The sequence below is a fragment of the Alexandromys fortis genome, unplaced genomic scaffold (assembly GCF_014885135.2).
Source record: "Alexandromys fortis isolate MF-2015 unplaced genomic scaffold, M_Fortis_MF-2015_v1.1 scaffold_58, whole genome shotgun sequence".
Taxonomy (NCBI): domain Eukaryota; kingdom Metazoa; phylum Chordata; class Mammalia; order Rodentia; family Cricetidae; genus Alexandromys; species Alexandromys fortis.
Window position 1 is genome coordinate 2,282,264 of NW_026067940.1, and position 144,179 is coordinate 2,426,442.

General features: G+C 43.3%; 3 protein-coding genes across 15 annotated transcripts; 1 reads left to right on the plus strand and 2 right to left on the minus strand.

The window, feature by feature from the left end:
- Nucleotides 1-292: 292 nt before the first annotated feature.
- On the minus strand, nt 293-73,151 carry Kif14 (kinesin family member 14). 2 transcript variants are annotated; one of them, XM_050147865.1, is made up of 30 exons: nt 73,109-73,151; nt 70,290-71,476; nt 67,023-67,277; nt 64,281-64,368; nt 59,568-59,666; nt 56,360-56,412; nt 55,638-55,668; nt 55,090-55,197; nt 51,781-51,897; nt 51,027-51,142; nt 45,587-45,759; nt 44,793-44,940; nt 44,303-44,366; nt 41,919-42,103; nt 36,629-36,731; nt 35,584-35,744; nt 34,841-34,988; nt 34,028-34,180; nt 30,189-30,315; nt 28,710-28,803; nt 28,030-28,159; nt 21,389-21,489; nt 16,575-16,669; nt 13,384-13,608; nt 13,006-13,190; nt 8,615-8,770; nt 6,502-6,621; nt 3,592-3,666; nt 2,654-2,786; nt 293-2,295 (listed from the first exon to the last, which is right to left on the minus strand). In XM_050147865.1, the coding sequence occupies exons 2-30, from the start codon at nt 71,366-71,368 to the stop codon at nt 1,952-1,954; spliced, it is 4,866 nt and encodes a 1,621-aa protein (XP_050003822.1). In that variant the 5' UTR covers nt 71,369-71,476; nt 73,109-73,151; the 3' UTR covers nt 293-1,951. The 2 variants fall into 2 exon arrangements, with proteins under 2 accessions (XP_050003822.1, XP_050003821.1); XM_050147864.1 differs by lacking the exon at nt 73,109-73,151 and adding an exon at nt 72,881-73,087.
- Nucleotides 73,152-84,575: 11,424 nt separating this feature from the next.
- LOC126504970 (small nuclear ribonucleoprotein F-like) lies at nt 84,576-85,720 on the plus strand. Its single transcript, XM_050147595.1, has 2 exons — nt 84,576-84,828; nt 85,620-85,720. Exons 1-2 carry the CDS (start codon nt 84,576-84,578, stop codon nt 85,718-85,720), a joined length of 354 nt encoding a protein of 117 aa, XP_050003552.1.
- Nucleotides 85,721-90,479: 4,759 nt separating this feature from the next.
- Nucleotides 90,480-115,766, minus strand: Ddx59 (DEAD-box helicase 59). 12 transcript variants are annotated; one of them, XM_050147790.1, is made up of 10 exons: nt 115,631-115,764; nt 113,651-114,468; nt 111,874-112,041; nt 107,402-107,491; nt 98,477-98,728; nt 96,820-96,972; nt 96,048-96,176; nt 94,413-94,480; nt 92,847-92,897; nt 91,150-91,302 (listed from the first exon to the last, which is right to left on the minus strand). In XM_050147790.1, exons 2-10 carry the CDS (start codon nt 114,455-114,457, stop codon nt 91,290-91,292), a joined length of 1,731 nt encoding a protein of 576 aa, XP_050003747.1. In that variant the 5' UTR covers nt 114,458-114,468; nt 115,631-115,764; the 3' UTR covers nt 91,150-91,289. The 12 variants fall into 12 exon arrangements, 5 of the variants coding, with proteins under 5 accessions (XP_050003746.1, XP_050003745.1, XP_050003747.1 ...); XR_007592788.1 differs by having other exon boundaries at nt 91,163-91,302; nt 92,782-92,897; XR_007592789.1 differs by having other exon boundaries at nt 91,174-91,302; nt 92,786-92,897.
- Nucleotides 115,767-144,179: the final 28,413 nt, after the last annotated feature.

Below are 144,179 nucleotides of genomic sequence, written 5' to 3' on the forward strand. Positions count from 1 at the left end.
TCCATCCTCAAGCAACTCGAGAGGGCGGAACAGTGCTAAAGGAGAAGACAGGAACAGGCTAGAGGTTGTAGCTCAGTGACAGAGCACCTGGGTCCAGTTTCGGGCTTCAGAAGTGAAGTGAGAAACGGGGCACAGTAACCATGAGAATTTTAGCATTTGTTGACTGTTTCCTGCTTATTTGATTTGTAAAATAGAATAGGTATTAGCCAGGCAGAGCTATTGTGACATTTTTGAATCAGGAGTAAAGTGGCTGAAAATAATTCAATAAAAGAACTCTTGGACGAGGAGGCGATTCTGAAGCTCCCAAGATTTATTAAGGCACCGTCTTTATGACACTTTCAGTGCGCATGATTCTAACAGCATCCACTTAAATACAGTATCACAAGTTATTCAGCATAAATATAAATAAGCTTACAAGCATACCCGAAACATTTCTGAGGACAGACATGAGTTTGGAAAATAGACAGCAGCTGGGTTTGGGGTGCACCGTGACCCCAGCACCCAGGAGGTGAGGGCAGCAAGATGACAGGGCTACCCAGCAGGACCATGTCTCAAAGACAGAAAAAACCGAGGGAGAAGGGACAGAGAAACTAAAGACTAACTGCTGCGCAGCAAGGTGAAATCTCCATCTAATTCAGTGAGTTCAAGAAGCACAACCTTCAGGACAGATGCTTCTGTGCACTTCAGTGTATCAAACAGGAGCAGAAGTGCTGCTTGCCAGACACAGACTGATCCGCAGTGAACCTCACAAGCCGCCAAAATAACAAAAGGAAAATGGAAACAAAGCCTCAGCGTTGCCACACTTGAGACAGGAGCAGTCCGCTCAGGGTGGCCCGGTGACTGCACCGCACCGCTTCAAAGCCCCAGAAGCATGGGTGTCACTGCCTGGCCAACCACCCCAGGCTGCTCTACAGTCTCTCCCCCAGAGAAAACGGCGGGTGAACTCAAGCCAGCTTCACCCAGCGACCTCAAGTGAAACAAGAGAAAGGGTCAGGCTATGACTCCGGAGAATTTCCCTCCAGAACCTGCTTAGGCCACCCAGGCAAAGATACTATGTACCTTCTCAAGTTACACACATCCTTGAGGCCAAAAATGTTAAACTATTTCCTTAAGTTAAACCCTAAAGTAGGGTATTATCTTTATTACTTGATTGTAGATGAAGGGTCTTTTAAAGTTATGAAATATAATAAGGATCTTCCGTTTTCATCAAACAGCACGTAAACTAGCTCCCTTTAGCAAAACAAGTGCTATAAAAAAGGGCCAGCCTCTGATTCCCCAAGTGATGCTACCTCAAAATTTTATGAATATCATTCCCATTACAGAACACAGCTAACACAGTAAAATATGATCTGGGTGACCTTTAGGTATTACAGTTTGAAAATAAACAAATTACACATTTACTACTGACGGCAAACAGGTAAGCACTCGGTAGAGTTGGAGCAAGCTGCCTTAGCTAAACTTGTGTTGAGAATTTCACCACCACCCTAACCCTATCTGCTGCATTTGGGGAAGAGAACGCACAGGCCCAAAGTTACCACCTGCTCAGATGTCCACGCATGAGAAAGTACCCATCTACGAACAGGCTGATGCACCAGGTAGAGAGAGACAGTACAGCAGCGTCCAAGGTAAACATTCAGAATTCAAGGCAATGAGGAACTGGAGACACAGTCACTCACGTGGCCCTGAGACCCTAATTTCATTTGGCTGCCAGTGTTTCAACATGGTAAACTCCTTGTCTGAAAATCATCTGCTTAGGAAATTCTGAGCCACACTGAGGCATTTGAAACCAGGACTCCATCTGTTGGTACTATCACAGATAATATCACCCGATATGAGACTCCGCATAGACACGAACTCTAAACATTTACACACATGTTCTCCTGTGTGAGGAAAAGCGTCACCAAGTGTCCTTTTTGGTCATGGGCAGTCACCAGGTGCCTGTGCAGTGGTTTCACACCCACTGAATCCTATTGGGGGTGCAGGCCTGTGAGGACACTGCTGGGGACGTGTCTCTGTGGGGTTCACCAGCACACTCTGGCACGCCTGTGCTGCAGTCAGCCCCGCCTGACTCACACTGCTCTCCCTCGCTTTGCTGATTACGAGATTCCTCGGGTTTCAACAAACCAGGTCTTTCTCCACGTTCAAAACAGAAGAGGAGTGATTTAGCTAGAGATTCTAGTTTCCCACAGCTGCCAGCAGAGGCAGAGGGCCCAATGATGTCACTGTGGAGCTTGGGAGCCAGGGTACAGAGCGTTTCAGTACAGTTTCTGAGACAGTGCAGGTCACTGGGGTACCCTGTGCAAGAGAGAAAGGGAAAAGTGGGTTACCCATTCCAGGTGCCAGCAGGCTATCACATGACTCTAGGGATCTCTTAGCAAAAGGACCCTAAGTGACAGCCCAAACCACTGAGGGTTATCCCGCTGAAGTGCCCTTGGACAGGCTTCCCTGTCTAAGTACAGGCTTCCCTGACTGTGCAGGCCTGTGTGGCCTTGTGTTGTGCGGAGCTCAACAGCCCAGCTCCTGCACTGGTAACTAATCTCACTGGGGCAGTGTGCAGTGAGCTTTAGTCATAGCTCAGGCTGCGAGAGAGGGGAGACATGTCGGGGTCCCTGGATCACGCAGTCCCAGTCCAGATCCCACTTGGGGTGCATACCTCTCAGTGCAGATGTAATAATCTCAATGGTTTTCTCCAAGCAACATTTTAACTTCAAGAACTCTGATGCGAGAGTTACCATCCTGGAACCTTGTTGCCTAGAACCTTCTTGTACTTGAGTTCTGAATCTTTTCTGCATAAACAAAACCAATATTTAAAATACAGATATAATAAAGTGCATGACAGTAAATTTAGTACAATGATTTTAATTGCCCAGAAATTTATCATTGGATTACGCTATGTCCAATGAAACTACATCAATAACAAATTACACTGAAAGTGTTTAATTTCCTCCCCAGTGCATAAACTCGTCTACAAGCAAGATCAAAATACAAAATGAACAACGACTACTTTCAAAAGCAATAAGAATTTAGTTTTCACTCAATTTAAATTTCAGCCCTAGCATCCTGGCGCGTAGGGACAGAGTGAAGCAACAGTGCCGTAGAATCCAGTACCAGAAAAGGCTGATAGCTAACTTCAAAGAATCCAGTTCCACAGTATTTACTTGAAATATTTGCTTTACTTAATCACTTTGGCCATGAGCATTACTCTCTTCAGTACAGTGATTCTACACTCCATCTACCTTTGTCTATAGAGTGAGATCGTGACATGAGCCTACTTGAATTCAACCCCATCGGACACCATGGGAGCACATTAACTATTAGTGTGGTTCTTAGCCTACGATGACCACACTCTAGCAAAAGCTGGCAGCCCTATGCAGTAACTACCAAACGGCTGATGCGTTAGGAAGCTCCTGTGCCGCCAAGTACCTACTCCCGACACCAGTGCATTAAGGCTGCCGGGAGGAAAACTAGAAAACAAGCATGCTTAGTTATCCTGCACAGCATAGCCGTCTCCAGCTAAAGATGCAGAGGAAATCAAGTTCTACAGCCGAGCCTACCGCGATGAGAAACACAAACGATCGAAGCCCCTCTTACTAGTCTCCATTCAGCAAAGGTGTTCCCAAGACGCTTGACCAGTTCCACGGCATTAGCCTTCATCTGCTCAGTGACCTATAGAAAATGATAAAATACTTCGTTATACAAATAATCATCTCCAAACTATCATTTTTAGACCTGTGTGAGACCAGATGGAAAAGTTCTAGTCTAGAATCCAGAAGAGATGGAAGTTCTATCTTTGAGGTAAGCAGAAACCGACTTGAGAGCACATAAGTCATACTAATGGAATTTCCTTTTAAATAAATGACACACTGATTTCCACATCAACAAAGCCCACACTTGGGCTCAGCAGGGGCAGTCACTTGCTATGCAAGCCTGTGGACCTGCAGTCGACCTGGGTACTAAAGGTGGGAAGAGCGAACTGACTTCCCACAGTTGTCTTCTGACTTCCACATATGTGACATGATACACAGGTCTCCAAGTGCACACATACAAATAATAAAATATAAACATAAAAAGGAATATACTCTGATGTCTGCTATCAAAATGATACTGCATTTTATTTAAATATTTATAGGGATGAAATTTCCAAAATTTCCCTCAGAAGAAAGTGAGGGTTGAGCTAACAAGCAAACATGAGCTGCTCTGAGAACATTGCGGTTTTATCTGATTCTCAGCTACAGTCCTATGCTGCACATGGCATTTCCTATCCTACAGACTGAGAGTCAGGTCCCAGATGGTAACTCCTAGCTCAGAAGCAGTGCGAGTCTTAGACTAAATCAAAAAGTTGCTTTCCACTGCTCAAGGGGATTCTGTGCTGTGTTTAATTGGCTCTCACTAAGCTCTTGTCTGTGTCAGCGCAAACTTGCCTTTACAGTAAGAAGAGATGTAGGCCATGGTACCATACCTAATAATCCCAGCACTCAGGAGTGAGAGGCAGGAGGATTACTATAAGGTTCAAACCAGCCTGGACAACAAAGCCAGTTCCAGGCCAACCGGAGCCACATGGTAAGACTCTCCCAAAAGGCACACATTCTTGACTTCATGAACACAGTTTTGAAATCATAATTCCAATGCCTTCTATGAGCCTACTGTCTATTTCTCTACTTATGATTCTTCTACTTCTTGGGGATTCTATTTTTCTGCTATGGATCATTTTTTTAAAAATATAATGCAATCCTGATAATTACTATATTTGTGTGTGTGTATGAACACACATGATTTCAGTGCCCACAGGCCAGAAGAGGGTGTGAGACTTCCTGGAGCTGGAGTTACAGGTAGGTGTGAGCTGTCTGATGTGGGGTGCAGAGATTCACACCCCAGTCCTTTGGAAGAGCCACCTGCTGAGCCACCGCTCCAGCCCCTGCCACACAGGCTCTTACAACTTTTAATTTGGAAGAATACAATCAGGAACGGGGGAGATAGCTCCATTGTGCTTGCCATGAAATCATGAGGAGCTGAGTTCAATCCCCAGCAACCACATAATGACTTGGCATGGGTGGCATGAGCTGGTGATACCAGGCATGATGAAGGCAAAGGATCTCTAGGGCTTCCTGACCGCCAGTCTAGCTTAACTGGTCAGCTCTAGATGCCAGTGAGAGACTCTACCTCAAAAAGCAAAAAGGTGGACAGTTCCTGAGAAACAACATCTGAGATTGACTTCTGACCTACACACACATCCACAAACGTGTACCTGCACACACACACACACACACACATTCATGTGCCTGCACACACACACAGACACAGAGCGAGAGAGAAAAAAAAGGATATATGAATTAAAATTCTGCTGTGTAACAAAGTACATGGCAGGCTGAAGAACAAGAGGAAGGAGAACAGAGTCCTGCATGAAGAATCCTCATTTCCCCCAGCACTGTCAAAGCGAATACCCACCCCTGTTTAACAGTTTAACACACCTCATGTCTCATTTCTGTCCACTCGTCACTATTCCACTCTCTGCACTTCCTGCCAGCAGAAGGGTTGCTGACAGAACTCCAGCATAGAGCGCAGGGATGATGAAGGGGGCTGGGCTGCTCCTGAGGCAAAGCCAATCTCAGCTGCCAGCAGTGGCTGACTACGACCTAAAGTCCAACACATCCCTCCTCAAAGTACCACAGCAGAACCTGCGTCATGTCTACCGAAATTGCACGGGACCCACAGATCTTGATTTAGTGACAATAAAAACTTCTTTGGCTTTGCCCATCTTTTAAAATAAATGAACAAAAATATGTCTGCGAGAAAGGCAGACATATTCAGAGAATGCAACATGTACAAGATGAGCAATTTAGCATTTGCCAGCCATTATTACTAGTATTAATTTTTTAATTTTAAACATTTTATTTTATGTCTATGAATATTTTGCCTTACATATATCTATGTACCACATATGTGGCAGATACCCTTGGGCAGTAGGGCATCCCTGAAACTGGAGTTGCCAACTATTGTTAGGCACCACGTGGGCGCTGGGAACTGAACCTTGGTCCTCTGCGAGAACACTTGGGGCACCTCTCCAGCCTCCACTCCTGACACTGCTCTGGGAGGAGGCAGAAGTACTCGAGGGCGTCACCGACAGCTCTACTAGGTCTATATCTTGGTATGAAGTCACTGATGCGAATGGTCCAGGAAAAATCCTTAGCTCCAGATGACTGGCCCAGTAGTGCTGCTTCTTTGTTTAGGTGGAAGAGTAAAGACGCACAGGAAGGTGGAGAAGGACATGCAGAGTCAACAATAGCTGTTACTGCCACCCTCCACGTGGCTAAGGAGCTTCATAGGGACACGGTATCTGCCTCGCCATTACAAAATATTCAGCACAACTAAAATTCATAAATACATAATATGCAAAAATAGAATTCACCACATTATACTATTATTTGCACATTTTAAGTATTTTGGACAATATACATCCAGAAATCAAACCATTTTTAAGATCAAGCGTCCCACACAGCTTACCTCCTCATGTGCATGCTGCCTGGAGAGGTCTCGCTCGAGTTCCTGTGCTTTTTCCAGCCCAGAATCTAAGAGACTCTTCATCCCCAAGGCTATGCCTTCCTGGAGAGCACTTGTGAATTCCTGTTAGGAAAAGTTTTAGGCATTTAGCTGGAAAGCTCAGGTTTTATATGTTAAAATTTTATTATATTTGTGTGTGTATGTGTGTGTGTGTGAGAGAGAGAGAGAGAGAGAGAGAGAGAGAGAGAGAGAGAGAGAGAGAGAGAGAGAGAGAGAGAGAGAGAGAGCGCACATGGGGGTCATAGGACAACTCGTAGGAGCTGGTTCTCTCTACCACATGGCTCTAAGGGCTGGAACTGAGGAAACTAGACTTGATGCAAATACCATCACCACTGCGCCATCTCATATGCCTGGTTTTACATACTCTCCAAAATTATAAGGTAATGAAATGTATTCATTCCCAGTTTATTAAATTCAGCTATTAGTATGAGAACAATCTATTGGGAAATAAAATTAACAAAATTATAATTTGTAGTGGTATTTTGTTTGTGTTTTAACAAATAAAGCTTGCCTGAAAACCAGAGGCAGAGCTAAGCCACTAGAGGCCAGGGAGTGGTGGCATACACCTTTAACCCCAGGACTCAGGAGACAGAGACAGATTCTCTGTGAGTTCAAGGCCACCCTGGACAACAGAAGGTTGAATCTGTCTAAAAGAAAAACAGAGCTCACACAAAGGTGATCCCAGTATTTGGGATTCCACGCCTTAAATCCCAGTGCTAGGGAGGAAGAGACAGGAGCAAGTGGCTGGGTTGAGAGAGGACTATAAGGTGGGAGGAGACAGACGTACAGTGCAGTCTGAAAACAGGATGTCCGTCCCTTTGGTCTAAGCACTGGCAGAGGTATAAAAGGTCTCTCTAGTGACTGGCCGCTCTGCCTCTCTGATCCTTCAGCTTTTACCCACTCATATCTGACTCTGGGTTTTTATTATTGAGACTGTAGTTGGAGGTTGCTAGTTCATTTCTAGCCGTCCAGACACAAAATAATCATACAGAAACTACATTAATTAAAACACTGTTTGGTCTATTAGCTTGGGCTTTTTTTATTAACGAACTCTTACATCTTAACCCATTTTTATTATTTTATATTTTACCATGAGGCTCGTGGTTCTGGCAGGCATCTTTTTCATTCAGTGGCTACATGGTATCTCCTCGACTCTGCCTACTTTCTCCCTCTGTCTCTGTTTGGAAACCTTGTTCTATCCAGCACCCAAGGCAGCTTTTTATTAACCAATGGTAATAAAACATAGTCACAACATACAGAGGAAAATCCCACATCATAAGACCAACTAGAATTTGTGCTACAATAATTAGTATTCCATGTGCTATAAAAGGATGCTTATTTTAGGTAGGACCTTATTTGCTAGGATACAATCCATTGTAATATAGTATTGTTCATAGCATAAAGTGGGCAAATAAAAATATTCTATAATTACTGTTTCTTTTCCTTGTGTAAACTGGATGAGATGTTCCACAGTTGATAACAGTCATCAAACCAGAGAGCAAAAGGAACATCTTTCCTTCATTAGTTTTTGAGGTTGGTCTCACTATGTAGCCCAGGTTGTCCCTGTTTTTATGATCCTCAACCCCTAAGTGGTAGACGAGGACCCTACTCCTAGCCCCAAAAGGATTTTCTGTTTGTTTTCTGAGATAAGATCTCAGTGTCCTGGAACTCACTGTGTAGTTCAGGATAGCCTTGAACTCATCCAATCATAGTTTAACCATTTGTTTGAGAAAGGTACTTGTGTAGCCCAGGCTGGCCTCAACTGATCTTGCCCTTGTGATCCTCCTATCTGCCTCCTAGGGCTGGACTACAGACTGTACTACCACACCTGTGACAGTGCAGGGCTCAAACCCGTGCATGCATGCAAACCACCAATGGAGTATTTCCCAGTCTTATTTCATCCAAACTTGACTGAAGAATTTAAAGGCACTGCCAAACTATTAAAAGTACAAGTTATTTTGAAAAAGAGATATGAACTTATTTTGTGCAGTGATCCTGCTAACAGAAGTCTCTAATGTTCCCACAGAAGCCTTTCAGAGCTAACAGTATACATTACCCGGGCATTGGAACTCTTGCTGCTGTTTTCCAGAAGACAGAGCCTGCTCCCTTTCAGAATGGCCAGCTGAGCCACACACTGAACAGCCTGCAGTATCACCTGGATGACTTTGTTTCGAGCCTCTTGTACCATTGATGAAATATCCGAACAGCACCCCTATGAAATAAAAATGGATCAGTCAGTATATCACATATGAAATTTTTAAAAAAGATTTATGTACGTATGTATTTATTTGAGTGCTCTATCTGCATGTACAACTTTATGTCAGAAGAGGGCATCTGATCCCACTTGAGATGGTTGTGAGCCACCATGTGGTTGCTGGTAATAGAACTCAAGACCTCTGGAAGAGCAGCCAGTGCTCTTTAACTACTGAGCCATCTCTCTGGACCCCACATATGAATTTTTTAAGAGGTGATAAGATGGAGAAAAAAGGGACAGTGGGTGAGTTAGCAAGCATGAGGGGCTGGACTTAAGCCCCCAGTCCCAGCACTAAAGATAACAAAACAGTTGGAGAAATAGCTCAGTAGATTAAGGGCACTGGCTGCTCTTCCAGAGGACCAAGGTTTGATTCCTAGCACCCACATTAGGTGACTCACAATCACCTGGAACTTCTGAGGGCATCGGGCCCATATGCGGAACACAGGTATACATGCAGGCAAAATACCCATACACATCAAAATAAAATTCATAATCTAAAGACCCCTGAAATGCTGGAGAGAGACTGAAAGCAGGCAGCCCTGAAGCTATGCAGCTGTAACATGAGCAAGATCCAGCTTCTGCCTCCCTCAAAGACAACACAGTGAAGGAGACATTTAAGTGTGAAGTTAAACCTAAGGCAGGACTGATAAGGACACAGCAACACGAGGAACAAAATGGTGTGTCTTTGGCCTCTCAACTTTAACTGTCCTGTCAGCACCCCAACAGACAGGTACTAAAACTATGTTCTTTTCTCAGGGGAGACGGCAAAGGGGAGGAAGAGGAAGAAAGAAACACCCCAGCTCTTAAACGACAGCCTTCCCATATGCACTCAGTGCACAAGTCTTGAAGGCACAGGAGCCTCCTCTCGAATGGTTCTTTCTGGTCCTCCCCACTGCGGCACTACCATGGAAGATGTTCATTACACCATTACAAGTAAGGACTGCCAAACCATGCTTCAGCACAAGTGTTCTGGCTTCACCTGAGTCTTCCAGAGCCAAACTTAACTTCCTAGTCACTGGGTCTCAAGCCTTCATTCTTTGTATAGAATACATCCCATAAGTCTATAAGTTGAAACTCTCAAGTAAAGTTCAAAGCCTTCTTCCCAGAAAATGAAGAGAGATTTCACAGCAGAAACTCTACCAGTTATTTATTCATTCTCTCTCATCAATTTTTCTTTTCTTCCTCCCTCCCTCCCTCCCTCCCTCCCTCCCTCCCTCCCTCCCTCCCTTCCTTCCTTCCTTCCTCTTTTGGTGTTTTGAGACAGGGTTTTTCTGTGTATTCCTGGCTGTCCTGAACTCACTCTGTAGACCAGGTTGGCCTCTAACTCACAAAGATCCGCCTCTCAGGTACTCTCTTATAAGAGTACCATGATTTAATCTTGATAACCACAATAAACCTGCCAGGCAGACATTACTGTTCTTATTTTCCAGGTAAGAAAATGGAGAGACTCAAGAAGCTAAGCAGTTTGCCTAAATACACAAATTAATATAGCATAGACTAAAACACAGGATTTCAAATATCAACAGTGAGTTTCTGGTTTGTGGGTTTATTCCACTCCCCGCCCAACTACTCTAAAGTTGCCTCTCTTTCATGTCTACCACAGGCTGTCCTGAGTTATATTCCTTCATTAGGTTGAACCTAACACACACACACACACACACACACACACACACACACACCTTAAACTGCCTCTCTTTCGTTTCTACCACAGACCCTCCTAAGCTGTATTCCTTCTTCCTGACCGAAAGCCTTGGTCTCTGACCGTCCCAGGCTTCCGTGTTCATGGTTCTGTTGTCAGATCTTCTTCACCTGAAGTTTGCCCACATCTGTCTTTAGTCCACCTCTGTGTTACCTTCTTCTCTTCCCTGTTGTCCACATCCAAAGTGACCCTTCGTTTGATGTGAGTATAGGATTCATTTAACAACCATATCTATCCATCTAACCATCACATGAGGCCTTGTGAAGACACTCTGGGTCCTACACCTACAGAGAGCCTACCGTCACTAAAGTGCACATGCTTATCCACAGAATAGCATACTGAAAGACGTAATGAGTAGCTTTACTCGGGGTTAACAGAAAACAAGAGAGGTACCCAACCAAGCTGGGGAGACCAAGAAAGTTCTCTGGGGGAAAACCACAAGGTATAGTAAGTATTTCCCTAACTCAGCCCACTAGGAAGCACTTGTCACAATAAAAACTCCACAAAATGTGGAATGTCAGGTGGGCTCGTGGGTAAAGGAGGCTGCCATCAGTCCTATGACCTGGGTCTCCGGAACCCACATGGCAGAAAGAAAGCTGACTCCTGCAGGCTGCTCTGGACTTCCACACTGCACCCTGATGTGTAGAACCCTCACACTCCCCAAATGTAAAAAGACGTCAGTGTGAATCACTACAAAAATATTGTAGGTGTCACTGCATAAAACTTGACCAAATAATCTAGAAAGTTTAAATATTTATTTTAAAAAGTAAAACTTGCCTCTCTTGGTATTTTCTCCTCTTCCCCCTCATCTATTTGAGACATTCTTGTAAAGATCTTCAACATTAGTTCCCTACTTCTACTGTAATGCACCCTTGATTTTTAACTTGATTCATGGGTGCCTAGAAAAATAAAAAAAAATCCACTTCTTTTTTTTTTTTAAAGATTTATTATTTATTTATTATGTATACAACGTTCTGCCTCCATGTATGCCCGCATGCCAGAAGAGGGCACCAGATCTCATTACAGATGGTTGTGAGCCACCATGTGGTTGCTGGGAATTGAACTCAGGACCTCTGGAAGAGCAGGCAGTGCTCTTAACCACTGAGCCATCTCTCCAGTTCCCCCCCCCTTTTTTTAAAATATTTATTTATTTATTATGTATACAATATTCTGTCTGTATGCCTGAAGGCCAGAAGAGGGCACCAAACCTCTTTACAGATGGTTGTGAGCCACCATGTGGTTGCTGGGAATTGAACTCAGGACCTTTGGAAGAACAGGCAATGCTCTTAACCACTGAGCCATCTCTCCAGCCCCCTCCACTTCTTGATTATAGATAAAGTTGGACAGGTGAAGTTTTGGCCAGACATATATAAGCACCATACGATGCCTCACAGATATTTCCTTGAAAGGAAGGCGTTTCCTCGTCCCCACTGGCCCCCCTGCTGCACGCGCGCACACACACACACACACACACACACACACACAACTCAGATGGTGCTCTACTGTGATGGAGCATGACGAGGTCTGCACTTCAGACACAGCAGAGGAGAAGATAGAAAGGAGTTGGGATCCTGCCTCTGTGTGCAGAAGAACCTCCATGCCTACTAGCAGATAAAAAGCAAGATTTTATCTTGCTTCTTCCTAGTGGCCAAACCCAATGTTACTTGATACAAAGTAAGCAAGAAACAAAATTACTTTTCTTACCAAGATATCAACAGGTTCATTACTAATTCAGAAAGCCAGCCCACAGCCAGAGCAAGACTCTGTCCCTCTACCCAGTGACCTTAACTGGAGGCTAGCAGAGCATAACCCACGAAGACATCAACATCGTGCATTTAAATCCACCCCCATGACCCAGTAGTTACCTAACAGTGGTTGAGCCAGTCATTTCCCAAGCCTCTACTTCCTAATCTATAAAACGGTGACTGCGGCATCAATTGGGGTTGTCATGAGGACGAAATGAACCAGGATCTGCGTGTTGGGGACTGTGGACCACCAGACCCTGAATTTCTTGTAAACAACTTGTTTTCCTCTGCTCTGAGCAGCCCACAGCTGCTCTGAGCATGAGACCCTGATGGCAGGCTGGAGGGGCTGCAGCTGAAAGATCCCAAGAGCTGGGGCATGGCCAGAGCCCTATATAAGCTGCCCCTGAGCACAGTAAAGTAGGCATTCTTGTCTCAAGCATGTCCCCGTGGTCCTGTCTGTCTGTCTGTCTCTGTCTGTGTGTTTTAAATTTTCAGCCTGGTTCCCCTAGTGCATAACGAGTAGAACGCAGAACGGAACTGGTGTAGTTTTACATTTGCGAACCACTTAGGATACAGAGGACACCAAATCTTTGCCCAGTAAACCAAATGAACCCACAGTCTTAGGACCCCAAAACAGGAAACACCCAGAAATCCTCAGGGTGTAATTTTAGGGAAGATACAGGTGGTAGAAAGTTCAATAAATACTTTTAGAACACATGAAATTATTCAAAAATAAAAAATCAAGGTACCTGCAAAAACAATTGTAAATAGCCTCCCAGCTTTTTAATATCTTGTCTCAATTCATCTTCAAGCCTTGCTGAGCTGGTACCAGGTGGAGAATAATCCAGCCAGTGTTTCAACAAAACCACAAGCTGCTCAAAGGCACAAGCAATCTGGACGGCGAGGGCCTGAGCCGCCCGGTCAGAAGAGAACACTAGGAAAGAAGAAGAAGAAGAATTACTGCAAGGAATGTCTCCAGATAAAAGAACTCACATACAGTCACCATGAAAGCATCTAAACAGGGTTGAGAGATGTCGGCCAGATACACCAAATAATCATCCCCCACACAAGAGTAACGGGCAGAGAATCCCATCAGGGGAGTTGGTAGAATCAGTGGAACTGCTTACAGTTATTTTGACTTTCTTCATCCTGTTCTTCATGGGCTTTGGAAATGGCAAGCAGCCCGTTATAAAGTTTAAGAAGATTACTCATCAGGCTATCTGCTATAGATTTTTCTTCATCATAATTCTGTCCAAGAAAGTCTATTGACAAACCGATCAATTCTTTGCAAATTCCAGGAAGAAAGGGTTCTGATGAATTTGGGTAAATGGCACTTGATTTTTCTATTAAACCTGCATCGACAGAAAACAGTTAGTGTAAGCATGATACTTTCGGACAAACGCATGAATTCAGGCCTACGGAAGTATCGTTGGTTAGTAGTTCAAAGCAGCTATTCTTATTTCAGTGAATTCTAATTTCTATAAACCAAGATGAAAACGCAGGTCCAGGTAGGAACCAATTAACCTCTCACTATAACATGAAGGGCCAGGCCTGCTTGTTTGGGTTTCTGTCCCGCCCAGTACCCCACAACTGTTGAGCACCAAAGAAAATCACACATAGGTCTCCATAAATTATAAGCTGATTGGCCCATTAGCTCTAGCCTCTCACTGGCTAACTCTCACATCTTGATTAACCCATTTTTCTGATCTATGTTAGCCATGTGGCTCAGTACCTTTTTCAGTGAGGCAGATCACATCCTGCTGCTTCGGTGGTCTGGGCAGGAGTGGGAGGAATCAACTTCCTCCTTCCCAGATTTCTCCTGTTCTCCTAGTATCATTTCTACTTCCTGTCTGGTTTTCCCGCCTATATTTCCTGCCTGGCCAATCAGCGTTTATTTATAACATGATTGACAGAATACAGACAATTCTCCTGCACCATCTCACTAATATGAGCCCACAGGACTTGTAGCTCTTCACCCTTAATATAAGTAATTAGAGAATCAAAATATCCCATGGACCTACGCACTTAAACCTTTCTCTTTTTATTTTTATGTGTCTGAGTGTTTTGCCTGCATGTATGTCTGTGTACCATGTTCATATCTAGTGTTCATGGAGACAGAAGAGATCACCAGATCCCCGGAACTGATGCTCCAGACAGTTGGAGCTGCCATGTAGGTGCTGAGAACTGAACCCTGGTCCTCTGGAACCTGTGGTTTAGAAGAGCTCTTCCCAGGGTACACTACAGTTGGAACAGGCCAAAGCTAATGGACCATCTGCAGCTCACAGAGCACATTTCTGGGAGATGGGCTTGCAAAAAACACCGCTTTCTAAGTAGTGACAGAGCAGAAGCAAACAGAAAGGTGAGAGAGCCCCTTCAGCCTTCAGCAAGGAACCTTATAGTGGAGCCCATAACAGTGCATCATGATTTCCACTTAAAACGCAGTGTTTTCTGGTCTAGTCACAGGGGACTAGAAGTCAAATACTAAAAAAAAGGCAGAGGATAGGGAATATTAAATGCCCAGAACAAAGATGAGAGCTTGACGTGGAAAGGAAGGCTCGGAAGCCCAACCTGAAGCTACAGCTACAGTGAATGCATGTCCATGACACGACACTAGAGTTAGTTACCTGAGACAGTTAACTGTAGATGTTCTATGAGGCTGATGTATTCTGTAATTCAATGTGGACATTTTAGACCTGTAAAAATCTAGTTAAAATATATTATGGTCCTTGAGCTGAGAAGTTAGACGCTCCTTAGATTCCCAAAGCTAGAGAATGTCAGGCGCTAGGCAGAGCAAACCCTCCATTAGGCTCCTACCGAGTGTACAAGGAGCGGCTCCTCCCTCTCCTGCTCCCCACTGCTTCACTGAATAGCCCCAGGCGGGCACTGAACTCATCATCTTTCTGCTGCAGCCTTCTGGGAGCTCACCAGGATGACACTGTCTACCACCACACCCAGCTCCATCTCTGGAAGACTTCAAATAAGCAAGAATCTTGTATCTGACTTTCCCTTAAAAACACTTTTATAAAACACCCGACTTTTACTACTGAATAAATAAGTTGTCACTGTATGTGTGCACGTACCTATCATGTGTGTGTGTGTGTATGCACACACGTGCGCGCGCTCACAACAACACAAACGTAGCCAGTGGTTAACAACATCAACAAGTCCTAAGGACAACAATTATATCCCTCCAAGCTAATTTTAAGAAAATAACAAAACTCAAACCTGATTCCTTTGGAGAGGATGAGTTACAGTTCCTTTTATTCTTCCTCGTATTCTGTTAGGGCCTTTACCAAATAGACTAATATACTAAATAGTAACTTTCCAACTAAAAAACATTTAGATTATTTATTTTATTATTTTATGTGTATAAGTGCTTTACCTACATGTATGCCTGTGTACCAAGTGCATACCTGGAAGACAGCATTAGATCCCCAGAAATGGAGTATGGTTGTGAGCCACCGCATGGATGCTGGGAATTGAATCTGAATTCTTTGTTAGAGCAGCAAATGATCCTTCTTCCTTCCTTCCTTCCTTCCTTCCTTCCTTCCTTCCTTCCTTCCTTCCTTCCTTCCTTCCTCCTTCCTTCTTTCCTCCTTCCTTCCTTTTCTCCTTCCTTCCTTTTCTCCTTCCTTCCTTCCGTCCCTCTATCCCTTCCTCCCTCCCTTCCTCCTTCCTTCTTTTCTTCCTTTCTTTATTTTGAGTCAGGGTTTCTCTGTAGCTTTGGAGCCTGTCCTGGAACTAGCTCTGTAGACCAGGTTGGCTTGCCTCTGCCTCCCAAATGCTGGAATTAAAGGCATGTGCCACCACCACACAGCTAACAAGTGATCTTAACTGCTGAGCTGCTCTCCAGCCCAAGCACGTGGAACTTGTGATAAGGTTTTATATACAGTAAGGTGCTCAGTGGTGCAGTGTTTGTCCAGCGTGCTTGAGGCCCTGAGTTCAACCCCAACTCCCCCACCCCCAAACACAGACACACAAACAAAACTGATTCTTCCCCTATCCAACACACGCTCACAGACAAGCAGCAGTCTTGGGTCTTGCTCGTTTAGGCACCTACGGACATGCCCTTTATTTCCTCTTCATACACAGTGCAGTGTGTGATATGCTCTCTGGTGTTTTGCTCAGAAGGAAATAACATTCTAAAAACACGTTCCCTTGTCTGAATTAGCCACTCAACCAAAAGGCTCTACAATAAATCAGAGAACAGAATTTGAGAAACAGAATGGCCATCCAACTCACATCTTCACTGCATAAAGGACACCCAGCTGCTAAGAAATGAAATGATTTCACGAGGATAAGTTGAGGAAAGCGGTACCTGACGAGTGTGAAGAATGCAGGTTCTGAATCGGATGGAACTGTAAGTCATGGAAACAACCGGAAATCCTCCCGTTCTTCATCAAACTTCTGCTCCTGAACCAAGATAATCCTAAAATTAGTTTCTATACACCACAGGAGTATTAAGAATGCTGTCAGCTTTGTGGGAACATATGATCCCAGCACTCGGAAGGCTGACATAAGAAGGAGACTTTGAGGCCAGTGTGGCCTATGTGAGAACCTGTCTCAGGGGAGGTGGGGAATATTCTGACATGTGTTCTTTTCCAACAGAGACTAACTCATTTCCATTTCTGAGCAAGAATTTCCCTATGTCCAGGCATTGCCCTAACATAACAAATAGAATAACAAAATGGGCTATTCTGTGTGCACAATTACTTGGGCTCTGAACGTGGCTATGAAACCTGGCATCTGGCCACAGAGGGAAGCCTGGCACATAGTTCGGTGGGTGCTGTGAGGGCAGAAGAGTGCTTTAGTAGTCTGGGCCTTGGAACCTTGAAGGATAAGCATGGGCTAGCCAAGCAAGAGGGCAGGCTTGGGAAGCAGGGGTAGTATCAGAGACACAGCATGGGACCCAGGAAGACTTGTGGTAAAGGATGCAAAGACCCAGGGATGTGCTGAATGACTGCTGTCTGGGACGTGTGGGGGCGAAAGCAAGGAACATGGCTGGGCCATGTGCCGGGATCAGCTTGAGTTTTCCAGGGGAGGAATTTAAATAGGGAAATGATCTAGGTAGAAAAAGTACCTAAGTGGACCCTGTGAAAGCATGCCTGCGGGAGCATCCCCTCGGGAGGAAGTGAGCCCTCCACTGCTCCTGCACAGCCGTCCCCTCAGCCTGGAAACCACAGGCTCTCCCTTTACCTTTCTAAACTCCATGTCTAGCTCAGTATGAGAACGAAAGTCCCCAGCAGTGACCTGCATCTAAACACAGGTGACCTGTGCGGTCTTCCTCACCACACTTCCAGACTGCCGACTCACCAAAAGATGATTAAATCAAAGTATTCTGCCCATAAAAGCTTAAATGTTTCAAATATAAGTCCCCCTGTGAATTCTTAAAAAATAAATGAAAACACAGAAATATAATTGAAGGTTATATTTCATCTAGCAGTTCCCAAGTATTTGTTTTCCTAGAGGTAAAAAGAAAAAGTAAGTCAAGCTAGAAAAAGTATCATTCTTGCGACATTGTCATGTTAAACAATGTTTAAACTAAGAAATGCTTGTCACATTCCTTTCAAAAGGATTTTCATCCAACCTGATAGAAAAATTGACTTTTAACTGTCAGCCATCTGTGTGATTTACAGGTGGCCGGAGCAGGCTGCTTTATTAGAGCAGCTGTGGTACAGCAGAGGCAACCGCAGCTGTATGCAATCTGTCAGCGTTTCCATTACTGCAGGCGTTCTCAGAGTCTGCATTCTGTCATAAACATTCTTCATGCACAAGGTCTCAGACTAAGAGCAACTCATTTTTAAAAATATGATGCCATTAAATTACAGAAGTTCTCAAAAGTATTTGCCAAATGAAAACACCTAATTTCAAAATCTTGAAAAATAGAAAAAGGGGGGCTGGAGAGATGGCTCAGCGGTTAAGAGCATTGCCTGCTCTTCCAAAGGTCCTGAGTTCAATTCCCAGCAATCACATGGTGGCTCACAATCACCTGTAATGAGGCCTGCAGGAAAAATACTGTATACATAATAAACAAACAAATAAATATTTAAAAAAAAGAAAGAAAAATAGGAAAAGGAATTTTGGTTTTTTTGGGGGGGTCACATTTTAAAACTTGTTTGTTTCTCATTAACCCCAACTTCAGCAGATATAAGAATCACCAATATTCAGTACATTAAACATTTGTGTTCTCCGACTAATGACCGTTTTCATAAAACTTAACCACTTTTTACGGTTAAGAAGCTAGTCATCCTAAGCCCAAGGGTTTCATAAGACGTCTCCAGTGTGTTGGTCTGGTTGTCATTACTACTCTATACATCCAGTTCCATCAAGGGCCATCCTTAGGTGACTTTAGTGGCTCGGCCCAGCAGTATCTTTCATCCTTAGGTCAAATCACCTGTAGCCATCACGACCTGTTTATCAGAAGCTCTATCTTCTCTATATTGTAACAGTAAGAAAGTCTTTTCTCAGCGCTGAAGACTGGATGGCGTCTCTCGCGATGCTAGGTGAGGACTTTATCTCTGAGATACACCACAGACTTAAGATTTAATTTACAGATACGTTCAACCTCAGCGACAGTCAAGGCAACCATGAGTGAGCACACATCATCTACCCTCGTAACACTCTGCAGCATCATTCCCGAGCTGAAATCATAGAGCTCTCAGAGGCAGCCGGGATGGTAGCTGCCCTTCGAGGAACCAATGCCTGGAGCTGTTGCCCAGCTCTCTGATATTGGGGTCCGAGACCTCTTCACTACACTGCTGTTGAAGGATGCAGATACGCTCTCTGCACTCAAGGTCTGCATGGAGAATCCGTGCCGCATCTTTCACTCAGAACAATTCTGGTGATGGTTCAGTTTCTTCACTGACATAATAGGTGGTCACACACTTACTTCAGAGGCCTGTGGTGGGTACCACACGAGAACATCTTATCAAGTATTCAATATATGTTCTGTTTGTTGATGGGTTTTGTTTGTTTGTTTTGAGACAGGGTCTCTTTATATAGCCCTGGCTATCCTGGAACTTGCTAGACAAGACTGGCATTTAACTCACAGAGATCCTCCTGTCTCTGCCTCATGCATGAGTGCTGTTACCATGCTGAGCTTGTTGGTTGGTGTTTAAGACAGGATCTTGCTGGGCGGTGATGGCACACACCTTCAGTCCCAGCAATTGGGAGGCAGAGATAAGGGACTCCCTGAGTTTGAAGCCAGCTTGGTCTAAACAGAGAAACCTTTCTCGATAACCACTCCCCTACCCTTCCAAAAAAAGACAGGATCTTGCTATTTTGCCCAGGGTAGCCTCAAACTCATGCTCCTCTTGACTCAATTTCTCCCATACTGAGGTCCCAGGGAGGCCCCACATCGCCAGGCTCCATAAGTATTCTTGATGCTGACAATGCTCTGGTTGGGGCAGTGCTACTGATGTTCACACCCTGGGAACTCCAACACACCCAACACTCCAGACTAAACACACACTTACTGTCCTGTGAAAACCTCACTCATCACAGCCAACAGGAAAGTTACCATCCTTCTCGAACACTGCTTCCTCAGCTTGAAACCAGGAGCAACCCTGAGCTTTACATCGCCTTAACCACACAACCAGTCACCAGTCCTATGATGCACTGGAATCTGCATCCCAGCTTTGTGTTAAACGCACTCTTCTCTCCAGTTCTGTCTACCCTGCCTCTTCTCTCTCCAGTGCCTGGTGCATGAGGACAGGGAGGATCTTACTTACCCAAAACTCCTCGGGACACAGAATATATCATAGAAATATTTGTTTTCAATAAACAACGACAACAAACAAAATTAAAAGGCTGAATGTTCCAGGCCAAGGCGTTTCCATACTATTTGCTCCCACACTCTGGGCATCTGAGTCTAAGCAGAACTAGGTTTTCCATGAAAAGTTTCTGCCCACTATGGGTGTTTTAGGCTCTGCTTTGCTAGACAACACTTGTCATGTACAGATGTTCTGTAGCACACTGATCTGTTCTTTTGTGGTGCTCATACTAACACGATTGTGTTTAAACATGTAACCTACAGTAAAATATCAAAATATGTCAAATTCTTGAGATGTTAAAAGTAATGCTATTCCTTTCTCTTTTTTAAGTGATTTCTTTCTTTTCACTTTATGTGAATTAGTGAGTTTCCTGCATGTATGTCTGTGTGAGGATGTTGGGTCTCTGGAGCTGGAGTTATAGACAACTGTGAGCTGCCATGTGGGTGCAAGGAGTCGAACCCAGGTCCTATAGATACAACAGAGGAACAGTCAATGCTCTTAACCACTGAGCCATCTCTGCAGCCCCATAATGCTATTCCTTTTTTTTTTTTTTTTTTTTTTTCTCGAGACAGGGTTTCTCTGTAGCTTTGGAGCCTGTCCTGGAACTAGCTCTGTAGATTAGGCTGGTTTCGAACTCACAGAGATCCACCTTCCTTGCCTCCCGAGTGCTGGGATTAAAGGCGTGCACCACCACCGCCCGGCTAATGCTATTCCTTTTTAATGTAGGAAATTAGATTTATACCTGATGGGGGAGAGTCTTCTGTTTTGTGTTAATTTCATTGGTTAAATAAAAAAACTGCCTTGGCCCTTTAATAGGACAGAAAATTAGGTAGGCGGAGTAGACTGAACAGAATGCTGGGAGAAAGAAGCCGAGTCAGGCAGTCGCCATGGTTCTCCCACCCAACACAGATGCAGGTTAAGATCTTCCCTGGTAAGCCACCTCGTGGGTCTACACAAATTATTAAAAATGGGTTAATCGAGACGTGAGAGTTAGTCAATAAGAGGCTGGAACTAATGGGCCAGGCAGTGTTCAAAAGAATACAGTTTCCGTGTAATTATTTCGGGTAAAGCTAGCCGGGTGGCGGGAAGCGCCCCGCCACTCCACACTACATATACCATTCTAGGCTGCTTTTAAAACTAGTATAATAAAATACTGAACACTTTTGCTCATATAGCAAACTAATAAACAATGTAATGCTATATGCACTGTCATTTGATCTTTAACATGTCACTTGTACTTCTGGTTCCCCATTAAAGATGTATCATAACCGCAGGTGTGTGTGTGTATTACATAAATCTCTAACTTATATACCTGTAAGCATACATATACACAGAACAAGGAAAGAATGAGCAGCTTTACCTCCTTCTAGACAGGGAAGAAACTGGCGTGCTCGTGATGTCAGGTTCCCACTCATCTTCAGGATCACAAAAGACATCCTCAGCCCTGTTACCACCATCATTCTAAGAAAAATAACATGCATTCTTCCCATTAATTGTTATGTTTACAATTCAGCAAAAAGGCTTAAATCATTTTATCATTTTAAAACATAAAACTAACAAATTATGGGTTATCTGATTAGTCTTAAAATATCATTACTGATCAAATTAAACTAATAACAAATTAAAATTAAAAACAAGTAAGCAGATGTCATTATAAAACTCATTATTTCATATGTTAACCCAAAAACCATTATTTTGAAAGGCTAGCCTAAAAAAAAAACTAACTATAACAACAAAAACCCCAATCATGAGATGCTGGAAATTAAAATAGTCTTACAGAAACAACCAAAATTATTAAATACCCCAAAAATAGTAACCTGGACTGGGGAGATGGCTCAGGCAGTAGAATTATTATCTAGTACACAAAGGACCCGAACTGATTACTAGAACCCATATAAAAAATGCACGGTGTGCACATGTAATCCCAGTGCTAGGGAACTGGACTGGTGGGTTTCTGGGGTGCACCGCTGGCCAGCCTAGTCTGTAACAGTGAGCTCTAGGACAATGAGGGATCATATCTAAAAGGGGAAAGTGGATGGTGCCTGAGGTTGTCCTCTGGCTTACACACACACACACACACACACACACACGAAGAGAAACAATAATAAATTTAACTTTAGGGAGCTAGAGAGCTAGATCACAGGTTTAAACAGTCCCCCGCTCTTTCAGAGGACCTGGGTTCTGTTCCTAGCACCCATGATGGTGCTGTTAACTCCAGCTCAAGGCCAGACATGTGTGCACATATAACATAAAAGCACACAGATATATAAATAAAAATAAAGTTTAGAAGAGACAGTTAACAGTAGAACCCAGAGGGAGAGATAAAATAATCTGGCAATGTAAAGGTGCAATCCTGGGCTGGGGAAAGGTCTCGGTGATAAATTCCTTGTTTAGTTTGTGTCAAGTTCTGTATTCCAACCCCCTAAACACATGCCTGCATGCATACATGCACACACATACAGACATGTGCACACACAAAAATCACTTCTAAGCAATGTCAATTAAAATTCTACCTAGATACACACTACAGAGCTTGTTCAGAGGGTGCAGCATGTGTAAAAACTAAGTTAAGAACTTGGAAGAATCTGTGAAAGCAGGAAGTCAGTCCGACACTGAGCTACATGCAAGGGTTTAGCGTGAGTGATCAGATGCCTTCAATGCTGTTTTAAAAACACTCATTATTGTAAAATCATAAATTATTAATAAATAGAAACACAGACAGAAAGTAAGACCACCCTCAGGCCCACCATGGAGAGAGAAGCGGTCCTTGCTGTGGCATAACACCTTCCAGGCTTCGCTGGGGCTGGAAGGTTGGCTCGGCTGTGAAGAGCACTTGCTCCTCTTGCACAGGACCAGGGCTTGGCTCCCTGAACCTACATGGTAGCTTACAACCATCTACAGTTCCACTTCCAGGAGATCTGATGCCCACTTCTGAATCTGGAGGGCACCAGGCATGCATGTGGTACACACATATGCATACAGGCAAAACACACACACACATTAAAAACAAGAAGAATACACTTTGCTTTCCTGGAATAAACAAACACTCCTTGCTCATGGTAGAAGTTTTTTAAAATAAAGGTCATTCAGGTCAGGTTTAGTTTGGTAGGCTTTACTCAGGATTTTTCTAGCTGTGTTTATATTAGCCTTCCATGCTGGGATGCATGTGCCACCACATACAGTTCGCATGCTTTGTTTTAGTTACTGTAAACATCATGGAATGAACTGCGACAGGTTCTGCAGTCCTTCACAGAGAGCAGGGCTTATCTCTCCCTGTGCCCTGAAAGTGTGTGCTCATAAAGTTGACTGGAGTCGGCACCTTTTTAGCCCTCTCTAGTTCTCCTTCCTTCCACCCCCAGGTCTTTCTCTTTAGTTTTGTTTTAGTTTTTATGAGACGCGCTCTCATGTATTTCCGACTGTTCTCTATTTAGTACAGGCTAGCCCTGAACCACTGATGGATAGCCTCAGCTTCCTGAGTGCTGGGATTACAGGTATGAGCTATCATATCCGGCTCCCACTTATTCTTTATCACTGTTTTTTTAATCTACTTGATTGACAAACTTTTAAAATTATTATTTGGCTATTCTTCCATTAAGCCAGCTTTCATAATTTATCTTTTCCTAGAATGTTTTTCCTTTCTAGAAGACTCAAATTTAGGGGTATGGATAGATGGCTCAGAGGTTAAGAGCACTGGCTACTCTTCCAGAAGTCCTGAGTTCAATTCCCAGCAACGACATGGTGACTCACAACCACCTACAATGAGGTCTGGTGCCCTCTTCTGGCCTGTAGGCATACATGCAGACAGAACACTGCATACATAATAAATAAATAAATCTTTAAAAAAAGAAGACTCAAATTTAATACATGGGAAGGGCTCTAAGACAACATACCATAGAGATCCTTCAAATCCATGTATATTGCTAAGATATTTACAATATTACAATAACCAGAAAATGGAAACCAGCCTAGACGTCCATCAAAAGATGAATGTATAAGGAAAATGCAGTATATATACACAATGGAATTTTATACTACTGCCAAGAACACTGAAGTCATAACATTTGCAGAACAATGTATGGAACTGGAAATCATTATGCTAAGCAAAATAAACCAGATTCAGAAAGACAGTGGTATTTATTTGTTTCCTCTTATCTGTGGAACTTAGATTTAAAAGTATATAAGTGTGCGTGCATGTGTGAGTGTGTCTGTGCATGTGTGTGTGCATGTGCGTGTATGCATGTGTGTTATAGAGGATCGCGAGAAGGGAGGAGGAAAAGATCTAACCTAGGGGAAGAAAAGAAAAGCTGATGGCACACGTGACATAAAAGCAGTTAGAGGAAGGGGGCAGCCCAGGGAGCACTGCGGGACAGGAAGGGGCAGCCCTGGGAGCCCTGCAGGACAGAAGGACAGAGATGAATGAGAACAAGGCACAGTAATGGACGTGTGTGAAAACACCGATGAAACACACTTCATAAACTAACATAAAAATATAAACAGATGAATGGATAAATAAATAAATAAATAGGGACAGTGGGGTGGCTCAGACATTAGGCGTTTGCTGAGAAGCCTACTGATGTAAGTTTAAGTCCCAGAACCCAAACGGTGGAGAGGGAGAATTAGCTCTCCCAAGTTGCCCTCTGACCTTTACATCCACCATCTCTCTTACGTGCACACAAATAAATATAATAAAAGTAAATAAATCTAAAAATAGCAAAACTTTATTGGTGATATAATTTTTAACTGAGCTTGTTGTCTTAATTTAAATACCATTTTTGTTTTTATTATTTGAGACAGGGTCTCATACATGAAGATGTGGCCAAGGAAACCTTGAATCCCTTGGATTCCCGAGTGCTAAGATTATATATAATAATGCCATCTTTCTTGAAATGACCTGTCTCTTCAAGTCTCCAAAGAGCTAATTCATTAGTTACCGCTTTTTTTTTCTCACAATGATTCCTTTACTTGCTTTCCTTTGTCTTATTATCCTCCAGACTGAGTTAATTATCTTCGCTTTTGATTAAGTAATTCACAAATTAAAGCTATTACAACACCCTCTAGGCTTTACTGTATAATATTTCCACTGATGTTTTGAGCATTATCTATGCACTATAGAATGTAATTCCAGTAGTCACATAATTTAAACATGGGATATTTAACAAAAATTAGTACTACAATTTAATACATTATAATTACTTTAGGGATAATAAATAACAATATAGAAGAAAACAACTTCAAGTTCATACCTCAAAAACACCCTAATAATTTTTTCTTTAACAAAAAAAAGTCCTTTGTAATGGTTCACGACTGTAATCCTAGAAGGATCTCTGTGAATTTTAGGGCAGCCAGCTACCTAGACAACTTTCGATTGCATATGTCTGTGCTTGTGTGGGGGCAGTGCAGCCACCTGTGGAGGCCGGAGTTAATCCCTCTGGAGCTGGAGTGGCAGGTGGCTGTAAGCTGCCCCATGTGGGTGGGAAGAGAACTTGGGTCCTCTGCAAGAATAGTATGAGCTCTTAACCCTAAGCCATTTCTCCAGCCCCAAATTTTATCAAAGAAATAAACCTTAAAATAAAAATGTAGCAGGCTGGCAATGGCTCAGTAAACTCTCTGAATTAAAATGCATTCAAGCACAAATTTAAAATGGCTTATAGAGTCAGAGTGGCAGTGGACCCTTCTAATCCCCAGAGGCAGGAGGATCAGAAGCTTACGATCATTTTTAGCTACACAGCATATTCAAGTCCAATCTGTGCTATATGAGGTCCTGTCTCAAAACAAAATAAGCAGAAAAGAAAAAGCCTGTATAACAAAATAAAACCAATAAAAGTCACATAGAGGTGGGGAAATGGCTCAGGTAAATGCTTGCTAACCAAACATAGAAGCTGAACTTGCATACTCTATACTGGGTGCATCGGTGTATGCTCTAATCTCGGGTCTGGAGAAGCAGACAGGCAGATTCCTGGAACAATCAGCCACTTTGGCTGAATAGATGAGCTCCAGGTTCAGTGACAGACCCTGCTCCCAAAAATAAGGTGCAGAGCAATCAAAGAAGACACCCAACAGCCAAGTCTGGTCTCTACTCACACACCTTTATGTATGCGTAATTATACACACACACACACACTCACACAGTGTACACATACATACTAACGCACACACACACAAACATGCATGCACACATGTGTGTGCAACACATTAGGAAAAATCACATAATCAGGACAAAAAAATTAAATGATTAGAATAAAAACAAAAACAAAAAAGGCCCACCAATTAACAAAATACAGAGCATTTAACAAAAAATTCAGTCAGGTCTGGTGGCACATGGCTTCAACCCCAGCTCTCTAGAGGCAGAAGCCCATGAGTCTGGAGTCTGAAGCTAGATCAGTCAGTCTACACAGAAAATTCCAGGCCAGTCTGGTGGCGTGGGGTTGTGCAAATGAGACCATGTCTGAGAAAACTGAAAGAAGTCAAAGGATACTTTACCATAAAGAAACAAAGTTAAACCTCAACTTCTAGTTACTAAGCTACAAAGCAAAGCAAATTCCTAATATTAGTTTGCGGCAACACTGTAGCAAGCAATGATGAACAGCAACAAAGTACAGCAAACAAACAAAATACCATATTTTGTTACCATTTTGGAAAACATAAGGCAAACAGATGTTAAAAATAACAAAAGATGCTTTTAATTGTGACCAACTGAAAGCAACAATTGGAAACACCCATGAGACAAAAATGAGAAAATCTGTACAGCATTCATTGTCGCAGGGAGATGATTTCAGACCACAGGACTCTCTGCAGCCGAATGCAAAGCTTCTAAGAGTTTTAAAGTCAGACCCAGCACTGAATCGCTGTCACACTTAAACTGTGTTGAGGCAAACCAGAAAAGTCCCACTGGCACCACAAGGAGAGCAGACGCTCAGAGCTATTCTTTCTGGGGATTTCAGTAACTGAAGCTCCTCTTATTAACAAGAACATTTCACTCCTATATTTTGTTTTATTTTGGGAGGAGCAGAGAGTCTAATGGGGTCTCATAGAAACCAGCCCGCCTTGAACTCATTATGTGTTTGAGGTAGGCCCCGAACTCCTGATCTTTCTGCCCCTGCATCTCAAGTGCTGGGATCATAGGCATGCATGACCACACCCAGCTGCATTTTAAAAAGTTTATAGAGGAGCTGAAGAGACGGTTCAGCAGTTAAGAACCCTGACTGCTTTTTAGAGAAAGATTTAATCTCACCATAATGTGAGCACTAACAAATTTTAGTCAAAGATGGCAGTAAGTTATTCAAATGGAATCTTATCAACAAAAATCTTAAATATTTTTCTTTATATTTTACTGTTTGGGTTATTCACAGTTAGGCAACCAAAAAGGACTGTGCTATTAACAACACTGAAATTACTGTCATTAAGAGTTTTCAGTATTTTCTTAAAAGTTCCAATTTTTTAAAGTTTTATAACTAATATTTATGATCATGGGAATCCCGGGACTTGTAAAAGCTAAGCACCTGGTGAAGGGGTGTGAGGGCTATGGCTGTTCACACTCCCCAGTGAGGAGCAGGGCTCACTTCCACTGTCTTGTGGATTTAGAATATTAAGGTGGAGCACAGAAATCTGTAAGGGAAAGAGTCCTGAAAATAATTTCAAAAGGTACTTAGAAAACACTGGCTCTGACATGACCCACAAATTAAGAAAAATATTTCAAAAACTGTTAAGAGGTACATTTGTTACAATTTTAAAAATTTATTGTCTAGTCCTTTCTTAGAAAAAAAGAGAGAAAAAAAAACACCACTGGCTGCTTTTCAAAAGGACATAGATTCCATTTCCAGAACTCACATGGTGGTTCATAATAAGTTGTAACTCCAATCCCAGGGGACCCAACCCCCTTTTCTGGCCTTTGGAGGTACTAGGCACACATGTTATGCACACAGACATTCATGCAGGCAAAAACACACATATGTAAATAAATTAAAACGTTTTTAAGTTTACAGAGATTTTAATATTACAAACCTCATAAAGCTCTTTCATTGCTGCAAGTTTAGATTCAAACTTTTCCAGACTCCAGAAAGTTGTGATCCCAAGCTGCAGGTTACGAACTCGAACAGAAGTATCAGAATGACCTCTGCCTGATGTATCATGTCTGAAAAAAAAAAAAAAAAGCCAGAGGAAGATGCTTAGCCTGAAACACGGCTTAGCAGCAAAGAACACAAACTGCTCTTCCAGAGGCCAAGACTGGGCTCGAGCATCCACACTGACTGGTTCACAACCACATGTAACTCCAGTACCAGGGGCCCTGACACCCCCTTCTGGTCTCCAACAGCTACTGTGTGCACATGGAGCACGTAAACTCATTCAGGCACACACACATACATTATAAATAGATAAAGCTTAAAAAAAACTGGAATATGAGACAGGGTGGTGTGGCTTAGCGACAAAGCACACGCATAGCAGACATGAGGCCATGGACTCAACAGCTGGAACTACAAAGCCAAAATAAAAATGGTAGGCAGAGGAACAAAATCTCAACCTAAAAGAAAAATGAGTAAACTCTTTAAGATGAATTTCTAAAGCCACTGCTTCAGGGAGTCTGACATCTGCTCTTTCCTAGAGAGATTACTATCTAAACTTCAGAGAAACTTCCATCAAAAAAATCAAGTAAGAACAGGTCAACGAGTGTAAAAACTACTCACCTGCCAAAAACATAGTATTTTTTAAGTTTGTCACTGATGGCGTTGGCTTCCTGGATCATCATGGAGAGTTTCATGGAACTCCAGTTTGGCTGAACTAACAAAGCAGACAAGTTAGAACCAAAATGCATGTCTGGTCACTAACATAATCACTAGTTAGAATAATTTCATAAATATATTGACATTAGGAGCTGGAGAGATGGCCTCAAACTCAGAGATCCACCTGCCTCTGCCTCCTGAGATTAAAGGTGTGTGCCACCAACACACAACTTTTCTTCAATTCTTAAAAGTCAAGCTAGTCTTTAGGTGAAGTGAGCTGTCTTGTATGTGGAGGAGTGCTATAAACAGAGAAAAAGGACACTGGGCAAGAAAATACCCTATTGTCCTTTTCTCTTATATTTAATGGGTTTTTTTTATGTTTTATTTATTGGGGGAGCATAAAACACCATGATGTCCAAGTACAGGTCAGAGGACAATTGTGGGAGTCAGTTCTGTTCGCCATGTGGGTCCTGGGATCCAACTAAGGTCAAAAATGGCAGCAAGTGATCTCACCAGCCCAAAATTATATTTCTAACATTTCCTCATATCTTTAATATGTAATTTTTCTAAATCATCAAGTAAGATATACCATAGATTAGTTTATAAAGAACTACACCCCCTTTACATTTTCTAGACAAAAATTGAAAAGATATCTAGAGGTATGGCTCCACAGAGATACACCTGTTTAGCATGGGGCCTTGTTTTAATCACACACTCAGACAAATGCAACACACACACACACACACACACACACGTAACAGTACCGAAGGCAATGAGATACTCAAGAATACATTTCACCGAAGAAATAAAAGATCTGTATACTAAACAACTATGCAACTTTGATGAAGGAAACTGGACATAAATAAATAGAAAGACAGTGTTCATGCATTAGAAGAATAAACATTGTTAAAAGAACTACACTGTCTAAAGCAATCAATCTGCAGATTCAGCAACGTCTTTATCAAAATTCCAATGGCATCTTTCACAGAAATAGAAAACACCTCATTTGGGGCTACAATTTCAATAAATTAATTTGGGGTTGGGGGCACAAACATTCAGTCTATAGGGCTGATACAACTATTCTAAAAACAACATTTAAAAACCATTCATACAAATATATTTACATTAAAAAACTAGCACCTAAAACAAAGCCCTATCTATCTATCTATCTATCTATCTATCTATCTATCTATCATCTATCTATCTATCTATCTATCTATCTATCTATCATCTATCTATCTATCATCTATCTATTCTCTATCTATTTGGTACTATGGATTAAACCTGGGGCTTCCCACATGCTGGACAAATACTGAATCACTAAATTACTTCCGCGGCCAAGCGTTTTAAATATGTAAAGGCAGCTAACATTTTAGTAATTATATTGTAAGAAGATAATATAGAACTTTTAAAAAGTATATGTTAACACCAGTATATACTCACTTATAAAAGTTTTATCCCTGTTTCCCCGATTCTCCTGAAGAATTCGTACTTCTTTAGCGATTTTCTGCTTTTCAGTCTCTAAAGCTTCTAGGATTCTTGCATGGCGGATGCTATGGTCTTCTAAAGCCTAATTGACATGCATTCATATAGAACCACAGATGAGGATATGCAAAGAGAGAATTTATAAAATCAGAGACATTGGAGATGGTCATTTGCTTCACCATTCTAGCTATTTTGTGTTTATATACACCTTATAACATTGTGTTATTTATCTTACAAATATACAAGAAAACATTTTGAAAAAGCAGATTAATCGAGCCAGCAAAATGGCACTTGCCACCAACATTTGATGAGTTTTTTTCCCTGGGATGCCATATGGTGGAAAGAGAGAATCAATCCCAAAAGCTGTCCTCTGGTCCCCACATATACACCATAACATATACACAGAAATAAAATAAGTGTTTTTAAAAAAGGATTAATAGGGGCTGGGGAAGTATCTCAGCAGGCAAAATACTTGTGACACAGTATGAAGCAGCCACATAAAATTTGGGATTCGGAGTTATAGCAGATGTAACTCTGGCACCGTGTGAAGCAGACAGTTGATATCTGGAGCTCACTGGCTAGCCAGTCCTGCCCAAATCAGCAAGTTCAGTGAACAACCCTGTCTCCATAAATAAGGAAGAGAAGAGACCGAGGAAGACATCTGGTGTCAACCTCTGGCCTCTGCATATGCCCACATGGGTAGGCATGAGTGCACAGAAGGACATACACACACATACATACTTAGTGCACAGAAGGACATATACATACTGAGTGCACAGGAGCACACACACATGCATAGTGAGTGCACAGAAGGATACACACACACATACTAAGTGTACAGGAGCACATACACACACAAACTGAGTGCACAGGAGCACACACACACAAACTGAGTGCACAGGAGCACACACACATACTGAGTGCACAGGAACACACACACATACTGAGTGCACAGAAGGACACACACACATACTGAGTGCACAGGAGCACACACACACATACTGAGTGCACAGGAGCACACACACAAACTGAGTGCACAGGAGCACACACACACATACACACTGAGTGCACAGGAGCACACACACACATACATACTGAGTGCACAGGAGCACACACACACATACATACATACTGAGTGCACAGGAGCACACACACACATACATACTGAGTGCACAGGAGCACACACACACATACATACTGAGTGCACAGGAGCACACACATACATACATACATACTGAGTGCACAGGAGCACACACACACATACATACTGAGTGCACAGGAGCACACACACATGCATACTGAGTGCACAGGAGCACACACACACATACTGAGTGCACAGAAGCACACACACAAACTGAGTGCACAGGAGCGCACACACATACTGAGTGCACAGAAGAACACACACACAAACTGAGTGCACAGGAGCACACACACATACTGAGTGCACAGGAGCACACACACACATACTGAGTGCACAGGAGCACACACACAAACTGAGTGCACAGGAGCACACACACACATACTGAGTGCACAGAAGCACACACACAAACTGAGTGCACAGGAGCGCACACACATACTGAGTGCACAGAAGGACACACACACAAACTGAGTGCACAGGAGCACACACACATACTGAGTGCACAGGAGCACACACACACACATACTGAGTGCACAGGAGCACACACACACATACTGAGTGCACAGGAGCACACACACACATACATACTGAGTGCACAGGAGCACACACACATGCACACTGAGTGCACAGGAGCACACACACACACATACTGAGTGCACAGGAGCACACACACATGCATACTGAGTGCACAGGAGCACACACACACACACATACTGAGTGCACAGGAGCACACACACACATACTGAGTGCACAGGAGCACACACACACATACATACTGAGTGCACAGGAGCACACACACATGCACACTGAGTGCACAGGAGCACACACACACACATACTGAGTGCACAGGAGCACACACACATGCATACTGAGTGCACAGGAGCACACACACACACACATACTGAGTGCACAGGAGCACACACACACATACTGAGTGCACAGGAGAGCACACACACATACATACTGAGTGCACAGGAGCACACACACATACATACTGAGTGCACAGGAGCACACATACATGCATACCATGTGTTGTTCGCTGTAACACTGTGATGAAATGGCACCCTATTGTACTCATTTCATTAGGAATACATGGCTAACATATCTTATTAAACACAAAATTTTTTAAAAAATCAATTTATAAACTTTCTTAATGATTTTCCTCATAAAATTCCTTGGATTCTAAAAATTCATTTATCATTATCAAGTCTATATGATTGTGGGGGTACATATGCCAAGTGTAAGTGTGGAGGTTGGAGGACAACTGTATAAAGTCAGTTCTCTCCTTCTACCTTATGTGGGTTCCAGGATCACACTCGGGTCACCAGGTTTGTGTGGCAAGCTCTTCACCTGCTGAGCCATTTCACTGGCCCATTATAAGGAATTTTTGATGACATAGATTAATATTTTTTCTTCTTATTTCTGGTGAGTAAAGAATCTTCAGGAGTAAAAAGGGGTGGGGGGGGTAACTGCTCAAAATGGACAATAACAGCATTTGTTGGCTAAAGTTAAAGGCATGAACTAAATAGTATTTCCCAGGATGCAAATGGCTGTTTATCTTCTGCTGTGTCCACCCAAGTTAACAGGCAGTGTGCGCCCAGCACATTGTACTGTTAGTGATCGAGTGACTAGGAGTGTTTTCTTCCACCTCAGACCTCAGCTCTGCTCTTCCTCATCCCACAAACTTGGAAAAAGAGAAAATAAGGCTACTACTTGAGATAAACCTTAAGATCAAGAAACGAGGAACTGATGGGCAGTGTGGTGCACACCTCTAAACTTAGCACTTGGGCGGCAGAGTCTGAGACCAGCCTGGTCTGCACGTGAATTCCAGGCTATCTCTCCAGCCCACAATTTGCATTTCTAAGAGGATCCTAGAAGAAATCGATGCTTCTCATCCAGGGAACACACTCCAAGAACCAGTGTGGAGCTGGAGAGACATCTCAGCAGTTAAGAGCACTGGCTGCTCTTTCAGAGAACTTGGGCTTGGTTCCCAGCACCCACATGGTGGTGAACAACCATCTGTAACTCCAGTTCTAGGGGATGTGACACCCTCTTTGGGCACCAAGCATACTTGTGATACAAACACACAGACATGCAGACAAAAATTCATATACATAAAATAAATAAATCTTTAAAAAGCCACCAATCTGGAGAGAAGGAAATGCAAAAAAAAAAAAAATGTTAGCAAAGTGCCTGAAGACATTAACACACGAATGCTCCGGTTTTATCTTTGTTTTGTGGACTTGGCTGTTTCACAAGGGCCCCAGGAGACTGCCTTTGTCCCCCTCGAGATAGAAGTATGTATGAAACGCCCCACCCCTGAGTTCTCCTAGGAACCAAAGCTCTATCAGGATGTGATCCAACATAAAGGCCTTCCTTTTCTTCCTACTACATTTTAGGCCCTTCTACCATTTCCATATATATGTAATTTAGCATGACTGATGACAGGCAGTTGTAGACACAAGAAAAGAAAAAATAAGAATTGAACTTAAAAAAAAAAAAAAGGTTGTATGCTTTCCAAAGTGTTTGGGGATGGTGTATGAGCAGAACCAGGGCAGAGGCTTGCACTCGTGGGAACCATTCCCATCCAGACCTTGTGAATCTTTCATAAAGGTAGTTCCCCCTCAGAACAGCAGTGTCGGCTCAGACATGAAGTCACCTGCTTTGTAGCCAAAGTCTCCATCTCCAGCCGCCTTTTGTTCACATACACTTCCTGTTCAAGATGCTGCTTTGCCTTTTCCAACTCCTCAATTTTGTCATTAGCCTTTTGGTTATTTATTTCCTCCATTTTCTTCCTTTGAGACTCTTCCCTCTTTAAACAACATTAACGAGAATTACCTCATGCAAAGTGCAAAGCAATTTAAAAAAAGCAGTGGTCCTAGGGTATAAAATTGCCCCTTGTAATGACTGAGCAAGGATTCAAGCACAGCAAAGTTGTCCTGGAGCCTTTTACTTCACTCAGGTCAAGTACTCTAACCAAACACGAATGTCACCAGTCCAACACACCCTCTAAACTGGGTTATTGGGGCAGAAAGGTTGGCACTAGGTCAGCCCGAGGAACCACACCTCCTGTACTGGTGTGCAGCGGTCTATTTCCTCCCCCAGCAGCCATGATCTACCATTAACTTGTTCCCTGGAAACGTGTCGCTCTAGCCCTAGTAGTGTCAGACACTCCTCTGGAGAGTGTCTCACTGCTACCCCAGGCTGGCCTTGAACTTGCTGTGTGACTGAAGATGTCCCTGAACTCCCGATCCTCCTGCCTCCACCACTCCAGTGCTGGGACGTGCACCACACACACCGCAGGTTCAAGGCTGTGTGGGTGAACTTGGCTGCCAGGAGAGGAAAAGAGACTCCTGCCCACCAACATAGGGCTGAATGCACTAACCCGTTAAGCGCCATCCTGGAGGTAATCCATTTTAGCCCCACCGCACTAGAGGAAACTATCAGAGAAAAGGCAAATGCCGCTTCTTACCAGTTCTGCTTCCAGGGCTCGGATTCTGCTTTCATAAGCAGCTTTTTGGGAAGAAAGCTCTTGCTGAGCCATTTCTTTGGCAATTTGAATTCCTTGCATCATTTCTTCCTTTGCCTTCAGCTGAGCATCTTTTATTTCTGCTTCAAGCCTATAAAATAGCAAGATAGTTTTTAGGACAGAGAATATTTTATATACCTAAGCAGTCTTCAGTTATATTAAAATGTTTCATATTAAAATAACATTTAAATGTGAATACTTAATTTTTGGTATTCTCTCTACAGTGTTTTCAGATTTTTTCCATTGGTTTTGAATTGTGTCCATACAAAAAATAGAGCAAGATGAAAATATCATTATTCCCAGTTTAGTTATTATTGCAGATGCCTGATATTTAAATTAATACATTTTCCAGTGAGTAAAGAAAATATATCATATAAAAATTATAGCAAACATCTTAGCAAATATTGTAGTTAGCAGAGTGAACAAACTAAGGTATTTTAGGTTAAGTTAACAATGCCCTGATTCCATTTTAACTCATGATAGACTCTTTCCGAGACAGATCCCAGGCTGGCCTTCTGCACGCTCTGTACCTGACAATCCACTGACTTAGGACATGGCTGCTTTTCCACTTTAGTCTGTACAGTATGTCAGGGTCTCTGAACTAGGCTGTGTCCTATGAACATTTAACTCTGACACACACTTTCCTCGCGTACACACACACACTTCGCATCAGTGATGACACTTACTGTGATCTCTGTGCCATAAGTAACTCATTTTTGGCAAACTCAAAATCTTTTGGACCTTCGCTTGTGAGAGTTTGTCTACTTGACGGTCTTAGCCCTTTCTGGACTTCCACTGGGTGATTAAATCTAAAATAGTGATCTCCACCAAGAATCACCCGATCACCCTGAAACACAGGAAAAATGTATGATTTAAAGTGAGTCTAAATGAAAAAATTACAAACTTTTCCTAAAAATAAAAAAAAAATGAAAAAACAATAAAATATTGACAATGGTTTTCTATGTGAGATATAGTTTTAGTGTTTAACTGCACAATTCAAGATGACACAGTATTATTGATGATAGACATTAAAATCATAGCAACCATCACATTTGTTAAATTTTTTTCATATGTCAAATATTGTTAAGTAATTTACAATTATAAGCATGGTGTGTATATATGATAAACATCTCATTACATCCCACAACAACTCCTGAGCCACATATCATTCCGATGTTGGAAAGAGGGATCTAAACACCCAGACTTTTCTAATAACAGCTGACACTAAGTACCTACTTTTTGCAAGCAATGGTGTAAAACTATACATGAATTATTTTAATTTAATTCTTTACTATCCCTGAAAAGTAGAATTCATAGAAAATGATCATATTTGTGGGTTTGCCTGCAGCAGTTTAAGCCAGATCTCCTGAGATAGCTGTTAATAGCACTCCAAAAGCATCCTAACTAGGCGGTCTTATTCAATCATCTAGTTTGGTAACTTGACAAAGGTCACAGCCCGGGGACAGACAGAGTGAGGATTTCAGCCCCCGCCCATGACTTGATTCCTAAGCCCAGGTCTTCACAGGACACACGACGATGGTGCCAGCAGTGAATCCTGTTCACACCACTGTAGCTTCTCTTTGTACAAAGGAAATCAATCAATCAACAAAACTCTTGAAATGGGAAAGTTCTCAATTCAGATTAGTGACTCAGAGAAAACACGGGTGTAGGTGAGTGCCGTGACTTAGGAGGAGAAAACATGAACACCAACTGTAGCCCCTGTCGACTTACATGATGCAATACTGTGGGCTCCGAAATGTGCATCCCGTTTACATATGTCTTTGCTTCTCCAGCTGGGACAATACTCACTGTTCCTCCAAAGTTTCTGATGGTACTGTTAAAATAAAAAGTACACCATCATAATTACAGGATATGCTAAAAAGAAAAGATGAGAGGATAAATCTGCTTAGATTATTTCTTTGGTAATAAGTTCATACCAATTTATAGCAATAGTAATTTTAAATTATTTTATTTTTCCTCCAGCTATACTCTGAAGTTGGTGAAAAACAAAACAAACACCAGCACCCTTAGCAATTGTATCTGCCAGTGTAGGAGGAAGTTTCACTATATTTTGATTAATTTCTGGTGGGAAAAAACCACTAAAACAAACCTTCCCTAAAAATGAAAAACATACACAAAAAAAAGTTCAAAGGGAAAAAACCAATCAAATATTGATAACGGTTACTCCGAGAGAGCGTTTTTATGTGTTCTGATTTTGCTAAGCTTCTGGTTTTGCACCTGCGTGCATCACTGGTGCTATCAATGGGCGTTCCTAACGGAGGAGTGCCGTAGTGCCGTATTGCCGTATTGCCGTAGTGCCGTAGTGCCCGGGGGGAAGCAGGGAGACAAAAGCACACCCTTAGCCATCTAACTAAACAGACCTTGATGGGGAGATGGGAGGAAGCAGTTACAAATGTCACACACCCTGGGCAGATGTTCCTAGTCAGAAAGTAGGAAATTTCACAGACAGAAGCAGAAAACCACAGCAAGGGGATGGCTCAGTGGTTAAGAGGACTGACTGTCCTACCAGAGGACACATGGCAGCTCACACCTGTCTGTAACTCTAAGATCTGACACTCTCACACAAACATATATGTAGGCCAAACAGCAATGCACATAAAAATCAATACATTATTAAAAAAAAAAAAAAAACTACAGCAAAAACCAAGTCCTCTCTCAAGACCTTTAGCATTGATTAGGCTCCAATATTTGTAATTATGGAATAATGTTGAATTAAAACATCCCCCCAAAACACAGCTGAGAAAACAGCTCACTGCTGGGGGTGTGCCTCTCCCGTCAGGAGACTGTTTAAACCAGCTAATTTTAAGCCGTCTGTCTTCCCTCTCTTACTTCCATCTACTCTGCCAGCAGAGGTCAGCAGACAGCAGTCAGAGTCCCGGACACCAGTCTCCTTCACAGGCCACTGTCCTCCACATGAACCTGTTTCTGTAGACAACCAGATTGGCATCTTCCTTTCCCTGAGTCCTTCATCAGGGCAGGGCCTCCTCTTCCTTATCAACACCACCCCACACACCTCATCCTGCATGCCAGTCCCTGAGGTTCGAAGAGAATTCCTCCCACCAAGCACGCAGCGCTCATCTGGTCCTTGACGTGGGACTGAATGAGCACCGAAGTCTTCACTCACTGAGCCCACGGTGAAGACAGATGTGAACGCAGTTCTCCTCCTGAGCACCATGGTCCAGTGAGTGAGACACACACTGACTAGTCTACTAAATGGGCAGGAGAGAGCTCAAGGTGAGCGACAGACTTCCTGCCCCCCCCCCCACCTCCCCACCCCAGGCCCCACATTCTTTGGCTTAGTTCTGCATCTTTGCCGCTGATGAAATGATGCCATACTTATTTGTTATATAAAATAATTACCAGTATAGCAAAAGAGCCTGAAAAACGTACGTGCCCTACCAAATTAAAGGACTCATTATGAAACGCGGGTAATCAGAGCCATACAGTGTTAGAACAGACTCCCATGTTTTTATAAATAGTCACAAGAGAAACAATAAAACACTCAGTATAAGGTTCACAAGAACTGGATTCTCTATGATTACTCATACAGTAATTAGTTTTGATCTCTAGCTCACACAGAACTTCAAAAATCTAGAGGAAAAGAAAGGAAAACATCTGTATGATGTCAGTGTGTGTGTGTGTGTGTGTGTGTGTGTGTGTGTGTGTGTGTTACTTGGGATAGAACCCAGCATATCTTATGCAAGAATTCTACCACTGAGTTAATACCTTCAGCCTCCCTCTTTTTCACTTTTTCTTTTGAGATAGGGTCTCACTAAGGCCCCAGGTTGTCCTTGAACTCATTTTGAAGCCCAGACTGGCCTTGCATTTGCTATTCTCCTGCCTCAGTCTTCAAAGAAAGTGCAGGTGGTTTGTGCCACTGGGTCTAGATGAATCATTCTTTTTTAAACAAAATATGAAATTGGCAATCATATAAAGTAAAAAATTAATGCCAGGCACTAAAACAAAGAACTTTAATCAATATAACATAACAATAAAGATGACTCATACTAGCGGGGAAAGATGCTTGCAATACATAAAACTACAAAATACTAGAACCCAGAATATGTAAAGAATGCCTGAAAATTATTAAGAAAAACTGAGAGAGGACATACATAGACAGGCAAGTAAAAGAGGCACAGCACCATTAACCAGAAACATGCAAAATGAATCAGTGAGATGCTACTTTGTGTTCAGTAGCTGACGATGTGTAGTAGTAACAAATATTTTCAGGGACAACGGTGATAAAAATGGATAATAATTTTGGACAACAATCTGAAAGCACTTGGTAGGATTGAACACGCACATTTCCCAGAGCATAATATCTCTATACATGCTTTTTAAATTTTAAAATATTTACCATAGCATAATGAAAATGTCATCCTATTTAAACAGCACGTATGTTCTCATAGCTCAGAACTCCCTAGTTCCTACCAGTTTCCCCGCATACCCTTTGGGTCAGTGGGGTTTACCATTCAGGGACCTGTCCTGGACAAACTACCATTGAGTCAGGAGTCACAAGCATACCTGGGAAAGCACCAAGGGCAAGCCCCATTCCCTGGGGGCCTAGGACAGTGTTAATCATGTAAAAGCACAGATAGGATCACTACTGGTGTTAATGAGGAGTTCTTTAAGGCCTTATCCTAGCATTCCTGATGTTCACCCTCCTGTAATCAGCAAAGATGCTAGGGGACAGGGCAGTATGATTAATTAGCAGCTACTGGAATCCCCTTTGTCACCCTGGCTGCCTTAAGCAAAAGGACCATCAGTCTAAACCAGCCAGACCATATCCTATGTTAGCACCAGCCATTGTGGACATGCCAGACACTGATAAAACTACTTGATGATTACAGCTGACTGCTATCACTCCTTGTGGTGTCTGAATGAGAACGATGCCTTATAGGCTCATGTATTTGAATGTTTGGTTCCCTGATGGTGGACTGTTTAGGAAGAATTAGGGGGAAGTGTGTTGAAATAGGAGCGGCGGGGCTGCATCCCCAACACCCCAGCCGCTTGCTAGCTTATGCCCCGAAATAACAACACACAAATTGTATTCATTTAAAGACTGCTTGACCCATTTCTATCTAGCCTCTTCTAGGCTAATTCTCACATATTAATTTAGCCCATTTCTAATCATCTGTGTAAACACCCCAAGGTGCGCTTACCGGGAAGATTCTAGCCTACATCCATCCTGGGTCAGAGGAGCTTCATTGCGTGCATCTGCTTGGGAGAGCGGAGCCATGGTTCTCTGTCTGAGGCATCTGGCTCTGAGAGGAGCTGCATTACTTCTGACCTCACTTCCTCTTCCTCCCAGCATTCTCTTCTGTTTACTCCACCCACCTATATTCTAACCAATAAAATGGGCCAAGCCAGTTTCTTTATTAGCCAATGACCTTCCTCCATCAGAGGTGTGTCCCTGGGAGAGGGCTTTGAGGTTCTAAAAGACCACACAAGGCTCAGTCTGGTCCCCTCTCTTAGCCTGCTGCCTGTGAATCAAGAAGAAAGCTCTAAGCTACAGCAGGCAGGTGCCATGCCCCCGGCCGTGATGCCCAATGCTCTGTAACTGTAGGCAAGACCTCAAGTACTTCCTTTTATAAGTTGCCTTGGTCAAGGTGTTTCATCACGACAACAGATCTGTGACTAAGACACTCTTGAAACTGCAGCCTTAGCCAAAACCTTGGTGAACTTCAGCAATCATTTCCTTCTAAGCAAGGTAGGGAGCCCTTCTCCTGCTGACCTACAGAGCTGAGTGGTGCTACAGAAGCGTCTCTGTGATTGGTGCAAACACAAATACTCACATGAAGGTCTATTGTGATTGGTGCAGACACCCGTCCACAACTGTCTAAAAAGGAGGGATAGAGATAGAGGACAAAACTCTAAGGCTGAAGAAGGAAACCAGACTGTAAAGAGCCAGTGATGCCGCAGACCCTGGTGGCTGGAAGAGAATCAGGAGGTTCAGACACCCCAGGCGTGGGAGTCACTAACAGTGGCCACTGTCAAGGGCTAGGGAGTCCCAATACCTAGGCCTGCCCAGAAGCTGCAATGACAGCTGTGGCCAAGGGCTAGGACTACACAGACCTGTAACACTCGTAGAGGTCAGGGTCCCACCATCTGAATCCTAAATAGGAGCCCTAAGACTATGGGTGCCACCTGCTGCCACCCCACCACCGCACGGCCTGCTGCTGCGCTCACTGCCAAGGCCTGCACTAGAAAAGCTTCTGTTCGCCTATGATTTCTCTACCAGCAGCGCAAAATGACCCACCCATTTGACTGGTAATACTTAAGGGAATACTGTGAGAGCTCAAATGCCTGTCAACAAAATTAACTGCAATGATCCAAGATAAATTCAGATAATGGAATACTTCACACCAGTGAAAATAAGAATCTTGAAATGGATAAAACTTGAAAATACAACATAAAGTCAAAAATGTTCACAAATACAATTATCCCAGCAATATATGTGTATGTATGTGTGTGTGTGAGAGAGATCATTCCATTCATGTGAACAAACTTACATAAAACAAAAAAAATTATCAATCCAACCAAAACATCTTACATATAAGACGGATAGTTTACTTCACGCATCCCATTCTAATTCTAAGAACAGAAGTACCCTTTAATCAGCAGATCAAGTACCACAGTGCATTACGCTGAACCTTACAGTGAAAGTAACTCTTCTGTTGTCGTTAAACACATTCAGAGTTTTTCTCTCTTAAAGAAAGGGTGAGAGGCATGGTGGTGCATGCCTTTAATCCCAGCACTCAGAACGCAGATGCAAGGGAATCTCTGAGCTTAAGGCCAGCCTGGTCTACAGAGTAAGTTCCACGACAGCCAGGCTACACAGAGAAACTCTGTCTCAAAAAAGCCAAAGTGTAGGGGGTAGGAAGGGGTTGGAGAAGTATTGAGAAGAATCAGTAGGAACGAACGCCTTTTATAGACAATGCCCCGTGAACAAGACCCCATTGACAATGAACAGGCAGTGGCTTGCAGGAGACTGACATACCAGTGGTCATCCGCAATCAGCACTCCGGATAACTGGATGTCGTGGCTTGAGTCTGGCTTATACTTCCCAACTGTAGTGATGCCTTCTTTCACCATGTAGAGTAGCATCTCTGACAACTGTGGGTCTTCATTGAGATTGACAAGGTTTGGCAAATGGTTGTCCATTTGAAACGTAACTCCTGCTTTCTGGTAGAAGTGAAAAGAAAATCTTAACTACGGCATGAAATTATTAAACTCTCCTGAAAGAAGGGTCTATGTTAAATATTAGGGTCACTTTTGATAGAGTTTTAGCGCATAACAGATTCACTGAGCTTGAAGTCCAGTGGTAGAGTACATGCATGTGAAGTGCCCTGCTTTTAGTCCCGAGCATACACATACATGTACTTGTACACAAGTGTGTGTACGAGCGTGTGCACGCACATACTGCTCGCTGTTGGATGCCCTCCTTTGTGGTTTCTCTATGCCTGTCACCATTACACTCCTAAATTCTGAAGCTCTTTCTTCACAGTCACATCAACCCATCATTACCAGCTTGATTCTATGCCGCCTTAGAGGGGACCAGTTCTGTTCAATTTCATCAGCTCCACCTTAAATGGACTCACACCAGAATCCCTGCAGCAGCCTCTGGAGTGCCCTGTTGGCTATTTCCCTTGTTCCATCCTCAACTCCCTGTCAAATACTTCCAAGAGCTTTTCACTTCCTAAAGAGTAAAGACTAAAATTGCTTAGCCTGGAAATCAAGACCGCAGTAAACCAGTGTCTCTCCTTTCCTTATTTACTTACTACACCATCCAAACCCCTTGGCCTCTTCTCCTCTCATACGCTTTCCCTTCTACAACACTTTGGTCTCATCTGACAAAATCTTACCCAACCTCAAATCTCCCCACTTTTGTTGTTTTGTTTTTTTCTTGTATAATTCAGGCTGACCTGTAACTATGTGCTCCAAGCTGGTTTCAAACTCAGTCTCAAAATGTTGGAGTTAGAGGCATGGACCACCACGCCCAGAAAATTCTGTCTCTTCTATTAAGATGCCCTGGACATTCCCAAAGAACTCTGAATATGTGTGTGTGTGTGTGTGTGTGTGTGTGTGTGTGTGTAGGTGGGAATCAACAATGGGTATCTTTCTCGTTAACTCTCCACTGACCCCAGACAATTCTCATTTTCAGAGTCCTATGTGTGGCTCTATTCTTCTTCTAGTTATTGTCCAATCAACTGTCCTCTGCTCCCCCACCCCACACTTCAGTGGCCTACAATACTTACATTTCTATAACGTGGAAATGCTCTTGACTTCCACTTCTACTATCCCAACATCCGAAATCAGTTATCCCAGACCTGGTGACACGGCTCCGTAAAGGTGCTGCTGCACAAACCTGACCCCAGCTCAGACTCTCCAGAACCCAAGCCAGATTGGAAGGATGGAGGGAGAGAATCACCTCCACACAATTGCCCTCTGACCTCCAAATGATTGCTATGGCATGCACGCCATATTACATATATATGTAATATATGCACTTATTTAAAATATATATACACATACTTAAGAAATGAAAATAAAGACAACAATCCTTTTCCCCACTCCTCCTGAACACCTCCTCCACTACCACCCCTGCCCTCGCTCCAAGCTCTCCCTATCTCTTGCCTTAACTACACCAGCAGCTCCTAATGTCTGTCTTTCTAAACACTGGCCCTTCCTTCTTCCAATCCACCTTTCATGTTGTTACTAGAAGAACCCACGAGAAGAGGAAAAGTTCATTTGGGTGTAGTGGCACATGACTACAGTCCCTGCATTTGGAGGCTCCACACAATCACAACCTAGATCTAAATGCTCCCCCATCCTGATTCTTTTGTTTTAGTTCTAAAGTTCAGCACACACCAGCTCCGGCAGCCGCAGGGACAGCTAGTGATCCTTAGAGCCTCCATGATGGAGAGGATAAGACAGGCAACCATCAAAGAGAAGAGCCCTATGCCTCAGACAGGGTACAACCCAGAACGGAGTAGGATAAGAGCTGCTGCCTGGCGGAATGGCTCCTGACACACCAGCCACACCAACTGTGGCAGCCCCAGCACTGTGAACTTGGCTGCCATGCCCAGGAGATAGCACTGGTCTGGCCACCTGGACAGAGCCTGTGCGGGAAGGCTGCTTAGGTGGGGCAGACACAGGCCTGATTCCTGGAACAGGCACGGGTCACAAGTGGAGAAAGCAACAGTGCCTTTGTGGTTGGCATTTTTAAACCTCCCAGCTTTAGCCCTTGGTCTCTAACAATTCTTTATGTTAACTATCTTTACGTATTTCTCTGTACAGAGTTATTATATGATAAAGATAAAAAATGAAATTTACAGGTGTACTTTTTCTACTTCAAATTAGTTTAGGAAATTGAAATGATACCTGTAACTCCTTTGTCTCTTGAAGTTTTCTTTTCTCAGCTTGTTCGAACTTTTCTTTCCATACTCTTTCCAAAAAAAGAAAATATTGAAGTTAAAACATTCATTTATGTAAAACCAAAATCAAAAGAACATCTGCAAAGCTTGCGGAATAATAGCATTTCAAAAGAACAACTGGCTAGGCAGAGGTGGTGCACACCCCTACTCCCAGCAGTTGGGAGGCAGAAGCTGTCAGATCTCTGTGAGTTCGAGGCCAGCCTGGGCTACACAGTGAGTTCCAGGACAGTAAGGACTGTTACACAGAGAAATCCTATCTCAAAAAAGAGAAAAGAAAACTAAAGAAAGAAAGAAACAGACAAATAAACAAAAAAGGACCATGGCAAACAAGCTGCTCCTTTCTAAAGGAGGTGGAGAGAGATCCAATGCTCTCTGGCCCCCCTCCCAGTCTAGTCTGCAGGAACACATTCCATGGCTCTGGTTCCGGGGGCACTCACCTTTGCAGCTCTGCCATGTCTCTCTCCTGCTGATGCAGCTTCATCCGCAAGGATGTTATCTCTTGTCGGCAGAGTCTATACCGTTCAGGATCAATATTCCGGTTGTTCCTCTGAGCAGCTTTTAACTTCTCAATTTCTGCTTTCAGTTCTGAAGATTCATAAAGAGACACGTGATGAACAACCACCTCTGGAAAAGGCTGATTCCACTTGCTGCCCCCTCTTCCTTAGCCTTTTCTCTGACTTCCCTCTCGGCCTCCTCTTTTTCTCACGGTATGCCACCTTCCTCCATCACCGTCGGGTTTACAACTAGGATGTATGAGCAAATAGGTGTGGAAAAAATAGTTCTCTTAAAAACCATATACAGTGAGATTGGAATTAGAATTTAATAAATCTAAATTGCAGAATGATATCTTTTGTAATTGAGAAAACGGGACTGCGGAGATGGCTCCCTTGGTAAAATGCTTCTTGTGCATTCCTGAGAATGGGGATAGCACCCATGCACATGCTGGGTGGGTGTAGCAGCCTGTCTGTATCCACTCTATTTGCAAGCCAGTGACAGGGGACTCCCCAAAGCAAGCTGGATAGTCAGCTTAGACAAACTGGGGAGCTTGGGGTCAACTGGGAGACACGATCTCAATAAGAAATATGGCGAGCAACCTAGGGAGACTCCCAACATTAGCCCGGGGTTTCCATAATACAGCATGCAAACACATGTGCATCCACACACAGACGCATATACAGTGTGCACAGACGTGTCTGTGCAAATCGTGAATAGTATTTCAGTTAATGCTCACCTCTAATTAACTTTGCATTCATATCTTCGTTGACTTTGGCGATATTGACTATCAGGCGGGCTTGGGTGGCGTATCTAAGTGTGCTTAGTGTTTCCTCGATGTTGCTGGCAGCAGGGCTGATGGTAGCAATCATTGCTGTTTTGGAATTCCCGCCCAGGCTTTCTTTTAAAAGCCTTTAAGGAGAAGGGAAAACAGCACAATAAGACTTTTCTTCTATAACCACCTAGAGCAGAAACTGTCTAGAAAACCCAAACCAATGACAAGAGCACACAACACAATACTGACTCTCCACTCACACACCATTAAAGCCTCTTACATCTCACAAATACATTCTTTTCTCTCACAGTTTCTTCTCATTTCTTTTTAAATTTTTTTTTTTTTTTTTTTTTTTTTTTTTTTTTTTTTTTTTTTTTTTTTTTTTTTTTTTTTTTTTTTTTTTTTTTTTTTTTTTTTTTTTTTTTTTGAGACAGGATCTCACTAATGCAGACTTGGCTAGGCTGAAACTTGCTATTCCAGGTTGGCCTCCAATTCACAGAGATCTGCCAGAGATCTGCCTGCCTCGGCCCTCCAAGTTCTGGGACTATAGGCGTGAATCACTACCATGCCTGACCCATGCTTCTGGCTTCTCTTATTTCTTCTATACTGCTTTATAAAACAATAAACTGTTTATAGGCTTTATGCATGATCCAACATTATTTAGTAAGATGTTTCCCTTTAGATGTGATTTCCTGCAGCAAGGAGACTGTGTGTCTTCATCATCTCTGTACGCCTAGTGCCATCATAACCTGCAGGAGTTAGTTTCCAATACATGCTGAAAATGACGAATTAACATATAAACATCCCGTACTGTACTGTGTGTAAAAGAGACTATAAGACTCAATATATCTTTATTATCACAAAATGAATTTCACTATTCCTAGCTTCTCAAGTCATTTTTTAAAAAACCCTATTCTCCCTTTTAAGTTTCAAGACAGAAATAACATCATAATTTAGCAGTGAAAAGCTGACCATGGTGTGAGCCACTTGGAAGGCTGATGCAGAAGGACTGCCATGGGTTCAAGGCCATCCTGGGCTATATAGTATATTCTAGAACAAAGAGAGCTGTCTAATGAGAAGAAAACCTAAATAAACATAGAAGAGCAACAATACACCAATTATAAAGACATACTGCTGTTGTAGATGGGGCTCTTGCCCAGTTGAACACCAAGGGTCCTCCACTTGAGTTAGGATTACATACCAACACATTCATTAGCAAACTGAAAATATCATGTATTTATTAAAACAAGTGAAAGACTTGTATAATAAAACTTTAAGACATTAAAGAAATAAGTTGGAGAAGACTAAAGAAGATGGAAAAATCTCTAATGGTAGGATTAATATTGTAAAAATAGCCATCCTACCAAGAGGAACCTATAGATTCAATGTAACCTCCATTAGAATTTCAACACACTTCTTAACAAAAATTAAGAAAACAATCTTCTACTTCATATGGAAACACACACAAACTCAACCCCAAAACAACAACAACAAAAAACCACATACAAAAAAAGCCAGAATAACTCAAACAATCCTGAATAACAAAAGAATTTCTAGAAGTACCACCATCCCAGATTTCAAGTTGAATTACAAGCTATAGTATTAAAAAAACATGGTATTAGCATAAAAAATAAACACATTGATCAACAGAGTAGAACTGAAGATCCAGACATAATTCTATACACCTGATTTTTGACAAAGAATACAAATATTCACACTGGAGAAAAGACAGCACCTTCAACAAATGATGCTGGTCACATGGATGTCTGTGTGCAGGAGAATGCAAATAGATCCACACCTATCACTCTGCACAAAACTCAAGTCCAAATGGTTCAAGGACCTCAATACAAAATCAGATACCCTGATTGTGACAGAAGATGAAGTGGGGAATAGGCTTGAACTCACGGGCCCAGGAAAGGACCTTCTGAACTGAATACCATTAGAACTCACGGGCCCGGGAAAGGACCTTCTGAACAGGACACCATGAGAACTCACGGGCCCGGGAAGGGACCTTCTGAACAGGACACCATGAGAACTCACGGGCCCGGGAAAGGACCTTCTGAACTGAATACCATTAGAACTCATGGGCCCAGGAAAGGACCTTCTGAACTGAATACCATTAGAACTCACGGGCCCGGGAAAGGACCTTCTGAACAGGATACCATGAGAACTCATGGGCCCAGGAAGGGACCTTCTGAACAGGACACCATTAGAACTCACGGGCCCGGGAAAGGACCTTCTGAGCAGGGCACCATTAGCACAGGCACTAAGAACAACAACACATAAATGGGATCTCACACAGGTGAGAAGCTTCTGTACTGCAAAGATACTCATTCAGACAAAGTGGCAGCCTATACCTGACAGAAGGCTAATATCCAAAATATGTAAAGAACTCAAAAAACTGAGTATCGAGAAAACAAATAACCCAATTTAAAAATGAAGTACAGAACTAAGCAGAGTTCTCACAAGATGAAGCACAAGTGGCTGAAAAAGACTTAAATGTTCAACATCCTTAGACATCAGGGAAATAAATGCAAATGAAGACTATCTGAGATTTCGTATTGCTTCAGTTGGAGGAGCCAGGACCAACAAAACAAATGAAAGCACAGCACACACTGCCAAGGGTGCAAGGGAAAAGAAACATTTATTCCCTGCAGGTGGGAGTGCAAACTTGTATGGTCTCTATGAAAATTACTGTGGTGGTGAAGATGGATGCTGTAAAGTAGTCCCACACTAATCCAGAACTGAGTATAATAAAGGGTTCTTTATTTAGGGCTAGACTCATAGATCACAGTCCTTTGCACAGGAGGGGAACAGGAACTGAATCCAGCAGCACAGAGACTCAGGGAGAGGGAGGGAGCACACACACACCTTGTACAAGTTTTACAGCTGCATTTACAGTATAGGAGACCACACCCAAGTGGGCTGGTATCGTAAAGACTATTGGCTGAAGGAGTTTCCACACATGGTGGTTCCTCAGGAAGCTGGAACAGATCTACCTCAAGACCCCACTGTACCACTCTTGGACATGCACCCAAAGGATGCCCCACCCTACCATAGGTGCTTGCCCACCCATGTTCACTGCTGCTTTGTTCTTAATTGTCAGAAACTGGAAGCAGCCTAGATGACAATGAAAATGTGATACATTTACACAATGGAATATTAGTCAGCTGGTGAGAAAAATGAAATTCTGAAATATTCATTTAAATGGGTGGAGCTAGAGGAATCATCCTGAGTAACCTTCTATGTAAGGCCTCCACATACATACTGTAACATGCACACACACAAAATCAGATTTTAAAAAAAGAATCCCCCAAAACAAGAAGTCATTTTTCTTAAATATTTATCATTTTTCACACCATCAAGTAGAAAATTTTCAAGAAAAATCATTATATGCTACAGGCTATCTTATCTATATTAATGTTTATTAGAAGTTGAACATTAAATTCATACCGGGACAATGATGTATCAGAAGTAAAATGAACACTCATAAAAACACGGAAGAGCTATGTGCTAGCTGTTAAGTGCTAGGCAAACAAAATTATTCAATTTCACTTTATACACAGAGCAAATGTTCTGTAATACATGTGAAGTGCTAACAAGCATAAGCAGAGAGCTTTATATTCATCTCTGAAGACACTCCAGGTAGATTGTTTCTAGAATTCATAATTCTCCTCTAAGCCAAAACATGAAATCAGTCCACCATCCTTCTCTCTCTCTCTCTCTCTCTCTCATTGTTAGAGTTAACCTTATTATTTAGACACAAAGGGAGAAATGTGTAGAAAGTTTCTTTACACTGTGTGAAAATGTGTCACAGTAACTGGTTTAATAAAAAGCTAAATGGGCAATAGCTAGGCAGGAGGAATAGCAGGGACTTCTGCACAGACAGATCAGGGAAGAAAGGCAGAGTTGCCATCCAGACACTGAGGAAACAGGATGGGTAAAATTAAGATGAGGTAATGAATATGTGGAAGATTAAAAAATATTAAGATTAAAAAAATATGGGTTAATTTAAGTTATAAGAGCTAGAAACAAGCCTAAGCTAAGGCCAAGCTTTCAAAATTAATAATAAGCCTCTGGTCATTTTCTTATGAGCTGGCAGCCCAAAAGAAAAATCTATCTACTGTGTGTGTGTGTTTGGCATTGCTGGGGTCTGAACCTAAAACTTCCTGTGATGTGGGATTTCCCTCTATGTGCTGTGACTACCATTGGTTAATAAAGAAGCTGTCTTAGGCCTGTGCAGAGCAGAATAGAGAGAGGTAGGTGTGGAAAACTAAACTGAATGCTGGGAGAAAGAAGGAGGAGTCACTGAGAAGCCATGTGGCCCCATCAGAGACAGACATCGGAACTTTACCTGGTAAGCCTCAGCCACGTGGCGATACACAGATGAATAGAAATGGGCTAAATTAAGATGCAAGAGTTAGTCAATAAGAAGCTAGAACTAATGGACCAAGTAGTGATTTACTTAATATAGTTTCTGTGTGGTTATTTCAGGTCTTAGTGCTAGGCAGTCAGGGAATAAACAAGCAACCTCCTGCAACAGTCCTGCAGGACTTTGTGCACACCAGCAAGCACTCTACCACCATCCCAACCCACTATATCTTACACTATTATTTATTTTTCAGGAGCTGAGGAGATGGGTTAGTGGGTAAAGTACTTGTGCAAGCATGAGGACCTGAGCTCTGGTCCCCAGAACTCACAGAAAAGCTGGGCACAGATGGGAGGTGGTGGCAGGCATATATCTCTGCGAGTTTGAGGCCAGTCGGCTCTACAGAGCAAGTTTCAGGACAGCTAGGGCAGTTAGTTACACAGACAAACCCTATCTCAAAATAGCCAAGAAAAAAAAAAGAAGGTTGAACACACTTTGGTGACTCGAGCCACTGAGTTAGCGCTCCCCCCACCCCCACTCTCCTCTCCTCTCTGGCCTTCTCCCACCCCTTCCGCCTCATGGTTATGAAGCAGAAGCAAGCTCTCAGCTACTGCACCAGCTCCAAGTCTGCCTCTGCTGCCTTTCTCCTCGCCATGGTCGTGGACTCACTCTCTGAAACGCTAGGCAGGTCTGCAATTAGATGTGTTTTTCTAGATTGCCTTGGCCATGGTGTTTCGTCACAGCAGTAGAACAGTGACTAAGATACACCCCATACTCCCAGTCCTGGAGAAGCAGCAGACTCCAGAGACTAGCCAGCTATTCAAACCAGAACACCGAGTTCCAGATTCAATGAGAGATCTTTCTAAAGAATCAGGCAGAGAGAGGACAGAGGAGACTCTGAATTTGACCTCTGGCCTCCACATGCACACACGCAGGCAAGCACTCCTGTCACGTAAGTGTGCAAACATGCATACACCACAGACATACACCAAAAACAAAACAAACTCCATTACTTATGTTTTGAAAGATACTTGCCATGTAAGAACAGATTCACGATATGGAATAAAAACCCTTTTTCCGTTTGCTTGCTCGGAGAGCGCAGATATGACCTTCCCCAGAGTCAGCAAGGACTTGTTAATGCTTACACCTTCCTGTAGTACGGTTAAAAATAGTTATTTTTCTTAACATTTCAGCAACAGATCTATACCATAAAATACCTCACTCCTCATACAATTACTTTCTTCCATAAACTATCAACATTTTTATGACTCAAAATTATTAATTTTCTTTGAAAAGTAATCACAATGAAGTATGCGACCCACTGCAATCTAAAAAGTAAAGATAAAGATACTTTACTTTTTGTTGTTAAGTATATTCAAGTTACACTCTCCTAAAAATAATGCCCTCGGCCGGGCGATGGTGGTGCACTCCTTTAATCCCAGCACTCGGGAGGCAGAGGCAGGCGGATCTCTGTGAGTTCGAGACCAGCCTGGTCTACAAGAGCTAGTTCCAGGACAGGCTCCAAAGCCACAGAGAAACCCTGTCTCGAAAACCCAAACAAACAAACAAATAAATAAATAAAATAAAAATAATAATGCCCTCAAAATAAGTTTCACCATCATGGCAAGACTAAGGGAAAAGGTAGGGCCCACCTGTGGTCCCAGCTATGATGGAGCCTGAGGTAGGAGGAGGTAGGAGGGTCACTGCAAAGGAGTTGATGGTCAGTCTCAGCAACTCAGACCCCACCGTACAAGAGGCAGGGAGAATGAGTGACCAGCACCCTTCTTACCTTCAATCGCTCCCCACTCGTGTGGGCGGCAGAGCAGCGCTCGCTGCCAGCCAAATCTATGAGGTTTATGCGGCTTGTGATTCTGTGGTCGTGCTCTTCCCCTTCCACGAATTCTGTCTACAACAACATCAAAGGAAAATAAAGCAAGACTCTTTTAATAGCTTGCCATCAACAAGTCTTTAAAGGGCAAAGTTACTCAAGTTATAAATTATTTATTTTTAAAACCATCTCTGGGCTGGAGAGATGGCTCAGCAGCTAAGGGCACTGGCTGCTCTTCCAGAGATTCAGCACAGATCCAGAAGTTCAATTCTCAGTAACCACATGGTGGCTCACAACCATCTATAGCAAGTCTGATGTCCTCTTATGACATGTGGGTATGCAAGCAGCCCACGCAGACATAAAACATAAATAAATTAAAAAACAAAAAACAAACCCATCTCTTACTATGTAACAATGCATGCATAGCCATGAAGTCTACTAAAAAGAACACATTGAGTAGAGCTTAGATTGCAACAAATATGTAAAAGAACTTACTTTAAAAAAAGCAAAAGTCTTAACTAGCTTAAGCAAACAACTAGGTGTTTGGGTTCAGGCTTCACTGTAGCCCATGGCATCCATTCTGGAATGTTTGGGGGGAAATGTCCCATCCCAGGTCCCTCCCCTGGGAGTTGCTATTAGGGACTATGGACCCCCAGACCCTGAATTTCCTGTGACCCCTTGACTGCTGGAGTAAACAGCTTGTTTTCCTATGCTTGCAGCTGCTCTGAGCACTGTCTCTCTGTCTCTGTCTCTCTCTCTCTGTATGTGTGTGTGTGTGTGTGTTAACTCTCCAGCCCCTTGCCCAACTAGCAAACCTCCTATATTGCAGGTGATAAGCTACAGGCATAGTACCGTAGTACACATAGTATAGGTGCTACAGGACCGTAGTACACATAGTAGTAGCTACAAGTTGCCTCAGTCCAGACTCCACCTCCCAGAAAGCCCACCAAACGGTGGTGACCCCTCCCCAGAGAGTCTTGAGACCACTCCCAGGCTATTTAAATTGCCCCTCAGAGACTGAGCTCCTGGTCTTTCTGATTCTCCTTTCCCCTCTCCAACTGGAAGGCCACCCGGGAGTGCTGGCATCCATTAAGCCTGGGCTTTTTCTAGTTTGGTTTGATTTGGTCTGATTTGGATTACTGTGTTGGCGAAGAAGTTTGTTGGGCCGAAAAACTTTGCTCTAGGAATAGAAAAATGTTGCTTAGTCAGGTGGTGGTGGCACACGCCTTTAATTCCAGCACTTGGGAGGCAGGTGGAGCTATGAGAGTTTGAGGCCAGCCTGGTCTACAGAGCAAGTGCCAAAACAGCCAGGGCTACACAGAGAGACCCTGCCTTGGGGGTTAAAAAAGAAAAAGAAAAATATTGCTTCTTTCATTTGTTGCTTATCTCAACAGAATAATAGCAAAACATTAAATCGATATATAAATGGCTAACGGCAGAGAAAAATCAAACAATTATAATAGTGGAATATTGTAAAACTTTAAAAATTATCTCTACAAAGAATTTCTATGGCATGTGAGTGTTAAAAAGTTTTGTGAAATTTGACTGTGATTATAGCTAACTGAAAGATCATATAGCAAAATGCTTACAGAAACTTGAGGAGTGAAATCTATGGGTTATTATTATTTTTTTTCTGTGTTTGTATATGTATGTGTATATGTGTGTGAGTACATGTGTGTGAATGTTCATGAATGTGTGTACACATGTACATGGAGATTAACCTCAGGTGTTTCTCTTTAGAACTGTCCATCCCTCCTTGCCCTGAAGTCTACCACACAGTCCAGGCTGTCTGGGCAATGCGCTAGGGGTCTGTGCCTTTCCAGGGCTGGGACTATAAGTCTGTGCTATTGTGTCCAATGTTTTAACATGCTTGTGCCTCAAGCCCTTTACACACTGACTTACCTCCCTAGCCTTAAAATCACCTTTTATTTTCTAATATGTTCCCAAGTATTCTAAAATTAGTATATATTGTCATACATTTGCTAAGCTTTTATCAATGATATCATAAATTGTTAGTCATCTATTACTGATATAGATTACTGATAATCATAAATTATTAATAACGTGATTTTGATTAAAAACAGTAAATACTAAACTGCTATATATAACAAGTCATGCAAAGTTATTGTGAAATTCCTTAAAATCTCTTTACACTTATACTATACTTCTATTTTTAGACTTACAGAAGTAAATAAGAAAAACACAGAACAAGTGCATTCACTATCTTATTTATGAAAATTGCCACCTGCAGCAAAATACTTGAAGTGACCTGAAAGCCTCCTCCTGAGGACTAACTCTCACAGTCTTGAAAGATGCCGAGCAAGCTGCCAAGGGAGGGAAGCAACAGAGTCCTACCCAGCCATGACACCTATGAACCATGACCATGACCAGACGCAAGATATCCCTAAAGGTGTGATCGATAGTGGCACTCATATTTTGGTGGTAGCCAGAGCTGTCTAAGAAGGCCCACTCAACAGGGGGAAATCATGCCTAGAAAGCCAGCCAGTGACCCAGGGACAATGAGGTCATGGACCTTAGAGGAGACGCTACTACGGCCACTTCACTAAGCTAGGCAAGTTCCTCATGACATTCTAAACACTTAGCCTGAGATGCACGGGTAAGTGTAGCTCTCACTTTTCATCAGAGAAGCTTCTCTTTGAGAGAGACCCTTACAGAAAACTACAACTGGTCAAAATGCAGAGAACAACAGGTCAAGGGTGTTCAGCCCCAACAGGTACGTGTACAACACTCCTGCACTTAAGGCTGAGGGGACATTGTGGAAAAGGGGACAGGAAGACTGTAAGTCGGAGAACAAGGAGACCTGTCGTGAGATTTTTGTCTCCTAAAAATGACAGGAACTCTTCACCCATGATATCTCAATAATGTAGTTGCCTAAATAAGACCTGAGCAGGGACAAAACCAAGAGACACACTAAGGTGGAAAGGAGAAACCTCATGAGACTCTACCCTTAGACAAAGAACTCTAGGCAACTAAGGAAGGCTGAGAAGGGGAGAATTAGTCTTCAGGGATAAGACCCATAAGAGGTTATCCAGTACCAAGTGGTCAGCTCTGAAATCATATACTTACAAATTGTGTGTGTGTGTGTGTGTGTGTGTGTGTGTAGGCCTGTAATAACAAAGGAAAAGAGGTCATGAATCTGAGAAAGAGCAAGGTGGGGATAACATGGGAGGGACTGAAGGAAAGGGAAGGGGGTAAACAATGCAATTGTATTTTAATGAAAAAAATGCAATTAGATTACAATAAAAGTACCTTGGTCTGGGTCATCACCAGGGTGAAAACTGAGTGGGACCGGGAGCTTTTATCGTTCATGCCGGTAGCCGCCGTTGCTCTTTGCTTATTCCCCAGTTCCAGCCAACTCTGAGAAGAAAGATGCAGGCCAGGCGAGACTACCGTGATTTATTCGAAAAATTAAGTAACAAAAAAAAAGAAAGTACAATTGATTCTTATGCACATTTGTAACTTCCGCAAATGCTTAATTAACTTATAAAAAAGAAATTACTGTTTATCTTCTAACAATTTGCCTCCTTTTTTTTTTTTTTTTGTTCTTCTTGTTTCTTTCATGGAAATCTGCACTGGGAAATAATGCCCTTAGGAAGCTTTTTCTCGTCTTCTAAAGTGACACTGATGTTCAGTGTTTTAATTGAGAAAATCAACTAGTTTGGTTAAAGCTTAACAAGCAGATTCAGTTCACGAGATTTTCCTTTCGCTCATGACAACAATTTAGGAGAAACTGTCTCATAAATGTTTATTATCGTGCTCTGTCTAGTTAAAATGAGATAAAATATAATCAATCTTACCTGAATATCAGAGTAAGAACTGACAACATTCCTATTTTTTTAAAAAAGACAAAAACAATTTTACTGATTTTACTCATGTTCTGATAAATTAACAATCTTTGATTAATGACTCTTAAACAATCATAGTAAACTAATTCACAAACATTATTATACTAACTTTTCTTTAATCATTTCTTAAAAGACAGATATGGTAATGCCTTAAATTTTACCAGGAATTATGATTTTTTTCCCCAGTAAAGCACATTGGAATCTTAACATTATAATATTCCACTGCATATGGGCATGCACAATACACATGCATGGATGTGGATACGCACATCCAACACAGTTCAGTTACTCAACAGAGCTGAATGTATATTGAACCACTTTTCTTTTCCTTAACGAAAAGAACAAGCCGAAAGAGAGGGAATTACTGTTGGCAGGTGTAAAACTCTTCACTCCGCCTAAATTGGAATACAAAGTAAATACAAAGAGGCTAAGCTGATGGGGGAAAGATGAGGACAAGAAGGGAATCTGCATTTAATACTCAGATTACAGCAATACCATATCAGACACCTACAGATATTTTGAAAGATACTGGGAGTTCGAGGGGAGAAAAGCAATTGGACAGCAGGTTTCAAAGCTGGGATGGCAACCGCAGTGTGGTACGGCCCCTGGGCAAGCACGCTCTCCAGTCATCTGCTTTCCCCCCATCCCCTCGCACTGCCTGAGCAGACACTTACATCGACAGAGCTTCAACGTACGGTCCAGAAACAGGATGCTCCCTCACTCGCAGCTGGAGAAAGGAACATTACATCTTTAAGGATGGGGCAAATATTTAGAAGGAAATACAATTCTGAATCTTTTTTATTTACTCTTTAATTTGAATCTACATTTTTGAAAAATTAACAAATATTAACTACTGTTGTGTTGTTATTTTTAATCTATGAGGTTACTATTTGTTCCAGTGGAAAGATATCAACTATTTTTGAAATTTATGTTTTCTTCTTTTAAAAATATTTCTTTTATTATTTAAGATTAAAATTAAACCATTTCCCTGTCCCTTTCTTCCCTCCAAACCCTTCTATTTATACCCCTTGCTCTTTTTCAAATTCATGGAAACTATTTTTTGCTGAATCTTTTTTTATATCAAGTTTGAGATAGAGATTTATCTCTACTCTATTCAGAAAGAAATACAAAGGTTCTGACAAAATCTGTAAGACACTAAGAAACATCAACACCAGAAATATTTGTAAGTTGCATAATATACAGCCTGTTCATGTCTTACTTTTTATTCTTAAGTTAAATTCTGCAGTACCATATTATATATGCTTTTAAGTCTCTCTAAAACAAATTCATTATAAACTTCAGATATTAAAATTTTCACTTATATTTTAAACTTTATTCAGAAATTTAAAAATGCATAGAAATCATTGAAGAAAATGCCATTTTAAGTTTCTCAATGTTATCAATGATAAACATCATTTGGGCAAAGAAAGTGATTTTAGATTTTCATTTCTTGTGTTGAGAGGGCCTTCATAAAATTAAAACTCCAATTCTAACTACAATTTTGTTATTTTAGCTGAAATCTGTTTCACAGATGATCTACAAAACATCAAATAAGCCAGGAGGTGGTGGCACACGCCTTTAGTCCCAGCACTCAGGAGGCAGAGTGTGGGGACCCACAGATATGAGTCCTGCTCCACCTGGACTAAAGAGCAGAGAGTTTGAGCTCTCTCCCAAAGTTGCTGACAACAGGTAGGGCCACAAGCAAGATATCCTGACCTAGGGTGTGGTTACTTGGTGTTTTGGATAGTAGATGGCCCATAGAAGTGGATCTGCTCCGCCCTGATTAAATGTTAGAGAATTCAAGCCTATAGGAGGTTTGGCAGAGGGAGTGGCTGCCTATAGAATACTTGGTCTAGGGTGTGTTTGCTGCTTATCCTGCCCAAAACATCAGAATGCTTAACTCAGGAAATGTGGCTTGATGTCTCGAGTATTAAAGGAAGTAACTGTTCTGAATGTCTTCTGTGTCATTTTTTTCAAAAGAAGTCTTTCCCCCCCTTTTTGTATGGGGGTATATAAGCATATGGCAAATAAACGGGGGTGGATTCAGTATTCACTGAGTTGCCGTCCCGGTATTATCCTATGTCTCTGTGTTTCTTTCATATATCTGTTCCTCCTACCAACACTTTGTGGGCAGCCATCTGTCATAAGCCACATGTTGGGGTGACATCTGTTGTAAGTCACACAGACTCATATGTTTCAGGGCAGGAGCGTGTGGATTAGAAATGTTAGGTAGGAGGAATAGAGTCCCCACAGCAGAGGCAGGAGAATCTCTGTGAGTTGGAAGCCAACCTGGTCTATAGAGCAAGTTCTAAGAAAGTCACCAAAGCTACACATAGAAACCCTGTCTTAAAAAAAACAAAACAAAACAAAAAAAAAAAAACAAAAATCAAATAAATAGAGGCTAAGGCACTAACTCAATAAAGTGTTTGCCTCATAACGGAAAAGACGGGATTCAATCCGGGTGACCCAGATGAAAATGGCTGTCACAGATCTCCTGAGTAAATTGGGAGCCTGGGGACCTTGGGAGAGGGTTGAAGGGGAGGGGTGAAGCAGGGAGGGGAGCAGAGAAAAATGTAGAGCTCAATAAAAATCAATTAAAAAAAAAAGAAAATGTCTGTCACAATGGCACATAGGCTTATAATCCCAGCACTGGGGAAGTGGAGGCAGGAGGCTCACTAAGCAGCCAATCTGCCCTAACTAGTGAGCTCTACCTGTCTCAAAGAAGGTGGACAATATTCTGAGGATAATATTTGAGGCTTTCTCTGGCCTCCACATGCAGGCAGACACACATGCACGTGCACACATAGACACACATACACACACACACACATATACACACATGCATTTTCAAAATGCAAATAATCCATCATGTGGTGATACCCACCCGTAAAATGATTTTCATTGCTACTTCATAAACTGTGATTTTACTGTTATAAATCATATCTGATATGCATGATATCTGATATGTGACCCCTGTAAAAGGGTTATTTGACCCCCAAAGGGGTTGAGAACAGCTGTTCTAGAAGAATACAATTTTTAAAACTTTTAGATTCTTTTGGCTTACAAACTATTAGACATTTCATATTTGACTCACACAGTCTTAATAAATCCTGGGATATTTTATTTTTAACCTTTAGATAATATTTCATTAAGATTTACTTACTTGGTTTTTGAGACAGGGTGTTATGGTTTAGGGCATAGCCCTGGCTGTCCTGGAACCCACTCTGTAGACCAGGCTAACCTTGATCTCAAAGATCTATCATGCTTGCTCCTCCATGCCTGGCTACTTGATTAAAACTTAAAAATAAGCTAAGCTTCAGCTAGTTAAATTCCCACTTGTGCTAATGTTCAGATACTGCTGGATACCAGCATAGTTAAACTGGAGATCCCAAGCATTTATCACATGGAAGCATTTTTGTAAAAAAATCAAAGCCACGTTCTCCAGAGAACCCACAAAAGTACGCAGTTATACAGACGGAAATAAAAATAAATGATAAATTAGTTAGGTCAGGTGAGATGGATCAGCAGATAAAGTGATTGTCCCCAAGCCTGACAAAGAGTCTGATCCCCAGAATCCACAGTGGAAGGAGAAATGGACTCTGTAAGACTGTCCTCTTATCTCCACATATCCACACCACACACACACACACACACACACACACACACACACACACACACACACATTTAAAAAATCATCAGTGGATAAGGGCACTCGCCACCAAGCCCAAGGACCTGAGTTCAGTCGCTGGAAGCCACATGGCAGAAGGAGACAATGGATTCTAGCAAGCTGTCCAGACTTCCTCATGCACACAGTGGCAGACACAGGTGCCACTCTCCCCATAAATGAGTACGCAAATGCAGTAAAAGTGATTTGGCTCTTACTGGTTGTTTTCTCTGCCCATTTTCACCTTTACAGACCAGAAGGTCGTGAATCTTCTCATTATAAACTTCAAAGAAGCTCATTTCAAGATGGTAGCTGACCTAGACGGAAAGAAACAAAGCATCCAATTTACTCTAAAATTCCTTGCATTTTTGTAAATCATATGCCTAATATGGATACAGATCTGGGATACATTAAGGACTTTTATCACCAACATAAAAGATATAATTAAAAATCAGGCAAAGAACTTGAACAAACATTGCTCTAAAAACCATACACAAACGGCAAACAAGCACACGAAGAGGATTAACATCACTGTTAGCGGGAAATGCCAATCAAAACCACAGTGGGAAAGCCCTGCATAAGGGTGGCCATAAACAACAGCAGTAATAAAAGGGCTGGAGTAATGGCTCAGTGTGAAGAGCGTCGGCTGCTCTTGCAGAGAACCTAGATTCCGTTCCCAGTGCCAACATGACATCTTACAGCCACCCATAACTCTAGCTATGGTGGACCCAATGCCCTCTCTGGCCTCTAAGGACAGCAGCAAATGCAGGCAAACACTCATACACATAAATGAAACGACAAGTATTGATGAGGCTGTAAAGAGACTGGGATCCTCTTCCATTGCTGGTAGAAATATAAGATGATAAAGCCACCATGGATAAAAAGTTCCTCAAAGGTTAGGCACAAATTTAGCTCAATGCTCACATTTCTGCTCTTACACATCCAAAAGAATACAGAGGATCAAACAAAAATTTGTATACCAGTGTTTATAGCAACACAACAGATATAAAAAGCCTTTTGTATTATTATTATTCAGCCGTCAAAAGAGCGAAGTACTGATTGATACTTGCTATAACACGGATTACCTCCAGCAAATAATGCTAAGTGAAAGAAACCAGACAGACAGGCTATACAGCATACCATTCCATTTATATGAAATTTTCAAAGCAGGCAAATTCAGAGAGACATAAGCAGATTAGTAACTGCCAGAGTTTGGAAACAGTAAATGGACATGACAATTTAATATGCTCCAAGTCTTCTTTGGGAGCAGTGGAAGCTTTGGGAACTGCAGAGAGACTGTGTTAAGAATTTAGCATGGGGGCCTGTGAGGTGGAGCACTGGGAAAGGGTGTTTGCCGCCTAGCCTGCCGGTCAGAGTCTGGTCTTTGGGACCCACACAGTAGAAGAGAGAACAGACTCCCCACAAGCTGTCTTCTCACCTCCACGAGCACCTGTGACACATCTGCTCCCACAATAAATAAATAAATAAATAAATGAATATTATTTTTAAAAAATGCACCACTAAACTGTACACAAAAATGGTTTAAAATGTATTGTGAATTTTATCTCCCTGAAACAAGTTTTTGCATTTTTTCCAGTTAATGTCTAGATAAAGTTCAATTTAAGCCTAAGCATCTAAGTACTCACCTACCATGTGTACAGTGTTAGCTTGTTGCTAAGGATAAGGCCTTCCCCAGAAAGGTCCCACTGCAGAGAAATCAAGATACTCTCTAATAGAAAATTAACAGTCAAAGTAGTGGGAGAAAATCTGACAGATAATTCATGTATAAAATATATATGAAATTTAAAAAACTAAGCCAAGAAAGTAAACAATCTGATTTAAAAAAAAAAAAAAGTTATGGAGCTGAATAGATGCTCTCAAGAGAAAGAATACAAATGCTCTTTCTCAAGTGCTCAACACCATTAGACATAAGGAAATGGAAAACACTAACCTGAGACTCCATCTTACTCCAGTTAGAACGGCTACTATTCAAAAAACAATAGCAAATGATGGCCAGGACGGGGAGAAACAGGACCCATTACTGTTGGCAAGGGATTATAGACGCTATGGAAACCAGTGTGGAGGTTTCTCAGAAAGCTAAAAATGTAGCCCAGTGGACGGTTCCAGCTCTTGGAGACAGGCGCAAGTAGATCTCTTAGTTCAAGGTCAGCCTGGTCTAGTGAGTTCCAGGACAGCTGAGTATGGCAGTACAACTCAGAAGGCAGAGGCAAGTGGATCTCACCAACTTCGAGGCAGCCAGATCTACAGAGCAAGCTCCAGGATAGCAAAAGGCTAAACATGAAACTGCCACATGGCCCAGCTGTACCATGCCTGGGCATACGTCCAGAAGACTGTACTCTACAGATAGCTGCACCCCATGTTCCCTGTGGCTCTACTTACAAGACAAGGAAGTAGAATCAACTAGGTAGGTGTCCATCCACACATGAATGGATAATGAAAATGTGGTAGATAAACACAATGGGATTTAATTCAGCTATAAACATGAAATATGAAATCTGCAGGAAATGTGATAATGAATGAGGGGAGGACAGCAAGACACTGGACATGAGAAATGGGGGTAGAGAAAACGGTATGAACATGATCAGGTCTAAGCCTGAGAGGAGAGGAAAAGGAGAAGAGGGAGGGGCAATTAAACTAAGGCGAAATAAAAAGGCCATATGGAAATTCTGTTTTATGAGCTTATTAAAATTATAATTTAAAAAGTAAATGGGGGTATATTCCATGGATGAATAATGTTCCTCCCAGAAGCCATGGGCTATTAAACAAAAGTCTTGAGGCCAGGTGTGCAAGCTATTGGATGGGAAAGTATCAAAGGCCCCCAAAGCATACAGGCCCTGGCCATTGCTCTTAGCTTCCCACCAGAACTAGACAACAAACCCTTACTGCTGAGGATCCCACACAGCTAGCTACATGGAGAAGCCAAGGTAGCACTGAGTGGGAAACTCCCCCTGTGGCTAGCATCCGCAGTGCCAGACGGTGCTATGCAGACCGCTGATGAAGAAAACTCACCAAGTCTTTCTCAGCACAAATCTGGCAAGCGACAGCAATGACCTTTCAGACAAGCTGCACCTTCTGGTACAATAATGGCAAGACTGGTATCAGAGTAATCAACTGCTTTGTGGTTGGATTTGATGTCTGCTCCCCAGCAGAGAACTCATGCCTGGGTCCATAAATTTAGTCAAGGGTATGTATGCCTAGGAGGTCAGAGGTACTGGGGTGAACCTTCTACTGCTGCTTCCTAGTCATGTTGTCAAACTACCTTCTAAATTCTCATGTTTATACCCACGATTAATGCTGTGCCCAGACTTCACCAAAGAAGCTCCTTACTGCAGTGGACAACAATTAATACAGAAACTCATAACTAAGCAAAACACTGAGAACAAGAGACAGTGGAGTTCTTGGCCCTGAACAGGATGGGACGGGGACATCACCATCCCTTCCTAGGCTCAGGGAATATATGGAGCACAGTCTATAGGTGCACGAGTTTATGAAGTCTACTTATGCCCCTCTGGTTTCATCCATCTCTTGCCACTCTTCACCATCAAATTCCACTCAAACCGGAGTAAACAATTTACAAATTCTCAAAGGCTCCCTATTTTCTCCTCATTCTCATCTTCGTGTCTGCTCTTCCTCTGCTTGGATGCCTTTCCTGCTTTTCTTCCCCAAGCCAATAACCAGAATATGTCCTTCAAAAGCGAGAACAGTTGCTCTCCCTGCTAAGACAACTTGTCTCCAGTTCACTCATCTTCCTGTTTGCTATGCTTTGAATGTATCCCCCAAAAGTTCATATTTTGTGGGACAACCAAATAACCAAATTCTCATGTGCATGCTATTTGGAGGCAAATTAGGGAGGGGTACGTCCTCAGGGTAAGACCCAATGATAGGATTGATGGCTTTAAGACCCAATCCTACACACCCTGTCATGTTATGATGTAAGAAAGTCCACACCATGGCAGCATCTTGATGTTGGGCTTCCAGATTCCAGCACTGTGAGAAACTATTTTTACAAATTTACCTTTGCTATTGTGTTATAATATAACAGAAAAAGGACTAATGTAACAACAGTGTTTGCTTGAATAGATTTAGCATGTAATTGATTATACTTGGCTGTTGACTGGTCCACCTTCTCTTTCTCCTTACTATAGAGACCTCGTGTCCCCAAACCGAGTATAACAGTTTCCCTTATGCAGGTATAGAAACTGGAAAGTCTCAGGCTGCACTCCAGAGCAACTGATATGGACACATATGCCGGCTCCCATCAGATCCCTGATGAGTCTCACGATCAGTTGACTTTGGACACAAAGCTAGTCCACTAGATTAACAAGCAATGGCAGGTGCTCAGCAGAACCTTCCTGAAGGCAAAATGAGTAAGTGAAACAAGAAGCCAGCGGACTATTTAGTTGTAGCATGGCTAGCAAGGCCTGGCTTTTAAGGCTGAGTCTGGTTCCTAGCTGGCTTCACTACCCTTTGTTTCAAGTTGTCCAAGCATTGCCTGCTGTGTTCGGCTCAGTCTGTGCACCTACCGGACTACAGAGACACACATATGGGCACCTAACTGCCACCCTGTCCAGCCGCTACACAGCACAAAAGGAGAGAAGCAAGGAAAGGAGCCAGGCACGGTGTGCACACCAGGAGTCCCAGCACTCAGGAGGCAAGGGCAGAAGAACTGAGAATTCAAAGGCAGCATGAGCTACAATACAAAGCACAAGAGCAAAAGGCGGAGAAGAGAGAGACCAGAGATTAGTCCTCTACCACTGCCCACCAGGAAGAACTTTTTCTGCATTTGGGGCCTCCCTTCCCCTCCCTCTCCATACTACACCAAACAAGGGTGATCTGGAGCCAAGAACACCATCTTTTAGACCGTGTAACGGGTCTCAGCGGTTACGATTGTGATTTGAATTTGTACATACCTCCGAGGTTTGTTTTTTGGCTACTTGAGCAAAAAGATCTTCACAAAATCTCGGAATTATTCCTGGTTCTTCATTAAGTCCCATCATCCTAGAAATACATTATGAACAAGAAGGAAGCGACACTGATTAGTTTTGGAAATCCTAAAAAAATCTTTTAGGAGAAATGGTCTGGAAAGGGAACAGTGAACACACAATTCCACTGCTAACACCTAAGAATCTAGGCTCTGGAGCCAAATCAGCCCCATCTAAATCTTACTTCTCTTCAAGTCAGGGTCTCATGTATCCCAGCTGGCCTCAAAATCACTATGTAGCCTTGAATTTCTTTTGTTGGGAAGAGTTGGGGTGGACCGGGAATTGAACCTAGATTTTCACGTATTCTAGGCAAAGGTTCTACATAAGATACAGTCCCAGGCAGGTCTTGAACTTCTGACTCTCCTGCCTCCACCTCCCACGTTCTCAGATTACAGGTGTGAGCCAGCAGACCCAGTTTATATACTGCTGGGTTAGCCCCATGACCTCACATAAGATACTTAACCCCGTTAAACATCAAGTCAGCCTTTAAAATGGGAATGTCAGGAATGGAAAGGGTTACTGCAAGACAGTACAAGCAAAGACTGTCATTGATGTCAATTAAAATTCTGACTGTTCCCTTCAGGACAGGAAATGTTGTCGTAGCTACCATTCACAGGATGCTCTACTTTTAATACTGTTTTAAGATTTTGAGTTGACAGAGTAATTGTACACATTAATGGGATACAGTGGTATATTTAAATACCTAAATAAAATGTAGAATGGGCAGGGCAAAGTAATTGGTAAAGCATAAAACTTCAGTATTGATCATTTTATTATACTGAAACTAACCAAAATTTCTGAGCATTTTTTGAGATATACAATTTATTGTCAGCAACTCCAATTACCATAGTTACCGTACTGCACCATGTCTTATGTCCACACCTGTGCTCCTGCGTGTCTTGTCCTTCCTTCTGAGCATCCTTCTTCTAATCCTCCTGCTTAAAGTCTATCTTAAAAAATCCTTAATAAAACCAGGTACCTGTGTATGGCCAAGATTTCTAGTCATGTTTTTATCTAGTAACTTCACAGTTGCTCATACAGGCTAATACAAGAAAGATTGTTTTTTTTGTTTTTGTTTTTTTTTTTTTTTCCGAGACAGGGTTTCTCTGTGGATTTGGAGCCTGTCCTGGAACTAGCTCTTGTAGACCAGGCTGGTCTCGAACTCACAGAGATCCGTCTGCCTCTGCCTCCCGAGTGCTGGGATTAAAGGCGTGCGCCACCACCGCCCGGCGAAAGATTGAAGTTTTTGATATGCCAAACATGAGAGACTAAGATGCCTTACTATCAGTTCTCATAGTATACACTCACACATACATACACACACACACACACACACATACACACACATACACACACGTAAGTTAGGGCTGGAAAGACAGCTCAGTGGTTAAGAGCCCTAGCTGTTCTTCCAAAGGTCCTGAGTTCAATTCCCAGAACAAACATGGTGGCTCACAACCATTAATAACTTCAGTTCCAGGTAATCTGACACCCTCTTCTGGCCTCCTCAGGTACCTGGTATGCATGTGGTATACAGACATGAATGCAGGCAAAACACCCATACACATAAAAAAGAAAATGAAAAAAAATCATCTAAGTTATAGCAAAACCTTGTAAATTACCTCACGTGTAAAGTAAAGCCTAGAGAGTCAAGTGGCAGCCTAAGTATACAGATCTAGTCTAGAATACGGATGAGACTTGAGCCCAAATCTGTACAATGTCAAAACTATAATCTTCGGCAGGCAAGATGACTCAACAAGGCAAAAAGGCACTTGGCAGGCAAGCCCGGTGACCCGAGGTCAATTCCCAGAACCTATATAAAGGCAGAAGGACCAACTGCACAAAGCTGGCCTCTGACCTCCACAAATACGCCACGGCACATGCATCCATGCACAAATATACATGGCACATGCACACATGCACACATATGCCACGGCAATGCACCCATGCACAAATACACATGGCACATGCACCCATGCACAAATACGCCACAGCAATGCACCCATGCACAAATACACATGGCACATGCACCCATGCACACATATGCCACGGCACATGCACCCATGCACAAATACACATGGCACATGCGCCCATGCACAAATATGCTACGGCACATGCGCCCATGCACAAATACGCATGGCACATGCGCCCATGCACAAATACGCATGGCACATGCGCCCATGCACAAATACGCATGGCACATGTGCCCATGCACAAATACGCCACGGCACATGCGCCCATGCACAAATACGCCACGGCACATGCACCCATGCACAAATACGCATGGCACATGCACCCATGCACAAATACGCCACGGCACATGCACCCATGCACAAATACGCCACGGCACATGCACCCATGCACAAATATGCCACGGCACATGCACCCATGCACAAATACACATGGCACATGCACCCATGCACAAATATGCCACGGCACATGCGCCCACGCACAAATACGCATGGCACATGCGCCCATGCACAAATACGCATGGCACATGCACCCATGCACAAATACGCCACGGTACATGCACCCATGCACACACATTATATGCATACATACTATAAATTCTAAAAAAATTAAAAAAAAATTGTATTCTTTCTACAACCATGATGCTTCTAACAGAAGAAAATGTAAGCCTTTTTCAATAGTTGCATGATAGATACCACTTACGTATAGGACTTCCCAGAGCCAGTCTGGCCGTAAGCAAAGAGGCAGGTGTTATAGCCTTCGAAAGCTCTCTGGAGGAGCGGCACTGCCAGCGTCTTGTACACAGTTGTCTGGCCAGCATAGTCAGGGTGACCCTCATCAAAAGACCAAAACGAAACATCGTAGACAAAACTATAAACTTGTTTCATATCGGGATGCTCCACAGTTATTTCTTCCCCATTCCTGAAGACAACCTGGGATGCTTTCTCCATCTTCTCTCTTTGAAAAGAAGCACACAGAGCAAAGTACCTGTCGTTAGTATGAATGCCATCTCCACAGAACACAAGAAAGGCCCCTCGAAGCTTAAGGTCATCACTCCTTCAAGGCGAGACAATTCTTCAGCTTTACATAGAACATCAGGAAGTCAAGGTCAGTGGGTTTCCAAAATGTATGCTGTGCAGCTACTCGAGGGGAAACAGAATTTCAAATTCCTTGGTCAGAAAACCAATTTTTAAAGTTTCTTATGGAAAAATTATAAAAAGTTCCTATCCTATGTATATGTTTCAATTCAAATAAAAAAATGTGTTTTTATACTACAAAAAAGGATGGGATAAAAAGCTATATAGAGCTGGTATAAAATCTGAATACAATTTCAATGAACCTGGAGTAAGACAAATTTAAATATGAAGAGTCTTCTGGCTCTCAATGTTTCCATACAATGGTCCTTCCTTATGTGAGATTCCCTCATTCACCCTCCTTCTATTCCAGACTTACAAAATCTGCACTCACTCAATAGAAAAACACCATCACCTGTCCAAATGTCAGCCTCTTCCCCCTTCCCACTCTTTCCCCCAAGAATCAGCTTTAAAATCTAGTTTATCCTCCAAACCATCTGTCTCATCAATCTGACAATAGCCACTCCGCTGTGCCCCCAGCTCTTGGAGCTTCTCCAATGAGCCTGGTCCATTACTCCCAGGTTCTTCCAGCTGTAGTCATCCCTCGTGAGGTTGGTCCCATCTCTCTTTCTGTTGCCTCTCTTCCTTTCAGGGCTCCGAAGCTTTCATTGGCTTCTTGACTTTCTCAGATCAGCTCACCAGCACTCCCTTCCCCTTATTGCCATGCCTTTTTTGCTAAAAAGTTCTTTACAGAACTTATGACCTTACCTCTACCTGCTGAGTCTTTCAGTTCAAACTCTGTGTTCCTTTACAGAAACAGCATCACCAAATCCCCTCCTCGGTCACTCCCGTCACACTATCGACTGATCCTGGGACAAGTTTACTGGCTTCCCTTAGGATATTTAAAAGGCCTTGAATTTAGGGCTACATCTGTGAGTGCTGGGATTAAAGGCGTGGCTCCCAGCTGACTTTTTAAAAATTGTATCATTTATCTGTTGACTATTCCAGCCACAATCACCTTCAGGGAAATACTCCAAGCCGTTAGAATCAAGTGTGATAAGCCTCTGCAGTTTTCACCACTCCGTACCAAACGCAGGTGACGCTGCTGATATCGCCATTCTGGACATTTTGGGAAAGTTCTCTCTGGCGAAGCTATGAGCTGGCGTGGCTCTTTTTAAAGGAAAGGTAGGCATTCCCAAGCACAACAAATAATGAATTTGAAAGGAGACTGCATAAGAGAATTCAATGACTCACTTAGCAACAACCCCTTAGGACCAGGCCTCACTCTGTAGCCTTGGCTAGCCCGGAACCTGTCCTGTAAACCAGGCAGACTTTGAATTCCAAGATCCACCTGCCTCCACCTTCCAAATGCTGGGATTAAATGTGTACGCAATTACGTCTAGCTCCGTTTCTGAAAGCAATACATATAGAAGCACGGGTACAAAATAGACTTTAATTTTTGTGGTCTACTAATCAACCCAATTATAAAATGGGGCACTGAGCTGAACTGAGATCTCTCAACAGAAGAAGTTCAAACGGCCAAAAGACACCTAAGGTCGATCAGGGAAATGCAAATCAAGACAACTTTAAGATACCATCTTACACCTGTCAGAATGGCTAAAATCAAAAACACCAATGATAGCCTTTGCTGGAGAGGTTGTGGAGAAAGGGGTACACTCATCCATTGCTGGTGGGAATGCAAACTTGTGCAACCACTTTGGAAAGTAGTGTGGAGGTTTCTCAGGAAATTCGGGATCAACCTACCCCTGGACCCAGCAATACCACTCTTGGGAATATACCCAAGAGAGGCCTTATCATACAACAAAAGTATATGCTCTACTATGTTCATAGCAGCATTGTTTGTAATAGCCAGCACCTGGAAACAACCTAGATGCCCTTCAATTGAAGAATGGATGAAGAAAGTATGGAATATATACATATTAGAGTACTACTCAGCAGTAAAAAACAAGGACTTCTTGAAGTTTGCAGGCAAATGGATGGAAATAGAAAACACTATCCTGAGTGAGGTAAGCCAGGGATGTACTCACTCATATTTGGTTTCTAGTCATAAATAAAGGGCATTGAGCCTATAATTTGTGATCTTATAGAAGCTAAATAAGAAGGAGAACCCAAAGAAAAACCTATAGGCATCCTCCTGAATATTAACCTTCATCAGGCGATGAAAGGAGACAGAGACCCACATTGGAGCACCGGACTGAAATCTCAAGGTCCAAATCAGGAGCAGAAAGAGAGAGAGCACGAGCAAGGAACTCAGGACCGCGAGGGGTGCACCCACACACTGAGACAATGGGGATGTTCTATCGGGAACTCACCAAGGCCAGCTGGCCTGGGTCTGAAAAAGCATGGGATAAAACCGGTCTTGCTGAACATAGCGGACAATGAGGACTACTGAGAACTCAAGAACAATGGCAATGGGTTTTTGATCCTACTGCACATATTGGCTTTGTGGGAGCCTAGGCAGTTTGGATGCTCACTTTACTAGACCTGGATGGAGGTGGGTGGTCCTTGGACTTCCCACAGGGCAGGGAACCCTGATTGCTCTTTGGGCTGACGAGGGAGGGGGGTTTGGTTGGGGGAGGGGGCGGGAAATGGGAGACAGCGGTGGGGAAGAGACAGAAATCTTTAATAAATAAATTAATTAAAAATTTTTTTGTGGTCTACCTTAAAAATAATCAATATACTACAATTAAGCCTAAAAACTGGTGGGCTAGAGATGTGGCTCAGTGGTAGATCAACCACCAGTGTACATGAGGCGCCTTGGGTTCAACTCCCAGCGATGCTGGAAAATGCCAACTTTAAAGACATGACTACTACCCTGGCTTTACCAGCAGAGCGGAATTAAGGACACATCACAGCGTAGGACTGACTTACGTACCGTTTGCTGAAAGGCCTCACCCGCACGGCCACCGTCACTTGGCTGTTTTCTACTCTGAAGGAGTTTGCTTCTGCAAAGGTATTCTGAACTGCGGATTTTTCTTCTGGAGGGAGTGTGCGTTCTTGGGATCGTTCCCTTTTGTTTGCCAGAAGAGAACTTTTGGGCCTGGGTTTCACCTGAGGGCTTGCCATCCTGTTTTTCAGGGTTGAGAGAGCTGGGCTTTTCGGTGGAGGCAGGTCACGCCTTGGCGCCAGTCTGGGTTCTGGAATGCATTTCCCTGGGGTCCTTGTTTCTAAGCTTCCAAATTTATTGACATTTCTTGCAATGTCCTTCGCAGTATTTCCATGGTGTGAGACTCCTGCTCCTGACACTTGAACATCCAGCTTGCTCGCCACCACCACCGGTTTCCCTGCTAGGTGATCTGATCTCACAACACCAGCTTGACACTGGGGATCCCCAGGCGCTCTGCTGTTTGAGTTCTTAACTGCCCCCCTTTCGTTTACGGAACTGTGGGCAGGAAATGCGTCTGTGCGTTTTTCACCAACCATCACTCCAATGTCATTTGAGCCTTCCCCGGAAACTTCAGACGACACAGCACGCGTGTTGTTACTTACAAGTTCTGCTTTTGTCCTAGTGGCCTGTGGAGCGCGGCTGTTTTCCGTGTCACCTCCCACCGTGTATGTCGTTTCCATCTTTCCCACGAAACCTGTTTTCGATTGACGACGTTGTAGCCTAAGACTTGTATCTGCTGTTTTTCTAGTAGTGTCTCCCAACTCACTACCAAGTAAAGATGATTCTTTGTTCCAAGTAGCCCTTCTCTGAAGGGTCAGTCTACTGGAGTCAGGGGTAACGGGCATCTCACTTTCTTTTTTACAGGCGGAGATAACGTAAGTGCTATTTATGTCTCTGGGTTTGCTTCCAGTGCTCAACAGCGGGTCACGATTTTCACACTCTGACGTGTTTGACTTCAAGTGCACTTTAAGTCGGCTGCTGTGGGTGAGGCCAATTGGCAATGAGGTCTTCTGGTAGCCTTCCAGGCCACCGCTGTTGTGTCTATTATTCCAAGTTCTTACTGACATCTTGGCAGCAAGTTATTCTAAAAAGGAAGTGAAGAGTCTAAGTTCTTTAGATGCTTGTTTGATCACTGGGCATCTTGTAGTTTTCAGTTTCCAAAAATATCTGATCAACTACAAAAAAGAAAAAGGAAAAACAGTTACTATGCAGCTATGATTCAATGCTATGATTCCAAGCTGGGGATACTCAAAGCATGCTTCCATACACATTGGGGGTTTCTTAAACCACTTGACTCTTTTGCCTTGAGATAAGTCACCTGTGAGCACCTACCAGCTGATGGAGTAGCTAGTAGCTTCCAAATAGAGAGGTTCTCCCACTATAGAAGTGAATTCTCAGAGGTAAGCACTGGACTAAATCACAGCCTCTACCTCCCGCTTTCCCTCCACACAGCGTCGGACTATCTCCGCCCTCAAAAGGCTTTCGCTCATGACTCAACAAATATTTACTGACGGTTCCATTCTCTGCCAGGCACCCACAGATGCTGCAGACTTCAAAGATAAGATCTTCCAGCCTTTTTCCCATCAGCTAGTAGGTGCTCACAGGTGACTTATCTCAAGGCAAAAGAGTCAAGTGGCTTAAGAAACCCCCAATGTGTATGGAAGCATGCTTTGAGTATCCCCAGCTTGGAATCATAACATCGAATCATAGCTGCAGCAAAGAAGGATTCTGAAAACTTGTTAATGTATGTTAAATACAGGAATGCCAACAAAGGAGAAAAATATGATGTCACGAGGCAGGCGTCTCAAAGAATTGCCATAGACATTACAGACTATAAAAGCATGTGTAGCCGGGTGTGATGGCCTGGGCCTGTAATTCCAGCCTCAGGGAGGCTGACCTGGGAGAATGGAACTTTCAAGGCCAGCTTGACCATGTAAATGCCCACATCATTGGTGCCACTCCCCCTCAAATTAGATACATGGACTGTTTTTTTCTCTGCAAAAACTAGACAGACATGTGCATCAATATAGGTAAAGATAGGCCAACAATATCTATCAGGCACTATTTAAAACAGAACAGCGGGCAAGCACACTGCTGTCTGCTAGCTGGCTCTTCAACATGCTCCTTAAATGGATGTAAACAAAGTCTTAAAAACTGAATTCCCGAGTCTACCTTATAAAATGACACCGATTCAAGCTATTTCAGACATTATTACAAATCAAGGAACAAATTACCAGAAGCTCGTTTTAAAACGTCTTTTAAGGTTTGACAGAAGAGACATCGTTAGCAACAAAAAAGGAACGAGTCCGACTATTAAGAATCTACTGCTAAACTTTCAACGGAAAATACAGAATCCGCCCATTATGAGGGGAAATTAAGGACAACAGATCCCTGGGTCTTGGAAATCCCACTCCAACTAAAAGCCATTTGCTCTTTGCACAAATCAACATGGTTTCTGTTTGCGGGGTTTCGCCATCAGAATTCGAAGAGGACTGGAAGGAAGGTAAGAAAAGTCAGACACGACCACAGGCCGAGGCTCCCGGCGACTGCGGCAGTCACGCCAGGCTGTGACAGTGTACCTGGACACCACCGAGTCCGCCGCTGCACGTTCCGCGGCGCTGCCCTCGGCTTCCGGACGGACAGCGGGGCGCCCCGCGCCCCTCGCCCGGGACCGAGCCTCGCCCACCGCGCACCCCCGCCCGCTGGGCGAGCAGCCGCAGCGTTCTGAACCCACAGTCCCGCTGGGCGAGCAACTGCAGGGCTCTCAGCCCGGAGCCTCCCTTCCCTCGTAGACCCTCAGCACTCACAAATTCCCGGAGCGGGCTCCCGCCGCGGCGGCGATTTGAATGCGCGCCTCGCCTCCTGATTGGCTGCTGGGCGCGCGTCAAGGGCCGCGCCTTCGCTCCTCCTCACCCCCCCCCCGGAAGCGCAGCTTCTACCGGGAAACAGGCCCCGCCCTCGTCTCCTAGGCGACGGACCGCGCCTCCCTCAGTCTCAACCCGACTGCGGTGCTTAGAGTTTAGAGCTGGGACCTGAGGGTTTAAATTAGAAGAAGCCATGGTCTTACCTAGAAAACTTACTGTGAATGACCATGTACCCCCTCGTTAATTATAATAGCACTTCTGATATTTCATACGCAAGTCGTTGAATGATGACATGGACTAAATGATGAGTTTAAAATATTTAATCCTGAAAATCTTATGAAGTATTAACATTATCCCAGTCTGTAGATAAGGAAACGAGGTTTGGTGCTTATAAACTATAAACTTGTGAATGATCTGACCACTAGCTCGTGACATGGCTGAAAGTCCAAAACTGTCGCAGTAAAGGTTACAATAACTTTTTTTGTTTGTTTGTTTTGTTTTTGGAGACAGGGTTTCTCTGTAGCTTCGGAGCCTGTCCTGGAACTCCATCTGTAGGCTGGCCTCAAACTCACAGAGATTCGCCCTGAGGGGGGGGGGTATGGCACCTTTTCCAAAATCTGAAGGCCTCTGACAAGTTAGGACGACTTTGTTGTTACCAGCACAGCAACTGTTTACACTGATGTGGGAGTCCCCTCTGTATGCTGTGACTACCATTGATTAATAAAGAAGCTGCTTTGGGCCTTTGATAGCACAGAACTTAGATAGGCAGGGAAGACTAAACTGAATGCTGGGAGAAAGGAGGTGGAGTCAGGGAGAAGCCATGGAGCCCACCGCTGGAGACAGAGTGCTGAAACTTTGCTTGTAGGCCACAGCCTCGTGGTGATGCACAAATTACTAGAAATGGGTTAGATTAAGATGTAAAAGTTAGCCAATAAGAAGTTAGAGCTAATGGGTAAGCAGTGTTTTAATTAATACAGTTTCTGTGTTATTATTTCAGTTCTGGGCAGCCGGGACAAACAAGCAGCCCCCTCCAACATACACAGTACTGTATTTTCAAGTTTGACTCATTTAATAATAGCTGCTTTGGGAGACAGAGACAGAAGACCAGTGGCCCACTGTCATCAGTTTACTTCTCTTACCCTTGGGAGTGGCAAGGGTGGCAGCTGCTGCTGCTTCTGTTGCTATTTAGTGTTTATTTCATAAGCACAGACTGAATTCAGAAGCCCAGCTAGACTGGGAGGGGAATAAGGAAAACAGGGAACCCAAAGAGCCACCAGAAGCGAGCAGGTTAGGGTAGAGTGAGCAGGTGGCGAGGGTGCCCCCTGAGGTACTGCTATAAGGCATGGTCTGGCAACCAAGGAAAACACAAAGTAGACATATTAGAGCCACCATTGCCAGAGGGGTCTTCCTCTTGGGCCTAAATTGCCACATGGCCACATGTTCGTGCCGTTTTCATCTTCCCCTCTTCCACAGGTGTGCTTGCCATCTGAAAGCTGGGATCTGAAAGTGTTCAGTCCAGCATCTGTGCTGGACAAGACGCAAGGACCTGTGTGCTCCAGGATTTGCTGCCAGTGCTTCTGTGGGCCCACAGAGCCATCACCCTTGCACACGAAGCCTGGGATGATCCTGTGAGAATGGAACGTTTATATCCTCGTTCTTTCTCATCAGCACTCACCACGGGAGTTTCTGTTATTTTTGGTACCTAGTCTGCACACAGCTCAAGAGTAGTTGCTGTCAGCAGTCAGTGTCTGAGATCTAAGTAGGCTGGTGTGCAAACAGCAGGCAGCAGGCGCCTTCAGACAGCAGTGGCATATATAAAGCCAATTCTTTTTATGTTCATAGTCTTTATATATGCACACATCTACCTCAAATATTATATGTATCAAATGATATATTTATGATATCCCTTGGAACTTATGCTTCTTCTGTCTCAACCTCTTGAGTTCTGAGATTCTAGACATGCATCATTAGACCTCAGATTAATAGATAATAAATACATCAGTGAAAATCAATGACTGCTAGTAAAAGATCAGATTACAAGACATGCATGAAGAATTTTTTTAAAAATATGATGCTTTCACAAACATAAACATAATTAGTTACGTTTTGGCTGTATACAATTAATTCTCAGGTATTTATGAGAATTAAACTAGAATATTTATGAAAGTGAACAATGTGTGTAAGCTTTGGCACATTGCATGGAGCATAAGAACCCTATCAATGACAACTAAATCAACTACTCACATAGTCAGGAACCAAGGTAGCTCTAATATGTTTTCCTTAGCTTCCTCTCCCAGAGGCAAAGCAGCCTTCATTAAGTCCTTATCTAGTTCTCCCCGCAGAGAAACAGGTACCCCGCTACTTCAGGCCATCCTGCACCTACACCTTGTTCTCCATCTCCCCAAGACCTCCCACATCAGTTTTCCCATCTTTCCTCCATCTCTGACATCTTTTTCCTCTGAAAAACCTAAGATACTTTCCAGCTGCTCCAGCTGTCTCTTATTTCATCACCTAATGACCAGGCTTTCCTTGGGGTACCCACATCTAGAGGTTTTGGGGCACTTCGCATACATGTGGGGGAGGCTTGGCCAGGACGCTTAAACTAGGCAAATGAAAGGGGTTCAATCCAGATGAGAGAACACAAGCCAAGGTTCTAAAGAGAACACTGAGAAATGAAGCCTGTTGTTAAGACCAAAGAGGCAAGCAGAGGACACTGGGCCCCAAGCAGTCAGGATCCCAGTAAACAAAAGCACCGAGCTGACGGGGAAGAACTGAGGTGTAAATGGGTACAAATCTGGGACGCTATGCAGGAACACCAAGATGCTATCCACAGCTGTCGTTTTGGGTGCTGACCTTGAGGTATGTATTCAGTTCAAGGACGCGCTAGGGGCAAGCACAGGACACTGCTCTCTACAAGTTTCTGGAAAGCCTTCTCTGTTCACGTTCCATCAGTTCAGGGCCAGCTAACTTCTGACCAGTCTATTCTGCCCTGGTCCTGTCGTGAGAGGGAAGAAGGCTGCGGTTCTCCCGCACGGGCTTCTCAACTGAAGGTGCGCCTTTGCCAGCATCTCCAGCAGCTGCACTGCCAGCTGTCAAAGCTGCCTCTGTGACTTGACCGCTGTGACATGTAGTGCCTTCCTCTGTCCAGAGTTTCTAAAGTATACTCATGGGGTCCCTATGCCTCCACCCAGGGCTCATGGTGTCGCTCTCCTCAAATGAACTGGTGGACTTGGGGACCAGAAAGGAAGAAAGCTTTGAAGTTGGTTCCTTTATTTTCTAGAAGAATTAAGTAGAAACTGTGTAGCTGTCCATTTGGATTTGAGGATAGAATGCCTAGAGAAAGGCCACATCCTAGGGATAAAAGGGTAGTGGAGGAGCCTAGATCTTTCATGACAGGAAAATCTGTATCAAATCCTGAACAACCTGTTCCCTGACCTTTGAAAAACATAAAGCAGGCGTCTGATTTTAAAAGACTTTTATGCAGGTTTTCTTTGCATGCACACACGTATATGTATGCTTCCCAAACTAACTAATACAAATTCCACTATTTACAAAAAAAAATCCACTATTAAAAAAAATGAATATAACTTGACAGTCCCATGATTCCCGCTCCATCATTCCCCTGCCTCTGCCCTCACCGCTCAGCTTGCACTTTGTTTTCAGCCATTTGGAAGTGGCCCGTCGTTCCGAGGGCAGCGTCTGCGTGTGCTTCTCGGTGCCCGGGTAGCCGACAGGAAACATATTCTTCCTACATCCTACTTCTGCCCTCCCTGTCAAGACTCCCATTCAGGCAATTTCTCAAAGAGGCTTTGGAGAAGCTGCTACATGAACTGGGCTGACAACCGATGAACTCTTAACCTGAGCAAAACCTATCCAAAGACAGGCATAGTTGAGCGCTCCTGTAATCCCAGAACTCCAGAAAGAGATGCAGGAGGTTGTTGTAAAGCTCAAGGCCAGCCTGGTCGAGGTCTACCCTGGCTCAGCAAGTGGACAAAACAAATGATTTGCACAGTAACCCACCACCCCCCAAATAAAAGGAAGTAATTTTTAAAAACTTCACTAGATGGCGCCAAACTGAAAGAAACCACATAGAGACTGGCTGTGAGGGCTGTACACAAGCCTAGATTAATTCACCTTCATTAATAGCCTTTTGAGACTATAAATAATTATTCTACAGATGCAAGAGGCTGGGTTTCCACACAAATAGCTCACCTTGTACCTTATGCCTAATAGTCAGGACGCCAGGGTCACTGTCTGTGCTCCTCACCCTTCCTGGAATGGATGTTTCCATAGACTTTCTGGGTCTCAGGTTCCTGTGACTAAAAGAGTCGAATCTCTACAGGTGAAGAAGATGTGTTCAAAACTGTTAGATTTTGTAATATTTAATGGTGTGGCAGCTTCGAATGGTTTGCTGTTACATGTTTGTCCTTTTTGATCTGGTCTGCTGGATAAAGGCTTTGGTTTTTATTTTCTGAGACTGGGCCTCACCCTGTAGCCTAAACTGGTGGGAACTTGTGGCAATTCTCCTGTCTCAGCTTCCCAACTGTTGGAAAAACAAGTGTGCACCACCATTCCCACTTTAATGAGATCCTTGTGAGCCCTTAATGAAGCAACCGAAGTCGTTTAGCAGGACTGCCTGTCACTTTAAAAGGATCAACTGTGTCAAGCAGTAATCCTTTTTAATATATAAACAAAAGATCCCAGGATCAGGAGATGGTACAGAATGCTCCTTTGCTCTTTGAGCCATGATATCTCTCTCTCTCTCTCTCTCTCTCTCTCTCTCTCTCTCTCTCTCTCTCTCTCACACACACACACACACACACACACACACACACACACACGAGTGCTTTCCTCTGTAGTTTCTGAAGTTCGTCACCCAGGTCCTGGCCCAGGACCTCCACCCAGGGCTCATGGCACTGTTCTCCTCAAATGAGCTGGAGGACTTGGGGACCAGAGAGCAAGACAGCTTTGAAGTTGGAGTGTTGGGATTAAAGACATGGGCCACCACCACCTGGCCAATTAGTAGGATTTAAAAAGTGTGGTCAACTTAGTAGGCAACATCCTTTCTACATAAAGGAGACACCAAGTCTCCCATGAGTTCCTGTAGGAAGAACAATCGGGTCTTGAAAGCTTTGTTCTTTGTGCATGTGTGTGCACATGAATGTGTGCACGGCAGTGGGGCGCGTGCCTCCATCAATGTGTGGAGCTCAAAGGACAACCGTGTTCTCTCCTTGCACCTGGGTCCGGGTCAGTGTGCCTTGCCTGAGCTGCAAGTGTGTCTGAGGACCAGCTGTGACCTTCTAGCACCTTCTTCCTGCTGTGCTTTCCAAACGCACCCAGGACCCTGTCTGACATCCTACTGAAGATGATACCGCTGACTCCTCCCGTTAGAAGCGCCATCGCTCGCTCTAGGTGGCAAAGGAAACGCCTCCAGTCGCTTTCCTGGCCAACAGGTGTAGGAGGAAGCCTCAGATGATTCCAATGAGGGCACGAAATGTGTGTGAAGCATTCTGCTGTCCCTAGCTAGTCTGTCATCTTATTTCTTTGTAAAATTCAACCCTTGTCTAAAACGTCTGAAAGTGCTTGCCTGGCGCACGTTGTACTGTGGTTAGAATCACAGTTTGAATTGTATGTTCATATGTCTATTTTCTCATTTAAGAAACAGCGTGAAAGGGGCTCTGTCTAATAATTTCTCCTCCTACTAGTAGTTCTAAAAGGACAGCTGCCAAGGAAGAAGCCACCTGCATTGCCAGAATTGGGCATCATGTCAGCTTTTGCAGAGGGGAAAACTGGGGTCTTCTTCAATCTTCCCATTTTGTGAATAACGCCACAGCCATCCATAAGCCTTTACCCATTTACAGAAGGTTTTTTTTTTTTTTTTAAATCCAGATCATAGTCAGTTCTCTGACTCGCCCAGACAAGAAGTCCCCGTGGAACAGTCGGAGGCGCAACAAAAGAGCTCAGTGTTCTTTCTCTCTGCGCTCCCGTTCCCTCAGTTTCCTCCAGCGCACAAAGATGAATACGGGATGTCACTTCTGTCCTGGGCGTGCACAGTGTCATCAGAAGCTGTGGTGTAGGTTTAGATGAACTGTGTGCGTTTCTCTCAATTCACAGATAACAGACAAGGAGTCAGTCTGTTCCCTGGGCCTCCAGTCCTCCCAGCTGTGTTTCTAGGGAGCTTTGATTAAGTGACACAAGCAGTCACTGAGCTCAAGCTGCCACTCTGAGAAACGGCTGGCCTGAGGAGTCAGGGTCACATTCCCAAGAAATGAAATCAAGGCAAGCACATAGCGTATCAGGTATTGTTCTCCCATAGCTTTCATGAGAGGAGAGCACACTAGTTCCCTGGAAGTTGATTCCAGTCTTTAACCAGGCTGTCCATGAAAACATAAGCTACAAGCTCATAGCATCTGGAGAGAGAGAGAGAGAGAGAGAGAGAGAGAGAGAGAGAGAGAGAGATCCACTCTAAAACATAATATAATCCAATAGATCAGAAATAACATCTCAATGCACGATCAAATATATTTCTTCCCCCTCCTTCTCTGATCTTGTTGCATGATCAAAATAAATAAAATAAAAGCCAGATCTTAGGACACGGGTTCACGATGTATTTACCAACCATAAAACAACTGGAGTCCAACAGCAAGGCAAGGGGCAGAATTCCAGCTTCCAGTGTCCCTCTGACTCATACGTTTTGGCCTTCCCACTCGTACTCTGTCCAGGCTTTTCCTGGCCTTGGCTATTGAAGGTCTGTGTGTGATTTAAAGCTACCTCAGATACCGTGAAGTCAGAGCCCACCTTGATTCTGCAGTAACCAGATATCGGGCTGGGCTCAAGTCAGTGTTAGTTCAGAATTACTCCATGCCCAAACCAGGCGTGCTGACACCTGCCTGTAAGTGCAGAGCTGGGACACGGAGGCAGAAGATCAGAGCTCAGGGTTGAAGCCAGTCCAGGGTGTCTGAGACTGTCCATTTCCTTTTATTCTCAGCTTAAATCCCGCGTGCTGTGTCCCTGTGATTAATCCAAAAGCCTTACACCAAAACATACCAGCGACAAGGGACACATTTGTGCAAGAGTAAAGTGAAAACATAAAAAGTATAGGGTATCTATCCAATTCTCAGACCAAAGAGTGATTCCCTGTACTACAATCAGGAGGATGGCAGAAAATGCCTCCTGAAAATACCGTGACCGCCGTGGGGCACATACCTCTAGTCCCAGCTGGATAGGCAGAGGCAGAAGGATTTGAAGTCAGAGGCATGTCTGGGCTACAGAGTGAGACCTAGTCTCGGAAAAAAACAGACAAGTAAACAAGTGATCACACTGTGTTTCTGTGCCCCATGGCAACCCCTCCTTTTCTCTCTCTCTTTTTCTCCTTAGCTGGATGCTATTTCTGGGCAGCAACCCCGGGGATGCACGAAGGTGCTAAATGAGATGTGACCATTTGCAGGGAAGCCATCACTCCTCGTTCCACGTGGAAGGTCCCTGTCAGCAGCTAGACTCCCAAGGTGTCAACATCCAGCCCCAGGGCTCCTTTCTCATTATTTGCCGCAATTCTACCTATTAATGCACCATTTGAATTCTACCTTAATACTGAACCATTCATTCTCTTTGGGAGACTGAATTTCAATAGCCTCCTCTCTGCCCGTTTCCCTCAACTGTTGAAATCTTCAGTGATCTGGCCTGTTCCTGGAATGTAGCAAGCGATCCTCTCTCATCACAGCTCCATCTGGAAGCTCAGCTTCCTCCCCAGGACACAATGGGCCGATTCTCTCTGTGTGTGAACGGTGTTAATATGGGATGGTATTGAAGTACAGAGAGGACGTAGGGCTTCTCTGATGGATCGCTATGACCCAAGGGTGGGGTCCGGCCCCCTCCCAGCTCTTCCTGGCTCTGGCTACTCTGTGGAGTGAGACGGAGACTGTTTTCATATTCACAGACAGGTTCCTCCAAGTCCGGCCTTCTACCCTGCTCTAGATGGGATCGGCCCTGACTGGAGTTCCATTTCTGTTTCCATTTCTGGGAAGGTTTTCCCTGGAGAGCAAAATGGGGAGTGGTGCAGGGTTTGTCTCCCTTCACCTGCCTTCCTATCCCCCCACCCCAGTGCACCCCTCCCTTCTCTCCCCTCCCCCTCTTCAAACAGAAGCCTCCTGGCTTTCCTCACAGCTGGTTTTAACCTGGTGATGGAGTTGGAAGTGACTTATTGCTGTGGGCTGATGTTTCTGTCCTTGGGGTCACAAGCTGAGCCTTTAAGCCATGCTCAGTCTCAGCCCCCTGTGTCTATGTTTAGCCCCCGTGGCAGAGTCTGCGCAATGACAGAATGGCAAACTGGAATTCCAAATAAGGCCAGGCTTTAAGGAAACTCAGCAGACAATTGTGTGGAATCATAAGAAATATATATAGAGAGAGGTGTGGGTGGAGCCCCCAGGGCAGGGAGACCAGATGAGGTCCTGAGTCAGGGTGATGAGTAACTTGATTGGCATTAGGGGTAGAAATGAGGCAGACGCCACGACATGTAGGCTGAGGCCGAAGAAGAGGAAGATGATAGCTGGCTGGCACCTGACCAAGGAGTCTAACACAGAGCTCAGCAATTGAGAGACGGCTCACGGTTCTGAGCTTACACGAACATACTGCTTTTCCAGAGGACTGGCGTTCAGCTCCCAGCTCCCTATCTCTGCAGCACTGGCCCACATGTCCCGAGTGCTGAGGATTTGAAATGCTGCATTTCTGGGGAAGCCAGAGCACCCATGCACCCTCCCTCCCCGTCCATACACATAGGATCAGGCAGTAGGAGCCCAACGACTCCTGTTCTCACTGGCTGTAAGAGGGTGAGAGAGAGCACCAGAGGCTACTGATGGGCAGAGGAAAAGAACCATTGTAGGAAGCATCTCTGGTAGTTTGGGCGGCCGGCCTTCTTCCAGTCTCACTCTGCCAAAAGAGAACAGGGGCACAAGAGCAACCACTAGCCACCCACCCCATTGCTCAGCTTCCCAAAGAACTTCTGAGGATGAGGCCGTTGTCCATCCAGAAGGGACTTTCTGGGGCCAGAGCAGTGCGGACCGCAGCCCCTGTGGGCGAGTGAAAGGAGAGCATTAGTGTTTCCAGTTTGTCAGTTACAGGATCTACTGTTCCCTCTGCTCTTGTTCCTAGTGACTCTAAAAACCCTAAACTGGTTCTTCTAGGTAGGTTTGTCTGCTGTACTACCACCTACAAAGACAGAATCTGTCTCCTCAAATGTCACCGTGTGTCATTGTCATTGAGTGTGCTCTCACAGTTAGTGCTCAGTATCAATTAATAATACTGTTTTTAAAGATGTATAATCAAACGTGTCATAGCTCACATTGTCTTACACACACACACACACACACACACTCATATGAAGGTGGGAGGAGAGACCCGACTCCATAGACTTGTGCTTTAACTACACTCATGTACACACAGACTACACTCCCTCACATACATCATGTACAATAATAACAATAAGTGAATTGATAGTTTTAAAAAATAAGAAGCTTTATTATTCCAACAACAAAGCTGCTGGAATACTTAGTGTTTGATGATCTTACAATATTTATGATGCAGGAGTGAAAAAAAGACTTGGATTTTTGATTGATTGCTTTTTGGACAGGATCTCACTATGTAACCCTGGCTGTGTGCCTCACCACTCGTGGCTGAAGGTTTCTTTTCTTTAACAGTATTTAAAAAACTTGATGTGTTTGTGTGCTCGGGTGCGTGTGGGGGCCCACAGAGGTCAGAAGAGGCCCACAGGAGGTTGTGAGCCCCGTGACAAGATTGCTAGGAGCCAGACTCCAGTCTTTCTCCTAGCCACTGAGCCATCTCTCCAGCCACTTACCTGCCAGACTTGGGTTTCAACTCATGCTTTTGATCTTGGGGAAGACACTGACCTCCACTCTGCTCCCATTTCCTCATTTGTAAACAGGATAGTAGTTCCCACCATGGGGTTGTTGGAAGGAGTGCATAGTAGGTGTTAGGAAACATCAGCACGTAGTAGGTGTAAGGAAACATCAGCATAGCTTTGGAGCCTGTTCTGGAACTTGCTCTGTAGACCAGGCTGGCCTCGAACTCACTTAGATCCACCTACCTCTGTTTCCCGAGTGCTGGGATTAAAGGTGTGAACCACCACCGCCTGGCTTCATCTGTCTTTCTAATGCATAACTTTGTGCTCTTATTTTATTCCAAACCTTGTTTTTGTAAATATTCCTGAAGTGTTCACTGGGAGCCAGCACAGAAATGAAGCAGGCACAATGAGTCACAGAGTCCAAGAGTTTGGGCTCTGGTCCTGGTCCTCCATAGGCCCTGGACTCTCCCAGCTTTCTTTGGGGGAGGTGAAAGTAGAGGAAGAACACCCCCACACCTCCCCCCCCCCCCCCCCCCCCGTCTATAGGTCTAGCCTCTCAAATGTAAATGCTCTTGTCTTGGAGAAGAAAGAAGAATGTTGTAGGCACCTGGAACTGTTTTTGACCTTGGGCACTGAGGGGGCCCCTCTGAAGTCTGGGTCATGAAGAATACCTGCTCAAAGAGCTCCTGCAAGGACGAAATGAGTCCGGTATGAGAAGCAATTAGGATGCTTCGGATAGGCAAGGAAAGTTAGCAGTGGGTTTTTCACTGCTTCTGCTAAAGTTTATTGCTTTTGTTTCTTTTTTAAAAAATCACTAAAGGTGCTGGAGAGATGGCTCAGCAGTTAAGAGCACTTGCTGCTCTTGCAGAGGATCTGGGTTCAGTTCCAAGGACCCACATGGTGGCTCCACGACTGCCTGTAACCCCAGTTTCAGAGATTCAATGTCCTCTTCTGAATTACATGGGTACTGTACCATATGCATGCATGCAGTCAAAACCCTCATACATAGAAGATAAAAATAAAGTTGTATTAACTTGCTAAATAAACTTTAATTTCTATAGGCTCTTTTCACTTATTGGAGAACCAGTGCCTGTTATATAGAGAGAAAGGAACCCCAAATCTATTATCTTAGAAGTAATTTAATCATTAGCTGTGCAGAAGTCTTTAAATTGTGCAGCTAATCACCAGCCTATTTAAGAAAAGGCAATTACCTCGGTCTCTTTGGGCCACTGCCGCCCTGCCGTCCTGCCGCCCTGCTCGGGTTGCATTCTTGTTCTCTGCTCCCTGCTGGCATTAGGAACAGTCCACCCAAAGGATCCTCACGCTCACATCCTCTGTGGCCATCTCGTCACTGCTCTCACCGACTGTCACACTTTCAAATGATGTCACGGCTTTCATTTCATTAAAAGCATAGAGAGTGACCATCTAACACAACTGGGGGTTACTTGCTACTATTAAGAATTTTATTGGGTTTGGGTCAGCGGCGACTATTTCAGTCACAAGTGGCTTGCAGCAGCGGGTCGGTGGCAAGTGTAGCGCTTGCGGGTGTACGTGATGAATTTACCCCTCAATCCCAAGCCTTTTCTCAATGGGATAACAGGAAAGTCAGTGGTGGCGAAACTCAAGTGGGGAATGGAAGATAAGGGCTACCTGGTCTCTGTAGATGGCCACGTGAACATGCAGCTTGCAATTACAGAATACATAGATGGTGCATTGCCTGGACATCTGGGTGAAGTTCTAATAAGGTGCAGTAATGTCCTTTATATCAGAGGTGTTGAAGAAGAGGAAGACAGGGAAAGTGAGAATAGCATCTTTGGGTATATCCATATATATGTATGTATTTCTATACAATAAAATTTGTTTTTTTTTTCAAAAAAATTTATTAAACCCACAGTTCTGTTTTCATAATTTCCATTTTACACTTGATGATTTGAGATGAAATTATGATGAAATAGAATTTCCCCACCATGGTTGGAATGTTACTTTGTCAGCATTGTTCAGAAACAGTCATACACATATGCTTACAGGGAGTCTCAGGTGAGGGAGGTATGTCTTCAGGGACACCCAACAAACCAAGCCTGGCCACCGGACTCCAAAAGAAAATGGCAAGAGAGACAATGAAGAGACAGGGAAATTGATTCATTACGGTCCTATGTGGAAGCCAAGGGGTCAACATGTGGAGCTCTGTCTCTAGGAAGTACTGACCATGGCCTTCAGGTGAGGTAGGGAAGATCTGGAGCCGGGAGCAAAAGTCTTGGCCAGTGTGGTGCCTGAGTCCTATCTCCAGCTGCCTCTTGCAAGGCTCCTGGGAACCCTTATCACTTAAACAGCCTGTTTGGTCTCCAGCATGAGATGAGATGATTTCTCCTGTCTTTGGGCAGGCACCTTGTCTCTTTCATGAGCTTAAGGGACCAGTCTTATCATGGGTTAATCTGCCTGCAAGGCTCCACTATTCCTGGAACCCAAATTGACTGCAGGAATGATGCCATTTGGTGGCCTAGAATAGGATGTTGTAAAAGCCAGTACCATAATTATGATGTTTCTGCAAGTCTTGAAAGTGCCTCAGTTCTTCTTATCTTGGTGTCTTCATCCCTGAAGGTGAAGATTACCAGCTTCAGAAGAACACTCCTAAAATGATTGGCATGATTGGCGTGCTTACCTTTGGAGCTGAGGAACAGTCTGACCCAGTTTTAAGGTAGGACAGGAGGCAGAAGATAAAGGCAGAGAAACCAAGCTCTCTGCTGCTTTAAATCGCCCACTGGGCATCTGCACACCAAAGTGAAACAGCTTCTACTCAAAAAGGATGTAAAGAAGACAGAGTAACCATTTATTGGTTAGCCAGTAAAAAATCTGTCCAGTGTTTTAAGACGGCGTCCTGAAAGCCTCTCAGCTCCCTCCTCCCTTAACTTCACCTTTCTTACTATCCTCCTAAGAATACTTTCTTTAGGGGAAGAAAAGGGATGTTGAGACAGGGTGTGGCTCTGTAGTCCTGACCTGACAGGCCTGTAAGTGATGTGACGACCATGCTGACCTTGAACTTGACTGTGCTGCCTCAGCCTTCTGAGCGCTGGCCTCACAGGTCAGAGCCTAGTCAAGCACACTTTACGTAAGACATTATTTCCACTTAGAAATTTTCTGCATACAATATACTTGTGCATTAAAGTGATAAATGACTCCAATTATGTAAAATGTCTTAAAAATTGTAACCTTTATCTACCACCTAGCTTCCTTTTCCCAGAGTGCTTTAAGCAAACACACTGTAAATGCTCCCTATGGCCTAACTCATCCATCATAGTGGCGCCGTCAGCTGTACCACGCTTCTCCAGCTTCAGAACTTCCCATCAGCACTCAGGAGCATCTCTAATCCCCCGATCCAGAACGGGAGAAGGGTGTGCAGCGTTCCCTCTGTAACTATAGCAGGCCTTCCGTGAGCAGACTCTCCACCTCCCTTAGCTGGGCAAGGGCTCATCAGTGACACATCAGTTCTCCCAGCCAGCAGTCAATTATTCCTATTGTGTTCTCGGGAGTTCTGATGAACTGCCCGGACCCTGAGCGGTGGTGCTCGGGACTGTTGGAGCATGCCGTCAGCCGTGACAGATGGTTGGAGCTGGGGAACAGTGGGCAGAAAGCTGGAGGGTGGACTCGGACAGCAGCCAGAGGAACTCAGACTCCTGTCAGCAGGGAGTGGCTGAAGCCTTCTGAGCAAGGAGACACCATAGAAGGCGTTGGAGTCACCCTCGAACACACTGTGCTGCTCTGGTTGGACAGACACGGAGAAGCAGAACAGTCAATTCGAACACTACTAGAATCATTTAGTTGGGGGCAGTGGGGTCCAGGGCTTCAGTGACAATGTGACAGTGTGGCCGTTCTGAAAGCAAACCAGACAGGACTTGGTGACTAAACTGATGTGGAGATCAGAGGGAAGGTGAGCCTGTGATGACGATATGGTTTGAGCATGTCCCAGGGAGTGGTAGCACCCCCAGTCACATGGAAGTCAGGAAGAGAATCAGACTCCATGGAAGGAAGATGGTGAATGTGGCTTCAGACATGCTGGAGGTGAGCCCCAGGTTAAGGTGGTAAGTTGAAGATTTAGTCAGGGCACAAGTAGAATGATGGGGTTGGAAACAGTGTATACAACATGAGCATCCTCGTCTGAAACACTTCGGAACTTTAAGTTGACATGATGCCACAAATGGAAAATTCTATACTTGACCTCCTGTGATGAATCTCAGTCAAAACACAAGTACTCTAAAGATATACAAGATCAAGTCGGGTAAGGCAAGCATGAAACATAAATGAATTGGTGTCTCAACCTGGGTTCCATCCTCAAGAGAGCATTGTGTATGTGTAAATATCCAAAATCAAACAGTCTGAACCCCGGCAGGTAAGGGACACCCAAACACGGTGAATGCACCCCAAATCCAGCGGCTTTCTCTATGCCCATCGCCTAGCACTAGTGAGGAGCCCTTCTTGGCCAGTCTGCTTCGTCCATATTTTATACTCCAAGAATTCTGAAGCAAGTTTCAGATATGGAAATAGGAAGGGAAGCATGAACCACAGAAAAAGGAGATTTGAAAAGTCTCTGAGAATCATAAAGCAAACCTCATTTTCCAGGCGAGGAAAGCTAAGAATTGGGAAAGCAATTAATTTATGCTAGTTGAAAAACTTGGTGAAATTCTGCAATTGGAAGCTAATTATTCACAAGCAGTTTTACTAAGTTTCCTCTTCTAAGGTGGAAAGAGAAAAATAAAGACAGGTGAAATCGTCATAAACTCAAATTCATTTTAAAGGCTGCTTTTTGTCTCACTTCTTATTTGTGATCTGGTCCAAAAATACCACAAATACTGCATTTTATAAAATAACTCTTGGCACCAACAACTGAATTGGAGAAGTGTGTTTACTTAATTATCATTGGCTGGTTTTCACACCGTGACCTTGGGCCTCTGGGGTCACTGTAAGTGAGGCTGGGAGACAACAAAAGAGGGCTATCTGTGTGGAGTCGGTTTACTTCAGGTTGCCAGGAAAGTCACCTCGTGTGACTTGTTACCCCTGGCACCATACCTATGCTAATGGAGGAAATTTCATGTAGTCTGTGGAAAACAGAAGGGGGGGATAAAATATGCTAATAAGAACCCAGAGCAGAGTCGTCCCCCCCCCCCCCGCCCTGCGCAGTGTTTGCCCCCCACCAGAAACAGTGAGGCCTCTTTGGAACACTTTGGAAGTTAGTAGGCTTAGCTTAACTTATTGCATTCCGAGGATAGTGTGGGCTGTAGGTGAACGATATGGCGATGTTTTCTATAAGGTGTTCTGAAGCCACACATTAGAAAGGCCCTTCATCTTTCTGATTTGGGGAGTGCGCTTGGCTTCAGGAACACTAGTCGAATGATCTACAGCATCTGATAAAGAGGCTCCTGAGTAACTCACAGTCTAAAAGTCACTTACAGCTATGCTGTTTACAACGGAAAAGCTGTTTGCTTCAACTCTGCAATAAAACAACCAAGGAATCGGTTCTGCACCTTTGTCGGGTAATTACCGGAAAAGAAATGGCTGCATATATGTTAGTTATTTCAGCTCATTTGTATTTTGAACCGTACAATAATTTCTACAAAACTACTGAAATATTTATAGTGTAGTTCCTTCTTGCCATTTCTGAGCAAGATCTGTCCCTGTGCACTCACTCTTCCTTCTTGTTTTGCTTGGCGTGTTCTTTCTTGCATGGAATAATGACAGTAGATGGTAACTAAAAATACCTGCCCTACCCTGCCCTGGCTACTGATGGATTCTGGAGGGGGGAGGGTCATCGTCTTGAGCTGTGTCCCAGTGCTGAGCTCACCAAGCTCCGATGGGTAGTTGCAAACCCACAACCCCACAGATGGCCTGGGTAAACTCAGAGGGACACAAACAGACCTAAAGTTGAGACTGTGGGAAGGAGACTGGTAGGGAGGGGGTGAGGGTAAGAGTAACCAGAAAGTACTGTATGTGTGAAGCTGTCACAGAACAACGTAACTAAAATAAATACCAGCAATGCTCTGAGCAGCTTCCTTTGTAAAGTTTAATGTTCTGGTCTATGTAAGAAGAACCACAGCACTGCCGCGCCTAAAGACAATGGAGTAAAAAAGGAGTAGAAGCTATAGAAAAATGGGAAGCAGAAGCCAAGAGCTGAGATTTGGAGCAGGAAGAGCTTCAAGGTTTCACTGTGAGGACCAGCAGGGGAACTGCACCAACAGTGAGCTCTTTTCCTCCTCCGCTGCACTCTCAGCTACCTCCACACAATGAAGTAGTCAGCTTACAGCGGGTCCTAAGGAGATCAGCAGCCAGCTGCAAGGCCGCTGGAACACAGCAGTGGGACAGAAGCAACCGAGTACCAGTGAACTACTTGTGGTATTGTTTGTTCAAATACAGTTTCATCATTTGCTGTTGCTTTGTTTGATTTTTAAAAAAGGGTCTCACTTTGTAGGCCAAGCTGGCCTTAAACTGGCAGTGATCCTCCTGTCTCAGACTGCTAATTCCTGGGATGACAGGCATGAATGAGCTACTTACTACACCTGACTCTCCGAGAAGGGTTGATTCAGAAAGCCATCTTACTTTTTTGGCTACCCAATTTTCCTTAAAACAACTTTGAATCTAGTTTAAAACAAAACAAACAAGCAAACACGACTCAGCTGTCCCGCTGCCCAGAAATTATGGGCACTTAGCTCACTCTTGCAGCATCCTTGCTGTGGGTAGCACTTGGGACTCTGAATCCTTGGCTTCCCAGGCTCCCTTGAGGTTATGCATATATACACATGCATACAGACACAGAGTCCAAGGGACGCACACTGGGTCAGGCACTCGTTTGTGACAGCTCAGGGAAGATGCTTTAGCTCAAAGTTCCACCTCAACGCCTGTATGACTACTCCTAAATATCCCCCATCAAACGCGACTGGTTTTTAATGAAAAGAAAGCCAATGGCCCCAGAGGTTCATACATTCGACTGCTTGATCTCCTGTTGGTAGAACCATTTGGGGAGGAAGTTTTAAAAGTTGCTAACCAAGCCAAAGGGAAAGCAACTGGGAACAAAACTAGACTTTTTTTTTTTTTTTTGATTTTCGAGACAGGGTTTCTCCGTAGCTTTTGGTTCCTGTCCTGGAACTAGCTCTTGTAGACCAGGCTGGCCTCGAACTCACAGAGATCTGCCTGTCTCTGCCTCCCGAGTGCTGGGATTAAAGGTGTGCGCCACCATCGCCCGGCCAAAACTAGACATTTGTACTTCTTTTCAAAACACTTCGGAGTTTCAAGTTGTAATCATTCACTTTCTTCCTAACCATCCGACAAGGACTCAAGCCTCTGTGTGCTTCCGGTGCTGCTGGGGCAGGGCAGGAGCCCGTGCTGGGGAGGGAGGGTCCTGCCCTGACAGCAATAGCTCTGGGAACGACCTATTCAACAACAGAGAACGCTGGTCAGAGGACACAAACTGCATTTTTTTTAAGCAATTTATCTTCTGATTTTATTTTTAATAACACAGTTGTGAATTGAAATAAATAGACCATTGCTGTACAAATTTTATTAAATTTAAAAAAGATCTTAAAGATTCTTCTGTTCCTTGTAGTTTTTTTTTTTTTTTAACCTTTTATCCCCCTAAGAAAAACTAACAATCCTGGCTGTCCTGGAACTCACGCAATAGACCAGGCTAGCCTTGAAATCATAGAAATCTGCCTGCCTCCACCTCTGAATATTAGGATTAAAGTCGTGTGTAACCACTGTCCAGTTCCTTGTACATTTGTTGTTGTTGTTGTTGTTTTTTGAGACAGGGTTTCACTGTAGCATTGGAGCCTATCCTGGAACTAGCTCTTGTAGACCAGGTTGGCCTCAAACTCAGAGATCCGCCTGCCTCTGCCTCCTGAGTGCTGCGATTAAAGGCTTGCACCACCGCCAGCAGGCTTGTTCCTTGCACATTTTTATTTACTCAGTCATATAGCAGTTATTAGAAATTTTACTGATAATACATAGTAAAGCCTGCTGGAAGTGGCACGCCAGGTCATTTTTGTGAATTGCTCCTTTCATGTTTCCTGATAATGTCCATGAGGTTAGCCCCCGTGACCAGGTTGCTCTGTGTCTGTTTGTCTTTCTGTTGCTCCTTTCTCTTCTGCTCATGAAGGTAAGGGGAATTTAGCAGTTGTGGGGGGAGAATGGATCCCGTGGGCTTCACTCTTTTGGCAACATCCCAGAAGAGCCGTTTAGAGTTGTTATTGATAAAAGTAATCGCGGTTCCATCTTGACCGAGTCTCCCTACCCTGCCGACCTGAAACAAAGCAAAAAGACACTTTCAGGTGTCACTTCATTTCCAGAGAAATGAAGACTATCATTAAATGTGTTTACATAGCTTAACATTCATTCAGGTGCATGTTTTCTTCTGTGGGAGTGCATGCATATGTGTGTGCGTGCGTGCACGTGTGTGTGCGTGTGTGCACATATGTGTGCACAAGTGTATGCTGGGTACTGCACCCAGTCTCAGGTGTGCCAAGCATTGAGCAGTACCCCTGGGCTACAATCCTAATGGTGCTCTCTGGACTGTATGTCTTAATGTATTTATGAAATCAAGATAGAGGGTTGATGGCAGCATATGTATTTTTTTGCTATGTTAATTTTAATGAAACAGCACAACAAGACTGTTTGGTCTAGTTTTTGTGCCTTGAAATGTTAGATTTAAGCTATTTCATTTTTACAGGGTTCTCTGTTGGACAGAATGGACACAGTTTGTGATTCAAATACTGAAATCTATAGCTAGCACAAAATCTTGTTTCTAAATACAAAAGGAAAATATTCTGAGAAAGTTTTCAGAAGAGGGGAACAGAGACATTGTCAGCTTCTGTTCATCAACTGAAATGTAAAATCTAAAGTCTATACTTAGAAATATTTATGTGAGCCAGGTGTGGTGGCACATGCTTTGGATCCCAGCACTCAGGAGGCAGAGGAGGCAGATCTCTGTGAGCTTGCGGCTAGCCTGGTCTATATAGCAGCTCTAGGACAGCCAGGGATAGAGAGACCCTGTCATAAAAATCTAAAACACAAAGAAATATTGAAGGAACTGATGGTTCCTATAGAAGGTAGCTTTAAGGTTACTAAAGACAAAAAGCTCTGAAAAAGCGAAAAGGGCTGAAGGCCTCTAGGGAAGGAGACTGCAAAGCGAGGAAGCAGACGCCAAGGTGTGTGTCAGCTCCGCGCTTTAGCTGATCTGATGAATTATATTGCTGGATTTTTTTTATATGGATTGTTCAAATAAAATACAAACTGACATTGAAATAACTACAACCTACAAAAGAGGAGAAAGTATTAACAATCATGTATTTGATGCAAGTTTTCTAGAATATGCAAAAAATATTTAAGGCTTAATAATAATGATAACCTAATTTAAAGAACCTTACCAAAGAAGATATACAAATATATTTGTATTGAAAATACAAGTATTGAAAAGATATTCCTACAGCTACATTCACTATTGAGAAATGCAACCCAAAGCCATAACAAAACACCATTTCATCCTTGCTAAGGGGTCTATAATCAAGAAGGCGGGTTAGAATGTAGCTCAGTTGATAGAGTGCTTGCCTGGCAAGGAGGAGCCCTGGGTTAGATCCCCAGCAGGGCATAAACAAGGTGCAGTAATGTGTGTCTGTAATTCTAGCAACGGGAAGTTCAAGGTTATCTTCAGTTACTTTGAGATTCAAGGTCAGCATGGAATATGAGAATTCATGAAACCTTGACTTTAAAATCAATCACTTACTCACTCAATCAATCATCAATCAAGGAATAACAAGACTTGGCAGATGTAGAGAAACTGGAACTCACATATTGTTGAAGAATATGTAAAAGTTACTTTGGAAAACAGTCTGGTAGATCCTGAAAAGGTTAAACACAAAGTCACCATTGAATTGGACAACTCTGATCCTAGGTACTAGCCAAGAGGAATAAAAATGTGTGGCCAGAAAAACCTGTATATGAGTATTCACAGCAGGGCAGCTGATATTAACAGTAGCCAAAAATATAAAGTACAATTAGCAAATGGGCTCAGAAAGGTGATGTATCATAATTGGAATATTTTTGGCAATAAAAGATAAAACAAAATTAAAATATAATGCTATAAAATGGGTAAATGTTGAAGACAGTAAGAAAAAAATAAAAAAGTTATAGAAGATCACACATGACATGGTTCTTTTTACACGAAATGACCACAAGAGTCAAATCTACAGAGACAGAAGCGGAGGGTGAGTGATTGCTCAGGTGTGGGGGTGCCTGCTGGTGATATGGGCATCTGTTCTAGGGTGAAACATTTTCTAGACCTGACTGCAGTTATGTTTGTACAACTGTACAGATACATACTTAACTGTTTGGATTCTCTCTAAATGAGTGGGTTGTACAGTTTCGGAACTGTATCTACTGATGATTACTATGAGGTACAGAGTGTAGCAGGGAGTGGGAGCAAACCCCTGTAATCCCAGCTACTTGGGAAGCTGAGGCAAGAGAACCCTAAGTTTGAAGTTAGCTTGATCCACTTGAAAAGACACAATCTCAAAATTAAGGGGGGGGGGCAGGGATGGGGAGTGTGGCTTAGTAGTTAAGTGTTTGCCCAGCATGCATGTAGCCCTGGGTCTAAAACCCCGCATAAAACAAAAACACCTCCAATACTTTCTAAACTCTAAGGTAGCTGATGCTATCTAATATCAAATTACTTTTCCCAGAAACGTTCTACCATTAAAAATAAAAACCGGCCACATGGGAATTCCTATTATACTTATCTTTGGCAGTAGCAGTTCTACTCAAAAAAAAAAAATTTTTTTTTTTTTAATCTAGATAGGGTCTTGCTATACTGCTCAGGTTATCCACAAACTTCTGGGCTCAAACAATCCTTTTGATCCAGCCTCTCCCATAGCTGCAAATACTGGTTTGACCACCGTGCCCATGGCCAGAGGAACTCGTTGTATACTAGCTCTCATAAAAAGACAAGTATGTGAATGCTACCGCAGCATTCTTTAACAGTAAGGCACTGGGAGCATAGCAATCAATAAAGTGTGTTAACTCACAGTACATTCACACAGTGTATCATCTTGTAGCAGTCAAAATGGGACAAGCCAAGGAAGTTAGTGAAAACATTTAAAGAGCCCGAATATACCTATTAACATCTAAATGGTACTTATTATGTATGCAGATGAGAAAAGACATCTGAGATATATTTAATAAAGCAAGGCATGGAACAATAATTATGATGTGGTCCCATTTACATGTATGTAATAAATTTGTGTACCTTATATGTATGTATGCTTATAATTTTTAAACTATTACCTGCCAAAACTCAAAGATAGAAGGAAATGGTAAAGAAGACCTGTTGCCAGGTGTGATGGTGCACTCTTTTAATACCAGCGTTCAGGAGGCAGCAGCAGGCGGATCTCTGCGAGGTCTGTGGCAGGCAGGGCTATGTAGAGATCCTGTCTCAAAACAAAAAAGAAGGCTTACTTCTCATTCTATGCCTTTTGTTATGTGTGATGCTTGTTACCATGAATATGTGCTTTAAGAACTGAAATAATCTAAGACACAGACAGAGCTGGAAAAGCAGCCAGCTCTAGAGTCATCTAAACAGAGTTAAGAAACCTCACACATTCACCAAGCCCAGAGGCCACCACTATATTGTAGTGGGGATACGGAAAGCCAAAGTCAGCCTTGGGATGTCCTGAAAGGTTAAATGACTATAATTAGCATTTTCTAAGAGGCAAAGAAGCATCTCAATATTGTAACATTTTAGAAATGTTTCTATCTAAAATTATGAAATATTTAGAAGGAAACATTTCATTTGTTCTAACACTACCTCCTTCATTGATTCCCAATGAAGCCAAAGTAAAACTCAAGCTGCACTGCAGTGTAGACACTGCAAAGTCAATGCGGCCACTGGGAGGTGAGTCCCAGAGCATCAGAGGAAGGCTGCGCTTGAGGGACTGTAAGTGATGCCGCAGAAGGAAGACGGGGCAGTCAGAGAGATAACAGCACTAAAGGCTCTGTTTCTGCCAGAAAGAGGGGCCATTGTTACTTCTGGCAGCAAAGGAAACCAATGAAACTTTAACAGGTGAAAGACTAGGACAAGTAAGGATATGAAGAGAAGACAAGATTCCTAAAACAAGCATTTTAGAGGATCACGTTTACTCTGGCCAGCACAGCAACTTAAAGCAATCTTTTAAACAAGTTTCTTTTCTAAATATAAAAGCTACCAGTGGACTTGATGAAGGGAAAAAAAGAAAGCATCAAAAATGAAGCAATAATTTGGTGCCTAAAATGTTTTCTAAAGATTTAATTTATGCATGTGTGTGTTTTGCCTCTTATGGCTTTGTATCATGTGCAGGCCCAGTGCTAGCAGAGCCAGAAGAGGGTGCCTGGACCCCAGAACTAGAGCTACAGATGCTTGTGAGCTGCTCTGGGGGTGCTGGGAAGTGAACCAGGCCCCCTGCAAGAGCAACAAGTACCCTTAGCCACTGAGCTATCTCTCCTACCCTTAACATTAAAACAAATAAACAGAATTTTAGGTTTCTCACTTCTAGTTTTTAACATGGTTTAGGTATAAAGTTTTTAGAACCAAAATTTTGTTTCTAAGTGCACATACTCACACATGTACATGCACGCTCGCTCACACACACACACACATTTTTTAATTAAAAAATTTAAAATAATTTTATGTGTATGAATGAATGTTTTGTCTGTATGTACATATGTACAATATGTGCATGGTACCCAAGGAGGTCAGAAGGGGGTGTCAGCTCCCTTGGGACCACAGTTACAGATGGTTGTTGACCACCATGTAGGCTCTGAGAACTGGCCGAGGGTCTTCTAGAGTAGGCGGTGTTCTTAACTGCTGAGTTAACTCTCCAGTCCTAAGTATATATATTTTTTCAAGACTAAAATTATGCAAAGTTTTATGTCCTGCTTTTTAAAAAGTGTTTGCTCAATCTGACAATGCCTTATCCAATCAAACTCACCAACAAACTGGCAGGACAGGAAGCACCTTACCTGATGAATATACTCATCCATGCTTGAAGGCATATCAAAATTCACAACCAGCTTGACGTTGACCAAGTCCAGTCCTCGGCCCAAGACTCCTGTGCTCACCACCACCTCATAGTCTCCTTCCAGTAATCCCTTTCCAATAAATCAAAAAAGTTCATTATTCAGGCCAGTAGTGTTAAGGCATATCTATAATTTCAGCCCTCAGGAGACAGAGGCCTCTGAGTTCAAGGCCAGCATGGTCTAGATAGAGTTCTAGGCCAGCTAGTGGTACATAATAAAATCCTGTGCAAAAAACAATAAACAGTTAAAAAAATCATTATCTAGAATTTATTTTATATGGCTTTGTGTAATTCTGATGTTTTTAAATGCTCACCTCAGTATTTTGTTGTAACAGCTTTTCAATAAACAGAAGTCTTACACTTGAAAACTGATTTACTTTAAACTCCCCCTAGCCTCTGTGGAATTTACTTTACTAATTTACTCAAGTGAATCTCTTCCTAAGGTGAGCTTCTGCTCTGTCCCAGACCAAACTGACCTGATTTCTGAAATAGTGAATTGTGAATTAGCTATCCATTTAGCACACCCTCCAGAGAGCTGGCTTATTGCTCCCCACACACAGAGGCCTGAGCAAGAGGAACAGTGAACTTCAGTCACTGCTTCCTCATGTTCCTCTCACTGAGCAGGTCGGCCTTGTACCAGTTGGCAGTAGGTCGTCTCTTGAAAATGCAGCAAAATAGATTCTGAAGACAGAGAATACAGAGCGCTATAAGCCAACCTTCAGTATGTCTCTCCTTTCCATCTGAGACTTCTCTGAGTGGATGGACGTGCTGTTTAGACCTGTGATTTTCTGAACTGCTTCACTCAACAGATCTGCACCTAGTTTGCAGTCCACAAATACTAACACTGGAGGTTTAAAGAGCTTCTTATCCTGAGGAAACAAGACAAGAAATTAAATTCTTCATAGAGCATAACTTATGTGGAAAACTCTGAAATCATTAGCAAGAGCTAACTATTGAAAGGCTTATAAATATTGCTAAAAAGAAATTATAATTATTTTATAATACAAAATAAAAGCATATCTTCTAAAACTAATGTTCTCATTTAAGGATGCACAAACTCATCATTTCACTTTTTCAACATTAATATTACAAATATATTTAAAAAATTTAAGGCCCATTACATAGTTCTAAACCCTGCTCACTAGTCAATGCAAGTTGTTTTTAACTTAATACCATATTTGTAAGTATTTTTTCATATATCAGCCACTCTAACAAGTTTGCTTAAATTAGTTCAAAGATTCTCAAGGATAGAATAGACAAGAAACACTCTGAAAAATATATATAATTTTTGAAAGTTAAAATATTGAAGAAGTGTGTGTGTGCACGTGTATGTTTGAGAAAGGATCATATTTTGTAGTCTAGGCTCAATTTGAGTCTGGAGCTCAATTTGTAGCCCTAGTCTGGTGTAGGAGGTCCTTCTGTTAGTGTGTTGCTGTTACTGGGTAAAGAACAAAGAAACTGCCTTGGCCTCGTTGATAGGACAGAACTTAGGTAGGTGGAGTAGATAGAACTGAATGCTGGGAAGAAGGGCAGAGGGGCAGATGCCATGGATCTCCTGCCTGAGATGGATGCTGGTTAGAATCATGCTGGTAAGCCACAGACATGAGGCAATACACAGATTAACAAAAGTGGGTTAAATTAAGATCTAAGAATTAGCCAATAAGAAGTTAGAGCTAATGGGCCAGGCAGTGTTTAAATGAATACAGTTTGTAAGCTAGCCAGGCGGCTGGGACTACAGGCAGCCCCCTCCTCTTGTTACAAGAGCTAGTTTCAAATACAAGGCTGTTCTGCCTCGGCCCTTCCAAACACTGGGATTATAGGCATGAATCATTATGCCCAACTCGTGAGGAATAATCTTCAAAATGAAATACTTTTTATAATAAGGAAAAGAAAAAAGATTCTGAGTCAAAAGGGACGGCACAAACACTGCAAACTACAAACTCCACGAGCTGAAGTAGGATTATAAATTCAAAGCCAGGTTGGCCTATAAAGTGAGACCTCAAAAACATAATAAAATGTGAACCCTAACAAAGCGGCAACTAGGCATCTACACTACATATTTCCAGAATAAAATTTTGAATTGGGCATGGCAGCAAATGCCTTTAACCCCAATACTAAGGAGAGGGAGGTGGGAGTGTTGTGAGCCTGGGCTACATGGTATCAGGCAAGTCAGGGATACATAGAAAAAGTCTGCCTCAAATGAACATCAGAAGCAAAATTCAATTTGATCCTTACAGAATTCTGATGCACATAAAAGGATTTACTATTAAATATATGCACCAAAATTCCTCCAAAGCTACCCTTAAATATCACTCTGGAGCTGAGGAAATACAAACACAGGCCACAAACATGGCTGCCTGCTTAAATACTCACATTTAAGATTTCAAATAACTTCTTCTTTTTGCCTGGATCTTCTACCCATAGGATGATCTGCCGCACGCTGGGGCAGGGCAGGTTCTTGTCCCCAGTGATAATCCTCACAGGGTTGTGCAGAAGCTGCTCTGCAAGCTGCTCTATGCTGCCTGGGATCGTGGCAGAAACCAAGATGGTCTGACAATCAGCAGGAGTGGTTTCCAAAACGTCAAGCACTTGCTGCTGAAAGCCCATCTTCAGCATGGTGTCGGCCTAAAAGGAAGGCATTCTAAGCTCAGGCGTAGTCAGCACTACAACCCAGAGCCACTCAGGATAAGACTGAATAATTAAGAACAGAAAAAAATAAAAAACACAGAAAAATACAAATGTACAGTGCCAAAAGACCAACAGGGAAATGTGTATGCAAAATTATAAACTATATAACTTAATGATATGGATTATTATTATTATTATTATTAATAGCTGCAAGAGAGACATTCTGTATACTTATACATAAGGCACTTGTTAAATTATGGCAACATAGAACACTGTGTCATCCTGAAAAACAAAGAGAAAGCTCTTTGCTGGGCAATGAACGATTGCATGGAGAAAAGGCGGGAACACTGTGTAATGCGATACTGCTTATATGACAGAACAGAATGGAAGTATATATAGTCAAGAAATTAATTAGGCTGGGGGAATGGTTTACACTGTAATCCAACCACTCAGGAGGCCAAGGCAAGAGGACTGAGTTCAAGAACAGACTGAACTACAGGGTGAAACCCTGAAAACTAAACTGCTACCGTGGAGAAGCCTAGAGAGCTGCTGTGTGTAAGGGGAAGGTCTGCTCACTGCACTCTGTCTTCCGGCGGTGAGAATCTAACCCAGGTCTGTGAGTGTGCTAGTGTTCCACTACTGAAGCGCATCTGTCAGCCTTGGATTTTGGAAACGGAGTCTTGGTAGGGAGGCTGGGCTGCCTTTGAATTCATGATCTTTCTGAGATAGCTTCCCAAGTGTTGGGTTTATAGGCATGAGCCACCATACCTATCAGGGTTCACTTTTTGCTTTTCAAAATTTTATTTCCTTATAGCTATGGATATGTCCTATATAATAAAATTATTTTATTAAAAAATTAATGTTGAGATAGCTATGGCTTAAATGTGGGTATTTCTCCCCAATTCACATTGAAGCCTTCCCTACCACTGGTTGTCCGCTGATGTCCACTGATGTGCACTGGCTGTCCACTGATGTGCACTGGCTGTCCGCTGATGTGCACTGGCTGTCCACTGATGTGCACTGGCTGTCCACTGATGTCCACTGATGGGCACTGGCTGTCCACTGATATGCAGTGGCTGTCCACTGATGTCCACTGATGTGCACTGGCTGTCCACTGATGTGCACTGGCTGTCCACTGATATGCACTGGCTGTCCACTGATGTACACTGATGTGCACTGGCTGTCCACTGATGTGCACTGGCTGTCCACTGATATGCACTGGCTGTCCACTGATGTACACTGATGTGCATTGCCTGTCCACTGATGTGCACTGGCTGTGCATTGATGTCCACTGATGTGCACTGGCTGTCCACTGATGTGCACTGGCTGTGCACTGATGTGCACTGGCTGTGCACTGATGTGCACTGGCTGTCTTCTGTCTTCCCTCCAGAAGTGTCTCCATCAAATCTCAGTATATATTATACAGCACCTTCCCAGAGAGCCTCTAAGAATCTAAGAAAATATTTCCCTGCCATATTGCCATGGACAGATACACTCGCCACAGATCCACGGGGCAGAGCTCATCAGCATTCCTTTCCATACATCCACTAACCAACAGTATCCAGCATGAGAAAAGCCCCCCAAAGAATACCTTTCATAGATATAGGGACATCCTTAATTCTTTTTTTTTTTTAAGATTTATTTATTTATTATGAATACAGTGTTCTGGCTGCATGTGTGCCTACACTCCAGAAGAGGGCACCAGATCTTACTACAGATGGTTGTGAACCACCATGTGGTTGCTGGGAATTGAACTCAGGACCTCTGGAAGTAAAATCAGTGCTCTTAACCTCTGAGCCATCTCTCCAGCCCTGACATCCTTAATTCTAAGTACTAAATAAGACCTAATTTTGTAAAAGGCCACATGCCAGTATCCCAAACCTCTTAAAATCCAGGAATTACCTAGGGTGAGTTTTCAAGATCCCTGGGCTGCTGAATCTCTGTCCCAGTGAGAAAGCCAGTCTAGATTGCATTCACTGACACGCCAGGCAGTTCTGTTTTTGAATGTTTGTCACTTCCTTTTATTTGGAGATATGGTTTCCTGGTAGCCCAGACTGGCTTTGGATTCACTAATTTTTTGTGTTTGAGCATTTTTTTTGGCAGGCAAGTCTGTGCTCCATGCGTGTGCCTAGACTTTCAGAGGTCAGAAAAGGGTGTTGGATCCCCTGGAACTAGGACTAGAGCCACCAGGTGAGTGCTGGGAACTGAACTCTGGTCCTCTGTAAGAGTAGCAAGTGCTCTTAATTACTGAGCCATCTCTCCAGTGTCCTCAGACTGGCTTTGAACCCACCCTCTAGCATCTGCCTACTAAGTGCTGGGGTCACAGGCCAGCACATACTATCTGGACCCCAGATGATTTTTATCATTAGGCCAAGTTGAACAGATCAATGCTTATCCACTGCAACACGGTGCAAGTGAGACAGTGCAGTCTGTGCATAGTCCGACAGAGCGGAGGAAGGCCTCAACCCTCCTCCCGAGACAGGGAAGTTTCAGAGTCTCTCATTCTGAAGCAGTGAGGAAGGAGCAGGATGGGGGTGGCAGAGAATTCTAGGCCAAAGGGAAGATCTGACAAGAGACAGGATGGTGACACTGAGCAAAGGTCATTGCAGGAAATGGCTCTCCCTCCTTGAGAGCCATCGCTTGCTCTCAGCTCCTGTCCCAGGCTACTGTGCTGACTCAGCTGCCAGCGCCAACACCAGGCCCTCCATCCTCTCTGCTCACTACTTCCCTCCAGCCTTCTCTTGGAGAAACCAGACAGCACATAGACTCCAATGCACGCTTCCTGCATGGAGAGAAACGTTTCCCTTCGCCTACTGTTCAGAGAAGGGCGAACTCAGACAGCATAACCAGGACCCGGCATTTACTCACTTACCCTTTGCTAAAATTAAAAGCACACTATAATTTATGGAGTCACCTCTCCAGCTGCCTCCTTCCTTCCCCACATGCTGTCTTCAGAGGGCTCATAAATGATGACTTTACGCGACTCTCAGACTTAACCCTTCAGTCTCAGGGCCTCCACCCTGCCCTTGACCCCTTCACTCCTTGGCTGGTTGTGGATGGCTCGGTCTCTGAGTCCTTCTTCTTTAACTTCTCTTGTACTGAGCAGGGGAATGGCTTCCCTAAACCACCACTTTTACCAAGCTACACCCAACTCGTAATTTAGAGAGCCTCATTGTCTCCCACATCAAATCCAGAAGCTTCTGCCTCCCTTTCAGGGCCTCTATAATTTGACTCCACCCGAGCTTCCCCACTCCACTTCCTATTATTTCTCAGGAAGGGTTCTTCAGGCTGGTTGGTCTCCTTCCTCCCTCCACAAGACACTGGGCTCTCTGACAGTGCTGCTTGTCTCTTCACGGGGATATCTGGTCTGTCCTCTGGTTTTTAAATCTTCTGAGGAGCAGTCCAAATCCCATAACCATTTTTTAATTTTTTAAAATCAACCTTTTTTTAAATTTTACATACAAATCCCAGTTCCTCCTCCCTTCCATCCTCCTAATCCTCCCATTCCCTTTACCTTCTCCCCACCCCCCCTTTCCACTCCTCAGAGAAGGCAGACCATTACTATATATATGCATAGGTACACACACACACACAGACACACAGACACACACACAAGTATATATTGGATTTTCGAGACAGGATTTCTCTGTAGCTTTGGAGCCTGTCCTGGAACTCACTTTGTAGACCAGGCTGGCCTCGAACTCACAGAATCTGCCTGCCTCTGCCTTCTGAGTGCACACCCACCACCTGGCTCCATTACTATTAATAGTGCCAAAGCATTTACTCTCTTATTTCTACTCCTGACCTTAATTGCCCTAGACAATTAGCACATCATTTACATAATACAGTATTTATTTTATTGTAGTTTCCCCCACTAGTTCATGGTATTCAAGACAAATTCTAACCTTTACCTGTTCTGTGGAAACCCATCATATCCAATCATTTTCCTCTTCTTCTAACACATTTTTTTTCAGTGGTGGAACAGATACAATCCAATACCTTGCAAATGCTAGGCAAGTACTTTACAATTCAATTATACTTACAATCCTTTTTTAAAGATGTTTAGTTTATGTGTTTGTGTATGAATGAATATGTACATACATGTTTGGGCCTGGTGCCCACAGAAACTAGAAAGTGTCAGGTCCCATGGAAAAGAGTTACAGACAGCTGACAGCTATGGTGTAGGTGCTGGGAATCAAACCCAAATCTTCCTAAGAGCAGCAGGTCCTCTTAATCATGGGGCCATACATCCTTCCCCAGTCCTTGGTGCTTTGGATGGGAGTATCTCTAGATAACTCTGGCTAGTCTTATAACTGAGATCCTCCTGTCTCTCCTTCTCTAGGTGAGTGCTGTGTTAACTGTGTGGATTTTTTTCTTTTCTTTCTTTCCTTTTTCTTTTTTCATTTGTGTGTGTGTGTGTGTATGGTGTTCGTGTAGGTGTACCTGTATATTTACAGACATTTATGTCTGCATGAAGGCCAGGGGTTAACCTTGGTACCATTCTTTAGGTACCCTTCACCTTGTTTTTTGAGCCAGGGTCTTCCAGTGGGCTGAAGCTTGTCAAGCAGGGTAGAGTGGCTGGCCCCTGAGACAGGGCTCTGCCTGTCTTCACCTCCCCAGTTCTAGGATTACGTGAGTGGTGTAGGAAGTCCTTCTGTCTATGTGTTGCTTTCATCGGTTAATAAAGGAACTGCTTTGGGCCTGTAGCAGAGTTAGAGGGGAATAGAGCTAGGCGGGGGAAACTAAACGGAATGCTGGGAAGAAGAAGCAGAGAGAGATGCCATGGCTCTGCCACTAGAGAAAGACATGCTGGAACTTTGCTGGTAGGCCACGACCTCGTGGTGATAAACAGATGAATAGAAATGGGTTAAATTAAGATGTAAGAGTTAGCTAATAAGAAGTTAGAGCTAATGGGGGGGCCAAGCAGGTATTTAATTAATACAATTTCTGTGTGGTTATTTTGGTTCTGGGAAGCCAGGACAAACAAACGGGCCCTCCTCCTACAAACTGGTACCTACACAAGAGTATACCACCACACTCAGCTTTCATTTATGTGGATTCTAGAGTATTAAACTCAGGTCCTCAATGACTGAAAATCTCCTTGGCTCCACATCTGGGTTTCTGTTTATTTCTGCTTGATTATTTTGGCTTTCTTGAAGCACTGTCTAGCTATGTAGCCTAGATTGGCCTTGAATTTATGATCCTCCTGCCTTTGGCACTACAGTAGTGGATTGCAGGTGTGTGCCAGCATACCATGCTGGTTATTTTCATGTTGCTATGGTTGTACAGGTTAGTTTCAAAAGATCAGACTGGACCCCAAAGCCTACAATAGTGACCGTCTATTCTTTTATTTAAACTTAAAACTTTTTACTTTATGTGTATGAATGTTTTGCCTGCAAGTATGTCTGTGTATCATGTGAATGTCTGATACCCACAGAGGCCAGAAGAGTTCCCTTGGAACTGGAATTACAGACTGTTGTGAACAGCCATGTGGGTACTGGGAATTGAACTTGGGTCCTCTAGGAGAATGGTCAGTGCTCTTAACCACTGAACCATCTCTCCATCTACTATTTTAAAGAAAGTATTTGCTAATCATTGGCCTACACTGTTTATGCACTTTTTAAAAGTAAAAATGTTATTTGTGTGTGTTAGTGTGTGTGTGTGTGTGTGTGTGTGTGTGTGTGCGTGCGCGCGCACGCATGTGTGTGGGTATGCTGTGTCTGTAGGCTACAGAACAACTTGCTGGAGTTTGTTCTCTCCTTTTGTCCTGTAGGTTCTGGAGACTGAATTCAGATGGCCTGGCTTGGCAGCAAGCACCTCCAGCCATCTTGCCAGCCCCTATTTGAGTATTTCTTTATCTCAGTAGACAGGATAATGTTTTGACCTTTATTTCAAGTGAATGTCTTTTTTTTCTCAAAATTTCAGTATCACGTAGGTTTGAAACATAGTGAAAATGTTTCTGCAATCCCACGTACATATCCAGAGTTGGTTAATCTGTACCTACACAGCACTTCTATACTGACTTCTGCCAAAACAACCTGTATGGTTTACCAGCTCATTTTCCTTCTGAGCTACAAAGAAACCACACCTCTTCAATGCTGGGGCACGTGGGCAGGAGCCTCACATGACAGACACTCCATACATATTGCTAAGTGGACACTTTTTCTGCACCGTGATGTGCCATGATTTCTTACAGGCCCCAGCAATCCTTGTTTACTGCAGAAAATTAAAATGCTGTGGAAAAATAAGAGAACGAGCACCCTCTAGCTCCACCCAAAGGCTGCCCAGGAAAACGCTGACTTAGCAGACCTTTCAAAGGATCCAACTACATTGTTTTTCATTTCTTCTAGACATCTTAGTCTATGAGACATTACCAGCATTGCTCATCTTCACTGCTACTCTATAAGATTACCCAAGTGGTAAAAAAAAAAAAAAAGTTCAAACTCTGGTCTTGAGGGTCTTGGCTACATCATCTTCACACACCTGAGGGACAAGGGCGCACCAGGATGTGCTCATGGTCAGAGGCTGGCACTGCACTTTACTGCTGCATAACACCCACCCTCTGCTGTCACTGCGGAGGGAGACCATGAAAAACATGTGTCCAGTTCTCATGCTTGTCTGCATGATGTTATATGATCTAATCAATGGAATAATAGTGGTAATAATAATAATACAGGTATGGCAGGATGATTCAGTGGGCAATGGCACTTGCACCACAAGTGATGACCTGAGTTCAACCCCTAGAAACTCAAAATGGAAGGAAGGAACCAACTTCCAAAAGCTGTCCCCTGACTTCCACACAGGTGTCAAGGCATGCATGCTCCCATGAGCATAGTCATGCACACACACAATAATAATAATAAAAACAATTAAATACAAAAATATAGAGCTGACAAGATGACTCAGTGGCAAAGGTGCTTGCTATCAACCCTCTAAACCTGATTAGATCTCTGGCACCCATAGGTGGAAGAGAGAACAACTTGCACAAGTTGTCTCTAATCTTTACACTCACATTATGGCAAGTGCACGAGTACATATACACAATATATATACACACACACGAGTACATATACACAATATATATACACACACGAGTACATATACACAATATATATACACACACATGAGTACATATACACTATATATACACACACACACACGAGTACATGTACACAATATATACACACACACGAGTACATATACACAATATATATACACACACACGAGTACATATACACAATATATACACACACATGAGTACATATACACTATATATACACACACGAGTACATGTACACAATATATACACACACACGAGTACATATACACTATATATACACACACACGAGTACATGTACATAATATATACACACACGAGTACATATACACAATATATACACACACACGAGTACATATACACTATATATACACACATACACACGAGTACATGTACACAATATATATACACAAACATGAATATATATATACAACATATATACATACACATAACTACATACACACACTACACACACACATATATAATAAAATAATGCCCCTACTTCATTTTATACTTCAGAAGTATAAAATAGTATGCTAACAACAACAAACATTTCCCAACCACTATACCAATGCCCATATAGAAAAAGAACCATTATTCAAATACATCAAATAGCCACTATCAGCTACTTCTACAGTTCCTGTAAATAATTATTGTCCGTGATTTTTTATTAAATGTCAGGAAGCATAGAATGATTTTAAAAACCTGTCATTGTGAGACTGGAGAGGTAATTCAGTGGTTGAGTAGTTGCGTAGCATGCAGAAGGTTCTAGGGTCAATGTCCAGTACAGCAAAATAAAACAAAATACAAAAAGCCCAAAACCTTATCATGGAGATTATAGTACCCACTGAGTTTGAGTGTCCAGCACTAGGAAAAGGTAGCTTTGGTTTAACTGAGTCATGCCTTAGTTTAGTTGCAGTGTACATAAGAGTCAGCATAAGACCCAGTAGAATAAATTTTTACAAGTTCCTAATTTTTTTTCAATCAGAGAATGCTCTGAATATACAATGACATTACATAGCTACAATATACTTTTAAAATAAATTATATAAAATCAAATGATTGTTTTTAACATGTATATGTAGTGTATGTATGCTTGCAGGTGTATACACAAGCATGTCCTATATGCATGTGAAGGTTTAGAGATCAACAGTCACTGTCTTTCTCAATCACTTTCCACCTCATCTTACACACACACACATTTACTTTTCTATGTATGTGTACTTGTATGATTGTGTAACAGAGTGCACGTCTGGAGGTCAGAGAACAGCCTTGGTGCTAGGTCCTCACCTTCCACCTTGCATGAGCCAAGGTCTCTCTTACTATTTGTTACTGCTAGTGCACACGGCTCTTCCAGGGCTTCTAGAGATCCGAACTCGTCATCAGGCTTGACTGGCAAATGCCCTTACCCCCTGGGCCATCTTCCCAGACCCTCACCTTAGTCTTGGAGACATCTGCCTTCCTCACGCTGCTGTTTCACACATGCACCTCCACGCCCAGACTTCACGTGAGTGCTGAGGACTTGAACTCAGGTCCTCACGCTGACACAGCACACACTAACCACAGAGCCAATGCTCCAACCTCATCAATAGGTTTTAAACATTACTACTTACTTCGTCTACTACCACGATTTTTATGGCACCAAGTGATACGGCGTTCTGTTTTATTATATCCAGAAGTCGTCCGGGGGTTGCTATGATAACCTGAATAAAAGATCAAAGGCAAATTTAAAATTAAATAATATTCACTCATTCACTTAATCTTTGTTGCTTTCTTTTGGGACAGGGTCTCACTATGTACTCCTGGCTTGCCTCCACCTTCGGAGTAGTGGGGTTTTAGGCACACACTACCACACCTGGCCTTTCATTCTATTTTTTACTGGGTAGCTACTTTATACAAGACACTGTGTAAAGTACCACAATGAATCAGTCATATACTGTTTCTGCTCTCAGAAAATAGTCATCTACAGGAAGAAACAAATAAAAATGCTATTGTGATACATAGACAATAAATGGAGAAGTCTGTCCAGATCATAAAACAAGGTGAGTACTTCAAAAACAACAACCAAAGTACACCTGCGTAGTTCCTGAAGTGGGTGTCTACAAAGGGCTCCTTGGAGAAAGGCAAGATTCCAGTACTGGCCAGGGAAAAAATAAGGCAGCCAGGGACCTCCTTAAGTAGACAGTAAGTACTCAGAGATAATGGAGAGATGACCTAAAGCCACAAAAACCAGCTCCAGGTACTTCTACCATTCAAATTAGGGCCAAACCAAATCACAATAGGAGACTACACCTTTAGACAAAACAGGAATCCTGATACCATATCAATACTAGACATCATGTATCTCAAAGCACTTCTCCCAAAATATTTACTAAATACAAAAGGAAAAAATAAACTTCACAGTTTAAAGACAGGTTAACAGTCCACAAGGTAGTGGCACATGAAGTGTTTCCCTAGTGAGGTGATCTGAAAGAAAATGACAAGGCCTTGTTAGATCAGGTATGGTCTCATTGGTGAAAGTGTGTCACTGTGGAGGCAGGGTTTGAGTCTCATATGTGCTCGAGATATCGTCCAGTGTCTCAGTTTACTTCCTGTTGCCTGCAAGTTGTAGAACTCTCGGCTCCTTCTCCAGCACCATGTCTGCCTGCACGCTGCCATGTCCCACCTTGATGATAATGGACTGAATGTCTGAAAATGCCACCCCCCCCCATTAAAGGCTTTCCTTACATAAGAGCTGCCATGGTCATGGTGTCTCTTCACAGCAATAGAAACCCTAACTAAGACACCTTGCATGCATGAGACCTGGAGTTCCACCCCAGTTCCTCAAGGAAGAAAAAAAAGTAAAAGCTGCCAAAAAAGGTGCAATGAAAAGAACAACATATATTTCTCTCTGAAGTGGTTTGTCTGCTGGGCACGATGGAGCACACCTGAAACCTCAGCCCTTCAGATGCTGTCTGAGACCAGGAGACAGATGGGGGGCGGGGCTGGCTCAGTAGGCAAGAGCACTTGCTGTACAAGCACAAGGACCTGAGTGCAAGGCCTCAGCACCCACACAAGTTGGACATGGCTGCGCATGTGCCTGTGAGCCCAGCTCTCTGGAATTCAGCTTCAGTAAGAGAGCCTGTCTTAAGGAAATGACTCAGGAAGTGAAAGAGCATGAGAACCAGTGTCCTCCTCTGGCCTCTACACGTGCACAGGAGTACATACCTGCACACACACGTGCACATACATCACAATACACACCATACACATAGAAAAATGTAAAAAGAACAAACTGAAAGGATGGCTTAATAGTTAGAAGCACTAGCTGTTCCCAGCCCCCACCTGGTGGCTCACAACCATCTGTGACTCCAGCTCCTCTACACTAGGTACTCACATGGTGCAAATACATACAAGGAGATAAAACATGCATATACATAAACAACTAAAAGTACAATAAGAAAAATCAGAGCAACAACAACAAAACCAAGTGACTTGTAAATCTTAGAAGTGTCAAAATCATGAAAAAAACCCAAAAAACAAATGTAAAGACCACAGCAAACTGAAGAGGACAGATATATGCTGTCTTAGTATCTTCCCCCATTGCTATAATAAAATACCCTAACAGAGCAGCTTAAGGGTAAAGGTTTGTTCTGGGTCACAGTGCAAAGGTGCAATCCACTTTTGGCAAGGACACTCACAGTCAGAGAGCAGGGAACAATAATTGCGTGCTTGTGCTCAGCTTCATTTTCAGTTTTCTACAGTCCAGGAGCCCCTACCAGGGAACGCTGAACTACGAGTAAGATGGGTCTTCCCCCACTGGTTACTGTAATCGACATAGTCCCCCAGGGCATGCCCAAAGGCCATCTCTCAGGTGACCCAAGATCCTGTCAAGTTGACAACACTAACCATGACACACACCATCCAAATATATCATACGATCCTGTACCTATTTATTTTTTAATGCTTATTTTCTGAGACAGGCTTTTACTCTGTAGCCCAGGCTAGCCTTGAACTTCAATCTTCTTGTCTCCAAGCCATAGTGCTAGAATTAGAGGTGCTGTCATTACATCAGCTTGAGCTGGATTCTTATGCTAGGGTACCAGGTATAGGGTATGGTGTGTGTGTGTGTGTGTGTGTGTGTGTGCATGTGTGTATGTGTGTGCACATGTGTGTGTGCGTGTGTAGGTGGCAGAATTAGAAAAATGTGAGTGGGCTCCACAGTGTAGATGACATGTTAATTTCTGATCTATTCTAATATGTCAGTGTTAACTTCCTGAATCTGTAATTGCACTATGGACATGCAGAGTAATGTCCTTGGTTAGAGGAATCACATTCTGATATGTAAAACTGACAGAACACCAAGTCAGAAGAGTACTTCCAAGAATCCTGGGAGAAAGAACTTTCTTATATTGTACTGGTTTCTTTTGCTCAAGTTGGTTTTTTAAAAATGTGTGAAAACACTGCATTCAGCCGTCTAAATGACTGAATATTGAGAACTGTAGCTTACCCCCAATGTATAACTATTTTTCTTTCGGAGAATGAACTGCAGGCAGCATGATGGAGCAAGCTCAAACTCAGAAGGCTGGAGTGGATGAACTTAAGCTGGAGGCCAGCAAGCATACAACAACTTGTCTTGGAAAGCCAAAAGAAGGCCAGGTGGTGATGGTGCACGCCTTTAGTCGCAGCACTCGAGAGGCAGAGGCAGGCGGATCTCTGTGAGTTCGAGGCCAGCCTGGTCTACAGAGTGAGTTCCAGGACAGGCTCCAAAGCTATAGAGAAACCCTGCCTCAAATTGCACACATGTTTACATGCATCATAATGTTTCAAAGCTGTGCAATAAAAATAGATTGTATGCTTATATGAGACTCTAGCAAGTTCTACTAACCCAATGTGGTGTTCATAAAGTGTTCTTATGTTAATGGTTTGCCTTATAAACAAATACTACTGCTGAACTTACAATTTTTCACTAGCAAAATATCACCTTTCTCTGTATATATAGTGGAGGTTTATGAGGAAAATCGATGATCCAATTCCCCACTAACTGCCAATCAAAAATGTCTTACAAGTGTATTTGACATGCTTTAAATCTGTCAGACATATCAGATGAGATGTCTGAAAAGCATGACAGGTATTAATACAGAGGTTTTTAAATATTGCAGCATTTTCATACCTGTTGGTAAGTACCCGTTGTCCCTTCTCCACACAGGGCTCTCTGACAACTATTTCTCCCTTGGAATGTCCAGAACAGTAGGGGACCCCGGGACAATGTCTGCACCTAGGCTACAGTCTACTCTTTGCCAACCTTGCCTTAAACTGAATCGACAAGGATGTACAGCCATTCTAATTCAATTAGAAGACCAGAGCTCACCAAAGCCAAGCCCACCTCTGTGACACGGTCAGCAAGCTCCCAGCTGCTAGATCACATTACTGCCCCTGTCAGAAAACAGCCCCCACACAGCAGCACGGTGAAGAGGGCAGCAGAGTCAGATAAACTAAGGTCCCGGTTTGGGAAATTATTAATTACTAGCTAAGAATATTTAATTAAATCCCACCTTCTGAGATCTGCCTTCCCAATCATATAAGATGGGATAAACAGACCTACCTTCTGAGCAAATGTGGTTACGAGATGAAGTGTATGAGTCTACACAACAGAGCTTAGTATTCGAGCACTCAGGAAGCTGCAGTCCACTCTCTACATTTTATTATTTATTTATTTATTTATTTATTTAAATTTTTTCGAGACAACGCCTCACTCTGCAGCTGTGTGTTGCTCAGGCTGACTACAAACTCTCAGCAATACTCCTGCTTCAGCCTCCAGGGCAGGTATTACAGGTGAATCACTACAACTGGCTATAAACTTAACTTGAGGAAAAAAAAGACCTAGTTGGCAAAAACCTAAAAGCTACCTAAAATCACATCCTCAAAGAGAATCATGCACACGCACGCACACACGCACACACACACGCACACACACACACACGCACACACACACGCACACACACACACACACACACACACACACACACACGCAGGCACGCGCACGCACACACGTTCCTCGATTGCTTACAAAACTGTCAGAGGCCTTCTCCCAACAGGTGCTTACCTTCACCTGCTGGCGCAAGCGATGCAGCTGTGGGGGTAAAGGCAGGCCCCCCACGAGAAGCACCGTCTTCATGCGTGGCAGACCACTCATGAGTTCCTTGGCTTGCCTCTCTATCTGGATGGCCAGTTCTCTTGTTGGTGTAAGAATGAGTGCCGATGGAGTTTTGTCCTGAAAGAGGAGAAGAACAACTTGGAAAGCCAGACGACGAATCCCTGCTGCTGTGAACTACGCCCTTCACAGTGACACCATCAGCCCCGGATATGAGCCTTTTGCTCACCCCATGCACAGTTTGCCTCCAAAATTGATCAGAAATTGAACCCATTTCTTACATGACTGAGATTAACAATCGAAGCTCAAAAGTGGGCAAGGCAGGAAAGGTCTCCTCTTTCGAGGAGGACTCCCGCGGTCACATGAAGACCCACCCAAACTTGGCACCGTATTTTGATTCTCCACTCTCGTGCATTTACATCTTTACATCTTTTTTCTTTTTTTCTTTGCCAAAGAACTTGAGTCTATGTATGGACACATGAGGGGCATCCACACCTATCCTCTCCCTTAGCTCTGTTCATCACCCATGTTTGAGCTGCACTTTAGGCCTCTGGTACCTCCCCTTGCGCGTCCTCTACTGCTTTCTTCTCTTCCCTCTCCGTCTACCCTCCTCACTCTTTTTGCCCCATGCACAGCCCACAAGCCCCCAGGACAGGCTAAGCATCTTCAGCCCAGCAGTCTGAAACCAAAATGCACTTTAAATACCAAGACTTTGGAGCATCGACACGGTCCAAAGTTTCAGATCCTGGGAGCAGTGGGGATAGCTCAGTGGTTAAGAGCACTGGCTGACCTTGCAGAGGACCCAGGTTTGGTGCCCAGCACTCCCAGGGAAGTTCACTACCACCTGTGACTCCAGTTACGGGAGCGCCAACATCCTCGTCTGGCAAGGACACAGACGTAATCCACTGACACATAGAGAGGAAAGCACCCAGACACTTAAACAAAATTAAAATTTTTTAAAAAAATGTTTCAGATCTGGAGCACTTTGTGTTGGATTTCTGAACTGGGGATGCTCAAGCAGTAAAGTCTATGCAAATATTCTGAAGCTGGAAAAACTCCCAAATCTTAAATATCTCTGGTTCCAAACCATTTCAGATGACACTTGGCAAGGACTAGGAAAACAAATCTGCAGAGCTTGTGAAATTGTGCGTGAGAATGCTTTATGCACTACAAACTAACAAAGAAGCTAGTATTTCTTGTTCTGTTTTGCTTGAGACATGGTCTTACTACAAAGCCTAGGCTGTCAGGAACCCAGTTCTCCTGCCTCAGTGCTGGGATACAGGCTTGTGCCACCAGGCCCAGCAGTACTAGTTAAAGATGAGCCATGGTCACGACTAAGAGTGCACCAGCACTTTAACTTAACATACAATGCCAGTTTCTCTAAAACCCAAGCAGCTTAGCTGACATAAACCGCAGCTCATCCATCTGGTAAGCAGGGTTTTCCCTCCAGATCAAAACTTTGTTCTTTTATAGAAAACCTGCTAAAAATAAAAATGTTTTGTAAGGAAATTAATTTTTAGGTCTTCCAGGAAGAGAGCTTTGGTTCAACACAATAAAAAGAATATTCTTTGAAATTATGCCTCACATGTGAAACAGAAACAAAACCACCATCTCAGCGCATCAGTGACTTATATAGGCGCTGAGATGCAGCTTGCAAATTTATTAACTATGAAGAAACTTGGTAAATACCGCATCTGTTTGTGAGAATACATGTCAGTCTGTACATTACCTCGAATAAAGCTCGCATGACAACAGGAAGGAGAAAAGCAGCTGTTTTTCCTGAGCCGGTGTCTGCGCTGGCCAGAATGTCTCTTCCCAGAAGCCCCATAGGGATCATCTGCATCTGGATGGGAGTTGGCACCTCGTAGCCCGACTTCTTCAAGTTCTGATTTAAGGTCTCAGGGAAGCCACAGTGCTCAAAGTCAATAATGGGTCTGGCAACTTCTTGTCCTTGAACCGAGATTCCCAGCTGCTGTTTGAGTGTTTCAATCTGGTCCTCTCTCAGGGTCCCAATAAATGGGTGCTCTCTATAGACATAAAAGGCACCCAGTGGGGACTCGGGCTCGGAGGCAGCTCTCTGCGGGCTGCCGGCCTTCGGCGACTGCTCCTCTCCCTTAACCTGCAGCAGATGCTTCGCTTTGCACTCCAAGCTGCACACATCCTCGTCAGTCTTATCACAGATGTACTCCCCGTAGCGACCACAGACAACACACACGGGCTCCCCAGGCTCCGGCCAGCGCTGGTTTTTGGAAAATGACTTCACAGGCTCTTCGGAAGGAACGCTGTCCTTCGAACCCTGTTCAGGTCCTACCAAACAAGCCTCAGCCAACTGGCCAGAGGGCCTGGGTGAGGGGCTTGAGGCACTGCCGGGCCTGTCTGCAGCGACAGCTTCTTTGGTAACTGAAGCGTGAACTGGAATGGCTCCGGCGCTGTCCAGCTGAACGTCTTCTGCTTCTGGCTTACTTTTCTTACCTACACAGCCTTTGAGGTCATCATTAGAATTTCTCTTGATTTTCAGTGATCTTGGAACAAACATTCTTTAATAGTCTGTTGAGGAAATTGCACCAAGAGATATATTTTACCCTCAGTTAAGTTCACGTTAGTACTTCATGATGTGCCGGCGAGTTTTACTACAAGCAATAGTGAAGACATCATGTCACTACTTATGCCAAACTTTTTTTCCACTTAACAATTTTCTCTGGGGTCGGGGATACGGTCCTTCTCCACACACACACACACACACACACACACACACACACACACACGACCCTGCTGTGCATAACACCTATTTCTGTTTACTGATCAATTGTGCTTTCAAGAATCGGACATCATAGACATTCTACAGCATTTTCACAATGGAAAATTAGAATCTTAAATTAGATTAGAATCTTAAAAATCAAAACTACGGACCAAACAGGAAAAAAAGGCTATGTTTATCTAAGTAACAGAGTGCTCAGTCTGTGTATTGCTGCTTTTTCTAATGCATTGGAAAGTAAGCCAATGCAACCTCAACTTCACACACATGTATATACATACATGTAATGTTCATATTACATATATAATACATGTATACACACATACATGTATATATGATTGGAGATGTGCTTTAGTAGTAGAGCACTCTGCTAGCACATGAGGGCCTGAGTTTCACATTCCAAAGAAAACACTAATATTCACACACACAGAGATGAAGACTCTCAGGCACCTAAGGATTAAGTATATTTATTAAAAAAAAAAAAAAACGATTTCTAAGTGTTAGAAACCAAGTATTCTTACTCTGGAGAACATTAAAAATGTTTTTAAAAATTATTCAGTGGGGAAAGAATTTTAGCCTTATTTTGGGAATAAAAAATATGCTGATAATTTTCTCAAAAGAAAAAAAAAAACAAACAAACTTAAGAAATCGCTAGAGCCCATTTTCTATTAAAAAACAGAAAACATGGCCCCCAAACCGCCTAGACTCTGGCAGGGCCATCAGGAAGGGGTGGGGCCGCCAAGAGCCGGCAACCCCCTCCTCCCGCTCTCGGCAACGCCCGCACCCGGCGCGTTCCCGCCCTCCCCATCCGCCCGCGGGCCCGCGCTCCGGGCGCGCGCACGTAGGAGGACCCCTGGGAGCGGCGCGGTTGAGTCGGCTGCCGCCTCGCGCCGGGGTTACGGAGCACAGGCGCGGGAGCCGGAGGCCCGAGTTGCCAGGGCGGCGCACGCTCACCCGCGCGGACCGGCCGCGTCCGTTCTCGCTCGGGCCGCTCCTTTCCAGGCGCTGAGCCGAACTTCCGGCCGACTGGCCCGCGCAGCTCCGCGTCCCCGGCCGGTGGGGGGGGGGTGATCTGAGGGCCCGACGCGTGCGCGACAGGAGGCGGGGCTCCGGCGGGCCACGCCCTCGCAGTGACGCGACTGCGGGCGGGCGGGCGGGCGGGCGGAGGGGAGGGCGGGGGAATCCTTCTGGAAGAGTGAACGCCAGGGAGTAGGCTGGTGGGAAAGCAGAACTGCCAGGAAGGGCGGGGGCCGCCACGCTCAGAAAGTGGGAAGTTTGAGTGGGCCAGAAAACCCTCTTCTCCCGTCAGCGGCTGAAAATAACTCCAGAATCCGAGCAACGTGATATGGCGTAGTTGATATGCCAAATATTCACCGCCACAGCACTCCGCCCCGCCCTGTGCAAAACTAAACCAAAAAGGAAGAAAAAAAAAATCAAAACCCTCAAAGTCTGTTCCTAGTTCCAGCGGGTGGTGGCCTTTGCGCTGCCAACGCTGCCAACTTCTGGAACAGCCGGACAAGTCTCAGGACGCTTGCGCTTCTGTTGGGGTGGGGAGGAAATAGGAGAGCGAAGCAGGGAAATTGAGGTAATGGGTGCAAAGTCAGGTTTTGTTCGTTTTTTAAAATATATTTTGATCTAATATTTGATGCACACAGAAACTAAATTTAGCAGTTATGTTAAGTGTGAACATACTAACAAAACAAAAATCCTACTTTACGTTGCCATTAGTAAATTAAATGCTAAAACTTTTTTTTCTGTATCTCTGGCAGTCTGCTGCTTGCTTCGGCCTGATTTTGTATGTTGTGTTGCGTGTGTGTGTGTGTGTGCAGCTTGTCCTTTTCTTTAGATTATTTTGGCTGGCAATGCTTCATTTCCATTCAGAGATTTCTAAAAATAATATATACTATATATCTATGTATATAACCTTTCAATATTTGCTTTTATTAACTTTTTTTCTATGATTCGCTGAAGTTGCTAAGTGTGCTAGTAACAGTTCACTTTACTGACGGACAAATGGGCTATCATTCCTGTCAGGAATGTATTTGGTTCCATAGCAGATGTGAATATGAAGACACTTGAATCCTTTGTCTATAAGAACACACTAAACGTGTGTGTTTTTCTGCCTCAATTTGAGGGTTTCAAACTTGCAGTAACTCTTACTTGAGTTAGGTGACTTGTAATTTGCCTTTTCCCATTATAAATACTCACTTTTGAACTTAATGTTTGTTCATAATTTCATTTTTTTCTTACTTTGGTCTTTAAGACAGGGTCTCATGTGTGACGTCAGACATGATCTTCCTGCCTCCACCTTGCAAGTGCTGGGCTTGTGCCACTGTTGCCAGCTTGTGTCTTTGTCCTTAAAAGCTTCCTCCTTCTCCAATCATATAAACTCTTGCCCCACAAAGCCAGGCTTTGCCCTGGAAATCATAAACAAGATGCCCCAAAATACTGTTGTTTACCTCCAAGAGAGAAGCCCATTTGCTCTTAGAGGTGCATTGTAGGGTCGGAGGATTTAGAGGTGTTCGGCTTTCAATTTTTAATTTTTAAAAGTGTATTTGTTTCTTGTAGATGGAGGACAGCTTTAGGAAGCCCATTCTCTCTCCACCTTGGGGAGGTGGTATCTCTTGTTTCTGCCACACTGGGCCGTCCAGGCTAGCCGGCCAGTGAGCTAGGCAGGTCTCCTGCGTCTCCATGTCTCCATCCCGCTGTAGGAATCCTAGGATTACAGATGAATGCTACACCCAGTTTTTTAAATGCCTTCTGCACTTCAAACTCAGGGGTCAGATTTATGGCGCAAGTGATTTTCACCCTCTGAACTATCGCCCGGGCTGGGAGGTGCTCAGTTTCACAAGACGGTTCTGCAATATTTCCAAAGTGGTTGCACCAGTCTCTAGTACTCTTACATTCCTTTTGATAGCCTACCAAAAATAAATAGCTATCACATTATTTTAATATGCACTCCCTAATTACTGATAAGGTTGAACTTTTATAAATACTGTTTTTTCATTCATAGTTCCTCATCTCAGCATTCACAACTTGACACATATATTATTTACACCAATCTTTCGTCAACTATATACCTCGCAAATATGTTTGTTCTGTTTGTATCATGTGTTTTCTGTTTTATACTAGCATCTCACTTTATGTTAAATCTGGCTTATATGAACATTTAACTATATAAAAATACATCTACATGTGTCTACATAGATTTCTGTAAGATCACCCATCAAAAAAAGCAACTGTGGTTTTCATTAGAAACGAATCATTTCGTTTTCATTTTGCAGTTGTCCATTTTGTTGTGTGCATTTTGAAATATGCATGCTGAAGGAGTTTGACATGTGCCTTTTAAAATTTAAGTTTATTTCAACAGGTATATAAAAACAGAAATTTAGGGCTCAGAAGTTAAGAACACTGGCTGCTCTTCCAGGGGTCCTGAGTTCAATTCCCAGCAACCACATGGTGGCTCACAGTTATCTATAATGAATGAGATCTGGTGCCCTTTTCTGTGTGCAGGCAGAACACTGTATACATAATAAATAAATAAATAAATCTTTAAAAAAATTCTACATATGTATGGGATTATATGTCTTCATTTTAAAAAAAATGTATACATATATGAAAGAAATCTAAATGAAGTCACCAGAAACTGGGTTGACAATATCTCAACTCAGTGTCTTCTGCCACCAAGTGAAACCTCCAGTGCCAGGGATGGGCTGCATCTAGTTGAGTCATTGGCCAAAGAGACCCCATGGGAACCCCCAAACATCTCAGGCTGTTGCTGAGGCTGTTAGTTGTTCCCCACAAACTGATGGAAAGGCCCTATTGCTGAAGACAGTGATAACATTCCTCACTGAGCACAGAGAAGTCAAACTGATGCCTAACCAGAGCTTTCACTCCTACTGACTAGTGCTCCTGGTTCTGGAAGGTACTCTGCTGCTGCCAGAGGAGAAAGGTAGCGATCAACCCAGCTACAAACCCCGTGCTTTTACCATGGTGACCTGCCTGCATGGCATGCTGGTGCAATAGTGCCACAAATGTGAAAGTAACCAACCACTCTGGTTGGATTTAAGACCCACTCCATGAGATGGAACTCATAGCTGACAGTGCTCAGGTGGCCAAGAACCTGAGGCTAGCTAGGCCTTGGGTCTGGGGGAAACTAAATGCTATCCTGCTAGAGGAGCATAGCAATGAAATGAATCCGAGGATGCTCTGCTATAGCCATAGATCAGTGCTCCACTCAGCCAGCATCTGAGACGCTTGCTCTTGCAGTAGAGGGAACTAACACACAGACTCCCAACTGGACCATGTGAAGAGAGATTTTGTAACACTCAGTCCTAGATGATAGGGTAGCTTCATAAAATCTCTTCTCTTAGGGGCTCAGGGAGCTGGGGGAAAAGGAGGCAAAAAGACTGTAAGAGCCAGAGACGACAACAAGAAAGCAGTATGACTCATTCTCTGTCTCTGCCTCTGTCTCTCTCTCTCTGTCTCTCTCTCGCGCACATGCACACATGCACACGCGTGCACACACACACACACACACAAACTCTTAGAGACTGCGGCAGCATGCTCAGGGCCTGCAGAGGAAGCCAGGTGGGGCCCCAGCCCTGAGAAGGTATGAGCTCCCACCCCTCACTAAGAAGTTATCTCCAACTGACATCTGCTTGCAAGAAAAAATTTTCTCCAATGGAGTCTAACAGGGTATAGAAACCATACTTATGGGTATGTCTCATGTCCGGCAGCAGATGGCCAACTCAAAAAACCAAACTCAATGGTGTTTTTGGAGACATGTTTTCTCATATTGCTTTGTTTCTGCTTTTTTTTTTCTTACTGGTCTTTTGCTTGTATATTACAGTTTCTGATTTTGTGTTATTATGGGTTTCGTTTGTGTGTGTTTCTTGTGTTTTTTCTTTTTCTTTCTTTTTTTTTTTTTTTAAATTCTGGTTTCTTGTTTGCCAGTTTGTTTTCTAGAGAGAGAGAAGGCATGGAGTTGAATGGTGGTGAGGTGAGGAGGACCTGGAAGAACTGAGAGAGGAGAAACCATGATCACAATATATTGTATGAAAAAAATATTTTCAACAAAAATAAAATAAAAGGCTTATTTTACATTTGTTTATAGGTGTTTTACTTACATATGTGTCTGTATACCACATGTGTGCAGTGTCCACAGAGGTCAGAAGGAGATTTTGGATCCCCATAAAACTGGAGGCTGTGAGGTGCCATGTGGGTGGGTGCTGGGAATAGAACCTGGGTCCTCTGGAAGAGCAGCCTGTGCTCTTAATTGCTGAGCCGTCTCTTCAGCCCCTGTGTTTTCAACTTTTAAAGTTGACTTCGAAAAGAACCGGACTCATGAAAAGCTTTGGCTACTACAGCATTCGTGTGCACTCAGTATGTGCTCTTCCCACGGTCACAGCTTGTGTGTTTGGAGCAAGGACGTTTCTGTTGAACAATTAGAAAGTGAATTATAGCATGCACACATGAGGGCAGAGCCATTCTTTCATGACTCCACAGAACAACGTTCAGAGTTAGATAATCTAACATTGAAATAACCCTATGATAATTATCCAGGCTTTACTTTAAAATTTCCAGCTGAAGTTCAAGGCAGGATCTCATTTCCTCGCTCAGACTGGCCTGAAACTCCAAGCTCTGGGATTCCAGCCTGTGCCCCCACACCAGGCTCTCTTCTTACTCTCTTTATGGAGTCTTTTTATGAATACAAGCTATCAAGTTTAATATAATTATGTTGGCCAATCTCTTCTACAGCTAGAAACTTTGATGTCCAAAATGCCTTGAGGACCCTAAAGCTAGAGAGGTTTTTTTTTCTTAGTAATTTTGGGAAAGTTTTAGTTTTCTCTCTTATATTTAAATTGTGGGTCCACGTTGAAATTAGTTTGTGTTGCTATGAAGTAAGAATCTACTTCTTGGTTTTCCAAATGGCCAACTAGTTGTCTGGATAGTATTAACTGACTAGTGTCCTTTCTCAAATGATTGTCATTGCATCTGGGACGTATCAGTCAATGTTTCAGGGCTCATTGTTCTCCTCCAAGCCATCTCTCCTATCGCCAGTACTACCCTGCCTTATTATTATAGCATTATAGGTTTTGCTAGCTGGTGGAACACGTTCCCCCACTTCGGCACTCTCTTAAGAGCGTCTTAATTATCCGTAATTGTTCTTCAGTAAAAACTTTAGAACCAGCTTGTCCTTTTTCAATGTCTTGATATGATGATGTTTGGAAACACATCATTTCTACATAATGATGAATGTAGAAGAATTCCTAGCTGGACACGATGGCCCACTCCTATAATCCTAGCACTCGGGAGGGTAGAGCGGAGAATTTGAGGCCATTCTGTGAAGGAGGAGGGAGAAGCAGACCTTAATTGGACAAATCTCTTACATCTTTTTGAGTATCCAGCTTCAGATTGGTTCATTGGTTTGCGTCAAGTCCATCAGTAGTCAAAAATAGACCAGGCACGCTCCATAAAAATGGTAGATTTGTCCTAGCCTTTTAGTTCTATAAACTTGAAGGCCATTTGTTTTAGATCAATATTTGTAAACTTTCATATATTTTAGGACTTTAGATTCAAATGCATTCATTCACTAGAGTCCATTCATCATACCTCCTGCCATGTTCCATACCCAAGCAGGAGAAAGGATTTTTATCACTCTGCTGCATGCCTGGCTGACTTTATAAAGCAGAAGCTCACCTTCCAGGGCAGTTCAGTTCCTCACTGAAGCGCTCTTCCTACCCAGGAATCAGGAAATTTTACATACATTGTCATGTTTCATTTTTAGTATAATACCATAAAGTAGAAATGTTATCCCCATAGTACCAATGAAGAAACAGGTTAAGGTACTTACAAACTTTTCCATGGTCACACGGGTGGTGACATCTCAAGATTTTAATCCCAGATTTGCATCCTAAATTCTTCAGACTACAATGTTACACACATTAGCTTTTGTTACCTTGACACAAACTAGAGTCACTAGGGAAGAGCGAGCCTCAACTGAGAAACTGCCCACGCCAGATTGGCTTGTAGGCTGTCTGTGGAGGCACTGTCCTTGTTAGTGATGGATGTGGGTGGGGGGCCTAGTCCACTGTGGGTGGTCCTAGCCTGGAAGCAAGCTAGAGAACAATGGTCTGTGCTTCCGTCCCTTCCCCAGGTTCCTGCTTCAGTTCTTCTCTGGCTTTCCTCAGTGACGGATGGCGCATGGAAGTATAAGTCAAGCAAACCCTTTCCTCCCCAAGCTGGTTTGGTCATGGTTTTATGACAGCGACAGAGGGCAAGCTAGGAACCCCCCTGCGAGTTCCTCCTGTTATGGCTCCACAAGCACATCCCGTGACTGTCAATCAAAGGACATGGTTCTAACCACTATTCTTAGGGTTCCTAGCATATCCCAACCCCTTTGAAACCTTGCAAACATCCAAACCCAACCTCAGAAACACTCATGCCTACGTGTTCCCCCGCCCTCCCCTTCCCTTGGTTTTCCCACGGAAGCTTTTAGCCTGTGCCCTGAGTGCTCATATTTGTAATGTGATCTCAGAGGCAAGGGTGGGGTGATTTATTATAATATGCTGTCTGGTGAGCAGCAACTCATTTCTGCATGTGAGCTAGGCAAAGGCAGGTTAATATTTAATATACAACCCACTTTTCAGGACTACTACCTCAAACCTCGGGACCACTCCAGTCTTAGACTCTGTGTCTACTCCTTTAATTCTCTTTAATAGGAGGCTCCTGTTGGAATTTCCTCACAGATCTCAACAGAGAGCAGTCTGATTCAGCTAAGTGTCAATTTTTGTTTTCTTCACAGAAAGTCTTTACTGAAATGGTTTATGGTGGTCATTTAATTGTCGGGTTGTGCGAGACGTTACTTGTAATAGACCCCGTGGAAATCACAGATAGTATTACTAATGCTGTCTTCGTATGCATTATGCTTTATGGCAAGGAGGGGCAGGAAAATACTCAGGAATGACTCAATCAGACAGGAGTTATGGACAGCCTCTGCACCCATCCTCAGAGTTTGCCTTAAGCTGAATCTTAGAACAGGAAATGCTCCACTAGTCCGAGCTGACCTGTGTGTAACTCTCGTGTTCTGCAGAGACATGTGCAGAAATAACAATGGTTTGCATTCTTTCATGTCAGGGATCTTCCGTCTCATACCTATTCGCTGAGAGCTACTCCTTACTCCTTCCCTATGCAAGCTTGGAACGCCCGTATGAAGTTACAACAAGCCAGGCAGGAAAGCATGATTGACGGCCTTGGACCTGTCTGAATTTCTCCCACTTGTTTCTTCACGATGAATCAGACCAGGAATTGGCGGTCTCTATGAGTTACAGTCTTTAAGACTTGTTTCTGATACATAGATTTCAGATGCAAAAGTTGAATTATAGACTCATGGACACATAGGATGGTACATATGATGGACATGGGAGATCACGAAAAGCTTTCAGAGGAAATGGCATCTAAAGACAAAACAGAAAAGAGAGAGTGGCAGATGGCATATCCAAGGATCGAATAGAAGCAGGTTTCAGTCGTCTAGTTCAAGGTATGTTTCATTAACAAATGATTGGAAATGTCAGTGACAGGTAACAAGAAACATTTATTTGCCATTCACGCCACAATACGAAGAAAGGAGTATGAGGGATGTTAAACATAAGAAGTTATCGAGGAGTAAATCAGAGGTAGGGAATCTAGGCAGGAAGTCAAGACAGTCTAGAGAAGATGGACTGAACCAAAGTAGTTCAGACCCCAGTCAAATCCCAGAGAAGGGGGCAGAATCAAGAGATAGAAAGAAAACAGAATCTCTCTCTGCCTATACTCATATTTATGAAAACCACAAAGCATAACATGGTGATTAAAGCTCTCTCTTTTTTGTTGTTGTTTTTGACAAAGGATCGCTCTGTGTAACTGGAACTCACTATGTTAACCGGGCTGGCCTCCAACCCAGAGCCCCCACCCCCACCCCCCAGGCTTTGCCTCATGAGTACTAGAATTAAAAGTATGCATCACTATGCCCAACTTGATTAAAATAAAACTTACACAGATAAATTTAATACTTACAATGGCATGACTGATATTAAATATAATAACAGATTTGTCTTCATACGAATCTCAGTGGTCTCACTGGTCAATATTATTCTTTACAACCTCGACTTTACTCCAACAGGTCTGAGGAATTAACTCCCCAGCATCCTCCAGGTTGCAGGTCTATTCATGCCCCCTTTGACAGCAGAGATTTCTGAGATGACAAATCAGGAAATGCCCAATTAAGCTTAGGTCTATTTTATAGCTCCACCTCCAGCCAACATCACGGATTTTGCAAAGATGTCATTTGATAGTCAGGACAAATGGAATGGTAATGAGCTATAAAGTCTACTTTTGTAAACTTTAGCAAAAGGGAGGCCACAGGCTGCGTCTACTGGATTTTACACAGCAAGGCCATTGACCCCTGAAGGCACCACTGCCTCCATGGCCATCTGCACACTTAGAACCCTACTGCTAAAATATGTTGATTTTCCATAGATAAAGACTCTATGTCGGATTTTTCTTCTCAATATAAGCACATGGCTGGGGCACTAAATTTTTTTAAAAATTTTTAAAAAGTCAAAGAACTATTATATTTAAAAATGAAAAGAGAGGATCTTAGATCTATGGTGGCTCTAAGTTCCTCAGCAGTGAATAGAGAGAACCAATTCATATTCTCTGTAAAGTTTTCGGGATCATCCCATAGCCCTGCATATCCTAGGAAACCATTCTACCCCTGAGCCACATCCCTGGCTCTCAAATATTCTTTTATATGGAAACAACTTCTTCATCTGGCCTTCCATGTCTAACTGGAGCATCGTGTTCTTTGCAGCACATGGAGGATGAGCCACGGCTTCCTCTATTCTCTTTACAATCTCCTCATTTGTTTCCTATAGTTTTTTTTATATTTTAGGATTACTGTTTTTTATTTTATTTTAACAAGATGTGAAATAAAATCTACAAAAACAATGTATGTTCTGAAAAGTTTACTTTTATTCTTGTTCCTTCTTCTTTATTCTTTCCCTTTCCACAGATTGCTGACAACCTTTTCAATACAGTTAAACCTTTTTGTCTCATTTTGATTTCAAATATATAAGAATATTTATGTGTATGCATAAATATATATATATCCCCATCTTGCATATACACAGGAGCACTTGACTGCCATTTTCCCTCCACCTTTTGTCAGTTAGCAGCACATTCTGGTTATCACAGCAGGGTATAGAATTATTTTCCATTCTTCTTCCGCATCTGTTAGATGTCTGCACCACAGCCCCAGTCTTTTCTCCCAAATTAGCTGATTTTTGGCTACTGCAGAGCTACAGTGTGGAGACATCCAGCAAGCTTTCACAGCACGAGCAAATTTTACTAAATCCATTACCTAACATGAGCCGTCATTCTATGTAACACTTAGAAACAAAATCACCCTGGCAGTCAACTGAGCTGACCCTGATTGTAAGAGAAATCCCAAGTCAGAGACTGAAAAGCTTAAGCTAACCTTTTAAAATTTAAGACATTAGAATCCCTTCTAAAACCATAAAAACCCAAGAGAAAGGTAAAACCATGAAAGAGGGGACTTTTTCTTCTTTTGGCCCCACCCTCAGCCCCTGGCACTTAAATAAATATTTGTTAAATAAATTCTGAAGTTTGAAGTTTAACAAACTCGCCTGAGGTTAGACAATCATTACTGGCAGAGCCTGGATTTGAACCAGGAAATCGTGACTCATCGCTGCTGCCCTCCGCACCACACATTCAGAAACATTTGCTGAAAACACCTTCAGCAAGCCCATTGCTGTTCTCAGGACAACTGTATTTCCACTTGCCCTTGCTGCATTCTAACACAGGTCTCTTCCCCAACTCCCTCACTCCACAGAGAAGCTGGTCTCAGGACTCCAGCAGGACGCCACCACGCAGGCACCATCTCAGCTTAGCCACACAGATCCCCCTCTGCTGTGGCTCCCCCACCACGCTTACACACCTGGCCACACACAGATCTCCCTCTGCTGTGACACTACCCCTCCCCCTGCCACCCTGACCAAACACACTAAGGAAAGACAGGTCCTTTCTGTCTGCCTGCTAGGGCTGATTCCTCCACGGGGTTTGGGATTCAGTTCTTCCTACTGTTCTAGAACCCTCACACTAGCACTGATCAGCTCTGCCCTGTTCAGCTCTGCCCTGTATTCTCAAACTGCCCTTCTTGGTCAGGTAGGGTAGCTTGGCCTCAATAAGAAGAACCCCAATTCACTGTGGCCTTTTCTCTCTTGTACACTCTTTACATTTTACTTTGTCATTGTAGCAAAATTAAACGATACAGACTGCCCTCGTTGGCCTTTACCTCAGCTGCTCTTTCCCTAGGCACTTTTACCAGCTTTGTTGTTGTTGCTGGGTTTGTGTGTGTGTGTGTGCATGTGCATGTGCGTGCGTGCGTGTGTGTGTGTGTGTGTGTGTGTTTGTTGTATACATATATTGTTTTCCAAGACAGGCTTTCTCTATGTAACAGTTCTGGCTGTCCTGGAACTTGCTTTGTAGGCCAGACTGGCTTTGAACTCACAGAGATCCGCTTGCCTCTGCCTCCCACCCAAGTGCTGGGATTAAAGGCACGTGCCACCACTGGCTGTTCAGAAGTGGTTTTTAAAGTCTTTGAAAGATTCTTTACTTACACATTTGGACAGTATGGGAACTATTAAAGACAAAGGGACCTATAGGGCTGGAGAGTTGGCTCAGCAGGTAAGAACACTTGCTGCTCTTCCAGAGAATCTGAGTTTGGATCTCAGCACCCACACTGGGTGGCCCACAACTACCTGTAACTCTAACTACAGAGGAATCCAACACCTTTTCTGGCCTATGCAGGCCTTTTTTTCCCCTCAAAGATGACAGACACTCACTTAGACACATAGACAGGCACATTTAAAAACTCTTACAAAGAGCTCCAAATCTGATTGAGAGGGCATATGTAGAAAGAAGAGGGGATCTGGGGGACCTCTGCACTCTAGCGTAAGAGACAGACAAGAAGAGGAGTCGGCAAAGGGTTTGAGAATAGTTTTCACGGAACATGGAAAACCCAGAGATTCGTTTTCCCAGTGAATCAAGGGAAGAAACCACTGGAAGATGAAAGACTGTCTCAGACGGGCGGAAATTTGCAACATGGCAGCTGTCAAAAACTTGGACCTGAAGAGACTCAGGGGACACAGACCAAGGAGAAAACAGGTCAAAGGTGAAGTTAGCTATTGTGGACAACTCAAGAAGTTTTGTTAGTGGGGGGGGGGGGGGGCAGAGACGCTAACTGCGGCTGCAGAGACCGAAGCAAACAAGGTGACTTTCCTCTCTCTTTTAAGATAAGTACTCTTAAGACATTGTTTACCAGTGGCAATACGCCACGATAAAGCCATCAAGATGCACAGTCTTAAAGATGTGAGATCTGCCTCGTGTCTCAGTGTCTCAGACATAGGCAGCAACACTGGCCTTCCAGATGACAGGGTATGTGATCTACAGGGCTAGGCAGCTCCTAAAGGGTGCACACAAAGGTAGATTGTAGTTTGGGTGGCCTTTGCTTTTAGTTTTCAGTTTGTGGTCCAAAACCAGTAGGCAAGTGTGGGACTGTAAACTGGGGTTGGGTGGTGTAACCAAACGGTTTGGAAAGACAAAAGACATGAAATCATTTTCATTTAGGCACAGAAACAAGAACACTCGAAGAAATCTACTAAGATTGCCAAGTGTGCTAGGCTCTCGCTTGAGATCTATTGGGTAAGAGTGGCTGAGCAAGATTCAGCAACTCTATCTCCCACAAAGCCAGGACGTGCAGTAGGATCAAAACCCAGTGCCATTGTTCTTGACTTCTCAGCAGTCCTCATTGTCTGCTATGTTCAGCAAGACCGGTTTTATCCCAGGCTTTTTCAGACCCAGTCCAGCTGGCCTTGGTGAGTTCCCGATAGAACATCCCCATTGTTTCAGTGTGTGGGTGCACCCCTCGCCGTCCTGAGTTCCTTGCTCGTGCTTTTTCTCCTTCTGCTCCTGATTTGGACCTTGGGATTGTAGTCTGATGCTCCAATGTGGGTCTCTGTCTCCTTTCATCGCCTGATGAAGGTTAATATTCAGGAGGATGCCTATATGTTTTTCTTTGGGTTCTCCTTCTTATTTAGCTTCTCTAGGATCACGAATTATAGGCTCAGTGTCCTTTATTTATGGCTAGAAACCAAATATGAGGGAGTACATCCCATGTTCCTCTTTTTGGGTCTGGCTTACCTCACTCAGGATAGTGTTTTCTATTTCCATCCATTTGCATGCAAAATTCAAGAAGTCATTGTTTCTTACTGCTGAGTAGTACTCTAATATGTATATATTCCATACTTTCTTCATCCATTCTTCAATTGAAGGGCATCTAGGTTGTTTCCAGGTTCTGGCTATTACAAACAATGCTGCTATGAACATAGTTGAGCATATACTTTTGTTGTATGATAGGGCATCTCTTGGGTATATTCCCAAGAGTGATATTGCTGGGTCCAGGGATAGATTGATGCCGAATTTCCTGAGAAACCTCCACACTGCTTTCCAAAGTGGTTGCACAAGTTTGCATTCCCACCAGCAATGGATGAGTGTACCCCTTTCTCCACAACCTCTCCAGCAAAGGATATCATTGGTGTTTTTGATTTTAGCCATTCTGTAAGATGGTATCTTAAAGTTGTCTTGATTTGCATTTCCCTGATCGCTAAGGAAGTTGAGCATGACCTTAGGTGTCTTTTGGCCATTTGAACTTCTTCTGTTGAGAATTCTCTGTTCAGCTCAGTGCCCCATTTTATAATTGGGTTGATTAGCCTTTTACAGTCTAGTTTCTTGAGTTCTTTATATATTTTGGAGATCAGACCTTTGTCAGTTGCGGGGTTGGTGAAGATCTTCTCCCAGTCACTGGGTTGCCTTTTTGTCTTAGTGACAGTGTCCTTTGCTTTACAGAAGATCAACATAGTAAAAATGGCAATTCTACCAAAAGCAATCTATAGATTCAATGCAATCCCCATCAAAATCCCATCAAAATTCTTCACAGATCTGGAGAAGACAATAATCAACTTTATATGGAAAACAAAAAAACCAGGATAGCCAAAACAATCTTATACAATAAAGGATTGTCTGGAGGCATTACCATCCCTGACTTCAAACTCTATTACAGAGCTACAGTATTGAAAACAGCTTGGTATTGGCATAAAAACAGAGAAGTCGACCAATGGAATCGAATAGAAGACCCGGACTTTAACCCGCAAACCTATGAACACCTGATTTTTGATAAAGGAGCTAAAAGTATACAATGGAAAAAAGAGAGCATATTCAACAAATTGTGCTGGCAAAACTGGATGTCAATCTGTAGAAGAATGAAAATAGACCCATATCTATCACCATGCACAAAACTCAGGTCCAAATGGATCAAAGACCTCAATATCAATCTGAACACACTGAACCTGATAGAAGAAAAAGTGGGAAGTACTCTACAACATATGGGCACAGGAGACCACTTCCTACGTATAACCCCAGCAGCACAGACATTAAGGGCCTCATTGAATAAATGGGACCTCCTGAGAAATGAGAAGCTTCTGAAAGGGGACTATTTGAGAAGAGGTAAGATACCAGTGAGAGGTAGGACAAGAGAGGGTAATGGGAGGTGAATGTTTATATTATGTGTATATATGGAAATGTCATGACAAAGCTACTTATTAATTTTTATTGATGAATTTTGTTCTTTAAAACTTTCACATAAGTATATAATGCATTCTGACTCTCCTCCTACCCTCTATTACAAAACAAACTATTTGGCTTTTGGAAACAGAGTCTCCTGCAGCCCAGGCTTGTCTTGAACCCCTGATCTTCTGGATTCTACCTCCTAACTACTGAAATGCACCACTATGCCTGACTTGAAACTCTTTTTTTTTAAAAAAAAAACATTTATTTCATTTTATTTATATGTTTGAGTGCTTGCCTGCATGGACATATGTGCACCGCATGTACCCTTGGTGCCTGCAGAGTTCAGAAAAGGGCCTAAGATTGCCTATAACTGGAGGTACAGATGGTTGTGAGCCACCATGTAGGAGCTGAGAACTAAACTCAGGACCTCTGCAAAAGCAGAAAGTGCTCTTAACCACTGAGCAATCTCGCCAACCCCCAGGGAATTATTTTTTTGAAACAGGGTCTCATATCCTTGGCTAGTCTCAACTTGCTACATAACTAAGGGTGGCCTGGAAGAATTCCTGCTCCTCCTGGCTCTACCCACTTCATGATGGTTCTACAGGAATGTACCACCACACCAAGTGTGACGTGATGCCCAAGATCAATCCCAGGGTTTTGTGCATACTAGGCAAGCACTGTACCAACGGAGCGCATCCTCATCCCTCCAGGCAGTTGTTAACCGGAGTTACAGAAGACTAGACGGAGAGGAGAAGGATAGAATGTGAAGTCCAGAAATAAGCTCATATTTATAGTCTTGATTTCCTACAAAGGTGCCAAAACAGTTCAGTGGGGTAAATAATGTGTTTAAAAAACACAAAGTACAAGGGGGGACTGGGTACTCACCTGAAAAAGAATGTCATAATCCCTGATGTACAAAATCAATTCAAAATGGATGACAAACTCCCCTAGAAGGAATGAGGAGATTAATCTCCACTATCTTGGGTTAGGCGACACCTACTCAAGGACGGCACGGAAAGGATGGAGCAGCAATGAAAACAGATGCACGAACTGCAGCAGACTCGAGACACTTGTGCCGTGAGTTCCACCACCGAGACAGTGAATGATGACTCAGAATAAGGGAGATAATTTGCAATTCATATTTGTGCAAAAAGAATTGTACCCATAATATTAAAAAGCCCAACAACAACAAAAAAAAGATGACCTAAAATTTAAAAGGACAAAGAATGAGAGTAAACATTTCTCCCTAGGAGACTTACAGGTGGCCAACAAACACAGGAAAAAGCGCTCAACATGTCCAGTCAGTAGGGAAATGCAAATCAAAACCAAAATGAGATGCTACTTCAGTTGCACTGGGATAGACTTTCTCTCCACTTCCCCTCCGCAGGTAATAACAAGTGTTGATAAATTACAGAGAACTAGAATTGTCACACACTGCTGCATGCCATGCAAAAGGACACAACCATTTATGCAAGATAAGTTAGCACGGTCTCAAACTAGTAAACAACATCACCATGAGACTCATAAATGGTAGCCCTGGATTCCAGAAGACAGTTGGGTATGGTAAGACATACCTATCACGCCAGCATCTGGGACAAGGAGGCTGGAGAATCAGGAGGTAAAGCCTTAGTTATATAGTAAGTTTGAGGCCACCCTGACCTGAAACCATTCAAAAGTCAAACAAAATAACTTCTATGTAAATATTCTTAACAGCACCTTTTCTTGACTCAGGAAACAGCCACAAGCCAACATTCACAATAACAGAAAAATGAAAATGTGTTAAATGGATACATTTAATTGCAGCAATAAAAAATCAAATGCACGCAGCACGTGGATACGTCTTAAACTCACTCAGCTGAGTCAGAGAAACCTGCTCTTCATAATGAAATATTGTGTTCAGATTTATATGACAAGATCAGAATAGGAAAATTGATAGAAAGTAGACTAGAGTTCAGGGCTGGGTAAGAAGGGATGGGTGCTAAGGGAAATGAGGAATGATTACAAATGGGTTTCTTTTAGAGCGGTAACATGGCCTCAAATCAAATGCAATGATTATACAACTCAGGAAAAAAAATCAAAATATATTGAAACTATGCCTTTTAAATATGTAATACACATCATGGGGCTCGATGACATCAACAGAACAAATTCTGCATAGTGGGCTTGTGGTAGCTTTTCTTTCACTCTTTGTCCTTGTCATCCACAATCAAAACGTATCTCTAATTGCAGGAAGAAAAAAAAACCAAAAACAAAACAAAGGTATTGGTCTCAGTGCTTAACCTTCACAGGATAATCTCTGAGAGTTCATTGTGAGAAGTCCTGGGTTAAAGTCGTCCTCCCTTCAGGAGCCTGCTACCGGGGCTGGAGCCATGGCTCAGCAGTTAAAAGCACTGACTGCTCTTTCAGACGGCTCTGGTATGAGTCCCAGAACCTATGGGGTGGCATACAACAATCTGTGACTACAGCTCCAGGGGATCTGACACTGTCTCCTGGCCAAGGGCGCTGCACGCATGCGGTGGGTGTGCAGACATACATACAGGCAAACCACTCACACATATAAAATTAAATTGAATTTTTTTTTAAATTAGAGCACACTGCCTTCTCCTTCCCTCTTCCCAAGTCCCTGCTCTCTACTGTAAAATCAAGAGAGCTTATTTTTCTCTTAAAATAATGAACCCGTGGGTGTTGTTTCTTCTCCGCTGCGGTGATTCACTCCGGCTGAGTCTTTGCCGTGTCTAACTTTTCATTGTTTGCTGCAGCACCGAGCCTCCCGCACTTTGCAAGATCTCGCTTGGATGGTAACACATTGGATGCCTTTCTCAAGCAGAGTTTACTGCTTTAATAGAGCGGCTGTGTTCTAGCTCCCTTCGTTACCTTGACAAGTTCATCATTTGGTTATAATCCCCGAACAGTTGTTTTTACAATGAAACAATCAGTTCAGGCTGCAAAAAAAAAAACCTTCAATGTCAATTTGAGAGTATCATATGCTATAGAATTGCAATGACTGAAGTAAGATAGTTTATATACAGGGGCTGGAGATGGTTCCGAGGTTCCGAGCACCAGCTGCTCTCTTAGAGGACCCAGGTTTGATTCCCAACACGCACATGGTGACTTACTGTGGGTACCAGGCAAGCATATGACACACAGACCCAATGCAAGCAAAATACTCATAAAAATATAAAAAGAAATTTGAAGAAAAATGTAAGATAGATTATATACAGTCAAAAAATTACAGAGAAGTATACCAAATCAGGAATTTTCTCTTTATTACAGGATGCATAAATATATGTGTGGTGATTCGAATGACAATGATGCCCACAGGCTCATATGCTTGCGTATGTGGTCCCAGTTGGTAGAACTGTTTGAAAGGATGCTGTGGCTCCCCAGTGGAGGAAGTGTCCCACTGGGGCTGGGCTTTAAGGTTTCAAAAACCCAAACCATTACCAGTTAGATTATGTGTTCTCCCACATGCTTCCGTCTAAATAGTAAGCTCTCAGCTACTGCTCCCGAACCATGGCAGCCTGCCTGTTGCCATCCTCCCCGTTGTAATAGTCATGGGCTTTAAGCCCCAGGAACCATAGCCCAAGTAAACTCTCCCTTCTCTGAGTGTCCATGGTCACAGTGTCTCTTCACAGCAATAGAAAAGCAACCAATATCAGGCGATTGCTTCTTTCCGGGTGGGTAATCAATCGGGATCAGATGAGGAGCGCATCTGAGGCAGTGCTTCTCAGCCGTCTAGTGCTGCGACCCTTTAATACAGTTCCTCATGTGTTGGGGTGATCCCCAACTGTAACATTATTATCGCTGTGACTTCATAACTGCATTTTTATTACTGTTATGATCGTAAGATAAACACCTGATATGCAGGATAGCTGATATGTGACCCCTGTAAAAGGGCCATTCGACTCTCCCAAAGGGACTTCAACCCACAGGTTGAGAACCATAGATCTAAGGTAATCGCTGTTCATTTAGAGACATGCTCAGAAGGCAATAGGACTTAAACGGAGGCGCACACAATCTATGCATATAATACTAACTATCAAACTACCTTAGACACACACTAAAATTAAAACTGCAGAGGATGCAGCCCTCTAAAAACTGAGACAATCAATGGGGAAAAAAACTGAAGAAATTGAAAGCTTTAGAGCTTCTCTGTCATCGCCACATAAAGCAAGCAGGCTGTCCTTAAGGACATAGCTCCCACCAGAAAGTCTATCACTAAGAGTTTCTGCCTGTTGTTCTTGAAGTCAGTGTCACGACCAACAGCAGGAATTCTGTAGAAGTGCGTGGGAAACCAGAGGAAGGAAATTGCCTTTGGTTTCCCGCCGATGGCTGATTCCATTTGAAATATGACCTATGCTTAAAAGAGGAAAGTTTAGAAAAACTGGCATCCTCTTAGGTCCTTCTTTAAGTTTTCCGTATGTGACCTGTCCCAGAGTTTTTGTGTTTTCATAAATTAAGTACTATTTATTTATTTATTCAGCATATTATTATTGTGGGTTTAAGGCCTTATCTGTTAGAGATATAAAGTGAGTATAAACATGAAAGTATTTGTATTATATATGTTTTAAATACTCTGGTTTAAAAAAGCAGTGATACAGGGATGGCAGATGGATAGTATGGCAGACCAGAGTATTTTAGCGCCCCTGTTATCTACATAAACAAACTAATGAGAGATTTCATGTCCCTGTACGAGGTGCCTGGTGTAATGTGCCGGAGCGTTGAGGGACACTGCTATCAGTTTATGATGGGGAGTCACCTGCACTGGGGAAGGGATGCTGGGGGTGGGCGGGGAGAGCCAGAAGGAATTCACTGGAGTCGGGAGATCAACAATAGCCATTACGTCAGCGTCAGCGTTTGCGCATCATGAAGAGCGAGTCGAGGGGGAGCAGGTCCTGCTCTGCCAGGCTGGAAAGCGAAGAAGGGAGGCCTTATGTGGTGAGGAAGGCAAACCTACATCGGGGCTGTAAACTGCTGCCGGAAGTGCCAGAAGCCATGTGACTCTCCCCCCCCCCCATGTTTCAAGACCCATAGTGGGTGCTCACACCACAGAGGACTGGACTCATGTATGCTAGGTTTTCCCTACACATACAGACCTACAGTAAGGCTTGATGAATAAAGTGAGCTCAGTAAGAGATACCAACAAGCAATTAAAATAGCGTGGACTATTATAAAGGTTATGTAAACTCCCCCCCCCCTTATAATTTGCCCAATTAAACTCATTGAATCACCAGGGCCAGAAGAAGACAAGAAAATGAGGGCAACTAGCTGGGAAGAGGAGGGAATGAGAAGGAGTAGGAGGGTGAGTACCAAGAGGCCACAGAGGGTGAATATGATCAAAACAGGTAATAACAAAATATATACGAAAATGTCAGAATGAAACCTGTCGTTGTGTACATTTAATATATGTCAATAAATACCTATACCGAAAATAAGTAAATACATTTATTTTATGAAAAATGAAAATAAAACAGGATGTATTCTGAGCATTGCGATAATCTGAATTTGATGCCATTTCTCTGGTATCCCAGCGTGGGAAGTGAAAGCAGAAATATCAGTGTTCAAGGTCATCCTCAGCTACATAAGGAAGCCAAGGCAAGCCGTAGACCCTGTTTCAATAAACAAAAACAAAAATATCCTTTAAAAATGGTTTAAATTATGTATCTCTGTGTGTACATCTGCGCATGTGAGTGCTGATGTCCACAGAGGCCAAGGCTTCCTCCTGGAGCTGAGCAACAGGCAGGTGTGCACCACCTGACAGAGGTCCGGGGAGCCAAACTCAGGCCCTCTGCAAGAGCAATACTTGCCTTTGACCTCTAAGTCACCTCTCTAGGTTCCAGACAAAAATACACTAATTCTTCACTGCATCATAGTTATTTTTAGACTGTACCTGCCTTCAGGGAACTCCAACCATGAAATCCAACAGGGATGAATAATGGCCCACGTTCACTTCCAGAGCCAAGGATATACGTGTGTTCCCTTCATTGTCTTGAAGACTATTTTTAAGCAAAGGCTGTGTTGTGCGGGGGTTCCGCTTGCAGGGGTGCTCTCATGCTAAAATACAAGATACACAGTGTTTTCGCCCCTGTGTTAAAATACAGCAGTTGCTTTGGGAGATCAATGATCCTCTATGACTTTATACAGTCCTTGCCTAAGACTGCCTGCCCCTTACCCCAAGTGCCTCCTATTCTGACATAAAGTCTTTGAAGAGGGATTTGAATTTAGATTGATTTCTTTGCTTTTGGGTCACTGGCACCTTGGCAGCAACTGACACACTAACCTCTTGGAATTCCTTACCAGGATTTACCATCTAGCTATTTACCAACACAGAGATGGAGATCTGTTTTTAAGTCAAGGCAATTGCTGGATGTAGGGGTAAAGAAAACCATTCTCCAGCACCATTTGTGGGTACTCTTTCGACAGGAACATAACCGCAGGGAGTTTCTGGCCCTCATTACTCTCTCTCCTAAACAACCTTGTTCCTACACCCAGAATTAAATACCTTTATGAACTGGGTCATACACAAGCTGGTACTGCAAGTCTGGCAAGCCTGTTTCTCTAGAAGGTTCTAGATAGGAGTTCCCTCTCGATTATTCCTAAAGCAATATCTCAAGGAGGGAGGCATTAAGATGACTTTAGATCTTGATTAGAGTTTTACAAATCTTGAGTATGCTACATTTTCTGAGTCGAAATTTACTCTGAATATGGCATCTATGTCTTCACCTCGTTTGCTTTCTTTAGTAGGAGAATGTCAAACTTTCTGTCTATATTTCTCTAAATTTATACTTTTTAATGTTGCTATTAAAATATTCAGTGTTCAGTTTACCTATTACTGTAAAAATCACCATGGTAGTTGGCAGTAAGATGTGAAACAGGCTTTCTCTCATATGGAGAAACTAAATGTCATCGATAATAATACTGCTTGATCTTATATGTGGGTAGATTCCACAATTACTGGAGAAGATGAGGAGAAGGAAAAGAAGGAAATGTCCATAGTTGATCCAGGAAAAATGCCAGAAAACTTAACAAGTGAAAAACCAAGATGCAACTGTCTCTCCTGTACAAACTGGTCTAGCTAAAAACTACCCTAGGCATGATGGATTTAGGATACTGCAGTGCTGCTTGCTCTAATGACTTTAATGGGTGTGAGCAGACACCATCAGCAACAGCTAGAAGCATCAGGTGAAAATCTGAGTGAGAACTTGGCAGCTTCCCACGCAGCACAGCAGGGCCTGCCTCTGCCCACCCATCCATCACAGTACACAGAACGAGCCAGGCAGGTGGCTTATGCTTCCTGATGTGGACAAAACAGGGAGCTTTTGTTTTGATATTTTGTCCTTCTCCACATGTTCTAAAGTCATTGATAGCTTAGAGGACCAACTATTTTGTGTAGTTTAAACGTTTTATTTATTTATTATTTGTGTGTGTGTGCTTTGTGTGTGTGTGTGCACCACAGCAAACGTGTGGAAGTCAGAGGACAGGTTGCGGGAATCCGTTTTATTTCTCCACCTTATTTTGAGTCAGAGTCTGTACACTTTTGGGCAGCTGGCCTGCAAGCTTCTGGGTGGTTCTCCTCTTTCCATCTCCCATCTCACTAGTACAAGTGCTGGATTACACAGCACGTCCATTTAACAAAACAATCATTAGGGTTTGTGACCTTCCTCGCTGTGGAAGCTTGCCCACATTTACAGTGCCTAACATGGGTTCCCTCCTGTGGAGCGGGCCTCACTTCCAATCAGAAAATGGTTGCCTAACCCCATAGCAGAGTTGTACTATTGCACCAGAGTGCTCGTCTTACCTGAGTAAGCAGAAACACAGCACACAGAGTCTGTGACTGGGTAACTTTTGATGACCGTTTTCCCCAAGCGGCTTGCATAGCGCCTTGCATCATGGTGAGGGCTACTGAGCATCCAGTTCAGTTCCAGCTGATATCTTTATATCCTAGCAATAAAAGCATGTGATTTCTTCAACAACAGGGTCTCAGTATTGGTAGGCAGTCCAGTCAGGTTAAATGAAAAACTATATATAACAAAGGTTTTTTTTTTTTGTTTTTTTGGTTTTTTTTTTTGATTTTTTCAAGACAGGGTTTCACTGTAGCTTTGGTTCCTGTCCTGGCACTAGCTCTTGTAGACCAGGCTGGCCTCGAACTCACAGAGATCCGCCTATCTTTGTCTCCCGAGTGCTGGGATTAAAGGTGTGCGCCACCACCACCTGGCATAATAATTTTTGCACACAATCTAATTTCTTTATATACTTAAGTGAATTTAGCATTATTGCATAGCAAGGAAGTAGAGTGTGGTTTCTAGGCTGCATTTTCTGAAGTTGAAGCACCAGTAAGATTTCAGGCTTCAAAACCTAGTTTAAGTAGTCTTCCTCAGACCAGTGAAACGGCTCAGCAGGGAAGGGCACTTACTGCATGAGGACTTGAGTTCAGTTCTTAGAACACGTGTGAAATCGGATGGAGAGAACAGGCTCTGCAGAGTTGGTCCTCTGACCTCCATACACGCACTGCGGCACGTATGTCCCACACACATTTATACACACATCCCATATGCATATACATATCTTACACACACTCATAATAATAACACATTAAATTTGCAAAGCATCCTTTAGCCTGCACATTACTAAGTATCTAATATTACCTTAGATTCAAGAGTTAAAATTTCAGTGACTGTCTGAGCTTCCTCTCTGCTGCTGTGACAAAATGCTCAGCCCAAATCAACTTAGGAGGTTTACAAATCCAGGTCGCAATCACTCTTTGCCTTCTCTGGTCTCTGGGGGCATCGGGTTAGCACACAGTACACAGACAGACAGACAGACAGACAGACATGCAGGCAAACAGTGATTATGCACAAAGTAAAAATAAACAAACCTTAAATATTTTATAACGAATTCAGCTTAGATGAAGCAGATTTACAAATGAGTCTAAACAGGCCTTAGTCTGTTTTCTTTCTACTGGCTTCTCTGAGCACAAACTCTCCTTTCACATGGACCCTAGATTCTCATCCTGTGGTCAAGAGCACAAGAGCACTTTTTTCTTGCCACTTAGAGGAAGTAAATAATTCAGAGTAATATAATCTCCAATACAACACAGAATGAATCGAACTCCCTCCCCATCCCTTCAGCTACAGCTTCAAAAGAACACTTTGAGGGACAATGTTGTTTGTTTTGTGACATCTTACTCGGTAGTTCAGACTGGCCAGAGAGTCACTATGTAGCTCAGGTTAGCCCTTGCACTCACAGTAAGCTTCGCGCCCCAGCTTCTCAAGCTTACAGGTGTGAGTTACCATGCCCAGGTGACATGGCTTTCTGAAAAATATCCTAGTTTTCCCAATAATGTCAAAATAACAACAGCAGCAACAAAATCATCTGTAGTTAGTGTTTTCTGTTTGGAAAAGCCCCCCACACCTCCTTAAAAAAAAAAAAAAGCAACTGCACAGTGGCTCTGGTGTTCCAAGATCCCCACAGTTGGTCACTGTGTAAGAAGCAGAGTCCTTCTGACACCTGTCTTCTCAGGGATGGTGGCCCCAGAATGTCCTAGAAACAAGGACCTCTCTCTTTTTGAAGACCAGCAGAAAAAAAGAATTCCATTTCTGCATAGGAGTAAATTGTAGTGCACACCAGTCTCACAAGAAATTTATCAAATATATCTCCTTCAGTCTTTGCTCTGAAATGCCTCTGCCTGTGTTCAGTCAGTGCAAATGTGAGTGGCCGGTGACGGTCACCCAGCGCCTGTGTGCAGTGCAAATGTGACTGGTGACGGTCACCCAGCGCCTGTGTGCTGGGCAAGCATAAGTGACCGGTGACTGTCACCCACGTGAGAGCACTTCACAGGCCGAGGCCTGAGGCCTCCTTCTCTGCCTTTGAATGCTCAGTCTGCAACAGACTTTACTTGGTTGTTGTTTTCCACATTTGTTGATTTTCTTTTTGTGAAAAAGAAAAGATCCACATCTTGCTGCGTATCCCAGGCTTTCCTCAAATACTCCACCTTGCTGCTGCAGCCTCCCAAGTGCTGGAAAGACATCGCGGCACAACGCCTGGTTGGTTTCTGGATGTTGGTGTTCCTTAAGTCTAAGTGAATTTACATTTCCTTTTGATTTTCATCATATAAGGTTAGTCGTTATTTCCAATTAAGCTCATTCTCCTCCCCTTCCCCTGTCCACTGTGGTAGGCCACAGTGCTTTCTTTCCTACCTGACTGGCAAAGACTTATGTGTCTAAAGTGTGCTGTCTGATTACTGCTGAGTGCCATATGTCTTATTTTCTTCTGTCATTCTTTCTCAGTCAGACTGCAGCATCACCAGTGACTGCTATATTTTCATCAGCTTGCACATAAATGCTATTGCTTATATTTTAAAAAAAAAAAAACCACAAAGCAATTAGCCAGGTAGTGGTGGCACTTTAACCCAGCACTTGGGAGGCAGAGGCAGGCGGATCTCTGTGAGTTCCAGAGCAGAGAGAAACCCTCTGTATTTAAAAAAAAAGAAAGAAAGAAAGAAAGAAAGATCAAAAAAACCCATAAAGCAATTAAAAACGGGTATTATGCTGTCTTAGCATTTTTATTGCTGCAATGAAACACCTTGACCAAAAAGCAAGTTTGGGAGGAAAGGGTTTATTTGCTCTATACCGTCACTGCTCATCATCTAAGGAAGTCAGGACCGGAACTCACACAGGGCAGGAGCCTGGAGGCAGGAGCTGATGCAGAGGCCATGGAAGGGTGCTGCTTGCTGGCTTGCTCCCTATGTCTTGCTTGCTCAGCCTGCTTTCTTATAGAATCCAAAACCATCTGTCAGGGGATGGCACCACCTACAATGGCCTGGGCCTTCTCACATCAGTCACTAAGAAGATGCCCTGTAGGCTTGCCCACAGCCCCGTCACATGGAGGCATTTTTCATAGAGCCTCCCTCCTTTGAAAACTAGCTTGTGTCAAGATGACTTAATCACTAGCCAGTACAGTTGTTGGCAGCAATGAGCAGATTTTCCAATCCAGCACCTAGTTTGTGTACAAATGTAATTATATTCATTGTACATGTATTATATAATGAGTTTGTGTGGTGCGCGAGAGGATACTTGGTATTATTAAAATGCAAATGTTCATTGCTCGTTTCTATTTTATCATGTTAAAAAAAAAAGTCTTAAAAATAAAGCAGTTCGGGTTGGTGAGCTGGCTCAGCACCTAGAGGCTTGTCCGGCCTGATGACCTGAGTTTGAGCCATATAACCTCCATAGTGGAAGGAGAGACCTGCTTTCTGTGAATTGTCCCCTGACCTCCACATGCGTGCTGACACATGCACACACATACATATAATACATATATTCATTTTCAAAATGAAAAAAATATAGTTCTTCTCTATGTTACATATTTTAACTCATTCAATTCAATGCTTATCAATGAGAGGCAGTTTTACCCTCAACAGATCAAAGGACATTTGGCAGTGTTTATTTGTTTACTTATTTACTTATCTTGAGGCAGGTTTCACTATGTGACCCAGGGTGGGTTGGTCTTGAACTCAACAGTCCTCCTGCCTCAGCCTTGCAAGAGCTGGCATGAGCTACCAGGCTTGGTTTGCAGTCATTATGGGTTATTACAGCTAGAGAGGAAATACTATTAGTTTTTCTTTCCAGACCATAAAAAGCATTTGAATTTCCTTTGAACCACCTTCAAGTTTACATTATCCCATTTAGGCTTGAGGCTATAAATTATACATGGTCTGAACGTTCCTGAATCTGTCGACCACTTCTTGTTCCTTCAGGCTCTGGTACTGATGAAGGAAGAATCAAAAGTGACAGTGGGGCATGAGGATTAGAGGACGGAACTCGGTGTGCATGTCGATGAACACGTCCGGGCGCTACCCAGATACACACAGAACGGCTGGGACCGAGAGCCAAGCGTGGGAGCTGAGGGCCTAGGGTGGGGAAAAGAGAACTGTCTAAGTTGGAGTCACTGAATGAAAATGAAGGCTTTGGGAGGGGAGTTCCCAAGGCCCTGAAAACTCTCAAACTGTCAACAAGGGCCACCAAGGAAAAGGGGCTGAGTAAGGCTTCCTCGCCCCGTTTGTGGCATGTGGACTCAGTACGTGTATTTAAGATGACTTTGGTGACTTAAGTGTCTTTCCAATGCTTGTTTCCTGTTAACCCCCATTTGTCAATAACACGGCAGAGAGGCGAACTCCGAGATACACAGGCTCCTGAGCAGGGGAGGAAAAGCAGCAGCTCCAGTTTGGGGACTCTCTGGGGGCAGGGGTGGGAGCCTGAAGAAAACCTGAACTGGGCAGAGTCGGGAAGGGGAACAACCTAGGAAAAACCTGAGATGTACTTATAGGAATTGGGGATCCGGATGTACTAATAGAAATTGGGGGTCCCGAAAGGCTAACGCTTTGGCTGGAGAAAGGACTTCAGGGTCTCAGAGCTGATGATGAGTTTCGCTTTACACAGCATCTCGCTCGTGAGAGAATTTAATGCATGGTTTTCTCATTCTGATTAGCATTTCGCTTCTAACTACTGCTCTTAAATTCAAATTATAGCTTCTTAGAGGACACAAAGAGAAAAAAGAAAAAGAAGAAGAAATATGCTGACGTCTGCGCGAGATCGAATAACCAGTCCTTTCAAAACCATAGACCCCGCCATGGGCTGGCTTTCAGCGCCAGGGCTGACATTTTCCGTGCTCGGTGTCTGCGTATAAACAATCACATCGGAGAGTTTGAGCCAACTCTGTCGGTTGGCTTGAGCTCTGTGAGGAATATGCAAAATGTTCCATAAGACTCTGGTTCCCAACGTGTTCTGTATTTACATGGCTCTCAAAATATCAGCATCCGGGCAGTGGTGGTGCATACCTTTAATCTTAGCACTTGGGAGGCAGAGGAAGACGGATCACTGTGAGTTCGAGGCCAACCTGGTCTACAAGAGCTAGTTCCAGGACAGGCTCCAAAGCCACAGAGAAACCCTGTCTTGAAAAACAAAAACAAAATCAAACAAACAAACAAAAAAAGAATTAGAGATTACAGACTTGAAAGAATTGTGCATTCTGTAGGCAGGACAGGAGCTGAGAGTGAGGGTCTGAGAATTTCGGAGTAAAGACACAAAAAACAGTGGCTTCTGGGAGTCTCCTATGGTACTGTGAGAGCTGGCATGCCCAAGGTTCCTCTGAAGCCCGTGTGAGTGTGCCTATGCTCACTGACCTCTAGCTGCTGGTGAAGAGGCAAGCTGAGACCTAAGGACTCTTCACTCCTTTTCCCTATCTCTCCTCTCCCTTCTTCAGATCTCTCTGCCACTATAACGACTAGACTCTCCCATCCTTCCTACCTGTTGAGACCGCTGACATATGCTGCTCCCATAGGTCAGAATGAGAGTGGCGGGTCAAACCACGCAAGCTCCTGCGGAAAGTGTTGCTGCAAGAGACAGGCAACAGATTTATAGCAAGAAAGAAACATCACAAGAAAGTCAAGGAGCCCTGAGCACAGCACAAGAGACTCTGGAGAGAAACAAGAGTAAACTGTTCAGACTAGTCTAGTGGAAGAAATAAGTCAACATTAAAAACACAGTGGAAAAAAAAAAAAAACAAAAAACTGTGACTCAGAGAGAGGGGGAAAGAGAATTTGGAAGGTAGACCCTGGATGGGAGAGAGATGAGAGGGGGAAATGTTTCTGTGTTGAAGAAGGGCTTATATCGACAATTCAGGTGTAATTGGTGAGAAATACATGAACCAAGCAAAATTCATGAACTTCAAGATAAGCAGAAAATCTTATATTCAAAAAATAAATAACTAGAAAAATAACAAGAAATAGCATCGGATAAGCATTTGACTGATCCTCAGCGCTGTAAGCGGAAAGACAGAGGAGCAAAAGACAGGTGTGACTTACTCATCAAGCCCAGGCTCTTAGAAAGCTGAGACAGGAGAATTATGACTTGAAGTGACTCTGGCTACATATGAGACCCTGTCTCAGAAACAAAGAAAAGACAGAGAATGAATGGGAGGGAGGGAATTACAAACTTCTGAGAAGAAAAGATTAAAATCCTAGAACTCTAACCCAGGTGAGTTATTTAAAACCTTGTTCAGCACCGCTATTTACCTGTGAGCTACAAGGGGAAGACGTTTGTACATATTCACAGGATGGAGCAGGTCTCAGACATTCCCCTGGTAAGTGAAAGACTTAAATAACAAATTAAGCTGGGTGGTGGCGCACACCTTTGGTTCCAGCACTTGGGAGGCAGAGGCAGGAGGATCTCTGTGAGTTTGAGGCCAGCCTGGTCTACAAACTGAGCTCCAAGGCAGCTAGGACTGTTACCTGGAGAAACCCTGCCTCAAAAGCAAAAAACAAAACAACAACAACAAAATTTGCTATGCACATACACAATTATTTATCATTAACTGCACAGCAAATCACACTTGAGTGACGTAATGCAGCAGTGAGCACTTGCCATCTCACGGTTCCCGAGGCCGGAGTGTACTTAGCTATGAAATTTTGGTTTGAAATTTCTCACGAAGACTGATGATTTATTATGAGAGCTGGCACTGCAGTCGCTTGAGGGTGAAGGTGGTCACTCGGTCACTGACACGCTGTCTGTCTCTTGGCAGTGTGCAGTGCTAGGTCTGCCGAAGGTGGTCCTGAGACAACGGCATCTGCCAGGCCCCACCGCCCTGCTGATGTGAAGCCAGATACCAAACACAACCCACATTTGGAAGGCGGGAGTCAGAGGCTATCCTCGAAGGAGACAGACTGAAATATTTGTATATTCATTTTAAGGTCATCATATAGATCAGGTAAGACTAAAACCACTTAAACTCTGGGACTACAGCTCAATGGCATAATGTG

What these genes read in the sequence shown, in the direction of transcription:
- Kif14 (XM_050147865.1), bottom strand. Translation starts at nt 71,368, where the DNA reads ATGTCAGTAAGAACTTGGAATAATAGACACAACAGCGGTGGCCTGGAA. An exon ending in GTGAGGCCTTTCAGCAAACG is followed by an intron (nt 67,278 to 70,289) that starts GTACGTAAGTCA and finishes TTCTTTTCAAAG; the next exon opens with AGAGAAGATGGAGAAAGCAT. An exon ending in TATTACATCTGCACTGAGAG is followed by an intron (nt 2,296 to 2,653) that starts GTATGCACCCCA and finishes TCTCTTGCACAG; the next exon opens with GGTACCCCAGTGACCTGCAC.
- LOC126504970 (XM_050147595.1), top strand. Translation starts at nt 84,576, where the DNA reads ATGAATTTACCCCTCAATCCCAAGCCTTTTCTCAATGGGATAACAGGA. An exon ending in AGACAGGGAAAGTGAGAATA is followed by an intron (nt 84,829 to 85,619) that starts GCATCTTTGGGT and finishes TCATCCCTGAAG; the next exon opens with GTGAAGATTACCAGCTTCAG.
- Ddx59 (XM_050147789.1), bottom strand. Translation starts at nt 114,457, where the DNA reads ATGTTTGTTCCAAGATCACTGAAAATCAAGAGAAATTCTAATGATGAC. An exon ending in GCTTGCGCCAGCAGGTGAAG is followed by an intron (nt 107,492 to 111,873) that starts GTAAGCACCTGT and finishes TCTTTTATTCAG; the next exon opens with GTTATCATAGCAACCCCCGG. An exon ending in AAATCGTGGTAGTAGACGAA is followed by an intron (nt 98,729 to 107,401) that starts GTAAGTAGTAAT and finishes CCTTCCTTTTAG; the next exon opens with GCCGACACCATGCTGAAGAT.